This window comes from Heteronotia binoei, chromosome 10 (assembly GCF_032191835.1).
Source record: "Heteronotia binoei isolate CCM8104 ecotype False Entrance Well chromosome 10, APGP_CSIRO_Hbin_v1, whole genome shotgun sequence".
Taxonomy (NCBI): domain Eukaryota; kingdom Metazoa; phylum Chordata; class Lepidosauria; order Squamata; family Gekkonidae; genus Heteronotia; species Heteronotia binoei.
The window spans coordinates 69,953,124-70,075,019 of record NC_083232.1 but is presented as its reverse complement, the minus strand read 5'-3'; the positions used below and the strand labels follow the sequence as shown (position 1 = coordinate 70,075,019).

General features: G+C 43.6%; 3 protein-coding genes across 3 annotated transcripts; 2 read left to right on the top strand and 1 right to left on the bottom strand.

The window, feature by feature from the left end:
* Positions 1 to 3,928: 3,928 nt before the first annotated feature.
* METTL6 (methyltransferase 6, tRNA N3-cytidine) lies at positions 3,929 to 15,388 on the bottom strand. Its single transcript, XM_060248863.1, has 6 exons — positions 15,026 to 15,388; positions 13,719 to 14,101; positions 10,926 to 11,060; positions 7,850 to 8,020; positions 6,386 to 6,527; positions 3,929 to 4,529 (listed from the first exon to the last, which is right to left on the bottom strand). Exons 2-6 carry the CDS (start codon positions 14,013 to 14,015, stop codon positions 4,381 to 4,383), a joined length of 894 nt encoding a protein of 297 aa, XP_060104846.1. The 5' UTR covers positions 14,016 to 14,101; positions 15,026 to 15,388; the 3' UTR covers positions 3,929 to 4,380.
* Positions 15,360 to 26,792, top strand: EAF1 (ELL associated factor 1). The gene is made up of 6 exons (XM_060248864.1): positions 15,360 to 15,526; positions 17,094 to 17,188; positions 20,256 to 20,392; positions 21,535 to 21,701; positions 24,178 to 24,396; positions 26,492 to 26,792. Exons 1-6 carry the CDS (start codon positions 15,424 to 15,426, stop codon positions 26,536 to 26,538), a joined length of 768 nt encoding a protein of 255 aa, XP_060104847.1. The 5' UTR covers positions 15,360 to 15,423; the 3' UTR covers positions 26,539 to 26,792.
* Positions 26,793 to 45,665: 18,873 nt separating this feature from the next.
* On the top strand, positions 45,666 to 77,421 carry MTURN (maturin, neural progenitor differentiation regulator homolog). Its single transcript, XM_060248862.1, has 3 exons — positions 45,666 to 46,246; positions 74,471 to 74,593; positions 76,839 to 77,421. Exons 1-3 carry the CDS (start codon positions 46,085 to 46,087, stop codon positions 76,947 to 76,949), a joined length of 396 nt encoding a protein of 131 aa, XP_060104845.1. The 5' UTR covers positions 45,666 to 46,084; the 3' UTR covers positions 76,950 to 77,421.
* The last annotated feature ends 44,475 nt before the right edge of the window (positions 77,422 to 121,896 follow it).

The window sequence follows — 121,896 nt, the reverse complement described above, 5'->3', positions numbered from 1 at the left end:
GGGATGTATGTTGTTCCACAGCGATTTAGGAATCACATTTTGAATGTAGCCCTTTCAAGACATCAACAGCCCTTCTTGAACTGAATGTTTCGTCAAAGACAAACAATTATGAAATTTTGCATGACAAAATTGTGCAGATTTTTTTTTCCCCAATTAAAAAAAGCTGTTGATACAAAGAACCCAGTGGTTCTTTACTGAACCTTGGGAGTTCCTTCGTGAGAGCTGGGAAGAACGAATGGGCACTTGTAGGTGGCTTGTACTACAAACCAAGAGAGCTGACAATTCTTCCAAATTATGAGCAGAAACCTGGCCCTGGCTTGGATAGCCCAGGCAAGCCCAGTCTCATCAGATCTTGGAAGTTAAGCAGGGCTGACTGTGGCGAGTACTTGCATGGGAGACCACCTTGAAATACCAACAGTCAGGAGGATTGAGGCAGGCTTTAATCAGCCGCCTCTCTGAATATCCTCCAGGACCCCAGTAAGGGTCAGTCACCATGACTTCCAGGTGCATGCACACACTCACACAAAAATACAAATTATGAGCAGAAACCCGTACTGTACACAGCTCCTGATACTAGTGCAACACAGCACACATGCCCCTCCCCATAAGCGTCAGCCCCATTTTGGCATCTGAGCTCAAAGCTTTCACACAGCGCCTCCTGTCTGGAGCAATTTAGTAACTGTACATGTGCTGCTTCAGTTTTGCTAGTGACAACTTCGCATCACCTAATGGTTCTGCCAGATTTATAAAATTGCCATATACCATCAGTCCATGGCTGGCAGTGGCGTGGCTCCTCAGGGACTCAACAAGGATTTTCCTGCAGCCAGATATCCCTTAACTAAAGGTATTTGAGCCTGAGCTCTAGCACTGAAGCCCAACCCCCCTCCAAAGGAAAGTCTCTGTCCCACAGAGTTGCCAGGTCCTTGTCCAGAGATGGTGCCCATACCATCAGGCTGCTCCAAGTTACTCAAATGGATGTTGACTTTTCTGCAGGAGGATATGACGACCTAGGACTGTATGAGCACTGCAAATTTGTGGGTGTGCCATAACGATGCACAGTGTGGTAGTGAATACAAAATGCAGCTTCCAAAAAAAGAAAAAATCAGCTTTGAAAACAAAGTCCCTCACTCCTAGGGCTGCAAAAATAAACTTCAAAACTTCTGGAAAATGCTAACATCCTAAGACCCAGCAAGGTAACCTAATAATCCTATATGGTACACACAGGTTATGTCTGGGGTCCGTATCCTGCATCAGATGTACTGTAACACATATGGAGAAGGGCCTTCATTCTTCCCCTCTTGTGTTCCTAGCCCAAAAGTATCAGGGGCTGGGGTGTTACTGGACATGTTGAGGAAGTCCCACACGTATCCTAGGGAATATGCATGTTTCCACAGATACTGTAAACCCCCCTCCACACCCCTGGGCTGTTTTAGGTTGAAAGGCTCACTTCTTTCTCCACATACAACATGGTGCTGCTAATTGTGCACCACACCTGCCGAAACTGAGGACATGAAACTCACACGTGATTGTGTTACAGCTGGCACAAACTGGGGACATAAATAGTAGCTTACTGCAAGACCTAGGTAGCTGGTTGTACATGAGGGGAGAGAGCACACAAAGCAGCCAGCATGGCTTAGTGGTGAGCGTCAGACTAAGAGCTGGGAGACTGGTGCTTGCACAGGGGACTACCTTTACCTTGAAGATCTGGGAGAGCCAGCTTTGAATGTTCACTCTGCCATGGAAGCTGGCTGAGGGATTTTGGGCCTGTCACACAAGCTTGGCCTAACATAAAATGGAGGAGAGGAGAATGCTGTAAACTGCCTTGGGACTCCAGTGGGATGGGAAGAAAGGTCAGGTATAACCAAGGTGGGGGATAGACAACCAGCAAGTCTTGTTCGTGTAGCTGCAAATCATGGTTTGCCATTGTGTGCAAATTATGCCACTATACACTGGGCAGTCCAGAGGTAACACAAAACATTCTTCCTTTAGTTGGAACTATTTTTAGGCAAAAATCTCCTACACAACAAATTAGGCTTCAGGTTTTCCATCAGATAGCATTACTTCTTAACAGCTGAAGCTGGCAATTAGGAACAGAGATGTCACTTATTCCTTGAAGAGCTTACTGCAGACCATTCCCCTTAATTAACACTCTTTTGCAGTAGCTCCTAATTTTAATCACTTTTTAAGTGCCAGAATTTAGAGAAAGAGGCAATTCTAATAAATTACATAATGGCATCAACAATTCGTTGGCTTTTCACTGCTGCAGGGATGAGTCAGAAAACTGGTGCATGGTGCCACCTAGTGGAAGAAAATATCAGTCTTGGAGGGAGATAATTTTAAATTATTTCTCATCGTTTTTATGCAGTTTTCTCATAGTTACTATTTTCTCATAGTTTTTATGCATTTCTTTGCTTTCACTCATGTTGAGGCTGACTCAAAGAAGATAGAGCCCAGAATTTGCACATGTAAGGTCCATCTTTTTCGTCACAGATCTGAAGTAATTCCTTGATGGTATACCAAAACAGAAGAATAATGCTTATCAAATATTTTTGCCCCCACTACTAAGGAATACTGCACCAATGCTATCTAGTAGTCCCATGTATAATTACTCTCCAGTATTGTTAATACATTTCTTCTGTCCTCAACCTTTTAAAGGATCTGTGAGCTTCCTTTGGTGCATGCCTGTAAGACATTTGATCAACTATTCTTTTTATACATCCAGTCATACTTTGCAAGACAAAAGGTGCAACCTGAGCCCAGCTGTGCCCCAATTGATTCAAATCTGCCCAACAGGGTACACAGGATACAAAGAAGAAGCTTTAAGACCAGAGCTTTTAGTGACCCCATACTACCCAGTAAGAGGAAGATTTCTGGATGTTGAAAAGCTAGCAACCATTTTGTATTACCACTAGTCATAATAAAAGGAATCATACGGCTTTGGGATCAACAGTCAATGACATTCAGTCTCTTATTTCACCCATAAGCATGCACTGGAAGAGTTAAGCTACGTTTTTACATACTTCAAATATGACTGGTGGCATCTAACAAAACACATTACAGCAATAATAGCCATGGCAAGCGATCTCTGTTGCTCTTTGCTCTGGCTTAGGATTTTGGCAACATAATCACCCTCATGCAGTCCAGCTGCCTAGGTCAACTCTCCCCCCTCCCCGTGTCAAATGCTTTCCTCCTCAATATTCCAAGCATTTTGTCATATGAGGGAGAGGGTGAGAAGCCTGAGAAGATCTCGAGTGCTGCCCCCCACTGGTAACAGCCCTGCAAAGCAGATTTATCTGAGTGTGTGACTGGGCCCTTTAGACACTTCGTGACTTTCTTAGCTGAGCAGGGAGTTGAACAGAGGATTCCTTGGTCCAAGTCAAATACTGGCTCCTGTTAACTACACATGCATAGTTTTTGAGAAGGAAAAAGTAGTTCCTTCTGAGGCCTGAAACAGGCCGGGAACTCTTCCTACAGTCTGCACACATTCACAAGGTAGTTCTTCTCCTCTTGATCAGGTCTATCAGCTGGTCCTTGGATTGGCATACGACGAAAGTGGGAAGCATGGTAAGTACAAGGTTATGTAGCCGCTTCCTAAAAGCCCTGGATATCTACAGACAAAGGTTGGTTCATTTAAGCTGCCAGAAAATGGCTTGCTGAAAGATTTAAAATAAGAGTTGGTTTTTATACCCCACTTTTCTCTACACTGAGGAGTTGCAAAAGCAGCTTACAATCGCCTTCCCTTCCTCTCCCCACAAACAGGCACTTTGTGAGGTAGGTGGGGCTGAGAGAGTTCTGAGAGAATTGTGACTGGCTCAAAGACACCCCGAAGGCTTCATGTGGACAAGCAGGGAATCAAACCTAGCTCTCCAGATTAGTCTGCCGCTCTTAACCACTACACCACACTGCCTCAGAAAGAATGGTCTAGAGATAGTAAACAAAATAATTTTAAATGGATATCCATAGTTCACAAGATCCAGTTACAGCAGACAATTTAAATTATGATAAGGCATTTATGAATCTTCTATGAATTCTTCCTTCTGTTCCCAAAGAGGTCCTTAAAAATGGAATAGACTTTTATTTTAAAAACGCAGCACACAGGCTTTTGTGTAAGGTAGCCTGAGAAATGACCGGCCCCTGGGGCTCAAAACAACCTTCATGGCGGAGCAGGACATGAACCGGAGTTCCTGTAGTCCAAGTCAAGCAGTCCATCAGTGGCCTAGGCATGACAGCTATCCATTCTTTTTATTTTAAGGGTCATTCACTTGACGAAGCCACAGGCAGCCGCTTCCAAAAGTATCATTACCCTGGCATTCTGGACACCGTGACAACAGAAGGAAAGTCGCTCCTGCGGAACATTTGCTGGACTGCTGGAAGGAAAAATCAGGTTTCCCTTTCAGGCTTTCGAAACTTGCTTTGCAGAAATACCCTTGGCACAGACAGACCTTTCTTCTTGTTCACAGTTTCTCGCAATACATACTCATTCATCACTTCCTCGTACCCCACAGACAGGAAGAGCCGAGCCAAGAACTCTGAAGAAAAGAAGAGGAAAAGACAGATCAAGTTTAAATGGAAATGTAAACGAGAGAAGGCAGAGGTCCTAACAACGGACCTCAAGAACAGCTCTTCTCAAACAAAGCCTGGTATGTACAGCAGATGGCTTGTCAGGGGGGTGGGGGTTTGGCACACGCTTATTCTAAATATATATATCTAATATTCTGTTTGTATTTCATAGGCACATGCCTATGCAAGAACTCCATGGAAAAAACTAGTGTCATCTAATTTAAACAGGAGAGGAGTTGAATCTGATATCTGCCCCTTCCTCTCAGGTGCAAGCTGTATTGATGAAGAGCCCCATGTGACACGTACAATCACATGTTGATACATTGCTGCTATGTCAAGTACACATACTGCCTAGCACAAATATGACCCTTAAGTATCCTATCCTGCTTTGAATGAAGGCCTTAATATATAAAACTAAGCCTTTGGTCTTATATTGCTTTTAAAATGCACCGTTGGTGCCGAAGTACTACCATCTTCCCAGATGCATCAGCTACAACATCAGAATTACAGCCTGCATTGCTACTTCGCTCTGATATAGATGTTGGTGCACACTATTTGAATCACTCTCCTCTTTGATGATCTTGACAACTGGAAAACTGAGCTAAAACAAATAAAATGAATTTTAATGGATATACATGTAAAGTTCTGCATTTAGGTAGGAAAAATCCAATGCGTCATTATAGGAGGGGGTAAACTTGTCTTGGTAGCACTGTGTGTGAAAAGGATCTAGGGGTCTTAGTGGACCACACACTGAACATGAGTCAGCAGAGTGATGCAGTAGCTAAAAAGGCAAATGTGACTTTGGGCTGTATCCGCGTCCAGATTATGTGAAGTGATGGTATCGCTTTACTGGTTAGACTTTACATAGAGTATTATGTTCAGTTTTGGGCACCACAATTTAAGAAGGATACAGACAAGCTAGAACGCATCCAGAGGAGGACCATGAAGATGGTGAGGAGTCTGGAGGCCAAGTCTTATGAGGAAAGGCTGAAGGAGCTGGGTATGTTTAGCCGAGAGAGGAAACTACTGAGAGGTGATATGATCACCATCTTCAAGTACTTAAAGGGCTATCATAAACAGGATGGTGCGGCATTGTTTTATGTTGCCCCAGAAGGTTAGACCAGAACCAATGGGATGAAATTAAATCAAAAAAGTTTTCAGCTAAACATGAGGAAAAATTTCCTGACAGAGTGGTTCTTAAGTGGAACAGGCTTCCGCAGGAGATGGTGGGCTCTCCTCCTTCAGAGGTTTCTAAACAGAAGCTAGATGGCCTTTTGACAACAATGCTGATTCTGTGAACTTAAAGGGAGGCATTTATGAATTTCCCACATTGTGCAGGGGGTTGGACTAGAAGATCCTGGAGGTCCCTTCCAACTCTATCATTCTATGATTCAATTAACCTGCTGCCAAGAGACAGGGGACTCAGAAACAGGGAGAGCAAATGCAGCACATGCATTCTAAATGAACTGTCCCAGATTTCATCCCCCTACACACTAAAAAAGCTTACAGTTTTAAACCTTGTTAAAAACCCTGGCAAATAAAATTGACTTGTAGCACCTCTGGGAGGTTTCTAATGATGCCCCCCGCCCTCCTGTAGGTGCTACAATGGAAAAGGCTCAGCTCTGGTTGATGCCAGGTGGTGCCACCTCAAGTGGGGGAACAGCCAGCAGCCTGAATACCACAGCTGGTGCATGGGAACATAAGGCAGGAATGGTCCTCTGGATAAATGATTATCCATGATACATACTTAGTAGAAACCCTACAAAGTTCATGGTAATTCAAGGAAGCAAAGTGTAAATAAAGCCATTTTTATTAAACGCCTTACCATCTGTGAAAAAGTATGATCTTGTTCCATCTTGTCTAACATAGAACTTTTCTCCCAGTTTGTTTGCAGACTTAAACCTCAGCATTGCATGATCATAGAGGCCATAGTCTCTGAATAGCACACATTTGCCCGGCTTTAACACCTGACAGAGAGAAATGTACATGGAATTGATGCTTTAAAAATAGAAGCCCACTACTACAAAATAAAAATGAAACACTTTGCATCATTTATGGCTCAATTCTTTCACACAATTGAACAAAAATACTATTTTACTTCAAAGATTATAAATATTTTTATAAGCTTTGAATGCTGTTTCGTAGAGTGATTTCTATCAACTTTTTCTAAACAGGGCTCTCTATTCGTGTGTTTGTATTGATAAAGGGCCCATCATAATTTTCTTAAATACCATCCCAGCTGTGGTTCCTATAATCCAGGGGTGGTGAAACATGCTTAACATAAGAGACACATAGAAAAAAGTCAGATGTCTGAGAGCCACTAGACATGAACATCAGATGTTTGAGAGCAGCAACTGGGAGGGAGGGAAATAAATGGGGAAAGGGAGGGAAAGGTGGAAAGAAGCAACTTTAACTTTAAATGCTGCCAGGTGATTTGGCTTGGAGAAGCAATTTAAAGAGAGAAATGCCTTCTACAAGCCAGCTGATGGGGTGATGGGTTTTGAGAGCCACACAATATGTGTGAAAGAGCCACGTGTGACTCCCAAGCCACAGTTTGGCCACCCCTGCTAAATGTGTTTAAATGTAACAGTAATAAAACATAAGTTGGCTGCTTTAAATTTAAGGAGAAACAGCCCATGTGTATGACATTTTCTAGACCCCAAAAGATGAGATTGATTACATCAGAAATACATTTCAACAAATGTACTGAATGAATAAACGGTTTAATCAAATTTGGATCTCTCATTAAGCTAAGTACCAGTGTCTGATTTTTCAACAGCTGAGGAAAGGTTCAGTAACAGTCTTCAATTCATTGGCCCTCCTCTATGAAAATATCAGAATTATGCAAAGTAAGGAAACTTATGCCTATATTCTCAAACTACATACTTTATCTAGGTCAAGAATTCAGATTTTCTTTAAAAAATGTGATTGCCAAGGGAGATAATTTTTTTGTCTTTAAAATTAAGAGCCCTGACAATACAATTTCCCCCATACTTTTATCCCTGGCTTCTCCGAAGCTCACACACAAATGAAGTATGTGAGATTGAGCATTTCAGTGATGGTTTGATGGCAGCTGGGACCATGGAGGTTGCTACCAGATCTCTCTCAGATAACTTTCATCAACACACATTCCAATTGCCATATGCTGGGCAAAGCCAGGGCTGCCCACACAAGCAAGAAATGTACTGTGTGAAGGGCCCCTACAAACACCATATGAGTGACAACTGTTGAGACCAGAAAAGGCAATTCCATTTCAAAAACTCCGCTATTATTTAATCAGCTTGCTCACATTGTAAATGTTGCTCAAAACAAGGTGCATCTTCTCAGGATGAACAGCAGAAAGTACAAATATCAACATCACAACATCCACAGAATTGGGTGGCATGTTCTCCAGAAGGTCATCTTTGGTGAGGTCACACTGGAACACTTTGCATCTCTGGATGTTGTATAAAGGATTTTGCTATAAAGTGAAAATATTTTCCTTAGACATTTGCAACCAAAGGCTTTGACGTTTGCCTTCTGAAGTAAAGAATTTGATCTGTGCAGGAAACATCTCAGAAATAATATAATTTTTTAACTTAGCAAGTTTCTAATTTGCTCAAAGACCTTTGTGTTCTTTCCAATACAATAGTTTCTTTTTTCGGTTAGCTGAGATGCAGATGTACCAGAACTTGTTGCCAATGATTCTGGGCAATGTAGACTTCAAAAGTTCCGAAAAGGCTTTGTTATCCAGCACTCAGGAAATGGGGGTTGCCAACTAAGCTAATGTGCTGGATACTTGAGTTTATTGATCGGAACTGCTCCCTACCCAGAGGAATAAAACCCCCAGCCTGTTGGGAATGCCAGGGTGACAGGACACATGCCTGGAACCATCCTATGTTACAAGTAGTCAAGCAGGTCACCTGCCCGGGAGCCTCTGGCAGAGGTGGATTCTGCCAAGTCAAGGCAGGCTGAAGGGGAAGGAAGGAGCTGAGGATGATTTCTGCTGGCAGCACTATCTTTCAGAAGCCCAGCAACAGCGGGGGGCATCAAGCTGACTAGCTGGAGAGGTAGGAGCAGGTATGTGAGCAACCAAAAATGGAGGGTACCTTGGTTGAGGGGGAGAAGCCTGCCCTCTGGGCAATGCAATTTAATTGAGTTTTCTGGATAATCAAGTGCCTGATAACAAAACTTCCACAGTATTGCTTGATGCTGTATTGATGGAACTGCCAAAGATTTTAATATACCAATTAGAAATAAACTTGATCCCAGAAGATTTATGAACTTGCAAGGCAGCCAAACTGCATTTGGAGCTTGCTTTCCAGGTTCAGCAGATCTGACAAATGACAAGACAGACTGCCTTTTGAATTCAGCAGCTAGTGATGCCAGCTGCCAGTGTCTTTTCAGCGAGGAGAGCAAACTGTGCCCCAACTATTCATTCAGCTCTCTCACCACATGTATAAGTAGCCTATCTGAATAGTAGCCAGTGCTTGGGAGGTTCATAGTCATGAATTAGTTTTCATGTCGACCACAACTGAAAACCTCTCCTTCATTATGTTAAACTGGCTTACATTAAAGATTTTGATCCAGAATTAAACACAATTCTTCAAAATCATCTGAACACTAGGAGATGCAATATAAGATGTACAGCATCTTTCTCCCATGGGACTTTGGAGATACTTGTGTCCGTCCCAAGAGTCTGCATTTTGACCATAACCTTTCTCCCTATTCTTACAAGTTCATAAGCACAAACTAAACAAAGGTTAGCCATAATCCACAACTGTGAATTTTAATAAGCTACATAACATTCTGGTTTTGGTAGATTTGAGGCACTTCCTTCTATGACATTAACCTTTAAAGTCCTTCATGGGCTGGGACCAACATATTTTCAGGACCACCTCTCCTGGCATACTCCACAAAGAGCGTAACACTCTTCAAATAACAACACAATGACGGCTCTGGGGCCAAGGAATATTCAACTGGCCTCAACTAGAGCTAGAGCCATCTCAGTGGTAGCTCCAACTTGGTAGAACACACTTCTGAGTGAGATCTGGGCCTTCATGACTTAGTTCAATTCTGCAAGGCCTATAAAATGGAAATGTACCACAAAGCTTATGGGCGAGACCAGGAGAATTCCTATTTATATGGTTTTTCCTGCCTCTTCTCATCCCCCCCTTTTTTGCTTCCCCAGGGACAGTGATAATGTTACTACCAGGCCTCAGATTCAGTAGGAGCTCACAGGAGCACAGCTCCTGAACCTTTCTGAGAGTTCCACCTCCTTGTCCATTGAATAGTATGTGTAGCTGCATAACAATCCCTGGATGAGCTCCACCACCTATTTTTCTACAAAACGACCCCTGGTTACAACACACCATCTGATTAACTGTTCATCTCTGAATTTGTTTTATTTATTTGTTTTAATTGTATTTTAAGCTGTTTATTATAAGCTGCTATCTGCTCTGGGCTCCACAATACTGGAGGAGAGTGAAATAGAAATCAAAATAATAAATACTATAAAGCTACAGAGTTTTAGTGCTGTTTTTCTATATAATAACAGGAAACACAGTCACATTGATCTTAATCAAAATATATAAAGGAGTGTTTATTATTTAGAAATGTTTTAATGTTCTACCTTTGAATACTATTTCCCCCCTTTGATGGTTGTATTTCAGCCTGGGTTTTTTGCTAACCTAAGAGGATAGAAATTTTAAAGAAAATACTAATTTTAGACCGGTTTGCTCTTATTTACAGTGTATGTAAATAGGATAATTGATTCCTGTACAACTCTATGTTTTTGATTGAGCTATAATGCCATGTGTATTTACTTTGGAGCAAGCAGCATTAAGCACATACTTATTTCCAAGTAAAAACGTATAGGATCAGGAAGCTTATCTCTTTTAGCTATTCACCGTACCATAATTCATTTATTTATACACAATATAAAGAATGCAGTTCTGCAGAAGACCCTCAGCAGTTTTTATTTCTGTTACTGCATCCTGAAATGGAAGTAAAAAGGTGTCCCGATTATCTAAGGATCATTTTCATACTGTTTAGTTTTTCAATCAAATGGAGGGCTAAAATGATTTAGAGGATGGCTATTTTAGGCTCACTGATTGCATGAACAAGAATAGAGCCTGAACAGTTTGATTAAAATCACTCATACTTGATACAATCTCTTCCACTCTTTTTCCTGATCTGTTTCATCACCCATTTAAAAATAAACAAACATGCTTTTCCCCCATAATGTAACATACCTACAGTGCAATCCTGAGCAGAATTACACCCTTATAAGCCCACTGTCTATAGTGGACTTAGAAGGATATAACTCTGCTTAAGGATGCACTGTTAGGCACCTCTTTGTTTCTTTTGAGTCCAATCTTACCAACCTTCACATATTCCACAGCTCGGGGGGAGAAATCACATGCGTAAGCAAAGGTATCTGAATCCTCTTCTAGGAGTGGAAACAAACAGTTACCAACACCACAGCCTGCTTCAAGAATCGTCAGTTTCTGATGTTCAAACTAGAAGAAAAGGTATAATTTATTACATCCCTTCAAAGCAAAACAAATCCCCAGCCATTAAATACCAGCAGCATACACTGAATCAGACCATTGGTCCATGAAGGTCAGTATGGTCTACACAGACTGGCAGTGGCTTTGCAGGGTCTTAAAGAGACCTTTCACATCACCTTCTGCCTGGTACTTTTAACTGGAGGTGCCAAGGAGTGAACCTGCATCCTTCTACATACAAAGCAGGTGCTCTACTGCTGAGCTATAGCCACTGCTCCCAGAATGCAGCTTCAAACTTATTCACATGTCAGAATTAAGTTTTAACACCCCAGTAACCATTGCTTTTAATTAATGCCTTTGGAAATGGTTCAGAAACTTCAGTTGGTCCAATATGCAGCAGCTAGGTTACTGTCAAGGGTTGGTTACTGGGACTATATCCTTCTGAGATGAAAATCTGCACTAGTTATCTGTTTCTGGACACAGTTCTAAGCGCTGGTTCTTATCTAGAAGGGCCTAAATGGTTTGCCAGGACACTGCCTCTTTCCATACTATCTAGCCTGCTAGTTAAGATTTACCTCTCAAGCCCTGTCCTCTGTGCCTCTGCCTTCAGAAGTGAAGCAGATGGTGAGTAGAGAAGGCATTTTTAGTGGTAGCACTTAGCCTTTGGAATGCCATCTCCTTGAGCCTCACGTGGTGATTTTACTTTTTTTTAAGTGTCAGGCTAGAGAACATGTTTTTACCCAGGGTTTTAAATATGGGTTTTTATCACCCATGTAATAGTCTGCTTATGGACAGTTTTCATGCTATTTATGGCTGACGGCTCGTGTTTTAAACTTTTTTTTTAATTGTATACCGCCTTGAGCAGGACTCTGAAGAGGTAGCATAGAGATATTCTTAATAAATAGTGATAACCACCCACCCATTGATTCAGTATGCTTACTGTGTCTGCAGTCCTAAGACACAACATATTCAACTTTCCAAACCTTCTAAGGCAGTTTTCTTTTTTTTAATTTTATTTACAACATTTATATCCCATCTTTCTGCCTTCACCAGGGCCACCAAGATGCCTAAAAGATTAAAAGCATACATAATGAAAACATGTTTTGGTTGGGAAAAGACAGAAATTGTCAAACATCACCCCTCCCCCACAAAAAAAAATCTTGAAAACATAACACAAGGCTAGGAACTGAAGCATCCCATAGAGAAACTAAAGCTGATGTACAATAAGTTTTCTTTTAAAGATAGGCAGGACTACCTGATGGACCCTTTTGCTCTGCTACTGAAGAAGGATGTACCACGTCCACAACCACCAGTGGAGTTAATCTGAGCTATCTGCATGTGGTGGTAAAATGGAGATGATGACCTAGCAAGCCTCTTTACAAGAGTTCAGAAAGGACTGTGTTGATTCAGAAGCACCATCCCACCCCTTCTTGTGAGCTGGGATGAGATTCTAGAACTAGGTGCTGGTTGATAGTGTGAAGTAGCCCTCCTGAGAATGTGAGGAAGAACAGCTTTCCTGTGCCACTGCAAAACCCATCTACAATGCAATCCTGTGCAGTTACTCCATTTGAAGCCCACTGATTTAAATGAGCTTACACCAGAGTAATGCAGCACAGAATTGCACTGTTAAAGGGGCTAGTTTAATGCCATTGTATCAACCAGCTTGGTCCTAAGTTTGTCTTTTTCTGATTCATATTTTTAAAATTTGTTATCTAGATGCATACATAAATACTATTATAACACCTCTGGCCTTTTGGAAGAGAGGCGGGATAGAAATGTTTTTTTAAAAAGAAAACAGACCAAGGTCAATGAAGATGATGCAACAAAGTCCTTATGATTATTTTTTTTCTGGTTAACAGTAAGCATATGACCCATTCTAGTCATTAAATGTATTTTATTTGTACCTTTTCCTTGACAAAGTTCTAAGGGCATACATGGGATGTCTATGGGTCTCCCATTCACATATGGATAAGATCCATCCTGCAACATCAGATACCCCCAGATTACAGTATGTTCCTGGCTGAAGAAGTGGGGCTTTTGACCACAAGAAGCTTATGATGGAATAAAACAGGGGTGGCCAACGATAGCTCTCCAGATGTTTTTTGCCTACAACTCCCATCAGCCCCAGCCATTGGCCATGCTGGCTGGGGCTGATGGGAGTTGTAGGCAAAAAAATATCTGGAGAGCTACCATTGGCCACCCCTGGAATAAAACATAGTTAGTCTTCAGGTACCCAATACTCACTTCTATGTTTTACCTCTTTAACAAGGAACTGATACTTTCAAAAGTATCTTACAAGCAATGTTCCCTCTAAGCTAAGTTGGTGTGAACTAGCTCACAAATTTTTAACCTCCAGCTCACACATTTTTGTCTTAGCTCAGGAAAGATGACCCCAGAGCACACTAATTTAAGCAGTAGCTCACAACTTTAAAGCCAGTAGCTCACAAAGTAAAATTTTTGCTCACAAGACTCTGCAGTTTACAAGCTTCTATATTAAGTCTTCCCAGGAAAACTGCAAAAGTAACATCATGGGGCAGGGAGGAATACAGCCCATCTTTTTACACACATAAAATTGATGTAACTAAAGATAAAACAAAGATTGGCTACATATTTCCTGCGATCAATAGTACTTTTGAATTGACCTCTGCTGCTTTAGTGAATGGAACTTACTTCACGGCAGGCTTTTAATTCTTCAAATTCTCTAGTTGTCCAGTGCCTGTCCTTGAAAAAGTGGGTGCTGTTCCTTTTGTAAAACAGATCCCAGTTCTTTTGAGCATCTTTTTCTAGCTTCAATTGTCTGAAGTCAGATACTAAGACCTGTTCTTTCGACAGCTTTTCAGCTTCTTCGGGGCTAAGTGTTCTTGCTTTGTGCCCAGTCTGTTGAAAAGCTACTGTGCCGTTAGTTGGAATTTTTCCATCAAGCTGAGCAACTGGTGAGTTGTCTTCCAAAGACCTGGATTCATTCATACTAACTAAAATGCGTACAATTCCAGAACAGCTTTACTCCATATTTGTCTTAATTGTCCACCTCACTTATTAGAAAAGATCTAGATCTAAAGAGAAAATAAAGGTTAGTGTTCTGTGCCATTCCTTGTGTGTTTTACAACATGGAAAAGCAGTCGAGGGCACACATTCATTTTTATTGTTTCAAAACACATTTGGATCAATTTGTAGACAGACAAAACATAGTTTAATAATAGCCCAAGATAGGGAAAACAACTATGCCACTTTACCAGGATGAATTTGAATACAATATCTGTGGCACAGCTTAAACTTTAGATATACTTTCTCAGATACATGTATTTTCTGGGGTCAAGCTTCCTTTAGTGCATGCATCATTTAAGCACAAGTAAAATATGTTATTTTCTTCACTACTCTTTATCCATACTCAAATACACTGAGGTATAGGGGCTACAGCAGGGATGGCCAAACTTGCCAAACATAAGAGCCACATAGAATAAATGTCAGATGTTTGAGAGCTGCAAGACATGAACATCATATGTCTGAGCGAGGGAGGGAGGGAGAAAGTGAAAGAAAGCAAATTAGGGGAGGTGGAAAGAAAGCAACTTTAAATGTATTCTCCAAGCTACCAGTTGGCTTGGTGAAGTGACATAAAGAGAGAAATGTCTCCTCCAAACTAGCTGACAAGGTGGTGGGGGCTTCAAGAGCCACACAACATGTATGAAAAAGCCACAGTTGGGCCACCCCTGGGCTATAGTGTCAAATTAGCATCTGGTAGACCCCAGGTTTGAACCACTGCTCTGCCATGGAAGCTTGCTAGTCACAAACATTTAGCCTAACCTACCTCACAATAAGGCTTTTGTGAGGATAAAACAGAGCAGAGAATAAAGATATAAACAAAAATCTATACGTATATACACAGAGAGAAATAAGGACACGGGTTCGCAGGAAGGTACGAAGCAATAGGTCTGCCAGTCGTCTCTCTTAATCCCCCAGATTTTTTCACCTTTACCTACCTACGGAAGCAGTTCTTAAGCTCAACGTGGAACTCCAAGGAAGCGCCTCGAACAGAAAATCCTGGGGGGTTTCCTCCCCACCGTCTCTAGTCCCAGGACTTCAGGGGCAGCTGGAAGGACCAGAGAAAGGCCGCGGCCTGGTGGCTTCCTTCGCTCCCTCGCCTCCCGCCCACGTGTAGGGGGGCCCTCGCTTTACTTCATGCGGCCGCGGGAAAGTCTCAGCTCCGCGGCTGAGTTGCCGGCTCTTCTGGAGGCCTCCTCCACGGGGAGCGTTTAGCCGGTTGCACGCCGGCCCGAAGCCGGAAGAGCAAGCGAGGGAAGGCGGGCAGCAGGGGGCGGCCGCGGCGGGCCGGTGGCGGTGGGGGTTGTTGTGGCGCTTTGCGGGCGACGCCGGGGCGATGAACGGCTTGGCGAACCCGCTGCTGGACAAAGAAGAGCATCCGCTGCAGCTGGGCGAGAGCTTCGAGCGGCACCCCAAGGCCTCCTTCCACACCATCCGCTGTGAGTGAGCCCTAGGGGCCGCGCTTCGGCCGGGGGAAGAAGCCACCCCCAATTCCTCCCTTCTCGGGTTGCCGGAGCTTTGTGTTGAATGGGCCCTGATGCAGGGTTGCCAGCTCCAGAGTGGGACATACTGGAGATCTGGGGAATGGAAGGGCTTGGGGAGGGGAGGGGAGGGACCTCAGTGGGGTATGATGCCATAGACAGGGGTGGTCAACGGTAGCTCTCCTGATGTTTTTTTGCCTACAATTCCATCAGCCCCTGCCAGCATGGCCAATGACTGGGGCTAATGGGAGTTGTAGGCAAAAAACATCTGGAGAGTTACCCTTGGTCATAGAGTCCACCTTCCCAGGTGGCCGTCTTCTCCAGGTGAACTGATCTCTGTCGCCTAGAGATCAGTTGTAATCCCTGGAGATCTCCAGCCACTACCTGGAGATTGGCAACCCTACTTGATGTTAATGTAGGGTAGCAGTTAGTGTATTGTCAGATTAGGAGCTTGAGAGACTTGGGTCCAAAGCTCCACTGTGCTGCACTTGGATGACCTTGGATCTCTATCATTGGTTCTTTTAGCTTACCCTACCCTGCAGTGTTGTGAGGATAAAACGGGGGAGAGGAGAGCCGTTTATGCCACCCTGAGCTCTTTAGAACAAAGATGGCATTAAAACGCTGGTTAAATCTAAAAGTTCCTGTGGTTTTGACAGCAGCCCTCTTATCCCGCTAATACAGCAGGTGAAGCATTTTTTTACATTCAAGGTTGTGACTGCATTTAGTACCCACTGGGGAAAAATTGTTGAGAAGCCTGATAAAGTTTATGTATGTTAGATTTTATTAAAAGATACACACTTAAAGATAAGTTGATGAGTCTTCTTGTAGCTTTCTTGTACTTTTTGCAGCTTTGGTTCAGATAGATCCTCAAAGCATCCCCCCAGTCCTCTCCTCTTCTCTTTCTGAAGTTAGTTCCTAGTTCTGTATGTAACTCTTTCTCAACTCTTATTTTATCTATTGTGGTTTTATTTTATTGTTGCTCCAGAGAGCTCAAGATGGTATAAGGACTTCCTGGCTTCTGAGAGTCAGTCTTGTGTAATGGTTAAGTGCGTGGGCTCTTGCCTGGGAGAACCGGGTTTGATTCCCCACTCTTCCACATGTACCTGCTGAGTGACCTTGAGTCACTCACAAGTTCTCTCAGAGCTATTTTGCTCAAGAGCAGTTCTGGAAGAGTTCTCTCAGCTCCACCTACTGCACACGGTCTCTGTTGTGGAGAGGGGAAGGGGACTGTAAATTGCTCAGAGACTCCCAAGTGAAGGGCAGGGTATAAATCCAATCTCTTCTCCTCCTTCCAACAACCTCACACAGAGCAAGTTTGGCTGAGAGTGATGGGCCCAAGGCACCCAATGCCATGGTTGAGGGGCATTTGAACCCAGGTGTCTGATCCTAGTTTGACATTCCAATCATTGTATCACATTGGTTCTTCCTTACATTCACTGCAGTAAATAGTAAGTGGTGGTGAGTTTGTCCAAATAAATGCCAATAATTTATAAACCTATTTAATACCTGTTAACATTCTCTCTAGATGATTTTAAGCCAGCATCGATAGACACATCCTGTGAGGGGGAGCTGCAAGTTGGTAAAGGTGATGAAGTTACAATTACATTACCCCATATTCCAGTAAGTTTATTTTGCATCCCATTGCAGTCTACTTTTCTGCATTTAACTTGTGCTTCTTATGACTTTTGTAAATCTTTTTTTTTTAAAGCATGTTTCAAAAGCACAGAGCAACAACTTATAATAGCTAGAGATGATTTAGAGAAACAGAACAGGTTAGCCTACTCTGTGGCACATTTGCTATATTCATGTCACAATTAACTGGTGGATCAAAACCCAGTTAGTTGTCTGACTGTAGATTGTCACACAAATTAAAGTTCACCAGTTGGTACCAAACTGGCATTTCATAGATGAATCATTGAGCTCATATTTGTACTCAATGCAGTTTGTTGTGGCATCTACATTTGAAACCACAGCTGAGTAACATACTTCTTGTGGCTGTCTGGCCATAGTAAAAGAAGGATGTTGTCTGTGCTGGGAGGCAGAGAGAATGCAAGGTGTGGGAAAGCCAAGATTTGTTACTTTTTACTCTGGTACACTAATCAGAGTTCATTGGTTTATCACAAAGTCTGTAGAGTAGCACTACCCAATTTTTTTCAGGCCACTGTCCCCTTGATTCCATGAACTCATCCCCAGTGCCTCATACCCATAAAAAGCATTATTCAGAGTAGCAGTTTGCATGACCCACTGAAGAAGATAACAATAAAATTCCAAACAATAACACTTACTGGCATATTTATTCAGAATCTAATTAAAACTTAGTTTAGTTTTTAGCTGCACAAGGTATCTTCTACGTTTTCAGCCATTTCATGGCTCTCTGTTTTGGTGCTGCCACTGCTCTTTAAGCGTTTTGTATTGCTGCAGATCTCTGGAGGCTGCAGCTCTCTTGAAGCTCTTTCTCAGGTCACTCTGTTCTCTGCCTTCAGACCCAGATGGCCTCTGTCCCTTTTTTTCTTCTCAGAACCCTGTTTTCTCTCAGGATTCTCCTACAGCTCCCTCTTAGGGGCAAAATACCTTTTCCCTCAAACTACAATAGGGGGGCCAAAGCCACAGGGTTACACTTATATATAGAAATGTTAATATTGGGTTGGCTGCAACAAAAGTAACACTTACATAGCTTAAAAGCGCCCTTCATAATCAACAGATTCAGTAAATGAGAATACAGGAAAATAAATACCACAATTATATGTTAAGGACTTACCAGCAAAAACCTGAAAAATAACAAAGACATAAAAACACACAGTGATAACAGTTTCTCAAAATGATATACTGGTCTGCCTAGAGTTTCAGGGGCATATTTATCAAAAATTCCAGTAGTTTCCACTGGATTTTAGCACTGTGCAAAGGAAGAAACTTGGAGTTTGCCAGCATCTAGGCTCCAGCCTGGTCAGTTGTGAATAAGTGAAAAAACATAATCAAAAGGGCTCATCTCCTTGCCTAGGTGATCCTACTGTCTCCCCCCACCCCCCCATGGGGTGGTGCTGCCCGCTTTGGGAAATTCTGTTGCAGAGTTTACAATGTGGCTTGCCCACTTGAATATATGATTATATGGCTCTTCTCAAGTTGTGTTCTTCTGTCTGCCCTCCCCTTACTATATAGACACCAGCTTTGCTTTCATAGTATAGGCTTATTTCAGCTATGAAACACATCTCATTGATTTTCAAGTAACGCTTTCATATAAAGTGCTTGGAATATTTGCTTTGCAGACAGAAGGAGTTACACTTTCTGTATTACAAATACCAAAAATTATTCTGAAATTTAAAATTTAAGAGTCTGCAAAGTTTTTCAAGTTTATTTATTTATTTTTATTTAATTCAATTTATATCCTGCCCTCCCTGCCGAGGCAGGCTCAGGGTGGCTCACATGTTCAAGACTATACGTAAGTATAGACACATGATAAGCACAAAAACAATAGCAACAATTTAAAACAGAAATTGACATTTCAGGTCCTATGATCTTCGTTATGTTGTCCTGCTGTTTCAGCTAGATGTTTTTCATAGAGCAGATCTTAGTGGTCCAGATGTTCTATATAGAGCAGATTGCGAGAGGTAGTCCAGATATTTGAATTGCCCATCGTCAGAGTTCTCTGTATATGTAACATTGAACGAGAGACAGTGTTAATGGCTAGAGCAGGTAGACTGCTGCTATATAGTTCAGTACCTATATTACAAAGAGAGCAATTCCAAACAGGTTTATTCCCAGGAAAGTGTTTTTAGGATTGCACTGAATAGAATAGAGAAGCTTGTTACAGTATAAAACAACTGGATATGTTTAATATGCATTTAGTAAATGTTTATGCTTCTTTAATATTTGTCAAAGTAATGGAGAGTCTTGTGCTAAACTGATGGATTAATGGTGATGCAAACAGGGATGGGCACACACCTAAAAAACCCAGCTCAGGATGGCTCCTAAACCAAACCTTGAATTGAGCAAAAAGGCCCCCACCCAAACCAAGCTGGTCCAGTGAGTTTGTTTCTCCCAGCTGCAACTTGCCATGGCCAGGAGAAAAGGGAATCAGCTGGGAAGGATTAAATGGCTGGCAGCTATTTAACCCATTTGTTTAGCTTCCCCCCATTTTGAAGTGGGGAAGAGTAAAACTGCCAGGTTTAATGGTTCGCAGCTATTTAAACTTAACAGCTGACAGGTGGACCTGCAGCTGGCAGCCATTTCAACATAACAGCAGGGCAAGTTCACCTGTCAGCTGTTGGACTGAAGCACTTGCAGCAGTTTAAACCTAACAGCTCAGCTGTAGACCTTGCACTGCATAGCTGTTAGGTTTAAATGGCCCTGAACAGCTGAACTGAACCTGACAAAAGTGTGGCAAATGTTCAAGGGAGGTATCTTCTCCAAACATCAGTTTGGGGGCTCTGAATTGGCCCAAGTTTGTACTGAATTTTGTCTCATGAGCTGGTTTGTGCCCATCCCTAGTTGCAAATTGGAGCCTGTTTCACAAAGCTTATGCCACAAAATACATTGGTTAATATTTTCAGTGCCATTTAAGGTTATTTTAGCTGCAGCAGACCAACACAGCTTACCTCACTGGAATCATGAAGTCATTTTTTTCTTGGCATAAGCACATGCACCTATTTAGACTTGTAAGTTATCTGTGTGTTTCTCTAACAAACACCAGGGTTCTACTCCTCCAATGACTGTGTTCAAAGGAAATAAAAGACCATACCAAAAGGACTGTGTACTGATCATCAATCATGATACTGGAGAATATGTGCTTGAAAAACTGAGCAGCAGCATTCAAGTCAAAAAGACAAGGTAAAAATGGCTCACAGGATTGCCCAGGGGCCAATTAAAACATGAAAAACAGCCCTTTCAAAACTGCTTCAGATTGCGGGTAGCAGATTGCATCTTTAAAGCCATGTTAAAGGGGAGTGGACTCCCTTCATATGAAATACTAGGATATCAGATGGAAGGCTGGTTTTGTTTCTTTCTTGGTATGCTAGCTTTCCACATGCAAGGAGTTTTTAAGGAGGGGTAGTGTTAGGCCTGCAGTGCGTCATCTGTAGTCTGAAGTGATTCATTCAGGAAAAGGGTGTGCCATATGCTATTTCTGCATATTCGGAAATTGAATCATACCGCAGAGGGGGTGGTTTTTTTGAAATTACTTGAGGCACAGGCCTCAGTCACTTATACTGGAAGATTTGAGTAAGTGCGTAGCTGTTGCATTGTCATTAGAATCAGTTGAATTTAAAATGGTTTTCTGTGTCTGGATCTTGATCTTGTTGATTTTTTGATGGTATAACAGTTTTATCCTAAACAGAATTACACCTTTCTAAGTCATTTGGCTTAAACGGTTTTAGCTCTGCTTAGGCTGGCATTGTCAGCATGCAAGTGAGAGTGCTAGAATGGCAAATGAGAAAGTCTTTACTAAAATCTTGCGTTGGGGGAAACTCCTGTTGCTGATCGTCAGTGCAGCCTTCTTGACAATTCCTCTGGCTGTCTGAACACTGCTTCCAGAATAAATTATACAAAAGCATGCCAGTATGGTTAGTTTTTATAGGAGCCCCATGGCTCTCTCTCTCCTCACAACCTGAGTTCGATCCCGGCGGAAGCTGGGTTCAGGTAGCCGGCTCAAGATTGACTCAGCCTTCCGTCCTTCCGAGGTCAGTAAAATGAGTATCCAGCTTGCAGGGGGGGGAAGTGTAGATGACTGAAGAAGGCAATGGCAAACCACCCCGTAAAAAGTCTGCTGTGAAAATGTCATGATGCGACATCACCCCAGAGTCGGAAACGACTGGTGCTTGCACAGGGGACTACCTTTACCTTTTTATGGTTAGTTTGCACAATTCTAGAATTTGAGATTTCACAGAAATTTGGGAAAGGGTAAGAAGGGGCAGTGGGATGGAATGTACATGGTAGGCATTGATTATTGTCTGCATTCAACCTGTTTGTTTCAGAGCTGAAGGCAGTAGCAAAATCCAGGCCCGCATAGAACAGCAATCTGCCCGAGGTTCACAGCCTTCCACCCAGTTCAGAACTCCTCCAAAGCCAGTAGCTGGTCCCAAAACTTCCCCGTTGAAAGACAACCCTTCACCAGAGCCTCAGCTGGATGACATTAAAAGAGGTATGGGGTAACCAACAGAGAATCGCGGAAAAATAGAACAGGAGGTAGGTGAAAAACCAGACTCAAAAATGTTAAATAATGTAAGTGCTTTATAAACAAATAGTATCAAGTGAAATTAATCAGAAAATACACACCCGCATTCAAGTTTCTTAATGGACGAATCAACGTTGTAAAAGTCATGGAAACAGTTCAGGTTGTGGCAGAGGTAGGTTCTTCTGGGGAGTCCAGTGCTCCGAGATGTCCTCACAAGTACATTGAAGAAATAATCCAGCGTAGCAAGGCAAATAAGACGTGACAGGGCTGTACTTGATCCCCTGTTTCACAATAAAGCTTCTACCAGCTGCACAGAAAAGTGTACAAATTAATGCACTAAAAGAGGAATTTTTTTTCTTTTATATATATATATAAATACAACATTGCATACCTTCTAAACAGCATCACACATCTTAGGGAAGAGCAAAGCTTCAAAATACTTAACAATGTGAGCGCCAAGCAGATCACAGAGTGCTAAATACATGCAGGTGCTGCAAAAATGCAGTCAATTAAAGTTACAGATATCCTATCACAGTAAGTTAACTCGCAAGAAAACCTGTCAAAGGAAACACAATAGATTCCAATCATTGTTAAGTCCCTTAGGTTCCAAAGTCGCATCTTATTTGCCTTGCTGCAATGGATTATTTCTTCATTGTACTTGTGAGGACATCTTGGAGCATTGGACTCCCCAGAAGAACCTACCTTGCCACGACCTGAACTGTTTCCATGACTTTTACAATGTTGATTCGTCCATTAAGAGACTTGAATGCGGGTGTGGTCCATGTGTATTTTCTGATTAATTTCACTTGATACTATTTATTCTTGTTTATTTATAAAGCACTCATATTATTTGTTTAACATTTTTGAGGCTGGTTTTTCGCGGAGGTTTTTTACCTATCTCCTGCTCCATTAAAAGAGGTATGGCAGCCATACTGTTCTTTTGAACAAAGCAGGAGTCAAGTTTCACCTTTAAGACCAACCAAGTTTTATTCAGAATGTAAGCTTTCCTGTGCTCTCTAAGCACACTTCATCAGGTGAGGGGATCAGGTATTGTGAGCTGAAATACATGCAGTTTGTTGATTAAGAGGGCAAACTGGCTGTGATCACATGGTGAAACTGTGGCTTGGCCATTTTGTCTGGATAGCCACAAAAGGTAATAAAGTTTCCCGCTAGTTGGTGTTTCTGCAAATCTAGGTAAATCACAAAAAGACATGTATTTCCTAGTTGTAGTCCACCTAATTTACTTATCAACGTATGTTCTTTTATTTGCCATCTTGTAACTTCATGATATAAATACTCAGTTGATGGATTTTAAAGTTGCAGCATTTTTAGTATTTCTTCCATGTATCCTGTTTATGTTTTAAAATCTTTGCTGACTGAGTTCAGTTTTATCTGCTTTATAGATTGAGCTGTGTAGCTAACATTTATGGCCTGTAAATGCAAATTTATTTTTCTGCATTAAGGTTTGATACTTATTAAAACTTTCACAAGCGAGGACACTGCCATGAATGATTACAATTGATTTTGAAATAAAAATGGTGATTTGAGAGAGACCTAAGAAAAGTAAATTTGGCATATATAGTTTAGAATTTGCTGCATTTCTGCCACAACCTAAATGATAAGATACAAAAATTATTGTAGAATGCAAAATTATGCAATACTTAAAACTGTGCACAAAACATGTGTAAGGGTTTAAAAAAATATGTTCAAGGTCCTCTTTCCAAACATCATGATGAATTACTATTTCTGTTGCAGTAATTTTAAATAAGTAGATGTTGTGCATCACCCAAAACCTTCAATTGCTGTAAATGTGAGCTGCTGCTAAAATGCACCTGTCTTCCTTCTGGCAGTCAATATTGATGTTTTAAATATGGCATTGTTTGTTGTATGCCTTACACTGCTTATTTTACCTTGTTCCCAATTGAGTAATCCACCTTGAGCCTCAATAAGAAAGGTGGACTATAAATGAAGGAAATCATTAAATAAAATTATGGAGGATAGATAGCCTGGTCTTTATCTTTTCTAAATATTAAGCTCTTCCTAGTAATCCTGTTGAATATGCTTGAAGCAGAATGAAATCCAGCTTGCATTTATCTGAGCTGCAGATGCTGGAAAAGTATATATAACATTTCAGATTTCCAGATGTGAATATTTACATGTGAAAATTCTGCATCTACTTAACAGTGGAATGTTTGCAACTAGAGTAGGTAAGCAGATACCCAGCTGTAAGCCCATCTGTTTGCATCACGGGGACAATTGCCCTGCATAATACATTCCAGTCGATATTAGGTAGTCCCAATTGAACCAATTTATAGCGTGTGGCCTAGATTTTTTTCAGAATCTGCAAATGCATCCCAGAGTTGTGAAGGTATTTATGATCTGCAAAATAATGCATTGATGGAGGCATGTTAACTCACTAACCACCCCCACTCTTTCATTCTAGAGCTAAGAGCTGAAGTCGAAATTATTGGGCAGATGAGCAGCAGCAGCGGCAGCAGCTCGTCAGATTCGGAGAGCTCCTCTGGGAGTGATGATGAAACCTCCAGCAGTGACGGCAATGAGGCTGCGCACCCTTCCCCTTCTCAGCAGTACAATAACAAAAGCACTGTTGTCAACGGCACCAGCAGGCCACAAGGAAGCAGTCAGTCCTTGAACACCCTCAGTAAGTGAGAGGTTTTCTTCTCGAGACAGGGAGTTTCTTAGGACCTGAGCGCAGGGGTCTTTGGCAAGGAGCTGGTGAGACACTGGTAGCTTACTGGCCCTTGCAGAGCAGCTTGTGCAACCCCCTAGAAGACCCAGTGAAAGATCTGCTCTGGGCTTTTCTTTTTCTTTTTTTAAGGGTATTTCTCTGTGCTGGTTAGTTGGTAGCTTCATTTCTGGTGGTGTTCTTAGTTCATGTTCTGTTTCTAGGACAGGATAGAAGTTGATGACATCCTGAGGGGACTAGGCTTAGGCTGTTTTTCATTACTCAGGAGTAGCTCTCATTAAAGAAGTTGATGACCCCTGCATTATACACAGATATGTAGAACTGAGACATAAGAACATAAGAGAAGCCATGTTGGATCAGGCCAATGGCCCATCCAGTCCAACACTCTGTCACACAGTGGCCCAAAAAAACAAACCCAAGTGCCATCAGAAGGTTCACAAGTGGGGCTAGAAGCCCTTCCACTTTGCCCCCCCACCAAAGCACCAAGAATACAGAGCATCACTGCCCCAGACAGTTCCAATAATATACAGTGGCTAATAGCCACTGATGGACCTCTGCTCCATATTTTTATCCAATCTCCTCTTGAAGCTGTCTATGCTTGTAGCTGCCACCACCTCCTGTGGCAGTGAATTCCACATGTTAATCACCCTTCGGGTGAAGAAGTACCTGAAAGCATTATTATTTTTTAAATTAAAAGCTGTTTTGGGAGAAGAAAATTTAGGGGGGGGGATGAGAGTGTGCTGAACTTTCCTATCCACCTGCTGTTTCTGCACTCTGAATTCCCATATTTCTAAGCATTGTTCCCTCTAAGCTGAGTTAGCATGAGGTTGCTCACAGATTTTTAGCCTCCAGCTCACTCATTTTTGTCTTAGCTCAGGAAGGATGACCTCAGAGCGCACTAATTTATGCAGTAGCTCACAACTTTAATGCCAGTAGCTCACAAAGTAGAATTTCAACTCACAAGACTGTGCAGCTTAGAGGGAGCACTGTTTCTAAGTAACTTTTCTTTAATGGTGTTGGGTTCAATGACATGCAGTTGGCTGTAATGTGCATTTAACGTCCATCTGCGTATACATATTTCAGATGTTGTCTTGTTAAGTTTGCACAGGCTACCTCCTTCTTTTTTGTAAAATTAAAACCTGTTTGCTGCGGGGTGACATGATAGAGGTTTACAAGATAATGCATGGGATGGAGAAAGTAGAGAAAGAAGTACTTTTCTCCCTTTCTCACAATACAAGAACTCGTGGGCATTCGATGAAATTGCTGAGCAGACAGGTTAAAACGGATAAAAGGAAGTACTTCTTCACCCAAAGGGTGATTAACATGTGGAATTCACTGCCACAGGAGGTGGTGGCGGCCACAAGCATAGCCACCTTCAAGAGGGGGTTAGATAAAAATATGGAGCAGAGGTCCATCAGTGGCTATTAGCCACAGTGTGTGTGTGTGTGTATATATATTTTTGGCCGCTGTGTGACACAGAATGTTGGACTGGATGGGCCATTGGCCTGATCTAACATGGCTTCTCTTATGTTCTTATTTCATTCATTTGTGTTGTCAAGAGTCTTATCGTAGACGTTCTGGTGACACCACCATTGAGCTTCATGGTCAGTTGACCTGGCCAGCGCTCTATCAATACGTGAGGAAGTGCGTCATTTTGTGGCCCCTTTCTGCGGGTAGCAATGAACTTCATTATGGGATACAGTTTCCCAATTCATCTAGCAAGCCAGCTCTGTCTGACCTAGTATGAACACAGAGCAGGTTCAGTCCAAGTTCTTCTAACTGGTGCTAACAATGAACACAGCTGGTGCTGCTGCCCCCATCAGCCTGTTGCTAGACCAAGTCTGCAAAGGAGCAAATGCAATCTTTTAAAGAGAAGTCCATGGGAAACATCACATATGGCATCTGTTTTTCCCCTGGAGACTGGTTGCTCTCCATTTCCATTTCACATTCAAACTTTCTTTCAATTGGTTTGAAGTCAAATAAAGAAATTCTTCAACATAGAATACAGTGAGGAAATGATTTAACTTCCCCCCCTTCTCCCCCTGAACAGGAAATGATTTGCAGTTGAGTGAATCTGGAAGTGACAGTGATGACTAGATCAAGGTTTCCCCATTGGTTTCCTGCTACATATGTGTCAAGATGCAAGTATTCCTAAGCAGCAAGAGTAATACTGATGAAGAATCTGCCTTGGGACTCAGCTGTATGAAAGCAGCTTCAACTAACATGTCACCTTTTGAGAATGTTCCAAGACAATGGCTAATACTCGATTTACCATTTGTATAAATTGTGTATATTGTGTATATTCTTTTAAAGTTTTAAATAGATACGAATATACTACTCTGATACAGCAATCTGTGGTCTGATGTGCTGACACTTTGTAAAGCATTAAGGATGATTGTCACAGTAGCCTCCCAGTATGAAGTTGCATCTATAGTAGTGGGGGGCCTGAAGTGAGTGTGTGGAACAGATCGTGTCATTTTAGACAGAAGGTGGGTTATTGCAGTTTTTGGAGACTTCTTCTGTGTAAAAAACAAAAACCCTCCTCATAAATACAAAATTAACATCACGTGGGGGATGGGCCGGTCCTGGAGGTGTTATTTTCTTATTGCATGAAGTTGGGGGATGGGGTGGTCTGTCTGTCCAATGCGAGATAATATTTTAAAATGTTATTCTCTTCCCACATGCTTCCTGAAATAGTAGTTTATGGTGTCATCCCAAGTTTGTAGCACCTACTTCTGGTTCATGTATAAGCCAGGCCTGATGTCCTCACTTAAGGAGAAAGTTATCTGTAGAGGCCAAGTCAGGTTTAAAATAAAATAGGCACTTAAGTATGAATTTGAAAAGAGGCATAACACTAATATGCTTCGCTACCCATTTAGTTTAAGACAGACCTGCATATAGCCACTTTTGCTTGGTAACCCCGGCAAGTGAGAATTGCTTCTAGGTAAGGAAGTTTTTTAAAAAATTAAAGCAAGTTGGCTTCCCCCCCCTTCCCTTAGGGTGTTGCTTTGGTGCAAGCAGGCCAATGAAGTTTTCCATAAGCTTGAAACTTTTATGGACTTAAAAGTCAAACTAGATATGACTAATCATGGAACTCCATCAGTATTGTGTGAAATTACAGCCATGCAGGCCCTGAAGTGGATGGGGACTGTACAGGAAGGGGAGAATGGCTTTAATCCTTCTACTCCCTTATGTTTTGCTCTCGGAATACACATACATGGGGAAAGAAGAGTAACAATCTTTTGCCCGTTTTGTTTTTCTTTAAAGAACTATAATGGCATAGGCATCCCAGTTCTGATTTGCTCAGGTATGTGGCAGTTAAAGGGTTAATCCCCCCTCTTTCCACATTGCCCCAGTGAGTCCTGATACAGCTGTAATTTAGAGGGGGCGGAATCTAACCAATAACATCTGGTCTGTTTTTACTCTCATTCACAAAGTTTGGCTTAAGACAAGGCAGCACTGTTTTTTGATTCATATGATGGTTTTGGTTCATATCAAAGACTTAAAAATTATTTTTAGGAAATGTAGGAACTTCTGCATAGTTGATTGTGTTTTCATATATGATAAGCACACACATCTGCTACTAGTGTGCATTTGAGAAACATATCCCAGTGTGTGCTTCATGTTGCATAGATACATGGGCACACAATGGTGGACAACTGGGATAAGTAAAATCGTCTCACCGGTGACACCTGTGTTAGAAATTCATCCTGTTTTCCTTCACCTCTGTTGAAGGTGACAATGGGACGCTGAATTCTTCCAAATAAAAAAGATACTTCCTTGGGTCCCAGAACAAAAACTACCTTATCATACTAGATTTTGCTTCTATGCAGTGATTTACTTGTGACTTGTGTTGTTCAGCGGAGGACACAACCCAGCAAACTCTGTCCTTTATAAGTTGCATTGTGCCAAATGCATGCAATGTGTGGAACCCATTGGCTAGTGGATCATGCAGCAGTTACAGTAAGTAGCAGAGTACTAATACTGAAATTAAAACAATCAAAATGTTTGATAAAAGGTAAGGGTGCAAAAAAATCTTGGTGCCCAGTAGTTACTGGTGCCAACAAATTCAGTCCTGGTGACTGGCTCCTGGTTAACTGTGGTGGTTAGGAAATAGGTTTCTCCTATCTGGCTCCTCTGTTTTTGCATCCCAATCAAACATTAACATTTTCAAAATTACACAGAAAAAGGAAGAGGACTCTTAAATCCCATCCATTGTTGGAGTCTGTCAAGGAGTTGGTCTAAGCTTTTTTAATTTAATAAGTACATGTGTGCTATATTAAGAGAAAGAAAACTTCAGAGGCTAATAAAATATACGTTATTTTTCTAGATTAAATTGATTTAAATAGTTTTGTATGCAGCTTTGCATTATTATGTATCTACATTTTAAAAGTCATTTTTAAATAATGCATTGTGAGATGAACACCTAAATAAGAAATAAGCTGGTGGTTTTCAACTACTCATATTCAGGATGGAGAATATAGTGAATACTCATCACATTTTGCTTTATAATAAAAAGCTGAGAGAAAAATATTATGTTGCAGTTAGTGCTGTGGATAGTTATATAAATATACAGGACTATGTATATCCCATGATTCTGCAAAAAATGAAGAACTGGATAGTCAGCATCTAAAAAATCTTGCTTTTTGAAAAGCAAGTTTCTAGTCCTTAAAAACTTTAAGATTGGACCGAGAGCACATGGCTGCTATTTGCTAAGATCTCAAACTAAAAAGTGCTAGATTTTCACTATTGAAAAGATGGAGCTTCAGTGTCTTAGTGGTCCACCCCTCATGACTAGCAGAAGACAAAGTAATCAAAACATGGCAATTACATTATATGTACAGTATATGTTGCTTTGGATCTTGGTTTGCCTTGCAAAAGTATATATACAATAATAACCTGCAAAAATAAAAAATATGCACTAAAAGGCAGGAGAAAAAAACAGGTTACTCACCTGTAATTGATGATCTTCGAGTGGTCATCTGTGCAGTCACACACATGGGTTTTCCCGTCAGGACGAACCCTACCTCGGAGATTTTAAAAGCTAGCCTAGGCGTTATTTTTGGCGCGCACTCCCTTCCGTCCTGGGGAGCAGGCATCCACTGCGCATGCCTGGAACGGGAGGGAGGCGCCCCACCCAGCCAGTTTCTTTCCCCGCCGCCGATATAGTAGATGAGCGGTTGCAGAGTACCAGTGGCCAGCAGCGGGGATGGTTGGGCGGGCGTGTGTGACTGCACAGATGACCACTCGAAGATCATCAATTACAGGTGAGTAACCTGTTTATCTTCTTCGTGGTCTCTGTGCAGTCCCACACATGGGTGACTGATAAGCTGAACTGCACGGTGGTGGGTGCTGGCACTAGAGTAGGAGAGAAAAATTAATGCAATGTTAGTGCAAATCAGTCAAGCAAGTATTGGACTCCAAGGTAAGTTGGTACTTACCGGATCCAGATCGTATCTTAGTCGAAGATAGAGCGGAGTACTGCCTGTCCAAAGGAGGCATCTTGCCTAGCACGAACGTCCAGAGCGTAGTGCATAGCAAAGGTCGAGGTGGAAGACCAGGCGGCGGCAGCGCAGACGTCTTCCATGGAGACCCCTCTGGCTAAGGCAGATGATGTTGACAAAGCTCTTGTAGAGTGAGCTCGTAGTGTAGTTGGAACCGGCTGCTTTGCTAGTCTGTAACACAGCTTTATAGCAGCAACCAACCATTTCGAAAGTCTCTGAGGAGATATCTTTTGTCCTTTATTGTGCCGTCCATAGGCCACAAAGAGTCTGGAGTCCTTCCTGAATGATGCTGTTCTATCTACGTAATAGGCGAGTGCCCGTCTAACATCTAGGCAGTGTAGGGCTTCTTGGCCCTTATCCGTAGGACGTTGAAAGAAAGCGGGTAGAGTTGTGACCCTGTGGAGGTGAAACGTGGATACTACCTTAGGCAAGAAGGTAGGATCTGGTCGTAACACTACCCTATCGTGATGAAAAATGGTGTAAGGCGTGTCTGCTCTAAACGCACAAATATCGCTGGCTCTTTTAGCGGAGGTAAGTGCGACTAGCAGCGCCGTTTTCCACGAGAGGAGATGCAAAGGGATTGAAGCCATGGGTTCAAAAGGTGGTTTCATTAGCTGGCTTAATACTAGAGATAAACTCCAACTGGGGTACAGTTGTCGTGATGGTGGATGCAGGTGTAAAATTCCTTTCAAGAAGGATTTCGCAGCGGGGTGTGAGAATACAGACCGTCCTTGTATGTGAGGGTGAAAAGCTGAGATTGCTGCCAGGTGCACCTTTAAAGACGAATGAGTTAGCCCCTTTTCAGATAATGACAATGTATAGGCCAAGATTTGAGGCATAGAGGCAGACAAAGGTTTAAAGTTATGCTTGGTTGCGTAGATGGAAAATCTTTTCCATTTCATGGAATATGACTTTCTCGTTGATGGTTTTCGTGCATTTAATAGGACGTTTCTCACTCCCTCAGGGAATTCTGAGAAAGTATCCTCCAAGCTGTCAAGCGGAGTCTGTCCGGGTCGTGATGAAGAACCCTGCCGTTCTGTTGCGAGAGGAGATTCTTGGCCCGGGGGAAGTGATGGTAAGTATTGTCCGATAGGAAAAGGAGCGTTGTGAACCATGGTTGGCGAGGCCACCACGGTGTGATTAGAATACAATTTGTATTGTCCAGTTGAATTTTCTGTATTGATCGTGTTATCAGTGGAAACGGTGGGAAGAGGAAATGTAATGGACCTGTCCATCTCTGAATGAAGGCATCCCCTGCAGATTGTGGTGAGGGCGGACCTCTCATAAAAAAGAGAGCACATTGTGCATTGTCTGGTGCAGCAAACACATCTATTGATGGTGTTCCGAATTTCTGGAACACTGGTAGAAGGTATTGCCTGTGGAGTGACCACTCGTGGTCGTTGATGAGGTACCTGCTCAATGTGTCCGCTTGTGTGTTCTGGGCACCGGGGAGATGTACTGCAGTGAGATGGATCTGATGCGCGATACTCCAGTGCCAGAGGTGCATTGCTCGCTTGCAAAGACGGGTAGATGCAGTCCCTCCTTGCCTGTTTATATAGAACACAGTCGCCACGTTGTCGGACGCTATTTGAACGTGACGGCCGTGAAGAGTTGGCAGGAATGATTTCAGAGCTCTGTGGACGGCTAAGAGCTCCAGGCAGTTGATATGGAGCGACTGTTCGTATGGCGTCCATTGCCCCTGGACTGAGAGGGTGTTTAGATGGGCTCCCCAGCCCCACCTTGATGCATCTGTTGTGACTACCGCTGACGGGCTTGGTCTTAAGAATGGCATGCCTGTCAGCAAATGATTTCGAACTGTCCACCATCCCAGAGAGGGAAGGATGTTGTTTGGGACAGTTAGGAGGGTTTGTTGAGATTGGCGTTGGGGACGATATGCACGAACAAACCAGATTTGTAGGGGCCTCATACGGAGTCTTGCATGTGGTAGAACCGCCGTTGTCGCTGCCATGAGTCCTAACATGCGTTGAATGGTGAAAGCTGTCTGTTTTGGCTGTTGCATGATTTCTGTGGCTAGAGTGTGAATAGAGGCTATTCTGTCTGTTGGGAGGTACGCCCTGTGGTCCGTGGTGCAGAGGCGAGCCCCTATGAATTGAATGTCCTGTGAGGGGATTAAATTCGATTTTTGCTGGTTGACTTGGAGACCCAGGTCTGCTAAGAGTGCAAGGGTTATAGCAATGTCTTTTTCCAGTTGTGGCCTTGAAGGCCCCACAAGGAGCCAATCGTCTATGTATGGGTAAGTTGCAATTCCGCGCTGTCTGAGGTATGCAGCGACCACCGCCATACACTTTGTAAAAGTCCTGGGTGCTGTGGAGAGTCCGAACGGAAGCGCTCGAAACTGATAATGTCTGTTTCCCACGGCAAATCTCAGGAACTTTCTGTGGCCTTGATGGATTGTTAGGTGAAAATAGGCATCCTGTAAGTCTACCAGCGCCATCCAAGCATTTTGAGGGATTAGGGGCAAGATGGATTGGAGGGTGACCATCCTGAATTTTCTGTGGTGGATGAACTTGTTGAGAGCCCTGAGGTCCAAAATCGGGCGCTGACCTCCATCCCTCTTGGGGACTAGAAAGTACCGGGAGTAGAAGCCTGTCCGATGGTATTGATCTGGGACAGGTTCTATGGCCGCCTTGGCCATAAGAGTGATGATCTCTTCTTGGAGGGGAGGGGATGGAGGGGTTGTAACAAAGTGGTGTCTTGCAGGGGGAGAATGAAACTCTATTGAATAACCTCTTAAAATGATATTCAGGACCCATTTGTCTGTGGTAATTAACTTCCAGTTCTCGTAGAACGGTAGGAGTCTGGAAGTGTTGTGAGGTGGCAGAGGTGGAGAGTCAAAGAGACTGCTTGGATGCAGTTGCAGTCTTTTTAGGTTGTTGTGGTCTTTGCTGCCGCTGGTTGAAAGGCTGCTTAGACGGTGGAGCCTTACGCTTCCAGTATTCCGATTGTCGAGGGGACCTGGAGCGTTTGAATGGCATTGGCTTCCATGGTCTGGCTTTGTAGCCCTGCTGTTGCTGTTGGGTCACACCAAGTCTTTTTGCCCGTTTGCGGCTGTCGTCGACTGTGGTGAGTATGTCGTCTGTCGTGGCATTAAAAAGGCCTTGGCCGTCGAAAGGGAGATCTTCGATTTTGAATTTAATGTCGGGTTGTAGGGAAGAGGAGCGAAGCCAGGCGTGCCTTCTCAAGGCAATGGAGGCAGCCATCGCCTTGGAGGTGCATCCCACGGAGTGACGAATGGTATTTATCTGTTGTTTGGAGACTCTATTGAGCTCCTGTAATAATGTGCATGCCTGTTTTTGAGCAGGTTCTGGTAGAGCCGAGACAAGCGTGCCCAGTTGGGAGGAGAGATTGTGGGAGTAAGCAGCAAAATATGCCAAATAATTGTTGATTTTGGCGTTTGCTGTGGAGATGGAATACATCTTCCTTCCCAGTGTGTCCAATTTCCTGCCCTCCTTCTCCGGGGGTACAGGATGACGAGTCTGCTTCGATTTGGAGGAAGAGTGGACTATCATCGAGTTCGGAGCCGGGTGACTGAAAAGAAACTTCGACTCCGTAGCTTGGATCTTGTATAGGGATTCGATGCGCTTTGACGTGGGAGGAATAGATGCCGGCTTGTCCCAGGCTTCTTTAATGGCATCTAGATGCACCGGAAGCATTGGCAGAAAGGAACCGGCAGGTAGGTCCGAATGGACTAAATCGTGAACTACATCCGTGACCTTGGGCGCGTCCGATGTCAGCTTTACATTAAGAGCAGAAGCCATGTTTGCAACCAAGTCCAGATATGTTTTGGCTCCGTCGGATGGTGACAAATCTGCAGGCTTTGCAATATCTGAAGCTGGGGATCCAGGAGAGGACATTGATTGCATCGAGTCCGATGACGCGTCGGATTCGACATCGGAGTTGTCAGGTTCGGGTGCTTGCGGGTCCGGTCTGGTTGGACTCGCGTTCTTAGGTTTAGAGGTCGAAGTGGAAGGAGTCGGAGATGGCTGTTTCGTTGGCTGCTTACTCCGTTGGACGGGAGTTGCTTCCTTGGATTGGTTCCTGTGGTGATCTGCACGGTACCGAGCGTGGTGGTAACCGCAGCATTGATGGGAATCCATTGATGGAGACCTCGAGGTGTAGTAGCGTCTTCTCGGGGACATGGATGGAGACCGAGATCTCGGGTTGTAGCGATAGCGGTCCCTCCCCCTGCTAGGGGATCTCTCCGGGAAACGTGTATGATGGTACCGATGTCTCTCGATGCTCGGAGATCTGGCTGGGAATCGGTGAGTATCAAAGTAGCGATGAGCATCGTGTCTATATTGGATGGGATTCGACATATCGCGGAACGATCTGGGGTTGATGTGTTGTTGAGTCCACTGCAGCGGGTCTCGGATCTTCTCCAGCGAAGGGTCTGGTATGGATCCTTGCAAAGAAGGGGATCGGGACGGAACCGGGATAACTTCCTCCGTCTGCTGATGCGGTGAGTCCGTAAGCGGAGTGGCCGCTTCCTGGGTATCGGATCCGGGTGTGGACGGGTCACAACGTATGTCAGACTCGTGTTGTTCCGAAGGTTTGTTCGGAGCGGTAGGTTTTTTCGAGTCCTTCGGGTCGGTAGATTTTTTAGATTCTTTCGGGTCGGTAGGTTTTCTCGAATCCTTCGGGCCCTTCGGCTCGGAGTGCTTGTGTTTCTTGGTGTGCTTCCCAGTTTTCAATTTAATAGGCGCGACCGTTTGTTGTGACGTCTTCGCGCCGTCGCCGGTTTTCGCGGCATCGCCGGGCTTATGCTTGCTGGGAACAGTGGCCACTGAAGCTGCCGACCTTGCGCCGTCCCCTTGGGGAGACAGAAGGGGAGGCGACTTACTTGTAGTAGAGGATTGCGACATTTCAGGGTGAAGCACAGACTCCATAAGATGACTTCTCAGTCTAGCGGCCCTGTTTTTCCGCGCCTGTTTGCCGAATTGACGGCAATGCGCACAGGCGTCTACTTTATGGGCTTCTCCCAGGCAAAATAAACAAAGTGAATGTCCGTCCGATGTAGGGATTTTTGCCCTACAACGCGAACACCTTTTGAAGGTTATTCTACTATCCCTTCCTTCCATACGCCCGGGGGGGGAGGGGGGGTAGGGGAAGGGAGGTCTGAGGTAAAAGCAGGAAAGATATTTTTTCTTTTTTTTTTTTTTTTTTTTTCTTTTTGAAGAGTAATGAAGAGTATAAGAATATAAAGAGGAAAATGGAATAAAAGAGAGGAAACGACGAAGAAGCGAAGGCTAGGATCTGAGGTAAAAGAGGAGCGCAACGAGGTAAGACTATCCCGGGCGACGGTTGGAAAGAAACTGGCTGGGTGGGGCGCCTCCCTCCCGTTCCAGGCATGCGCAGTGGATGCCTGCTCCCCAGGACGGAAGGGAGTGCGCGCCAAAAATAACGCCTAGGCTAGCTTTTAAAATCTCCGAGGTAGGGTTCGTCCTGACGGGAAAACCCATGTGTGGGACTGCACAGAGACCACGAAGAAGATCCTTTGGTGTTTTCAAAGTTTTATGGTTCATAACTGAGCATAAGGAGATGTACTGGTTGTCTTGTTGCAAGAAACATGTGGTTTTTGTAAGCTACATACCACCCAACTGACCAATGAAAACTGTGCCAAATGAATTAAAGATGAGGTAGGACATAACTCAGATTATAAGATACTACTTTGGAGAAACTATGCCTCAAATGTATTTTCATTTCTATTGTCTGGATATATGTATGTTTACATTTATGTAAAGTATATGTAGATATATATTGTAAAAAAGTTTAGGCTTTTCTTTTTAAACATTTATTTAAATAAAAAACTAACTTTAGCAGCAAAAATTGGTAGTTTATTTCTTTCTGATATTTTCCTTCCTCTTATAACATTAGAATGTGGGGTCATGCAGTTAAATTGGTACTAAGTTCATAATAAATAAAAGGAAGTACTATTTTACTAAATTATTTAAGGAATTGAATGTCTCAAGATCCAGTGATGACCATTAGCCCAGATAACTTTTTCAGGCTTTAGAACATTCATGACAAAATGGCTAAGGGAAGAAGATGGAGAAGATGTACCCTCAAGTCACAATGAACTCATGGCGATCCCAGTCCCAGAGCAGCCCAGGTAACAGAGGGCAGACATGGCTTTACATTGCCTTCCTCCATGTAGCAACCCTAGTCTTCCTTGGTGGTCTCCCATCCAAGTACTAATCATGGCTAACCCTCTTTAGCTCCAAAGCTCTGATGAGATCATGTTAAGCCAGGCTGTCTGGGCTGCTACGGAAATCCTCTATCTAAAGAAGCAGTATACCTTTTGAATACTTTTAAATACTGGCAGAGCCAGTTTGGTGTGGTTAAGTGTGTGGACTCTTATCTGGGAGAATCAGGTTTGATTCCCCACTCTTCCACTTGCAGCTGCTGGAATGGCCTTGGGTCAGCCATAGCTCTGGCAGAGGTTGTCCTTGAAAGGGCAGCTGCTGTTTGAGCTCTCTCAGTTCCACCCACCTCACAGGGTGTCTGTTGTGGGGGAAGGAGATAATGGAGATTGTAAGCCACTCTGAGACTCAGAGAGAAGGATGGGGTATAAATTCCTGGGCTTTTTTTGTAGAAAAAGCCCAGCAGGAACTCATTTGCATATTAGGCCAAACCCTTTGATGTCACCATTGTTTCACATGGGGCTTTTTTAAAAAGAAAAAGCCCAGCAGGAACTCATTTGCATATTAGGCCACGCCCTCTGATGCCAAACCAGCCAGAACTGCATTCCTGTGCGTTCCTGCTAAAAAAAAAACCCTGCTAAATGTTAACACATAACTTACCATTCATAACTTACATAACTTACCATTCAATTAGAAAATGTTATTGTTTTAACTAATTTCATTGAACCAATGCATTTTACCAGGCATATTTGAGATATGTATCTAAAAAGGTATGTTTACTGAAAAGTCCATTTCTGATCCTAGATCATAATAGACTGACAGACTGACTTTATAGTTACCAGTGACATGGTAAAGTTAGGGAAGCTTGAATAGATAGGTTTTGGCCTAGTACAGCAGGATTTTTCTTAAGTTGCTGTGAGTGATTCAACTGGATTTTATTTCCAGAATTTTGGGGTTATTTCTTATAAAGTTATTTAGGCAGATCATGTCAGTCATGAGTTCTGATGTGAAAAGGGAGAGTAAGACTTTTAGAGTTCTGTCTACTGTCTGATTTGCAACACATACAAATGGGATGTGATTTGCATTATCCACATTGAAGTTGTACGAATTTGAAATGTGAAAGATTTCTTGTTATAGCTCATAGCACAGTAAAAGCATCTGAGGACAATTATCTGCAAATCACATACCCACCATCTGCACTTCTGCAGATAAAATCTATGTTCTTATGGCCTTTCTAACTCCTCTGCCCCAACCCTTTATTTTTTTTAAATACACACTATATCTAGGTGACTTTCATTTTCACACAGATAGCAAAGGTTTTCTTGGTTTACGTGTTCTGTCATTGTACATCAGAATGGGCATATACCAAGTCACCATAGCACCAGCTGGGCCCATGTTAAAATCAGATCAATTTCAGACAATTACATTTCAAGAAGGTACTAACAAGGGGGTTTGTTTGGAAAATATACTTCCAGCAGTCTCATTTATGTTGCAACTGATTTGAATTAAAACACTGGTGGTTGGGACCTTCTCTACGAAATGCCTATCCCTGCTTGGCTAATGCTGTTCACAGAAGAACAACAAAATAAGATTTATCTAGCAAGATATGAAACCTGTAGAACAAATTCCATTAATGTTGCTGTGTACTAAATGGAAGATATCCAGCACCATCACCATCCCTCCAAAACTATGCTTCTCCCTACCTTAATTTTGATCAGTTCCATGTAAGCTGCCATTCATTCAGTGTTGCCAGCAGCTCTCTTTTCAGGCCCAGATTTTTACCATACTATGCCCTGTCATTGCAACTAGCAGCTAGAAGCAGGACAAGCTCCAATGGTGCTACCACGAGCCCTATAGGAGTTCCACTTTGACTGGGGCAGTAGTATGGATCAGGGGTGAGATGATGCATGTAAGTCATCCAGGTTTCCTCCTGCTGCCGCAGTGGCAGTAAGATGAATCCCAGCAACATTGCCAGAGCCTTTGCAGCTTACCTTGGGCCTGGGTGGCCGTGCCACATAACTTGAAGGCTTATGATAGAGCCACACCCATCAACTTTTCTCATCCTACCACTGTCTGGCACCAACATGAGTCCCAGTGGTGGGGCAGCCAGTCCCTCTGAAGCTCATCTTGATTCTGGACAATGGTGGTAGAAAATCTGGGAGAGGGACTATGAGTATATGATCACATCTGTTATCTCCTTCCTCATTGGTGCCACCTGTAATGCTCCATGAAGTCAGTATAGGGTAGCTTAATATGTTCTTTCCCAGCCCTCCTACAAAGATCCTTAGGAATTAAGAGACTTGACCTGGAACCTTGGACATTTTGCATATAAGTGAAATACTATCTCTCTCTTATATGTGAGCAACAAACAAATGGTCCCACTACAAGGCATAGTTTTTCAGCAGCAATTTGTACAAGTGAGCCCCTGCAAGGAACCAATTTCTCAGCCTTTGAGCAGTTGAAATAAGACCCCTTATAGCTTGCCAGCCCCCATGTCTGGGCAGGGGATCCCCTGGTTTTGCAAGCTCCACCCCACCTCCAGCCAGCTGGACCACGGGGGAAACTGGACCCAACAGCCATGATGTGCCTTTAGATCTCTGCTGGTTTAGAAGAAACTTGCAAACTCTTTGTTTTGAAATGTGTGTACCTTTAAATCTCAGTAGGGGCAAGCAGGCAAAGCCAGGTGGCTCTTCCAGGTGAGTGTGTGAGGGAGGAAGAGAGCATAATCTCTCTATTTGTTTTGCATTCATTTTAGAAGTCATTTATATAGTGAAATGGATAGTAAAGAGTTAACTAGAACCTGATTATGGGATGGAGGAAAACTCCACCCCTAGACCTTACTTTCATTTTCCTGGGTTAGTCTGAAAGCATTGGTTGAAATACAGCAGATTGTTACACTCAGCAACTCCTGTGAGTAAAGTGATTTATAACCTAGTGAGACACAAAAGTGTTGGCTTGCATGCTGTTTATTTTGACTGCTTTGTGAGTGTGTGTGTGTGTTCACTTTCATTTAGTGGAAGGGCAGCTGCTGGGAAACCCTTTGAAGGCAAAAAAACGAGGATGAGGAAATGAAAACTGTACTCAGGGGAACTGCACTGCTGTATTTTTATCTATTTATTTTAAGGAATGGGAAAGTCTCCAGGCTCCACCCCCAAAGTCCCTAGATAATTCTTGAGTTGGACCTGGCAACCCTGGTAAAAACTGACACATTAACATGTGGTGATAAAAGAACTACCGCCTTATTCCTTTGCTTGTAGGCCTACGGTTGCCAGCTCTAACTTCGGAAATACTTGGAAATTTTGGGAGTGGAGCCTGAAGAGAGAGGGGTGAACTGGTTTCTATTGCCTGAAGATCAGTTGTAATCCTAGATCACCAGCTACTACCTGGAGGTTGGCAACCCTGCTAGGCTTTTTAAGGGATCTGTGTATTTTGTTTTGTTTGTTGCTGAAGATTGAAAGCAAGTTCTTTTATTCTCAAATGGACTCTGCCATTCCCCCCCAACCCAACTCGTTCTGGTGCAACTTGAAACCACTTGCACTCAGCACTACCTAATCTTATTAACTCTGCAATTCATCCTATCAAATGCTGACCAGAATGACCTGAAACAACTCCTCATCCCAACCTCACCCTGCATCCAGCCTGATGAAAAATTCTGTAGAAGAGAAAAGGATACACACTGCTGTATACATGCATACTTTTGTTTCTGATGAAAAGTAGTTCCCAACCATGGTGCTAAAGCAGTACACTTGAACCAAATTTACATATGAAGATTTACGCATTAGAACTTATTTGCATCTCAAGAAGAAGTGGAATTCTTACTCAAAATAGCTGCATCACTGGGAAGAGAACTAAACAAAGTCATCTGCATATTTTTAAAACAATTAATGCATTACTTATTCTAAGCAATCAACTTGGTTGGTGGTATTATGAAAATGTATTTTACATGAGAGGAAAAACCCACCTGAGAAATAATTATAGCCCATAAATAATCTGCATGTGTATGAGAGTACCAAGAAATTAAATTAGATACGTTCATATTTATTTTACATTGCTAAAATTGTAATAAACATACAAAGAAATCACTTCTCTGTGCCAGTACTGGAATCACAGTGGTGGCACGTCCATAAAACTGGGTGCCAGAATTTCCAAGTAAACATACATAGATCAGGTTGTTAGGGATCTCCAATACGGGGTCTGCTGGCATCATGGCACCTGCTAACATGCTTTCTTGCGAGTCTTATCAGGTTGCCTGCCCCAGAAGGTAAACTCCCGCCACCATGTTCTGGCTCCTGCCCTTGCTCTGTGGAGAAGTGGGAGAAGGAAAGGGTGTGTGGGCTGTGATGCTAGTTTTGGTTGGGCAGGTAAAAGTGGCACCATGGAATCCTAGAGTATCACTGATGCTGCCATGACACCACTTCTGCCAGCTCAGTCAAGTGACATGCCATCCCCACCCCCAATCTTCATCCCCTACGCTCTTGTGAATCCTGAGCAGAGAGATGGCAAGCCTCTTTCTAACTTATGCTTGATTCTTGGGGATAAAATCTGAATAATCTTCAATGAAACGGGGTGGGGGGGCTGGCAGCATTGATCCACCACCTTCCAGCTGACAGAATAGTCAAATTCTGAGTTTAATCCAAACAAACATACCACAGTTGTACGATAGCCATAGGCACAGATTTGCTTACACCTTTTTCTGCATCAAAAAGCCCAGCAGGGACTCATTTGCATATTAGGCCACACCCCCTGATGTCACCATTGTTTGTGGGGAAAGCCCAGCAGGATCTCATTTGCATATCAGGCCACACACTCCAACACCAAGCCGGAACTGTGTTCCTGTACGTTTCTGCTCAGAAAAAGACCTGCCTCTGAGCTCAACAACCCCAGCCTGGGGCAGTGCAGAGCAAACCATTTCCATTTTTCAAAAGTTAAAACCGAACAGTAAAACCTGAGTAAGATTGTTAAAGATTGGACATATTGGAGGTCATTCATTCATAGGTGATCTCCATAAGTTGGAAGCAATTTGACAGCACTTCACATAGAGAGACACAACCACCCTGTGAAGCAGGTGAGGCTGTGACATAGGTTTATATCTGGTTTAATGAACAGCAGCTGGAGCTCTGAAGCCCAAATGGGATGTTGGTTGGCCACACTTGTCACAAAAGTAAGATGAAGGCAGGAGAATTGTTATGTTACAGATTAATGAGTGAACTTTACACACTGGAGAGCTGGATTTCAAAATTCTTTACAGAAATAACACATTCTCCAAAACGCTCTTTATGACTCTCCTGCTGCAGTGTTATTAATGGAAGCTTCAGACTGCAGGAGGCCTTTGGATATTGGACTGTTTTTGTCCTCTAGGCCTAACGCCATAAAAGACTCAAAACGATGCCGTTCAGATTTTATGTTGAATACAAAAATAACAAAACATTTGATGATTTTGTCGAGTGAGCTTTCATTTGGCTAGAATGAACAGTCTGCCAGCCTGAAGGAACCGAGTCTGTTTTGCTCAAGATAAGACTGGGAGGATACTCTGCCACACACAAGCACCTCAGAAGAACAGTGACACTCATAAGCAGGACAAGAAGGAATGGTTTTAAATCACAGACAGCTGTAGGTCAGCATTTCTCCAACTGGGGTCCTGAAGACCCTGGGGGGAATGCAAGCCCTCTGTAAGGAAGGACAGAGGGAACTCTTCTTGCACCCATCTGGTTAAGTGGGAAAACAGAGGCCTCTCACATTTTTTCAGAATGAGGACACAGACTCTGAGGGAAGGGAACAGAAATGGCTTCTTCCTATTTCAAAGGGCAGGAACTTGCAGGAAGTGGCCAACAACCATAGTCACTTAGGCTTGAATCAGGCTAATGTTTCTGTAGATGCAATGAATTTCACCCATGGGGTATGATTTCCCACCCTAACTAGGGTTGCCAATCCCCAGGTGGGGGCAGGGGATCCCCCAGTTTGGGGGCCCTCCCCTCACTTCAGGGTCATCAGAAAGTGGGGGGAATGTCTGCCGGGCACTCCATTTTCCCTAAGGAGACCAATTATCATAGGGTATAATAGAGAATTGATCTGTGGGTATCTGGGGTTCGGGAAGGCTGTGTTTTGAGGTAGAGACACCAAATTTGCTGCATAGCATCCAGTTCCCCTCCCCAAAATACCCTCCAAGTTTCAAAAGGATTGGACCATGGGGTCCAATTCTATGAGACCCAAAAGAAGGTGCCCCTATCCTTCATTATTTCCAATGGAGGAAAGGCATTTAAAAGGTGTGCAGTCCCTTCAAACGTGATGGCCGGAACTCCCTTTGGAGTTCAATTATGCTTGTCACAACCTTGCTCCTGGCTCCACCCCCAATGTCTCCTGGCTCCACCCCCAAAGTCCCCAGATTTTTTTTTAATTGGGTTTGGCAACCCTAACCCTAGCCCCTCCTCTAGCAGCCTGAAATGCCTCCTTCAAGTTCTGTTCCTGGGGATCCCCATACTCCCAAGATAGTGTTGTCAGCCGGAAGTGGGGTATGTAGAGATCTCCTGGACCACAGAAATCAGTTCCCCTGGAGAAAATGGGTCCTTTGGAGGGTGGACTCTGGCATTATGCTAAAGTTACCAGACTGTGTCAGGCAACTGGTGAGAACTTGGGGAGTGGGGACTGTGGATAAATGCATTGTCTCTGGGGCGGGATGGAGGGGAAGGGTTGGCAACTGGCAGGGCTTGACTGTGCAGTTCAAGCAGCTTTTTTCCTCTGAGCAAAGAACAAGCAGGAAGGGGTAGGAAAGTAGCCCATGTCCTTCCAAATGCGTCTCAAGAAATGTTAATGCAGCTTGCTAGAGACAATGGGATGGGCCAGTTCACACACACCCCTTCTGCAAGCAGGGAACAGAGAGCCTTGGAGGACTTTTTTGTAGCAGGAACTCTTTTGCATATTAGGCCACACACCCTGACCTGTAAGCTCTTGGAAGATTGGCTACATAAGAGAGGTAAACCCTGTAAGCTCTTGGAAGATTGGCTACATAAGAGAGGTATGGTCTGATATGCTAAGGAGTTCCTGTTACAAAAAAAGCCTGGAGACAACAGGAAAAGAAGCCTTGATCTGAGCTGACTGGGATCAGGGAGGAGACACAGTTTTATTAAAACCACCTTGCAAGGGGAAGGCGATCTCTCTTTTCCTTGGGAGGCTGTGCTAAACAGACCTCTTGTATGAGGATGGGTGCAGGCCTCTATTTTGGGACCACTCGCTGGGCTAAAGAGCTGGGAACAATTGTTAAGATAATGGCAGATCTTTAAAGAGCTAGGGCACCTAAAGTAAAGAGCCTAACTTATTTTAACATCTAGTTGGGGCATGTTTTAGAGAGGGACAGAGGATTTCCGTTTTTACAATTTCTTATGTTTTTTCTTGCTTCAGTCTGATGCGGTGCTAAAAAATATGCTTGTAAACATTTTCTTTTTAATAAATACATCAAACTTTTTATTCTGGAAGTAGTTCTCTGTACCACATAGACCCCCAGTTTTGGGCAAGCTATTTTAAAGGGGAGCCCCAGGAGAGAGGGAGGCAAGCAATTTGCAACTGGCTAGTCCTCCAGAGGTGCACAGGGCATTAATCTGTCCCTGTGGTAGTCAGGCGCTAGCAGAAGACCGTGAGGTAGGGCCTCTGAGCTAGGGGAGCTGAAGGTCCCTATATTGATCAGGTGGTGGTGGCAGTTACTGTAGAGTAAAAGGAACGACCCCTCCTGGGAGTAGAAACCCCCAGGAGGGCAGGGCAGAATGGAGCTTGCATGTCAGAGCAGGCATTTTCTGCCACAAGGACAATAGGGAGACTGCTGCTATCATGTGCATCATGACATCACTTCCAGGGGAAACTGGAAATACCATCATGTAACTCTATAATTGCTAGAAACTTTATAGAGTTTCTGATGACTCCTAGAGAGACGTCCTATCACTTCCAGGTTTTTCTCAGGCTGCATGCAATGCCAGGGTTGTTTTTGGTTTTTTAAAACAAAATTCCCACCCCCATCACCACTCAGAGCAGTGGCAGGCAATGGGAGCTGCCACACAGGAGATCTCGTGCCATAACAGGAGGCCTTATAATAAACAAAAAAGGAATCACAGTTAATGAGACAAGCAATGAAAGTTAAACAACTACTATGATATGTTGGCTAACGTTTAATAAAACCATTTAAAAACCATATATTTTAGTACTTCATATTGTAACAGAAGTCAAACTCTAACATTCCCATATTACAAAAAAGGTCCTATTTTAATACTTCATACTGTAACAGAGGTCCAATTCTGAAACTCCCATATTACAAAAAAAAGTCCTATGAGCACCTGATGTAGGCTTATTTCATCAATAGACTTCCTCGGGAGTAATCCTTTCTATATTTCTTCTAGGGTTAACAGCCTCTAGTACCAACCAAATGTAAATGTTCTTCTGTCGCATCTTCTCTCTCATTCTGGAATAAACCAAGAAAATAACAAGAGATACCAAAAAGCTGAATGGAAATAAATTCTTAAGTTATTATATTGTAAAAAAACTTACCACTCAATGACACTTAAGTGTATATATATTTTTATATAGGAGCTTGAGCCAGTCCAAACTTATTCATTTAACCAGATGCACAAGCCTTCTGGAGTTTGTTGGCCTATAGCGCTCTCCGGTATATTAAAGGCCTGGCAATGCTACATTATGCCCCGCTAATGTCCTTCCCTTCCCAAATCCTACCCTAATGCCATAGCATAGTTTTCTACACATATTTATCCTGTCCACCTAAAATAGGAGATGCCTCATTTTAAGACACTATTTTGCCAAGGGTAGTCTTACTTTGTGGAATATCTTATCATGAATTACACACAAACATATCTCGCTGAGAAATTGATGTTTTGCAATGCTTTTGTACTTAGAACGCTCTCACGATCTGTGAATCAGGGCTGCAGTTCTGTGGGAATTTAACTGGGAGTAAATCCCACTCAGCTCATTGGGACTTCCTGATGTATAATATGCATAAAATCCCTCAATTATAAAAAAAAACATTGATACTACTAGTAGTTGGAAGAAAAGTAGTCTGGGCCTAGTATTGTGGAACAGAGCTCCCTCCAGAGTTTTGAGATGCATCAAGACCAGGCCCTGTAGTCTTCTCCCACAGTTGAACTTGGCAGCGTGATCAGTCCAAATCGGTGGGATTTGGCAGGATGCAGATCCAGGATGTGGGCTTGCCCTCCTCTGATCCCCTGGGCTGCTCTGTAATTTTCGGTGAAGTGGGAGAGGCCCAGCTTGGCCTCCGTGTTGATGAAGAGGGAAAGGGAGTTGGACACAAACACTGACAGGGCCCACCAGGCGTCGAGTGTCGGGAGGAGCGGGGGGGGGGGGAACCACGCAAAAAAATATAGGCAGGAAAAGGGGCCTTTCTGTGCCAAGACTGGGGCTTGGCTTTCGCCCTTCGGTTTTGCGGAGAGGGGGGGGCCTTCCGCAGCAGGTGGGCAGGTGGATGCGGCTCGAGCGGTTGCAGGGGAGAGGGGGTTGTGGGGAGAAAGTGGGTGGATCTCCTCAAATCCAGCAGGATCCGGCACAATCCAGCTTTTACCCACACCCGCCGAGTGACCCACACCGACAGCAACGCAGCGGCGCTGAACCAATGTCAGGCTGCTGAAGAGCGGCCGCAGGAGGCGGGGGGAAACGAGCGAGAGAGGAGGGCGAAGGAGAGCGAGCGAGCGAGGCAGCCTGCCGCCCGGGCCACCCAGCATGTAAACAATACATGGAAGTTCGCAAGTAATGCTGAGGCCGGGAGCCGCGACAGCAGCCCGAAGTGCCGGCGGGGCGCCTGGAGCATCCCCCCAGCTCTAAGGCCCGTCCTGCCTCCCCCTCCTCCGAAGGGCCGAGTGCCCAGTTTCCTAGAGGGAGAGGGGAGCGGAATCGGATACAGTCACCCGCCGAGGAGAGAGGAGGAGGGAGGGAGGAGGCTGAAGGCAGCCAGGGCAGGAGGAGGCGAGGATGGATTTCCAGCAGCTGGCGGACGTTGCGGATAAATGGTGCTCCAACACCCCCTTCGAGCTCATCGCCACCGAGGAGACCGAGAGGAGGATGGATTTCTACGCCGACCCGGGCGTGTCCTTTTACGTCCTGTGTCCGGACAACGGCTGCGGGGACAATTTTGTGAGTAGGGAAGGGCGAGGGGGGGGGGGTGGAGAGAAAAGAAGGCTCCTGGGGCGGCGGGTGTTTTCTATTTCTTTCTAGAAATAAAGAGCGTTGTGCTGGGGCGGAGGGGGAGCTCTCTACCCCGCCCCGCTGCTTCTCCCATCGACAGACAACGACAGGGCCCACCCGCCCCTTTCCCTCGGGTTGTAAAGGCCGGCAGCCTCCCGCCCCCCAGCCGTTTGGCGCGGTCGGCTGCCGTTGCGGGACCTGAACGCCCCCGGGGCCTGGGGTGAGAGGTTAACCGTCGCCATTGACCAGGGGATGACGGATCGCTTGCCCCCGCCGCCAGCTTTTGCCGCTTTGCTGGCTCGCCCTGGTGAAGTGTTGTTCCCCAGGGCATCTTTTGAGGCAGGGGTCGGCCTGGAGTGGGGGGAGCTTGTGGAGAAATGACAAAAGCGGAGTGCCTCTGAGCATGTGCAGAGTACATTCCTCTCATCACGGCGTGGTTAAGAGGGAGATTTCCACACCAGTATGCACCTCGTCTTTCAGGCATTACGGAATATCTTTTGGATACCTTTTGACCTGCGACTTCGGAGCCACCAAATTGAATGTGGACCACCAGCCCCCTATTGTCAAGCTGCTGGTCAGCCCTCCTTCCCCCGCTTCAGTCAAGCCAGGTGGAAAACAGGAGGCTTTATGGAGCCCCTGGTGGGTTGCATGGGGCTTGGAGGTCCCCCAGATGTACAGGCCTGTGGGTATGATGGACACCTCCGTTTCCCTCAAAACCCACTGCTTCACAGAGTGGGTAGGGAAGCTCCGGGGTTCTCTTTTTGAGATGCTGAGTGGAAAGCCACCCTTCCCACGCTGGGGCCTTGTTTTGTATGCTTCCTTCCCTGCGGGTGACTTGATGCATAGGCAGTTGTGACCTGTTGTCCAGCCTTGTATTTACCCAGGGAGGGAGGGATGGTATGTCCAGATTGTTCTCTGCGCCCATCCATGGCTCACTGTGGATAAGAGATCATGGAGCAGGTTGGAGGGGAAAGGAGCAAGGACAGAGTCACTTCCTTCAGCCAGGCAGCAAGAGCAGGAGATTAGACATTTTTGAGGCTGTTGGCCATGGAGTGTGAGGGACAGCAGATACTCCGCTTGCTATCTCTGTTACTGGGAGCAATCATTCTTAGCATATCTCCAGTCCTGCAAAATGGAGTCTGTTGTCTGTGGTCACTGGTAGGCTGGCCTGTAAAGAAATATGGGGGGGGGGGGGGGGATGGATTGAGTTCTTCATGAGGGGATGGTTTGAGGTCCAGAGGCTGCTGTCCCTATATGGAATGGCTGTTATCCTTTTCCAGGGGTTTATAAATGCAGGTATCAAAGAGGAGGGGTGGCCTTGATGTTCTTTCCCTGCCTGTTAGTTTAGCTCACGAATAGCTTGTGTATCCTACCTTCGTGTCACCTGCCCCTTTTCCTGAATAGAAGGTGGGCTTCTTCTGGCTGCCCCAGCAAAGAAGAACGCGTATGAATAAAATGGAATCAGAATGTTAATTTTCCCCACACCCAACCGCTTCCTTCCCTGTACTGCTTTAGGGTTTGGGCTAATGTTTTATTTGAAAGCTGTTTCAGGAGGAGGCTGTTTGGTTATAGTATAGTCCAAGCAGGTGGTGGTTTCTTATGCTTTTACTGACAGTGGAAACTGCCACTGCCTGTACATGCTGGTCTGCTAAAGTAGCAGAGTTTTTTTTTCCTGCCATCCTCTTCAGTCATAACAGAAATGTTGCTAACCAGTGAATTGTTCCCTTTTCCCAGATTGGACAGCTTGGTGCTAATTAGAAACCTGAAAATAAGATAAAAATGAGCCTTTGAGAATCTGATTTGTCATGCAGTTTGAAAGCTGGCCACCTGAATATTCCTGTGGAAACAAGCATGGGTGGGTGCCTGTTGACTGTTGTTGAAAAAGGAAGGAGGTGTCCTCTTTGACCACTGTTTAAAAAACAACGTTATGTTGGGAATTGTGAGACCTACATGTACAAAAGTCATGTAGAATGGGATATACAATAAGGAGGGGGAAAGCCCTCCTATGACTTAGTTGCAGTGATCCACGCGACCGTCACTTCCAGGTTGGATTACTGTAACTCACTCTATGTGGGGCTGCCCTTGAACCTGACCTGATAACACAAGCTACTGCAGAATGTGGTGGCATGCTTGATGACAGAGTCATCTGTGTAGGTGTTCATTCAGCTGGTGCTATGCCAACTGCACTGGCTACCAGTTGAGTACCAGATTCACTTCAAGGTTATGGTGGTGACCTTTAAAGCCCTACATGGCCTGGGACTAGCACACCTTCAGGACTGTCTCTCCCCATATATGCCTTGTGCTCTGCAGACCAACACCTACTGGTGGACCCTGGCCCAGAAGATCTCCACGTAGCCTCAGGTAGGGCCAGGGCCTTTTTTGCCCTGACCTGATGAAATGTGCTTCCAATTGAAACCAGGGCCCTGTGGGACTTGTTACAGTTCTGCAGGGGCTGCAAAATGGAGCTGTTCCTCTAGGCATTTGGTTGAGGCAGGAGATGTTTCCTCAGACTTCCCTACCTATAGTAAGCCTACAGAAACTACTGTTCTGCTAACATCTACAGGAGGCATATTGGACTGAAGCAATGCATTTTTTGCTGCCAACTTGCCTTATTTAATTGTATTACTGAACTGGTTTCTAATCACATATTTATTTTATCTATGTTGTGAACTACCCTGAGCCCTTGCACTTGCATGTGTGACTCCAACCAGCTTTTCCACTCAATTTCACCTGACTTCCCTGTTTACTAGCATAACATTTGTGGATGGTCAAAGAGGATGCTTTGTAGCATGGGTTGGCCAGTCCACACACAAGAGATGCACTGAATCTGAAAAACAAAATCAATATAGTGTAGAGCAGTGTTTCCCATTTGCAAGGTCGTGACCCGGTACCGGGCCACGGAAGCCTCACTACCGGGTCACAAGAAAAGCCAAAGCTAGCTCCGTCACCAGCAAAGCTAGCCCCACCCCATCTCTGTGTTGTGCAGAGAGGAGCTGGGCTGCCTCTCCTTCCTTCTCCCCCACTCCCAGTGTTTGAGAGAAAAGCTGGCATCCATTGGCACTTTAGATCCATGAAGTGTTCTTCAAGGTATGAGCTTTCATGTGCCTTGCAGTATGTTCTTTTGGGGAGATTTCCCCAGGAGGCCTGGGCGGCAAAGAAGGGTGTGTGTGTGTTTTTCAGCTGGGAGGGGCGGGGAGTGGGCATTCCAGTAGCTGGGGTTTTTTTACCAAACGACTCCTGGGCAGAATTGTTGCTGGCTGTGGTCATCTGATGCCCCCCCTTCTTTTTTTCTTTCCCTGCAAGTGATACTCTATCTGTATTCTTGGTGCTAGGGGGGAAGCAATAGTGGGAGGGCTTCTAGTGCCCTGGCCCCACTGGTGGACATTCTGGTGCTTTTGGGCATTGTATTAGGGAATTTTGGACTGGATAGTCCACTGGCCTGATCCAACATGGCTCCTCCTATATTTATGTTCTTTCCTTTCCTTTCCTTTCCTTTCCTTCCATTTCATTCTTTCCCTTTCTCTTCCTTTCTTTCCTTCCATTTTTACTGGATGAAACTTTTCTGTTCATCATACTGTTGTTGCAGACATAGGAGCTCTGCCAGTGAAAAGTTGGCACCCCCAGTTGTAGCCAGGTGGCCTTCTATGATATTTCTTTGTGAGTGAGTGACAGTAAGAGGTGTGGGGCAGAAAGAGATTATTGGAGATTACTGCGGTATATCTCAACAGCACTGGAAGAGATGGTACTATGAACTTGGCACCATTTTACTGGTCCTGCTTTTAACAGCTGTTTGACACCAAAATTAAACTCTTCCTGTAGATATTTAAAAGGATGAAAGTGGTTCACTGGCTAAGTATCTGCACAACGGGTTGCTTTTAAAGGCATGGGAAACACAGCCAGTAAAAAGCTGCAAGCCTCTCATAAATATCCTTTTTGGGATAACTGTAGTAAAGCTTGTATGAACTTCATATAACTTGAAATTAATTCATTAATTGCAATACAATTCTCTGCTACCTTTCACAGCAATTCCCCAGTGTTTCAACCAAAGAAAAGTATGAAAAATAGCTGTTGAAAGATTTTCTTGAAACCAAGCAAGCTTGGTTGTAGCTTGAGGCAGGGTTCCAGTAGTAGCAGCTGAAGGAAGGGCCTACTAAATGTGTCAGCATATTTTGAGGTAGAGCAACTGCCAGGGCCCAGTGTGGGTGGTACACAGTGCTGCCATTCCTGTTGGCAATGGCAACAGCACTCCCAACTGCATACACTGGCCAGTACTGTTGAAGAAGGGATGTGTAAGTGGTGCAGGCAATTGAGGAGTGCTTGCAAGCTGGAGAAGAATACACAAACAGATAGATGCATGCGGGTGTGTGGGTGAAAAGAGAGGACTGCCCACTTTCCACCCCCATTTTGGCTCAGCATGAGTTTCAGAGAGATTTTTCTGAAAACAAATTTACTTCTGAAGGAGACGCAGGTTTGGGGGAATGCCCTGGAAGTGACATCACAGGAAAAGGTGGAGTTTTGGTTCAGTGTGCCCCGGAAGTGACATCACTTGGTCCTTGACACCACAGGAAATTACATTATTCCAGTCTCCCGGCTCCACCCCCAAAGTCTCCTGGCTCCACCCCCAAATTTTAGTGGGCCACAAAGGAGAAATGTAAAAATAACCAGGCCACGGGAAAGAAAAGTTTGGGAAACCCTGGTGTAGAGGGCAGAGTGAACGACTTGGAGACTGCATACAGTCCTAAAGAAAGACTTTAGTAGATTGCATACAATCCTAAAGAGAGTTACACCTTTCTAAACCAACTGAAGCCAATGGGCTCTGCCATTGTTAACAGTCACCCTCATTTGTGAAGGTGAGCTTACTTAGATGGATATATCTCAGCCTTCCTTTGTCATGAGACAAATCATACTTTAGACAAAGAAGGAAATGTATATAAAACTGTGATATTATGGCAATTCTGCCAAAAATGACCAAAATTTCTCCCACATCTTGGTGCTTTTAAAAAATATTTTATGCCTTGCCAGTTATCCCAACCTACTTCATAAACCTTGTTATAATTCCCAAAGAGAGAAGTTATTCATATATGGAATTAGATAATAGCTTTTTTTCTTTTTAAGTTCTGGGACAGTACTTTCAACGACACCGGGCAGTTTGCCAGGGCTCTCACAAGATAATAGTCAAGAGCAGGTAGAAACGTTACTGTGCTGATAACGCCATTGCAATGTGGTTGTATCTAATGGGTTATATTTTGTAATGGAGAGTTGAAAGTATTGATCTGGTTAATGGAAATCAAACCTCAGTTGATTTGTAAAGGAGGTGACTTGTTGCTTGCCTAAGGTTGGTAATTCTTGAAATCAAGAATTCTGGGCCTTGGGAGGGTATGTGGACACAACCTTTGAAGTCAGAAGCAGAGCACAGATTGTGTTCAGTTAAGGTCAGAGGACAAACTTTTTTTTCTGGTTGTGGAGGTAGAGTCCAGTGGCTGTTGACTGGCGGAGCAAGTCTGCACATTCAGGAGATCAATTGCAGAACTGGACTTTCATTTTAACTTTGTGGATCCATGTGTCAGTTAAGAACCACACCGCAGGCCTTGTGAGGAGTGCCATCCGCCTGCCGATCTGAGATGATGACAGTGAGGTCTTTTCAGCGGCAGCTCTTGTCCTATGAAATGAGGTGTCCTGGCAGATTTAGGAGGCCTCACCACAGGTTTATAAAGCTATTATGCATCCCAGGGCTTTTTGATAATGTATTTAATTGTAGCTGGGGCTTAGTGTTACTTTATTGTGGCTTGCTTGATTATTTTGGTTATTGCCTTCTGTTTCTGTAGTGCTATTAATAAATATTGTAAGCCCCCTTGAACATTTAGAAAATCAGGTTGGCCCCTTGTTTTTTCTAGTACCTTGGTTGGTCAGCAACCCAAAATTTAGCTCCATACTCCTAGTTACTAATTTAAATCTACATATTACTTTCCGTAGTACTTTTTAGGAATATACATTTTGATACTCCATGTCTCAAAGTCTATTTACACAATCACTTTTCGAAAATGTTTCAGGTGAGCAGAATTGTTCCCCTCTCAGAGGCTTTGCATGTGTTGAGCTAGTCATGTGAAGTGTTCCACATGTGCTCAGAATGCTATGAAACCAGAAGTGCTCTTCTAAGCATTCCATTCATGCAGCAGAATTAGGTCTGCTGTACACTTGTGCATTCACTTTATCCTCTAGCTTGTTTTCTGCCATTGTGACTCATGCCTGAGAATGTGTCCACCTAGACAATTTCTTTACTTTTGACATCATTTGCATAGTGATTCCTTACCCGAATGTCATTTGTCTCAAAATGTAGCCTTTCTATACCGTCCCTTTTTTTGTTTATCACAATTTTTTATGCTTTCATGCAGTTTCAGCGCAATCATTTCCTAGTGCAAACTGACTATAAGGCTGTTACCGAATCTCACCTGGTATGGAGGAGAGGTCAATTACATTGTGGGTGACCTCTGTGTCTGCCTTTCACCATCCCCAGTCTCTGCCTTCCCTCTTCCTTCTCTCAGATGAAACTGGCCAGGATAAAGAAGTTTAAGACAGATGAGCTGGCCAATTTCACCTGTACTTTGCCCATTTTTTTTTTTAATGACGTAACTACCATTTAGTTCTATCATGGAAATACATACACTCAAAACTCCTCTACCCTTTCATAGATGCAGAACAGATAAATGCATAGCTTTAAATGTAAGGGCATGTAACTAGTAACATAGAGCTATTAACACCACACAGCGAAATAAAGTACAATCAGTTTCCCCCTCACTCCCTCTGTCTTAAAGTGAGTCACTTAGCATTATAACTAATTCACAATCTTCTCCAACTTTCCCATGCCATGCATATCTCATTCATACTGTTACAAATATAATTTGCAAGCAAGTATTGGTACACCCATGTGCAGGGCTGACTGACCTTTTAACCTACTAGGAAGGTTTCCTGGTGTGCTGCTGTCCTGGAGAGCCACTGGCATCCAGGAGCAAGCTGAGACAGGTGCGGTTGCCCAGTGCTATGGGACCACGGCACTGTTGTTGAAAATTGGTTTAGACTCACCCGCTTGCTCCAGGACTGTTTGCATGTCCCATTCCTCCCATGTGGATGTGCCCTTTCTGTAGACAGAACCCCACACGACAACAGAAGTCCCTTCTGTTTCAGGATTTAAAAACAATTATTTGAGCATGTGTTGAGTGTTTTTTCCTTGCTGCAAAGAAATTGCAAAGAAGTCTGCCTTCAAATGTGATGTTCAAAGAAAAAATAAAGCTTTCTGGGCTCCCACAGATAAAAAGGGCATGACTTAAAAGCCAGATTATTGACTACTCTTCCCATCTTTTTTGCCTCTTGGCATCTCTAGGCTCCCTGCAGGTTTGTATGGGTGAAACTATATTTTCTACTCCCTCATAGCAAAGAGGACAATTACCAATAATAATACCATCAGATCAGCAAAAAGCAACTTTTCTCCCCTTCTCCCCCAAAATGCAAACTACCAAAGACCAGAGCAAATAAATAATTCTTCAGTAATTTTGAAAACTTGACAAGCTCAATACACAATCGATAGATATGGAGAGGGCATTCCATAATTATTGCTCATCTCACCTAAGTTAATGAAAGGGGATCAAGTAAAACTTTAAACAAAATTTTTAAACTGATGGGCAAATATGTACAGGAATAGGTAGCCAGGGCCAAAGCCCATAGTATTAAAACTATGGTGTTTTTTCCAGCCATTATAGAAGAATATTTGCCCCGGCAATATCTGCAAATACCTTTCCTGGACTGCTATTTAGATACTTCACAGTTAAACAATAAGTGCTTCCAAACCCCCCCCCCCAAATAAAACAGTGTTTTTGGTTTTTTAAATGTGCTGGGATTGATAATATACAATTCGTCACAGGCGGGGCTAGGACTAATGTAGTATTAACTGGGAAGAAAGAAATTACTTTGTTATTATCTGGAAAAACCCTGAGTTAGGGTTGCCACTGCCAGCTATGGATTGGGAAATATCTGGCGATTTTGAGGGTGGAGCCTGAGAAGGGGAAGGGTTGAAGAGGGGAAGGACTTTAATGGGGTAGGATGCCATTTTCCCCTTCCACCTTCCAAAGCAGCCATTTTCTCCAGGTGAACTGATCTCTCTCACCTGGAGATCATTTGTAATCCCAGAGGATCTCCAGCTACCACCTGGAGAGTGGCAGCCCTACCCTAAGTGTATGAACAACTTTCCCTGACAAATGATGTTTTGAGTTGCTATTTTCAGCCTTCAGAAAAGCTTCAACAACTCCTTGGAGAGACTGTCATGAGTTTTCATACAACCATTCAAAATCAGTTTGGTTGGATCCTACAGACCCCTGCTTTAGAAGGTTGTCACTGAACAAACAGCATTTAAAGTGCCCTGACCTACTTGAGGCTTGCTTTCTGCTTGAGATTCCCTGTCCTAAAGTTCTGCTTGAGATTCCCTGTCCTGAAGTGCTTTTTGCTGATCTGAGTACTATCGATTTTAATGCTACATCCAGCCAAGTCAAGTGCATTTTGGGCTGCAGCCAAGTCGTGCAAGCTTACCTTGGTACAAGCCTTGTGGCTGTTATAATAAACATTGTCTATCAGTACTGATGTCCTGATTTTGATGGGCAGCTGCAGGGTTGAAACAAAGGAGTGGCCACTCTTCAGACTATTCCCCAGCCATCCAACTGGAAATTATTTACTAAAAGGTTATTGAAGCCTGACATGCGAATACACATGAGTCTATATATAAAGAATCCACTGAAAAAATACTTTTGCCTCCTTTCCTCCAATCCTGATTGCTCTTGTATTGTATTGTCATGTTCCTTCACCTTTGCATCACCTGGTCATATTCATGGTACCCTAGCTGCTAGCCGACTCTCCATCTCAAATCTTACGTAGGAGTAGATTTGAAACTAGGTCACCAGTAGGTGCCTGTGAAAGCATCTTCCATACCAGCCCTTGAATAGTTGTGAGATGTGGCATTGCTACGTGTTCAATTTTTGGTGAGTTTTCCATTCTTGACATTTTTCTTACGTATCTGAGGCCATCGATGTAATCATTGTTTAATAGTCATAAACAAATATTGTGGAGCTTATGGTAAATTTGTAAACTGGCAAAATAGGGAAGGGTTGAGAACACATGTGTTGCATTTGGAAGGTCTCAGGCAATACTCCCTCTAAGCTGTGGAGTCTTGTGAGCAAAAATTCTACTTTGTGAGCTACTGGCAATAAAGTTGTGAGTGAGCAATTTGGCTACTGTATAAATTACTTTGCTCTGGGGTCATCCTTCCTGAGCTAACACCAAAATGTGTGAGCTGGAGGTTAAACTGTGAGCTAGCTCACACTCAGTTTAGAGGGAATACTGGTCCCAAGTTCCATATAAAAGAGTCTCAGGTCGGAAGTGCTGGGAAAGACTTGAGTTCTTGAGAGACCTGAGACTTTGGAGAATCAGTGCCAGTCAGACAATACTGAGCCTGTGGCCTGACTGTGCTATATGAGGCAGTTTTACACATTCACACATTAGTGCCAGATCTCAAGCCTACCTTTGGACCCTCCCTAGATTTTCTCCAAATACCTCAGGGCAGCATATATGAGGGATTTTGGCCTTGAGAGCCAGTTAGAGTCTCAGACCAGGACCTACAAGAACCAGGTTCAAATCCCCACTTGGTCATGGAAGCTTGCAGGGTGACCTTGAGCCAGTCACACAAGCTCAACCTAACCTATCTCACAGGGTTATTGTGAGGATAAAATGGAAGAAGAGTTGGTTTTTATACCCTGCTTTTCTCTACCCTAAAGAGCCTCAGATTGGCTTACGATCATCTTCCTTCCTCTTCCCACAACAGGCACCTTGTGAGATAGATGGGGCTGAGAGAGTTCTGAGAGAACTATAATTGGCCCAAGGTCACCCAGCAGGCTTCATGTAGAGGAATGGGGAATCAAACCTGGTTCTCTGGATTAGAGTCTGCCCCTGTTAACAGAGAAGGGGAGGATGTTATAAGCCACTTTATCAGTCTATTAGGGAGAAAAGTGGAATAGAAATCATGTAAGTAAATAAATCTTTGGCTGAGGGATAGTGAATTATCCAGGACTACTGAGTGAATTTGCTAGCTTAATGGGACTTTCAGCCTGTATATTCTACATCCCCAGCCCACAGGTCCAATCTCCCAAATTTCCTCTGCTTGTTTATTCCCATTCTCCAAACAAATTGCTCTGCTTATCTGAGCTGTGTGAGGTTTTTGTTCACCTGTAAAACTGACTTTTTACCTCTCTCACAGTAGCTGCACAGTATTTGTCACCTTTCTGACAGCTTTCCCTCAAACATTTGAGAATATTCCTCCTCTTCACATTAGTTCAGTCAATGGGAGCTTACAGGTGATAAGCAGAGGGCAATTTTTAATCTGCTATATATCAGACCGTGTGAAACAGCTATTCTAATGATCTCTGTTCTTTCATCATGATAATGATACTAATGCATATGACACATGGAGTCAGCAAGCTAGCACGGATGAGTGCTGAATGCTCCTTGTTACACAGTACTGGCAAGAGTGAGTAAAATCCCTTACTCCCTATCAATTTTTCTAGCTTCCTTCGCAAGCATGCCTCTCCTTTTAAAAAATGCTTATTAATGTAGAAGTAGAGAAGCTTCCTTACAAATAATTAAAACAAATCTTGGATTGTTTGAGTAGGATCCAACCAGCTTCTTTGCTAGGAAAAAAAGAGAAAGGAACAGTCCCTTTTGGCTTCTAAGGAAGGCCATGCTGGAGATCATGGGGCTTTAGGGTTGCAATGCCAGCTCATGGGGTGGGAAATACCTGGAGATTTTAAGGATGGAGCCTGAGGAGGACAGAATTTGGAGAGGGGATGGACTTCAATGGAGCATAATGCCTTACAATCCACCTTCCAAAGTGGCCATTTTCTCCAGGTGAGCTGATCTCTGTTGCATGGAGATCAACTGTAATAGTGGGAGACCTCCAACCACAACCTGGAGGTCGGGAGCCCTGTGGGGCCTGCATGTGGGAAAGATGTTGTAGTCAGAGGGGGAACTGGGTGAGTGACAAAGTGGCTGGATGCAACCCAGTTTATAAACAGATACTATATTTCATAGACCAATAGTATTTTGAATGATATTTAGAAGGCTGAGTTACAGCATTCAGGAAGAACAATCATGCAAGTGCCCAGTGTTATCCTCTCTGGTTACAGCAGTTTTTTTACTATCACTGCAGAATTCACTACCATGAACACAGGCAATTTAAGAGCAACAGTATCAGCCAGTGTCAACATTTGAGGCAGGTAGATTTAAGGGAAGGAAGCTATCAACTCCTACCGGGCACTGAATCAGCAAAGGAAAAGGGCCTTTCAGTAACCAGCAAATTGTCCTGGCCTTGTTCTCAGAAAAGTTTTTCATCTGAATATGAGCATGCCTCACTGACTATTTCAAATTCCACCTCAGGTCAGCTGAAGTTAAAGATGGAGCAGTGTGACCTTACAGGGTAAACAGAACTGGCTTGCTTTGGGCAGGAAAACAATACTGTTCCAAAGGATGCAGGGTTTTATTTTTCTAACTATCCCGGCTGTCACATCTGTTTTCTTTCTGTTTGCTCATAGGCAACTTTCCCGCTGCAATTTCATTTGGGTTCAGTGAGTTTGTTAGCAAAGTAATACTTCCCAGCGTGAAACTGACTCTAGTTGTCTTTGAGTTTTTGCTCAGAATGAATCCAAAGCCCTTCATTTGCATCCTTCTGAAAATAAATGAACCAGAGATTCAGATGCATAATCTGATTGATAGACTGGAAGAGTCTTCAAGATGCGACAAGGGTTGTCCAATTCAATTTATATCTGAGCTCCTGTGCCTTTAATACTTACATCCAAGAGGAAACAGCAGCAAATGGAGTGTCTGTTTTCAGTAGGACTGCCAACACAAGTGAACACCTGTGCCCTTAGCGGCAACATTCAGCAGATAAGCTTTTTCCTTACCTGCACCTCCTTGGAGGGAAAAGGGTTCTGCTGTTTGAACATCTGCATAGGCAAAGAGAACACTGGGAACCCTACTCATCCGTCTAGCACAACAACAGGAAGAGCTCTGTGTCTTTTGCACACCTGTGAACATCACTTGTTGAACCCTTGCACAATACTGAATCTGGCAGCTCTTATGTGGGATTGCTCCAGCAGGGCCCAGGACACACCAGAACAGTACCTGAGATGATGGGCAGTATCCTACCACTCTGTGTGCAGGAGGTGTGGTTCTCCTGCGCTACTCTACATTGCTCCTTCTGAGGGATGTTCCTTCTGCTCCTGAGAGGGATCAGTCCCAGCATCACAGGATTCATGTGGAGGAATAGCCACATGGTGTGCATGTTGGGAGAGGTGGAGTAATGAACAGCCAGGAGTTAAAACTGCTCCTCCTCCTTGTTCTGCACTCACAGCTCTGCTGGGAAGAGGGGACAAAATCATCAGCTTGTCCTTCTATGCAGATCCTTTGAGGCCAGGAGTGATTTTTTAAAATGTGGATCAGAGGTAGCTGCAGGGGTGGAGGGGAATGGTAGGATACTGCCCAATACATGTGAAGTGCTTCATGCACTGCTATGTTTAAAAACTCATTATTACCATGGACTCCAATGCTCTTTCATACAAGCTCCAAAGCATCTCATTCCTTTCTGTTGTGGGGAGAGGGGGAAGTTTAGGGTTTTATAGGGATGCAGTATGGACTCTGAACTGCAAGGCAATCAGTATTTTCTCATATATTATGTGAAGAAAAAAAAAAGATCTCTCTGTATGATCATATGCTAATGACAGGGCTTTGCTGTCATATGCTTAATTAGGCTGAAGATGTCTCCTAAAAGAAATCAGTTCCTCTTGTGCTGGAGAACACCTAGTTATTAATTTTATGGAAATGGAAATGTTTGGCGTTTGGAAAGCCGCAAAACCACAAGTAGTTTTTGGGGGGGCAGCTAGTAGAAGTCCTTTAAATATCCTGTCTGTTGCATTTCTTATTCAAGGGAGGTCGGATATGAGTCCATGGCTTTCTTTCCACTCACAAAGTGTAACTATTTCTAGCCAAATGATTACATTTAATTTAAAAGTGCATAGCATGAGTCAGTGTTACAATTAAGGTTGCCCATGAGAGTTGGGGTTTTTTTCAATAGTGGAGGCTGTGGTCTTTATACATGGTAGAAGCAGTCTGACTCTGCCTGAAGCCTAACCATGCTAAGGAAATCAGGAGTGTTTTATGGGTTCACAAACTCTTACACCTTTTTTTCCTCCACTTACAAGCACACTATTTATGGCTCTGATCAGTTATTTGCACCTGTATTTTCTGGACCAAAATCAGAAGGCATACAACAGGGGTGGCCAACAGTAGCACTTCAGATGGTTTTTTTGCCTATAACTCCCATCAGCCCCAGCCATTGGCCATGCTGGCTGGGGCTGATGGGAGTTGTAGGCAAAAACATCTGGAGAGCTACCATTGGCCACCCCTGGCATGCAATAACAACATTATTCAGCATGTATGCATCTGACTATGACACAAGGCGAGACTCTAGGAGGCTTCATAAACAATCTCACACCTTGTGTAAATTGATCTTTATTATAAAACTCCATTTTTAGTCCTATATCTACTTTTGTACTTTTGGTCCTATATCTACTTTTGTAACGTGACCTGTTATGTACAATATATTGTTTAGCCACTGAGGAAGGCCTATTTGGGCCGAAACATGTTGGGTCGCAATAGTTCCCACTTGCATATTGTATTTTTATTCTGTAATGAGGCTATAGTTGGGCTCATAAATGTTTTTAACCCTTTGACAATACATATATGTATTTTTTTAATACCAGTTTATACATATTATTTTAGTGATTGGCCTTATACTTGGTTTTGTTCTTGCTTCAAAAAATTTTGGGTTAAGTTCCCCCCCATCCTTCTGTCTTTTTGGAAATCCACAGTATCAATAAAAACTCTTCTCTGGCACCATGTTTCAAATGAATCTTCTCCCTGTTAGCTTTCTTCACTGTTCAACTTTCACAGCCATACATAGTAGTGAGGAACACCATAGTATGAATTATCTTGATCATGGTCACCAGCAGCACATCCTTACACTCAAGAATCTTTTCTAAGAACGTAAGAGAAGCCATGTTGGATCAGGCCAATGGCCCATCCAGTTCAACACTCTGTGTCACAGAGTGGCCAAAAAACACACAAAAAACCCAAGTGCCATCAGGAGGTTCACAAGTGGGGCTAGAAACCCTTCCACTTTGCCTCCCCCCTCCAAAGCACCAAGAATACAGAGCATTACTGCCCCAAAGAGCTCCAACAATACACTGTGGCTAATAGCCACTGATGGACATCTGTTCCATACGTTTATCCAATTCCCTCTTGAAGCTGGCTGTGCTTGTAGCCACTACCACTTCCTGTGGCAGTGGATTCCACATATTAATCACCCTTTGGGTGAAGAAGTACTTCCTTTTATCCATTCTAACCTGACTGCTCAGCAATTTCATCGAATGTCCATGAGTTCCTGTATTGTGAGAAAGGGGAAAAAAGTACTTCTTTCTCTGCTTTCTCCATCCCATGCATAATCTTGTAAACCCTCTATCATATCACCCCACATTCAACGTTTCTCCAAGCTAAAGAGCCCCAAGCGTTTTAACCTTTCTTCATAGGGAAGGTGTTCAAAACTTTTAATCATTCTAGTTGCCCCTTTCTGGACTTTTCCCAATGCTATAATATCCTTTTTGAGGTGTGGTTACCAGAATTGTACACAGTATTCCAAATGAGACCGCACCATCGATTTATACAGAGGCATTATGATACTGGCCGATTTGTTTTCAGTTCCCTTCCTAATAATTCCCAGCATGGTGTTGGCCTTTTTTATTGCAATTGCACACAGTCTTGACATTTTCAGTGAGTCCCATGACCCCAAGAGCTCTCTCTTGGTCAGTCTCTGCCAGTTTATACCTCATCAACTTGTATTTATAGCTGGGATTTTTTGCTCCAATGTGCATTACTTTGCATTACTTTTTTGCCCCAATGTGCATTACTAGGCCACATTGAATCTCATCTTCCACGTTGACGTCCACTCACCCATCCACAACAGATCCCTTTGGAGTGCCTCACAATCCTCTCTGGTTCTCACCACCCTGAACAATTTAGTGTCATCTGCAAACGTAGCCACTTCACTTCTTCACTTCATTTCCAGCTCTTTAATGGCTGCCCTTCCCAGTCTCAGTCTCCTAATTTTTTGGTTGCTGTCTCCTTTTTGGTTGATTATGGGGTCATTACTTTTTTCTTGATATTCAGTTGAAACCCTACTTTGGCACTTTTCTTTAACTTTCATCAAGAGTTGTTTCATGTCTTCACTGTTCTCTGCCAGTGGTGTGGTGTCATCCCCATATCTCAAATTCTTAATGTTCCTTTCACCAATTTTCACTCAACCTTCACCTAAATCTAATCCATCTTTCCATATGATGTGTTCTGAAAATAAAATAGATCCTTTTCTGACCACTGGAAACCATTCTGTTCCTCCATATTCTGTGTTAACAGTAGCCTCTTGTCAAGACCCAAAGGTTGTGCATCAAAACAATAAATGTATGGTTCTGTAATCTTGGGTTATTGATATGCAACATTTAATTTCTCAAATCCATTCAAAGCTGAGTTTGAGATTTTGCTTCTGTTTTCAGTGCCAGTGTTTGAGAACAGCAGATTTAAATGGTAAGCTTTTTCTTGGACTGGTCATTTCAGCTACATCTGCATATTGGGCTTGATTGTTTCTGCTTTGGGGAGCGAGTTAGGAAACTTCCTTGCAAATTGAAAAGGTTAGGTTATTTTTCTATGACATTGTTTTTCTTTGGATGGGGAGTTTCTTGGGAGAGAGAACTTCCAAGCAGATCCCAGCCTGCAGCCTGAAATGGTACTCTCCAGGAAAAGCTTGTTTGTTTGTTTTAAAATACTGATTGTCTGGACTCTTAAGCTGACATTGGCAAGGCAAAGAGATTGGATATGCTCTGAGAAAGCAGTGGTTATTTTTATCTAGCACTCTATGATTCTATCATTAGGAATCTCATTACACGTGTGCTTATATAACAAGCCCTGCAGAAATGATTTTGGAATTAATCCTCTTTATATCTGCCTACTTTGAAGGAAATGTGCAGAGTTGTTGTTTTTTAATGGCGGACTTGCCACCCTGATGTGTGTAGGCAAGGCAATGTTTTTCATATAAGATCTTAACTGACCTTAGCAAATATTTAGCATCCTACTTCCGATCTCAAGTAACTGAACATAAGAACATAAGAGAAGCCATGTTGGATCAGGCCAATGGCCCATCCAGTCCAACACTCTGTCACACAGTGGCCAATATATGTGTGTGTATACACATATATACACACACACATACATACACACACTGTGGCTAATAGCCACTAATGGACCTCTGCTCCATATTTTTATCCAATCCCCTCTTAAAGCTGGCTATGCTTGTAGCTGCCACCACCTCCTGTGGCAGTGAATTCCACATGTTAATCACCCTTTGGGTGAAGAAGTACTTCCTTTTATCCGTTTTAACCTGACCAGCAATTTCATTGAACTCCCACGAGTTCCTGTATTGTGAGAAAGGGAGAAAAGTACTTCTTTCTCTGCTTTCTCCATCCTATGCATAATGTTGTAAACCTCTATCATGTCACCCCACAGTCGACGTTCCTCCAAGCTAAAGAGCCCCAAGCGTTTTAACCTTTCTTCGTAGGGAAGGTGTTCCAAACCTTTAATCATTCTAGTTGCCCTTTTCTGCACTTTTTCCAATGCTATAATATCCTTTTTGACGTGCGATGACCAGAATTGTACACAGTATTCCAAATGAGACCGCACCATCGATTTATACAGGGGCATTATGATACTGGCCGATTTGTTTTCAGTTCCCTTCCTAATAATTCCCAGCATGGTGTTGGCCTTTTTTATTGCAGTCACACACTGTCTTGACATTTTCAGTGAGTTATCTACCACGACCCCAAGATCTCTCTCTTGGTCAGTCTCTGCCAGTTCACAACCCGTCAACTTGTATTTGTAGCTGGGATTCTTGGCCTCAAGGTGCATTACTTTGCACTTGGCCACACTGAACCTCTTCTGCCACGTTGACGCCCACTCACCCAGCCTCAACAGATCCCTTTGGAGTGCCTCACAATCCTCTCTGGTTCTCACCACCCTGAACAATTTAGTGTCATCTGCAAACTTGGCCACTTCACTGCTTACTCCCAACTCCAGATCATTAATGAACAAGTTAAAGAGCATGGGACCCAGTACCGAGCCTGCGGCACCCCACTGCTTATTGTCCTCCACTGTGAACACTGCCCATTTATACTCATTCTCTGCTTCCTGTTACTCAGCCAGTTTTTGATCCACAAGAAGACCTGTCCTTTTACTCCATGACTCTCGAGCTAACTAAGGAGCCTTTGATGAGGAACTTTATCAAAAGCTTTCTGGAAGTCAAGATAAACAATATCTATCGGGTCTCCTTTGTCCACATGTTTGTTCACCCCCTCAAAGAAATGTAACAGGTTAGTGAGGCAAGATCTTCCCTTACAGAACCCATGCTGAGTCTTCCTCAATAACTCGTGTTCATCAATGTGCCTACTCATTCTGTCCTTGATAATGTTTTCTACCAACTTTCCCAGTATTGAAGTCAGACTGACTGGCCTGTAATTTCCCGGATCTCCTCTGGAACCCTTTTTAAAAATGGGGGTGACATTTGCTACTTTCCATTCCTCAGGAACGGAGGCAGATTTCAATGAAAGATTACATATATTTTGTCAGGAGATCCAGAAGTTCACCTTTGAGTTCTTTCAGAACTCTTGGATATATGCCATCTGGACCTGGTGACTTATTAGTTTTTAATATGTCAATCAGTTGTTGGACCTCCTCTCTTGTCACCTCAATTTGACTCAGGTCTTTCAACACCCCTTCCAAAATTAGTGGTTCTGGAGCGGGCAAACACTTCTCATCTTCCACAGTGAAGACTGAGGCAATAAATGCATTCAGCTTCTCAGCCATTTCCCTATCCTCCTTCAGTAATCCTTTTACCCCTTGGTCATCCAAGGGCCCCACTGCCTCCCTGGCTGGTTTCCTGCTTCTAATATATTTGAAGAAATTTTTATTGTTGGTCTTTATGTTTTTTGCAATAATCTTTTCATAGTCCCTTTTTGCCTGCCTGATCGCAGTCTTGCATTTGATTTGCCATAGCCTGTGTTCCCTTTTATTAATCTCACTTGGACTAGCTTTCCACCGCTTAAAGGAGTCCTTCTTACCTTTTACAGCTTCCATTACTTTGTTTATTAAGCATGCAGGCCTTTTCTTATACCTGTTTGTGCCTTTCCTAAGTTGTGGTATATATTTTATCTGAGCTTCTAGGACTGTAGTTTTAAATAGCCTCCAAACTTTCCCAAGGGTTTTGATTGTATTTACCTTTCCTTTCAGTTTCCTCTTCACATACCTCCTCATCTCAGAGAATGTATCCCTTTTAAAGTTAAACATGGTTGTGCTGGTCTTTTGGGGCAACTCCCTATTTATACAAGTGGTGAAATCAATAACGTTATGGTCACTGCTCCCAAGCAATGTGATCACTTTTACATCACTCACCAAGTCTTGGGCATTACTGAGGACGAAATCCAGGATCGCTCCACCCCTGGTAGGTTCTGTGACCATCTGCTCCATAGCACAGTCATTGAGAGCATCTAGAAATTCAATCTCTTTCTCTCGACCTGAACACATATTGACCCAATCAATCTGTGGGTAGTTAAAATCACCCATTACGACACAGTTTTTACACTTAGCCGCTATCTTTAATCCTTCCACCATATTATAATCGTCCTCTATCTTTTGATTTGGTGGGCGATAACAAACTCCCATAGTTAAATTTCCTTTTGGGCCCTCTATTTTGACCCAAAGCATTTGTAGAAGGGGATCTAATTCTTTGACCTCAGTCTTACTGGACTGTATTCCCTCTCTGACATACAGAGCCACCCCACCTCCAACCCTTCCCTCCCTATCCTTCCGATATAACTTATATCCAGGAATCACCGTGTCCCACTGATTCTTCTCATTCCACCAAGTTTCTGAAATGCCCACAATGTCTATGTTTTCCCCCAACACTAAACATTCCAACTCACCAATTTTACTTCGAATGCTTCTAGCATTTGTATAAAACATCTATAATTTCCCAGGCAAGTTAGGCCTGCAACCTTCCTCCTGCTGCCTTGAGACTTTGGCAGACACTCCATACTGTTTGTCACCATCTCAGTAGACAACTCTGATCCATTACCTGGTAGAAAAGTAACAGCTAACCCTTCATCTCTTTGAGATGAGTCCTCCCAAACCAGAGACATTTAATCTCCTGTCGACTTTTCCTCAAGATTTAGTTTAAAAACTGCTCTGCCACCTTTTTGATTTTAAGCGCAAGCAGCTTGATTCTATCTGGGGACAAGTGGAGACCGTCTCTTTTGTACAGCTCCCACTTGTTCCAGAAAGCATCCTAGTGCCTAACAAACTTAAACCCTTCCTCCCTACACCTTTATCTCATCCACACATTGAGATTTCTAATTTGTGCCTGTCTCTCCAGCCCTGCACATGGAACAGGTAGCACTTCTGAGAAGGCTACCTCAGAGGTCCTGGCCTCAAGTCTCCTGCCTAGCAGCCTAAATTTTTCCTCCAGGACCTCACGACTGCATTTCCCCACATCGTTGGTGCCAACATGCACCACGACCACTGGCTGCTCCCCAGCACTGTCTATCAGCCTATCTACAACACGCGTAATGTCTGCTACCTGCGCACCAGGCAGGCAAGTCACCATACGGTCAGTACGTGGTTTTGCCACTCAGATGTCTACTTGCCTAAGGATTGAATCACCAACTACCAAGACCCCCCCCCCCCCTGCCCAGGTATAGTTCCTTGGCGCAAAAGGATACCCGCTCACCAACTGAAGAAGAGGTCCCTTCTGAGGGCGCATTCTCCTTATCCTCAGCATGATGCCCTGTTCCCTCTCGACCCTCATGCTCCCTGGCAGCAATGGGGCTGCCTCGTTCAGAGTGGGGCTCATCTAATACGTCCCCGAGAGTCTTTTCCGAGTGCCTAACTGACTGTCTCTGCTTCTCCAGGTTAGTCACCTCAACCTCAAGGGTACAAACTCGTTCCCTGAGTACCAGGAGCTCCTTGCATCAAGCACAAATCCAAGACTTCTGTCCTGTGGATAGATAGTCATACATGTGACACTCAGTGCAAAACACTGGAAAGCCCCTACCCCCCTGCTGGCATTCTACCTTCATGATAGCTTTTTTTAAAATGTACAGTCCCCTTTTAAATCCTGTTTGTTTATGTGGCTCTCCTTCTGGAGGGTCTACTTACCTTATTAGGAACACAAGGAAAATAGGGATCTGGGGTCCTGGTCCTTACACAGCCCCCAGGCTAAGAGCCACAGGCCAAGAGCCCTTTAGCTCTCGCCCTTCGGCTTGCGCCTCTGGCAAGGTGCAGCTTAATAATGCAAAGAGGGTGGGGCCTCAGTCTGCCCCAGGAACATAGCCACTCCTAATCAATCAGAAACAATCACCTTCAGCCCACTTGAACCAAACAAACAGCAGCTCCCCAGCAACCACAAACTCAGAATTTTCAGCAATCACATGGTCACACATACTCAGAAATTCTCAGCAACTCCCCCAACTGTTTAGAAAGCCAAACCTCACCCTTATAGCACTTCTTATCTGCTCTGTCTCAGAGCTCTCTGTTGGATTGAGTTGTCTGAGGAAAATCCATCCTACCACTTTATATGATCACAAGAACACAGTAATTGTGTGCTGAAGCTACCGCCCATTGATATTTTTGATATGATGGTCATCTTTGTGCTGCTCACTGTTTACTATATCCTCCAAAAACGTATGAAATATGGCTGGAGCTAAGAGACTATGAGTATCAAAGATGCATTATTATTGGGATTAAACAGCTCATCCTTAAAGATGATTGGAAGTGACATGATGCAGCAACCTTGCAAAAGGTAAGCTGGTTTGAGTCTAGGGGCATGCAAGGGAAAAAATTGTTTTTAATTTGGGTATATCGAACCTGAAAAATATTGGTGTTTCCCAGTATTCCTGGATTCCAGTATTGGTGTGGTATTTGGATTTGGTAAATATTTGGGAATCCTGAATTTTTTTTTGAAGGGGGGTCATTATACCCTATGGGGACCATTACAGTCAGTGACAAATCTATCTTGGGGTATATTCAATGGTAAGGGGGGGGTGAGATAGAGGTCGCAAATGCACAGCATAGCTGCTGGAGCCTCTGCTCAAAAGAAGCCCCAGGTTTCAAAAAGATTGGACCAGGGAGCCCAATTCTATGGACACCCAAATCCTCCATTGTTTCTAATAAGGGGAAAATAGCAAGATGATATTGAAATAGATTCTCTGAAGCATATATTCTTTAATTGTTCTCTTCATACGGTGAGCTGAAGAGAAATTATCAGCCCACTGTTGGAAAGGTTCCCTGGCAGATCAAATAAACTCAAATTAAGTTATCTTCTGTCAGATAGGAACCACCAAACAACAAGACAGTTGGCTAGGTTCTGTTCCCAGGTTTATAAAGAATGCAAAAAGCAAGACAAATAGGCCAAACTGTAAATCTCTTAAATGTTAAAGTGACTTTTTAAAATGGTTTAAAGCAGTGTTTCCCATTTGCAGGGTTGTGACCTAGTACTGGGCCACGGAAGCCTCACTATTGGGTCACAAGAAAAGCCAAAGATAGCTCCGCCCCCAGCAAAGCTAGCTCTGCCCCCAGCAAAGCATGACCTCTGCTCTGTTTCCTTCCTTCCCCCATCTCTGTGTTGTGCAGAGAAAAGGTAGCCTTGAAGACTGACACAGGCTGCAAAGCCTGCGCTTCATTTGGCTTCCTTCCTTCCCCCGTGTCTCTGTTGTGCGGATAAAAGCTAGCCTTTCAGACTGACATAGGCTGCAAAGTCTGAGCTCTGTTTGACTTCCTTCCTCCCCCCGTCTCTGTGTTGTGCAGAGAGGAGCTGGGCTGCCTCTCCTTCCAGTGTTTAAGAGAAAAGCTGTCATCCACTGGCACTTTAGACCCATGAAGTGTTCTTCAAGTTATGAGCTTTCCTGTGCCTTGCAGTATGTTCTTTTGGGGAGATTTCCCCAGGAGGCCTAGGTGGAAAAGAAGGGTGTGTGTGTGTTTTTTTCGGCCAGGAGGGGTGGGGAGTGGGCATTCCAGTAGCTGTTTTTTTTTTTTTTTACCAAATGACTCCTGGGCAGAATTGTTGCTGGCTGAGATCATCTGATGGTGAGGAAAGCTTTTTTTCCCTTGCCCCCCCTTTCATTCCCTGCAAGTGATGCTCTGTCTGTCTGTATTCTTGGTGCTGGGGGGAAGCAACAGTGGGAGGACTTCTAGTGTCCTGGCCCCACTGGTGGACATTCTGGAAGTGACATCACAGGATAAGGTGGAGTTTGGGCTCAGTGTGCACCAGAAGTGACATCACTTGGCCCTTGACACCACAGGAAATGACATAATTCCTGTCTCCCAGCTCCACCCCCCAAAGTCTCCTGGCTCCACCCCCAAATTTTAGTGGGTCACAAAGAAGTATAAAAATAACCGGGCCACAGGAAATAAAAGTTTGGGAAACCCTGGTTTAAAGGGTTAAATAATAATCTTGTTTACTGCTATAACCCTCAAGTCATCAAATCTTAACATGCAGATTCTTTGTGGGACTTTTTATAAGGTACTTTTAAGGTTGTTCTAGATGACTAAAATGTTCTGGTCAATGACTAATAATAAACTGAACTAGCAAGGTGATACAAGCCCAGCAGAATGTCCCAGAGAATCTGCAGTAGAAGATGGAGTGTGGGGGGAGGGGCATTTTTGCAAGGCCAGCAGCAGAATTACGGTAGTGCAATATGCCTGGCACGAGCAGTATACACCAACCATCCCTGCCTCAGTGGAGGAGACTTAGCCTAGGTGCTGCAGCTGCCTTTCATCACAGGCTCTTGTTTCCCACCTCTCACCCCTGCAGAGAAGAAGAATGTTTCACAGCAAATTAGCTTCATTATTTATGGTGCTCCTGTGGGTTCTGCTGGTTTCTGTTTGGCACACAGGTCTCACTATCCTACTCTACCCTTTCATCTCCATTAAGATGAAGAACTGTTTTTGTGCTGCTGTTTTAATTTCAGCATGCAATTTTGGTTTGGGGTGGCCGGTGAATCAGTGAGTGAACTCGAGCACACCACCTTCAACATCACCCTGTGCTTGCACTCCTACCATGGTGTTTTGCCCCAACTTCCCAGGCACAGACTGAGAGACGATGCAGGCACAAGTAGGTGCTCCCTTCAGTCACCCTCAAAGTCCAGGGCTGGGTAGCCAAACAGTGGCAAATTGGTGGTCAACTGCTCAACTGTCCAGGGAAGCAGGTGTGAATGATGTGAGCTGACAATGTTGCCCACAAGGGAAAACCCCACTCACTCAGTTTCTGGGCCATGGCAGAGAGGTCCGGCCAGACTATATCCTTCATGGCCCAGTAGCTCAGCATACTAGTGGCCTGCCACTTTGTCCTCCTGTCTCACATGCATACCGCTCCAAGATGGGCTGAGTTATTTAGTTGGCCTTCACATTTGAAGCTAACAACCTTGCAAATTGCTAACCTGCAATGCAATACTGTTTGCAAAAGCATTGTAATTATTGGCTCTAACACACTACTGATTCCGTTATGGTGCTTTTGCCATTGGGCTGCAGAGCTGCAGATGGGATGGATGGGAAGCCAATACATGAAAAATCCCACCCACCCCTCCCCTATCATGTTTCCTGATGTAGGAGGACTTGCCAGGGCTAGGCCCAGCAGGAACCACTGGCAGCATGCCACCCATGCAGCTAATCTAGACCCTCCAGTGGTGGCTGACTGGCAGCAGTGACTTTTGCAACTTCAGCTGACTTTTCCCAGAAAGAGGCCCCAGCAGGAGGGAAGAAGGGAAAAATGGAGGTGGGGGAAATAAAAGTAGGTTGGCTGGTAGGTAGGAAAAAGAGAAGGAAGCAAGGGAGGCTATGGGGCTGCTAGGGGAAGGACAGAGAAAATAGTGGGGGAGTGGGGATACAGGGGGAAATAAGACCCCCCAGGTTTCATAGTTCTTTCAGACTCAGTTACTCAGTTCTGTTTACAGCTACTAAAATGATTATTGTGGCATATTGAGAGAAAAAAAATCACTTGTTTAATTATTTCTGGAATTTAACTTTATTAACCAAATAAACATACTACCAACAGATGCAAAGAAATAATTCAGTGTACGGACAAGTTTTGTGAACACTGGACCCTTTTGTTATGTAATGGGATGAGCAAGTTAACAAATAAAAATATATCATGCTTTTTATGAATTGCTGCAAACACCCACTTATTTTATTTTCCTTTCTCGGTATTTGCTGTCTTGATATAGTGTTATGTATGCAAGAGTTACAGTAATAAAAACCCGAACTGCAGAAAAAATAATAACAACCATTAGACTCCAGTACTTTTGCTACAGCCTCCCTAGACCTCATAAAATGAGCAGTTTTGATATATGACACTAAACAGACTTCATTCATTCATTGTCCTACTACATCTGTGTAAAAATTTGCCGTTTGGTTTAAGGGAGGCTTATTCTTTTTCTGCACCACTTTTAACAAGTTTTGAGCATGTCCATAAATAGCTTGCAAGAGGCCAAGATGTACTTTTGCTGTTCTGTGTGAAAAATGTCCTTGGACTCCAGTGGGATTAATCCAGAGAACCTGATTTGTTCATTGACTGTGCCTTTGCTTTGTCTTTGCTCAGTGCTACTGTGGGCAAGCATAGCCTGGGTCTCTTTCTCTGTCCTTTGTGCACACACAAATAAGATGGTAAAACTGCTCCTGGACTTGACCTCCTCAGGCTGCTGGTGGGAGGATCACATATTTTCCTATGAAAAGGATCCTGGGGGTGGCTGGACGTCTTCCTCATCTCTAGTTTTTCTGTATGGAGGATTTTTAAAAAAAATATATGATGACCCATTCAGTCAAGTAGTTGCCACACATCTGCAGTCTGAAAAGGGACAATCCAGAAACAGTTTTGCAGTGGATTGTATGAATTAGGCTTCAGTATGTCCCCAGTAGGGTTGCCAACCTCCATGTGAGGGCTGGAGATCTCCCAGAATTACAAAGACTCCAGAAATCTATTTTGCTGGAAAAAATGGCTGCTTTGGAGGGTGAACTCTATGGCATTGTATCCCGTCTTCCCCAGGCTCTACCTCCAAATTTTCAGGAATTTCCCTACTCAGGGTTGGCACTGCTTATCCCCAAAGAAGAGATGTCATCACTTTGTATGCAGATGTTTCAATCTGGAGACAGCCTGAAATCCCATATCTTCTCATCTGTTCCTTATTTTGAAATCAACTCTCTATTGAGATTCTGGGAAACAAATTTTGGGAGGAAAAGAAAGCTCTAACAAGTGCCAACATTCTTCTTAAAAGAAACTTATTTTGATGGTATTTCTTTAGTAACCAGGCAGAGGTATTTATTGAACTTGCTGGCAGTCAGCAAGAGTGCCACCTTTAATAGACCAGGAAAAATTGGTTTGCACATTGAGTTGATGTATTACATCGGAATAAAAGAACAATTGCAAAGATAAATTTGTTGATAAGTAAATTTCAAGATACACAACCTTAAGGACCAGTGGTTCTCAAACTGCAGACTGGGACCTAAAAGAAGATTGCAACTCTCTCATGGGGGGGGGGGGGTTTGTATTGCAAAACCAGGTGAGTGGAGATGGAGCAAGTGAGTTGGGAGGGGGCTCTGGGAGGATTGATGGCAAATTTGGGTTTGCCTCTGCAAAATATGCCTGGTGGCCATGAAACATTGCCTTTTGCTCAGGAATGCTGTATATTTATAATCATTAAACCTGAAAATTAGAATAGAAACTTGTTTAGTGTTAACTGATAAAAATTTCTGTATTTTATGCTGGGGATGGAGAAAGTCGGGTAGAATAACTTTGCAAGCAGATCCTGAAAATTAGAACTATAGATGCAAATCTCAGCTCAAAAGACTAACCACTGCATTTTCTTTGCATTTTTAAACATTGGTGTAAAGTATTTGGAAAGCTTCTCTTTTGTTCCAAAAGATGGGGTCTTTCCTTGTTTCATTCACTCTTTACAAAAGCCAGATCACTTTCTGCAACTTCTGGCACTTTTGTTCACAGAGGTTGTAACACCATTTTCTGACCCTCAGGAACTATCAGCAACTATGAATGCACTTGACTTTTGCTTGTAAAAGTAATCTCTTCTTTTGCATACATCATTATGACCATGTTGTCTTTAATTTTCCAAGAGTTACATGAGATGCAAATGGTATTAGAGACATAGAGGTATTTATCAGTTCTTTTCCCAAAGGAAACATCCATTTGCAAACATTGCCCTGTTATGCAGGGGTTTCATGTATCTTGAATCCTTACTGTTTGTAATCTAATTAAGTGTCTCCATTAAGGGACATTCTGCTTCTTTGTTCTGAAAGGCTGTAGACACAGCTGGATCAATACCATAGCTATGTGTTGTCCCAGACACACTGGGTGTGAAATATATCCAGAAAAGAGGAATATGGGAATAAAAGAGGAAGGCATAATGGCTAGAAGGTAATTACCACGTAGCAAGTTAAATGGCATTTCAAGCACCTATAACCTAAAGGGCAAGAAGTGTCATGGAGACTGATTTTTTTTTCATATATCATGTCCTTTAATGGAAATATTTTGGAAATGTATATATACAAGTAGGGTGCTTGTTTCCTACCTTGGAAACCAGCTGGAAGATTTAACTTCTTCTGATGCGGTGGGGGTGGGGGGAGAGAGTTGCTGCTTATCCCACTTCTTTGTATCCCAATCTTGTTTTCTCTCCTCCCACCTCATTCTGTGTGGCATACTGAAACACACTTTGGGGAAGGGCTGTGGTTAAGCAGTGAATTATCTTCTTGGCATGCAAAAGGTCCCAGGTTCAATCTCTAAGTGTCTCCTGTTAGAAGGATCTGGTGGCAGGTGGTGAGAGAAGACCTCTGCGTGATATCCTGGAGAGCCACTGCCAATCTGAGTAGACAGAACTTTCACTGATGGACCCATAGTCTGATTCAGTAGAAGGCAGCTTCCTATGCACTCCACAGCTGTAGGGGACATGCAGCAGAACCAAAGAGTGAACAGGACTGAGCTTGGCATTGAGCAAGGAAAGTATTTAATTTTCCCCTTTGCGTACAGCCCTGAAAAGATAAAACATCTTTGGGTGATTTGCTGTAATATGGGAACAGCCTGGAGTGCATGAAACAAATATGATTTCAATACAGCCACATATGCACTGGACATTAGAGACATGGATTTGAGCTTTATTTCTCTGGGTCTAGGTTGAACTTACTTTTCTCCCCAGGCTTTCCTTAGGGTCTAGGTTGTGTTTTATTTGCGCCTGCCAGCCCCAAGGACTTTTAGTCAGGTGCCAGCTGTGAGTTCCTTCTCAGATTGAGACCGTGGCATACAGGACAGAGGTGCTTTATCTTTCCCTTCTGCCATTTTCCTTATCCAAAACAATCCAGTGGTTATTTTGTGCCCCACTAGGGGCTGCACCTGTACCCTTTGGTACAGCACAAGGGGAAGGCAGAAGGCATTTCTCACTGCAGTTCCAATCCAAACTGGGACCCCGCACAACTGATAATTCAATTTCTAGCAGGAAACTCACTTCTTATATCTGGCTAAAAGCCTCTGGGCAGACATACGCAAAACATAACAAGTGGTTAAGCTCCATTAGATGACTTTTCAAGTTCAAAGTGCCTCCCTCCTCCAGAATCTGGCAATAACAGTTTGGTGTAGTGGTTAAGTGTGTGGACTCTTATCTGGGAGAACTGGGTTTGATTCCCCACTCCCTCCACTTGCAGCTGCTGGAATGGTCTTGGGTCAGCCATAGCTATAGCAGGAGTTGTCCTTGAAAGGGCAGCAGCTGTGAGAGCCCTCTCAGCCCCACCCACCTCACAGGGGATCTGTTGTGGGAGGAGATGATATAGGAGATTGTAAACCACTCTGATTCAGAGAGAAGGGCGGGGTATAAATCTTCAGTCGTCGTCTTCTAAGTTGATCCCTAGTTTTGTCTGTCTTGACTTGTTTTTGTCTTCTAGCACGTGTGGAGTGAAAGCGAGGATTGCCTGCCTTTCTTGCAGTTGGCTCAGGACTACATCTCTTCCTGTGGTAAAAAGACCCTCCACGAAATACTGGAAAAAGTCTTCAAATCATTCAGACCTGTGAGTGATCCTTTGCCTTAAAGTGTGTCAGCAGTTTAGGACTAGCTTTCCAGACCAGACAGCCAGAATGCTTTCATTATGACTTCTCAGAAAGGCTATTTTATCTTTTAAAAGTATGTAGAGGGCTTAGTTCAGGCAAATGGCTTTGCTTCCCCTCCTCCAATGTCTGTATTTTCCAAATAGAGATTCCCAGCTGGGACAGGAGACAAACCAAAATGGTTCTCCACCCATAAGAGGAATGATGTGGTGGTTGATTTTTTCTTTCTTGAGAGAGAGTTTGGCGTGTAGGAACTGTTGTGGTGGAGTCACTTCCTGGCACAGCTGTTGTGGAATTTCACATATTGTTGTGTAGAGAGAGATGAGGTATACTGGGAGGGAAGGAATGTGAAATAAAAGTGGTTATTTTTTTCTCTAGCCCTTGAGATGTAGGCCCATAATAGGTTCAATGCAACTGCGAAAGCATGACTCCCATTACCCCTCTTGCACTGTTCTGGTCATGTTAAGCCAGGGTAGATCATGCAGGAGGGTTGATGGTGGGAGTACTTCCTTGATTGGTGGTCTCCCCAGGGCTGGTGCCAGGCTTCCTTGCACCCCTTAGGCTAGGAGGGTGGGGGCTGCCTCTTCCCTCCTGGGCAATTTAAATCACCCGGGAGGGCCCCAGGAGTGGCCACTGCCCTCCTGCACCAGTGAAAGATCCCTGCCAATCGCATGGGAAGAGCAGCAGTTCACACCTTCCGGCTCGATTGAGAGTGCCCACTGACCCGCTGGTTGGCGGGCTCTTTAGATGGAGGCGGAGGCCAGCCAGCTGCTTCTGCTGGTGCTCTCTGTACCAGTGCTAGATCTTTCATTGGTGTGGGATGGCAATAGCTGCTCCTGGGGCCCTCCTAGCCAATTTAAATTGCCTGGGAGGGAGGGGATGGTCTCCACCCCCTGGGGGTATCCCATTTGGTGCCCCCCCAGAACCACCGCCTTGGTGACTGCCTAAGGTTGCCTAATGGGCATGCTGGCCCTGAGGCAGAGGCATCCTGCCAAGGGATGTTGTCTGCCCCCTGCCATGTGATTGTTCCTTTCCTATTGGTTCAGGAGCAAGGTGGCATGCAAGTACAGAGAACTGAAAATCACTTTGCTCCATAAGAAATTGCTGCAAAAGCTCACAGGACAGGACAGGTATGGCTCGACTCCAGGTAATCACCCCTGAGATCAAGGGAGCCTTACAAGCCAAAGGGGGTGAAATGTGCCAGATGATGCAGCTCTTGTCACTTTCACATTGAGTACTGGAAAATGTAGGAATCACTGCCAAGGTTTACCAGTTTTTTTGTAGCTGTTAGCTAATACCTGGCTCTTAAGGCAGCTTACAGGAAAAACTTCAAAACATACCACAATACCACATTACAGCTTAAATGCGAAGAAACCACAAAACTGAAAGAATCAGCAAAAATTCATTCAAAATGCATATGTATAACTTCCAGAAAATACTTTGGGGGGAGGGGGAAGGGTAAATCTTGACCTGGCACTGAAAGTTCAGAGGCAGGCAAAGGGATATGGGGAGGGCAATCCACAATGGGAGCACCACAACTGCAAAGGGCCATTGCTTCTTGGTTACCCACCTAACTTCAGAAGGTGGAGGAACACAGAACTGGGACTCAAAAGAAAAAGATTTCAACTGGTGGACAAGCTGATATTGAAGCAGATGGTCTTGAAATGCCGGGCACTTCCTTATACTTATGCAGAGGTTTCCTAATTAGAATAGTGGATCTGATTTCCATGTAAATATGTAGACTGAAGCATTAGCATTTTAGCATCTTTCAGCGGTATGTGCTAACCTGTATAATATCAGGTGTTATGTTAATACTCCATGTCCTTAATGATGTGATGTTACACCATTTGGGTGGGATGCAGGAGTATCCAAAGACTATAGTGTGCCGTAGCCCATGAGATACGGTACTTTTCTGCAGCCTTGCATGTTTGTAAAGAACTGGGATTGACTATATCTTCCCATAAAATCACCAGGTTAGCTACAACTCTTGCCTAAGTTTATCCCCAGTTTTGTCTGACTTGACTTGTTAACATGTAACTTGGTCCCTGCCACTACAAGCCTCAAAACTACTATGACCCTTCCCTGATTTAAATTGATTTACCTGGTGCTATGAACATAACACAAAAACTGCTCTTCATCAAAGATTTTGCCTAGTTATAGTATTTCACATTATACTTATGGTGTTATTTTCTTCTTCTTTTCCAATAGCTATTGGGGCTTCCAGATGTAGATGATGATGCATTTGAAGAATATAATGCAGATGTGGAAGAAGAGGAGGCAGAAGCCGATCACCAGCAAATGGGTGTCAGTCAGCAGTAATTTTTGGAGAAAATTAAAAATATACTTTATCCTACCAGGTGGGGTCTTATGCTTCTGCATTAGCATTTTTTTTTAAAGATTAGCATATCACACTGGAAAAATCTGGCTCCCAAATCCCAGGTATAAATAAAAAAGATAAGAAAAAAGAAAGCAACAATATTTTTCAAAAGTCTGTGATGAGCTTTGCAAAGAAGTGGCCTGAATTTCACTCCTGCTTCAGTGAGGTTTCTATGGCATTGTCTTGGTAGCATTCTGCCAATGTTAACTTAGACCTAGTTTTTTTTTCTTGCTGACTTGTCTTTTTGTTGTTTTTATTATAATAATAATTATTATTTTTGTTTGTAAAGGAGAATTAACGTTTCACTGACCTGAATGTGATTTGAATGTAGGAATTATTTGGTTGGTGTGTTAAGTACTCGCGTCCCCTTACTGAGGACCATCCATGCAGAGAATAAATGCAATCTGCACTTTCCGTTTTAGATCTCTTTCTTTAAAAAAAAAAAAAAAAAACCCAAGATTTACCAGATAATGTAACTTCAGGTTCTAATGCAAGGTGCAACCCAATCAAAACAAAGCACTTCTGAATCCTATCAGTTGCAGTGGGAAAGACTGAAGAATGCAGTTCTTTGAGGTCAGCAAGGCCCTTTATACTTTCAGTTAATCAGACATGATACTTGCAATTTCTCAGACTGCTTCCATTGGGAAGATCTGTCCCACTCCAGCTCTAAAACTGAATTTTTTTTTTCCTGGTGCATCCTCACAAGTTGTTCTCCAACATGCTCCTTTCTGTTGCATTGTGTGGTTTCTGGGAGTTTTTCCTGATGTTTCCCAAGCCTGCTTTACTCTGAACCTTCCAGAAAAGCCAATGTGGCTTTGTCTATATGTGTACAAGGTGTGGATTTCCAAATTTCTCCGCTTACATCTGGCACCATTTTCCTTCCCTATCCCCTGGGACCCGGCATTTCCTGCCACCAGTGTGTATTTTGATGCTTAAAAGAATATTGATAGTGATAGACCTACTTTTGATTCTTTTTAAAAATAAGATGGCAGGGAGCCCTCTGTTGGTGGGGTGGGGGTGGGTTGAGGAAAGAACAGAATCGTCCAGTGTGGATGTTCCATTGTCACTGCATTTGCAGCAGCATTGAATCCACAATGGGGAATCATTCCAAAGTGGAAGCAGCCCTTCAGCAAACTTAGGAGGCCAGGAGCATACCATATGGCTCCTTTCTTCTCTCCCATGTGAATCCTGTTTTCCTTTCCATGGTTTGATTTAGTAGTGTTGTAATGTTATGGCTACATTTGTGCTGGTCCAGTTGAGAAGCTACCACTAGCCATAGATAATGCTGGAGCAGGAGTCATGTTGCTCCATGGTAAAGGCTAATATAGGAAGGGAGAAGGGGATTTATAAAGAGGGGCAGAGGCCCAATAAAGGGTGTCTCCTGTACAGGTGCCTTCTCCAGACCATCATTAGAAGATCAGGAATGTTCAACCTGGAGTGGTAATTTAAAAGTACTTGATTTGAACTGAATCACATCCAAACATACTCATTCCTTTAGCAGTGACAAATAAACCAGAAGTGTTGGAAAAGACTGAACAAAACTAATTGCATTGCATTTGGGGAAAATGTCATGCAACGCCTTTCAAAGTATTATTTGAATAATAAGACCACTCCATATTTATGTAGCACTTTTTGTTAACTTAATTTACAGACACTGGGTAGAATAGATACTGCATTTTGAGTATGCATCTAACAATTTTGTTAGCAAATGTAGGATCAAATATTGTGTTAACAAAAACTGAATAGACAGAACAGGTGAACACAGTGACACATTTTTATTTGTGCTAGAGGTAAACAGTCCTAGCTGTTACCAGCTTGGCTTATGGTGACTTTGCCCTTAATGTGGTCTACAAAAAGCATACCATAGATTCTTTTGCATATCCTTTCTGAAAACTTTGCCCACATCCAAATGTAAAGTTGTTTTGAAGCCACAGGAGGTTTGGAAAGAGTGATTAGCCAGTCTGCCATTCTCCACTGCCCTGTCACTTTGTGCAGAATGACTGTAGCGTGCTGTCTATTCAGAGCAGGGGCATGTCGAACTTGGGGATGAAGCTGCATTCTTTGTTTGATAGGGGCTGTTATTGCTTGGTAGGCTGTGCCATCATCCATCTGACAGGATCAGTCACTGTTGCTTCTGATCAGAGTAAGCAGTTGACCTCTGGTAGGAAATAACAGACTGATTTCTCTTTTGTCAAGCTATTCAGTTCTCCAGGCCGGTGGTCTAGAGATCATTTGCCATACAAATGGTGCCCTTTTCGGGTAGGCTCCCTCCACAATCAGGCTGGTGGTGCTGATGCCACCTAGTCACAAAGCACAAATGCTTACATATGAGATGCAACACTGAAATGGTGGATGGCAACATCACTCCAAGATATTCTACAGGTTAACACTGGAACTTCTTGGATTTTCCCCAGCCTTTGATAACCTTTTTCATTAAGTGTGGCACAATGACCAGCAGGGCACTTACCCTTTGATCGAATTTCTTTACGCTGCAGTTGACCATCCGTTATGTGAACTTAGCAATGCAGTCCTAAATAAGGTTGTATGCTTCTAAGTCCCATGGATCTCAGTGGACTTAGAAAAGTGTAACGCTGCTTAGGATGGTGCTGCCAATGTCCTCTGTTTTTCCGGGTATAAGTACTCACCTCAGGTGCCTGAGATAAGTGAATCAAACGGTTTCTATAAAAGAAGAAAAACAACTGCTTTGGGTTCAGTCTTTTTTCCCACAAAAAATATTCTGACTTGTTAAAGCAGGCAATATGAAAGCCTTAGATTTGAAAGCCTTTTAATAAGGGTCTTATAGAGTTCATAAAACAAAGAAGCAGTACTGTCAGCTATCACTGCACTAACCAACACTGTTTCCCATAATACATTTTAAACAGTATTTCCAGTTGATCTTACCTTAGCTGGAAATGGCATCTTAAAAATGAACATCTTCAGAATGGAATGGTGCTCAAAGATCCTACTGGCTGCACTTGCAATGTACATATATAAATATCTGCAATACTGTAAAAGCCTGGGATTTCAGAAGTCCCCCAGATGAGACAAAAATTCTATAGGGATGCAGGCTACATATGCCACAATATGAACCAATGACATAAAACTGTGGGTTCGTTGTAGAACCGTGTGTTCTAGCAGGCTTTTTCCTTATCACAATAAAATGTTATGCAGAGCTTTTCATTCCTGCTCTATTCAGTTCCCATGTTTATTCTTCATTTCAACACACTAAAGCAGATTAAATGATAATGACTTTAGGTAGTAGATAGGGCTAGCTCGGGGAGGTGGGGGGGGTGGAATGTTTCCTTTTAGTGTAATCCATCAACTAGTTAAGCAATGTAAATATCTTCTGCTTCATGTCAAAAGAAGTCACTATGTGAAGTTATGTTCATTTGCATTTCTCGTTTTCCTTTAACTGTAGAAGATGTTTAAGGAAGTGAATGCAATCAACTCATTACCATCCTGCTGACATTCTTACTCAGATTACAAAACCAGAGCCAGGAGCATTCTTGTTGAGTTTTGTATATTTATATATTTACCAGGAATTAGGCCTGTTGTGGAGAAAAATACAATGGGCTCTAGAAAGAGGCTCTGGCTAAGTGTCCCCTCACCCTTCCTGTCTTTCCAGCCACCCAGGTGAAGACATTCACACCACTTCAAGGGGAGCTGATCTCTGCCATCTGGAGAGTAGTTGTAATTTTGAGTGATATCCAGCACTCACCTGGAGATTGGCAACAATGGTTCCCCAGGAGGAAATGGCTAGTTTGGGGGGTGGAGTATGGCCATTTACCTGAGGTCCCACCCTCTCCAGGCTCCACTACTCAAATCTTCAGGAATTTTCCAACCTGGAGTTGGCAACTGCTAAGTCACACCGGCTGTCCTGGGAGGGGGTGGGTGGGCTACTGCTGAACAGGAGCAAGCAGCCAGACCTAGTTAAGTCATGCCAGCAGGTGGCATCAAGTAACCCAGAGGGTGCTGCCAGGCTTAGGGTAGGCAACCTCCAGGTGGAGCCTGAAGATCTCCTGGGATCACAACTGAATTCCAGACAACAGATCTCTCTCCCCATCCTTGATAAAATAACTGCTTTGGAGGGTGGACTGTATGCCATTCTATTCACCTGAGGCCTCTCCCTTTACTGAAAAGTTGGTTGCCTAGCAACAGCTTCTGGCCAGTGGCAAGGCTGAAGGGAAGAGGAAGACAGGGAGTGACAGGAAAGCGGCAGCAGCCATTGCCCATGAAGAAACACTCTCAGTGGGGCCAGGCCTTGCCACCTAGTTGCATTATGGTGGTGGCTCCCTGGCTATTTCTGTGACCTTTGGAGGCTGTTTGTGCTGGGAGGCCATCTGTGTGGGCCATTGATGGGGCAGCAGAGATCTGTTGCCAGTCACACTTTTCGTAAGGCTGGTTGACAGAGAGGACACAGTTGGAGATGTGTCTTTCTCTGAGATAAGACTGTTTTCGTGGTTTGTTCCAACATTTCTGGCCCTGCAGTAGGTGAGGGCAGGGGAGTCAAGCCAGTGGGAGGCCAGAGATACCAAGTGAGCCATGATGGACCAATTATTTGTTGAGTGCATGGAATTCATCTGTTAGTGAATGGGAGAGCTCCATTTGGCCACCACCATAGGGGAATTATGTTTGTTTGTTTATTTATTAGATTTTTTGTCACCACTCAAAGGGTTTCACAGCAACTTAAAACATTAAAACCAATAAAATAAAAACATAAAACAAATATAAAATATTAACATTAAAATATTCAGATACTATTGCCATATATTCAGTGTGTGTAAGCTGCGATGCATTCACATCTCAATTAGACCCTGATGGAGATGATAGGTAGAATCATCCTGGAATTGCTGTAAGGGTCTGGCTGTACAGATCAAGGCCAAAGTTACAGGTTTTTTATGGGGGGAGGTGGCCGGGGGCGCTAATAAAATTTAATTTAAATTAACGGAGAGGGACAGAAGTAATTCCTTGACCTGGCTTAAGCTCTCCCTCTCCATCCCCAGTGCCAGGGTGGTGTGGAGGAGTTCACTGCTAGCATCATGTGACCTCTTCCCCCACTGCCCTAGTGCAGGCATAGTGGGGCACCAGTCTGGGGCAAGCCATTGTGCCTTGACCACCTCCTCTGTCCCCATCTGAGGCATGATGGCAGGCACTTCTCACCCTAGGTTCCTTCCCCTCTGGCCAAAAGTAGTAAGCTAGGGCCACACATCCCAGCAGGAAGAACGAATGACTGAGGCCACCTAGCAGCTGCCCGCTGGGTAATGAGCAGTCCTGTAGCCAGCACGACCCTGTAGGCAGGAATTTTTTTCATGAGGGTGGTGTTGTGATAGTGGGTGCCCCGATACAATAGGGGCTATTGCCTGCTGTGCCCCCCTGCTGGCTACAGCCCTGGTATAGATCTGTGGGTTCCACTGAATACTGGCTATAAACTGATTTGCAGCCATTTAGTAGTCACCACCATGATGGACCACAGCTTCCTGCTAATAGCCTTCTGCTTTTCACCTGCTGACTGAATCTCCAGGTACTTCAGAGAGCTTCACAGATACCAACAGGTTTGCCTGGAGTTCCTGTTGCCCTATGTTGGTGGTGAAGAAGACCTGCGCTTTGAAGAACAAGCTTCAGATGACTGGAATGACAAAGTGGGCTGCGCCCCTGAGTGCTGCTTATTGCAGGCCTAATTCCACAATAATTACATTACTTTCATGCTTGTTCCTTGCAGAAATTTAATTGCTTTTCCCACCAACCATTCTGAATGTTGCAAAGCTATTTGATGCCAGGCCACTGCTTTTCTCCAAGTTCATACTATCTGAAAGGAACCTTTTAGCCATGGATGCATATCTAGGTGGACAGAACATACTGGTCTCATCCTTACTATTGTCCTAGTACTGAAATCTCTGCATGACACAAAGCGGCATCTTTGTCCAGTGCTTTCTGTTTCTGCATTTGTTTAGGGTTCATTTCTTAGATATAGAGACCCAGGCGCCAGAGCCTGCACTTTCTGCAGGAGCATTTCCTGTCTAGACAAAGCATTTAAAATGAAAAAAAAAATGAAGATTGCATCTTTGCTACTGGGCAGATCCTTATAGTTGGATCCTCTCTGGAGTGCCATTGCATTGATCAGAATGGTAAAGAGGCAGGTGTATGAAATTATAAGCAGTACAGAAACAGGCAATTTGACTGTGTTGGTTCCTGTGTGTGAAGATTTTTATGTAATGTGATGTTATGTCGTGCTGCACTGGATTAGTGCCGGTGACATTTTGATGATCTCTGAATGTTAAGAGCATAACAACAATCTTGCTGGATCAGACCATTGGCCTATCTAGTGCAGCATCCTGTCTCATATGAACATATGAAGCTGCCTTCTACTGACTCAGACCCTTGGTCCATCAAAGTCGGTATTGTCTTCTCAGACTGGCAGCGGCTCTCCAGGGCCTCAAGCTGAGGTTTTTCACACCTATTTGCCTGGACCCTTTTTTGGAGATGCCAGGGATTGAACCTGGGACCTTCTGCTTCCCAAGCAGATGCTCTACCACTGAGCCACTGTCTCACACAGCAGCCAACTAGTTCTGGACAGCTAACAACAGGGCATAGAGGCCAAGGCCTTCACCTTATGTTGCCTGCTGGCTCTGGGATTCAGAGGATTAGTGCCTCTGAATGTGAAGGTTCCCCCCTCAGTGACCATGGCTAGTAGCTATTGATAGACTTCTTCGTGAATCTATCTAATCTCCCTTTAAAGCTGTTTTTCCCGTGGCCATCGCTATATCCTCTGGCAGTGAACCCCATTTTAGCACTCTCTGTGTGAAGCGGTATTTCCTTTTGTCTGTCCTGAACCTACTGCCCATCAGCTTCATGGGATGCCCTTGAGTTCAGGTATTTTGGGAAAGGGAGAAAAATTTCTCTTTGTCAGCGCTCTCCACCCCATGCAGAATTTTATAAATCTCGATAACATTTCCCCTTTAGTTGTCTCTTCTAAACTGAAAAGTCCCAGACTCTTCAGCCTTTCCTTTATAGGGCAGGTGCTCCAACCCCCAATAATCTTGGTTGCCTTCTGTACTTTTTCCAGTTCTGCAATGTTTTTTTTGGAGATACAGCAATTAGAACTGCACTGTATTCCAAAGATCTATACAGGAGTAGTACAATATTGGCCGTTTTATTCTCAATCCCTTTCCTAATAATCCCTAACATAAGAGTTTGACTTTTTCTCTACTGCAGCACACTGAATCGACACTTTCATTGAGCTACCCACTGTGACCCCACAATCTTTTTCTCTCTCAATTTCAGCAGGTTCAGAGCCCATTAACCTATACTTGAAATTGGGATTTTTTTTTTATCCCAGTGTGCATCACCTTACACTTACCAACACTGTACTTTATTTGCCACTTTGTCGCCCACTCATCCAGTTTGTGCAGGTCATCTTGGAGCTCTGCACAGGCAGTCTTGGTTTTCACCATCCTGAATAATTATGGATAAATTAAATAGAATGACTCAGATCCCTTGAGCATTCGTGCGATAGATCTTTAGCAAACAAGCTGCACATTATGTGCTATGTTGGCTCGCCTTTCAGCAGTATGGAAGGTCTGCCACCTTTTGCAAACTTGCACTCACATGACTTGTGTTGATTGATGATTGTCCCCCTTGTGTGCATGCATCTTTTTGATGGGAGCCGACTCAGGGACACAAAAGCTGGTGTGTCACAGCAGTGGACAGTTCTGTAACTGCACATTCTCCTCCTATGGCAACACTCAAACTCCCTCCCTTTTCCTGGTGGGTCCCAGGGAGAGGCAGGACCCCAGTGAGTTATGAAGCCGCATCATCCACTTTCCAAAGCGGCCATTTTCTCCAGGGGAACTGATCTCTGTTGCCTGGAGATTTCAAATTCTGGGAGATCTCCAGGCCTTATCTGGAGGTTGGGAAGCCTGTATGAGGCTGTGGGAGGGAAGACCATGTGTATAATTTAAACAGGATCTAGCCTATAAGCACGGACATTTTACTAGTTTTCTATTGGCTAGATTTCAGAGGATTAACTGCATCAGCCTCCCACTTTGAAGTTTTAACAGTTTTCTTCCAGCATAAACTTTTGTGGACTAGAGCCCACTTCTTCAGATGCTGTGAATGAATTTTCATTTTGCACTGATTTTATGTAGGAGGTCTGAGGGCAAAACACAAACAGTGGAATAAAGGGATCCTCCAAGAGACAAGACACAAAGCATATTACAGGCGTTAACTAATTCAGCGTAGCTACTGAAATTTCTGTCTATATTTCTGGGATTTCATGATGACAACACAGATACGTACAGTGAAACATCAAGACCCACATCGCATATTACAACAGTTGCCTGTCTGAATGCCCACATCCCATCAGCCTGCATCTGGCATGACAACAGGGTTACTTCAGTTAGCTCTAAACCATGTTGAGCATGAAGATGTGATGTGCTTATTATGAAGGACTGCTCCCCACCCACCCCAAAATGGATGTGCTGAAGATTTTTTAAAAAAATTCTTAAGCAAAGTATAGATATTTCACAAGTACATGGAAGGAAACTCAAACCTGTCCTTTGCACATAATTGTGTCTGGGGTTGGGGGGCAGTATTAGAAATAATAGGATTGTGTTTCTTTGCAAAGGATAGCCTTGCCCCACCTTTCTGTGTTTGTCTTTCCAGTCTTTTGTTGTTTTGCCTCTGTTTTGCAGGTGGCCTGCCTTGCATTTTGAACACTGCAGACTGAAAACCAGGCAATCAAAGGACCACCAGCACCTTTTGACTATGAAAGAAAAAAAAAAACATGCTCTCCTTTGCTGGGAACATTTTAGACTGGCACCATTTTCTTCCAGTCATTGTATGAACAATTCAGTCCCTTAAATTAGCACTTCCCAAAGTTTCCTCTAAGCGATGAGAGAACATTTTTTTCTTTCAGGACTAACATGCTATTGCCATCCTCTGAAAGATATGCACACAATATGGCATCCTGAGAGTTTCTGCTTTAATGCATGTACTTCTAAAGGTCTTTCTCCTCAGCGTGGACCCCAAGCTGCTTATGTTATTCTTCTGTCCTCCATTTTAACCCCACAACAACTCTCAGAGTTAGGTTAAGCTGAGAGTCATGTGACTGGCTCAAGATCACCCAGCAAGCTTCTATGGCAGAGTGGGGATTCAAACCTGGATCTCCCATTTCCTAGTCTGACACTTTAATCACTACACCACGCTGGCTCTTTAAGTTTTGCTCCAAATCGCAAGTGTCTGGCCAGCATGAGGACAAATAAGTGGGCACAGCCAAAATCAAAAAGGGCTCAGGGACTTCTCACAGAAACTCCTGTCACTCTCTTCCCCTACCCCTGCATTGCTTTCATTCTGTGCCTTTCTGCCCACACCTCTGTTTTACCCCAGGCTCGATTCTTCTCTCTTGCTGTCTCTTTCCTCTCACTCTCGTTCTGTTGAGTTCTCAGCAGCAAAATATATTGGATGTATATGGTATTTTCTGTTTAATTTGCATCCCCCCAGTGCAGAATTCTGACTGGCAGACCAGATGCAGGGGTCACACATCCTTGCCTCCTCTGCTACACAGCTTCTTACTCCCTCTCCCCACACTAAGCCTTTCACATCCCCTGATACTTAACTGGAGATGCCAGGGATTGAACCTGGGACCTTCTGCATGCAATGCAGAGCCCCAGTCCCTGTGAAGAAACTTTCCCAGAAGAGAGAGCTGGCAAGACCTGTGGCAATCGCGCTTTCCATTGATGGGTCAGGGAGTCTGACCTACTGCTTTTGCTATATGATTGCTTGCCTAAAGATGATTTAAGTCATGCTTTAAAAACTAGTTGTGGATTTTATCCCAAACTGACCCCAGCATGTGCCTGAAGGCAAGGGGTTTGTTGTGGAGCAGGGAGGACTGGAGTGCCAGCAGAGAGATGTTCATTTGTTGTGAGGCTTCCTCTGACAGCCTCAGGAAAGCTTACCTGCATGGCCCCAGTCAGTCTTGCATCCAAGCATTACAGGCTTATCGTCTGTTCCAGGCCTATCTTTAGCAATGCTTATCTTCAGAATTGTGGCCATTTTTTGGACCAGAGGTGCTTTTGTGTACCTTCCACATACTTTACTGGGACAAGGAAGGAAGTTTTCTGGTGGCCTTTCTGCATGTAAAACAGAGGCTCTTCCACTGAGGCACAGCCTCTCCCTTGTGGCACCACACTCTGCCTCTGGACTACATCACAAAGGGAGCAAGCAAGACGTGTAAGGCAGAGATGGCAAATGTACAAGGGATGGCATCTGCCAGCATGAGGTCTCTTGACTGGGATCTCCAGAGCATGGCTTATGAACTACTAGTCAGGATAATTCTTCAGTGCAAAAAAAAGAAAGGCAATCCGTTTTGCTCTGAACTACCACATTTTGACCATTTGCTATGGTAATAATAATAATTGTATGGCAGTGTGCATTGTATAGCCAGAAGATCCTACGATTGACTGGCAGCCAGAAGTTCTAGCTCTTTTAGCATTATGCACCACTAGGTGACAAATTAGACTTGTTTGTAAGGCAAGAGGTGCTTCAGAGTTGGATCCAGGTGGGCAAGCTAGACTTGTTTGTAAGGCAAGAAATGTTTCTGAGTTGGATCCAGGATCTATGAAGCAAGAGAACAAATTTTGAGTCCAGTGGCACCGTTAAGGCCAACAAAAGTTTATTCAAAACATGAGCTTTCGTTTGTGGGCATGCTTCCTCAGATACATAGAAATGGAAGTTAACAGTTCATATATATATATATATAGGCAGATGCTACATTGGTGAACAGCAAATTAACACACAATTTAATGAAGATGTTTTGACATACGCAAAGACTAAATAGCAATAACAAGCCAAGCTTATAGGTCACAACATGTTAGGATTTTATTTGTTTGTTTGTTTAGGTAAATTTATATTCTGCCCTTTCCCAAACGGGCTCAGGGTAGATTACATCCAAGTAAAACCAGTCAAATACAATAAAACCAACAAAATGCAATTAAAAGAAAAACAACACTGACATATTTATTGCTCCACTGTAATTAAATCCTAACATATTGTGACCTAAAACTTACCTTTTATTGCTGTTTCGTATTTGTCAAGACATCTTCATTAAGTTGTATGCTAATTTGTGAGGTTGTTTGCCATTACTTGCCTCTGTGCCACACCCCTGGCATTCCTTGAAGGTCAGTGTCACCTCTGCAAATACTAGCCAAGGCCAATCCAGCTTAGCTTCTAAGATTTGATGAGATCAGGCTAGCCTGAACACATGTTAGGATATGTGCTATGGTGAGGGTGGGTCAGGGGTTGTAAATCTGGGTGCACATGCCTTTATTGAGGAAAGTGGGCAATTTACAGCAGCTCTTAAAATGGATCAGGAATGGCTGCGCACACAGCCCTTTCCACACTGGATTGTTTTACAGACTCACAACACCTTGCTTCAAGGAGAATTCCAAAGCAATGCCATCTGTTCAATTTGTAAACAGCCACAGTTTTTTTTTTTTAAGGGCCTGTACAAACAGGGAGCCTCCGTTCAGAAGCAAGACTCTCTGGCAATCAGTCACGAGCAATTTATGGGCTGCATTCAAGTAATTCCAGGCAGGAATTCCGGGCGTGCCCTTGGACTGAACTCCCACACCCAGAGCAGATTGCTGGGTCAGTGTGACTGGCTGGAATCCAGCAAGCTGTGAGCAAAATTTTACCCCGTTGCTTCCAAAGGGAAGCCACAAGCAGGCAATGAAGAATTTAGTGCTGACTCTATTTCCACAGGAGCCACTGTGCTAAGGATTTCTTCTTTTGTGCTTGTGTCCCCCTAGCTCTTTGAGCCTCCCTTGCTTTTCTCTCTATTACAACAGCAGAGATGCCAGTGGCAAAAGCAATCCATCTAAGGCTGGACTGGCTGTTCTCTACGGAGAGTAAGGAAGAGCTGTTTTTTTAATTCCTTAGAAACAGATGTGTGTAAACCCTTTGGCATGGGGAGAGCTCTAGTTCCTAAAATGCACCATTTTGAGCCAGACTCAATGCAGCAGTGTCCTTGTGGCCACCAGGAGAATGCTGCAGCCATTTTAAAGATATTTTAAAATGCTGGGAAGTGTGGTGTTTCCCCTACCATGTGCTTTTTCAAGTGCTGATAAAGCCACAGAGAGCGGGGGGGGGGGGTCAGCATGGCTTTTTTGGCACTTGAAAAGTCACTGTAGAGGGGGACAAAAGAGCTACACTGCACCCTTATGTTATTTTAAAGTGTCTTTAAAATGGCTGCCTGTTGCATCCTCAGAATGATGCCATTCTGTAGTGTGATTCTCTCCCACATCCAATCAGAGACCCTGAACTGACACTTTCAAAGGCTCTGCCTTCATAAAAAATGTGCAGGAAGAATTATCCTTGAGTTATCCTATTAAACGCTGATTAGCAACCTTTAATTCTGATCATACAAAAGAACATAAGAGAAGCCATGTTGGATCAGGCCAATGGCCCATCTAGTCCACCACTCTGTGTCACACAGTGGCCAAAAAAACCCCAGGTGCCATCAGGAGGTCCACCAGTAGGGCCAAAATAAGGGGTTGAGTTTGGTTCTTTGAATGTAACCAGCGACCCAGATAGAACAACTGCAGAAACGTTTATCTTTTATTGAGATAAGAAATTAGTTTCTTTAGAGAGCTGATCAGAACAGAATGCAAGCATGAGAAAGTTAACCTCACAATTACTGTGAAAATGGGTGCTAAAATTATCAAAATACCTAGCAATGCTTTTTAACAAGTAATAGTTTTAAAAAGCAAATCAATTTTCAGCTATTTGTTTCACTGCTTTTAGGGATAATCAAATAGCCCAAATTATCTACCAAGTAATCTCACCTATTGCCAGTTTGGTGTTGTGATTAGGAGCATTGACTCTAACCTGGGCGAACCAGGTTTGATTCCCCACTCCTTCACCTGCACCTGCTGGTATGACCTTGGGTCAGTCATAACTCTCTCAGAACTGTTCCTCTTAAGAGCAGTTTCTGTCAGAACTCTCTCAGCCCCACCTACTCACAGGGTGTCTGTTGTGGGGAGGGGAAGGGAAAGGAGGTTGTAAACTGCTCTGAGACTCCAAGTGAAGAGCAGGGTATAAATCCAATCTCTTCTCTTCAATTTCTCTTCTTCTGAGACTTCCATTCCAAGTAATCTGATTTGATGATCACAGGGGTACATGTTTATAGAAGAAATATCGGTTCTTATCTCTAAACCTTGTCTACCATAATCATGCGATATTATTTAAAGAAGTATTTGGTTCATAACTAGTAAGAGATAAGCAAGATGAGTGCTGATTTGCTAGCATAGCCATGTGATATTATCTAGATAACGGACTAGTTCTTAACTAAGCCGTAACCAATATTTAAATAACATTAACTGTTCTCAGAATCCAATATGTCAAATTGGTTAGTATTTATTGAGAGGAAAATTAAGTCTATGGGCATTGATATAGATTCACTTTTTATGCTATCTCTAAAAGATGCATTCTTGAAACTTAAGCTTAGAATCTTGGATATTGAAATGCAAACATTATATAGCCTGGCCAACAAAACTTGCTCCCCGCTGAATTTTGAACTTCCTCTTTCTGTAGGGAAATTAGCGTCATATTTCTCCTTTCTGCAAGCACCACAACAATGGCGTGCTTTCTCGTTAACGAGATGCAATGCATTACCATCTGCTATTTTATTTGGCAGATTTAACAGGATTGATTACTCTGCCAGACATTGTCTTTGTAATCCCAAATGTATCGAAACTATCTCCCATGTATTATTGAATTGTCCCCTTTATGATGATATTCATCGTATATATTTGAAAGATATCTTAGCAGATATGTTGAGCTGTGCTGATTCAGGCAAAGTCTACAGACTTTTAAATGACACCTGCTCAGAGTTCACTTTAACGGTCGCTGAATTTCATCAACAGGCCATGGAAATCCGACAGAGACTGGCTCTGGAATGACAATATCTTATTTGTTTTATTAATTTAATTTTGTTAAACTAGAAATTACATATATTTTACTCATTTTATGTACATTAGCTCCCTTGCATTATTTTCCAGGATTTTATATTACTTACATTGTTATTTGTACTGCTAAATCTGTTTTATGCCAATAAAGGCTTGTTGTTGTTGAACTAGTTAAGCAACATATCTGCAGCTGCCTGTGAGATACATCTGGTAAAGCAAGATAAGAAGGCCAATCTCAACCTTTAGTCTCTTTTTTCTGTAACTAGTTCAACTAGTTTGGGAGGGACGGTGGCTCAGTGGTAGAGCATCTGCTTGGGAAGCAGAAGGTCCCAGGTTCAATCCCTGGCATCTTCAAAAAAGGGTCCAGGCAAATAGATGTGAAAAACCTCAACTTGAGACCCTGTAGAGCTGCTGCCAGTCTGAGAAGACAATACTGACTTTGATGGACCAAAGGTCTGATTCAGTATAAGGCAGCTTCATATGTTCATATAACTAACTATCTACAATGAAAATATTAGAAGGAAACAGAATTCATGGACAATTAAAAGTGCTTGAGTTCTTGACTAATTGCAAACTTAGCAAGAAAAGCTTAGTGATATCATCGCTGCTGCTACACCGTCATATTTAATGTGGCCTTATAAAAACTTGCACTGATCTAGATGGCTCAGACTAGCCTGATCTCATTAGATCTTGGAAGCTAAGCAGGATTGGCCCTGGTCAGTCCCATCCAAGAACTACTTGAATAGGAGACCACCAAGAAAGACTGGATTAACAGCATGGAGGCAAGCAATGGCTAACCACCTCTACTCATTTCTTACCTTGAAAACCCTACAGGGGCTTATGTCTGCTACAGCTTGGCACTTTCTGCCACCAAGGAGATTTACACCCTCAGTATGAAGCGCTGGTCAAGTTGAACGAAGGGCTGGTTTGCAGTGCCAATCCCCTGTGGGTCAGCAGCAGTCCCAAGCAATCCAGGCTCCTGGCTGTACACAGAGATGTCTGGATTCAGTATGGCAGCAGACAGTGATTGTACAATCATGGCTTAAAAAAAAAGACAGTGATCATGGGAATTGCAGCGGCTGTATTCATAGCTCAAGCTTCCCGGGTTAACACATACATATACATCCACTGTTGCACTTTCTCTCAGTTACAGGACCTTTGAGGATTGGCAATGGAAAGTGCCAACTGATTTCACTGAAAAGCATTTGTTTTACTTGATGAGATAGGAAATATGGGTCTGCTTGTGCCGTCTCCAGGATAGCCCATTTGTCCACACCAGCCCCCCTGCCTGCTGCTGTAACCATGTGACACTCATGCAGGTGTAAACAAGATCTAACTGAGGTGTGCTCTGAAAATGGCTCAGGGCTGCTTTTATTAACTGACCCTCACAGAGAGACTGAGAGACTCATTTGTGGTTTGCAGGGCAAAAACCTGCCATTTAAAACAGACCCAGCCAGCCAGATGCTCTCAAATGTATCATGTAATTGTGTTGAGACAAGATATATGTGACAGGTGCCTTTTGTACATTATAAGAAATGGTCTGTTTCATTCCCTTTGACAGTCACTGTGAGTCTGCTGCACTCCATCGTCTATTCTTGTTTTTTTAAGCAAAACACCAGATCTCATCTGCAGTCGGCCACAAACACGGTAGCCAGACAGCAACCAGAAATTTAATTCTGGCAACCATGTGGCTGGTGCCTGGCAAAAGGGTTATCTTAAAGCAACGTTTATACAGCAAGTGGTCATGTGGTCTCCCCCATCTATGTTAGGAGTAGCATTTGTTATGCTTGCAAAAAAAAAAAATTAGAGATGGCTGTGGCCTAATGTGGTGCTCTTTAGAGACATGAAGGTGAGGCCTTCCTCTAAAACACTTCCTGCTCTGATGAGATGGAGGAAAGCCAGAACTGGCACATTGCTCTGAGAATGAGATACTGGGGAGCATAAGGCCAGGTGGGGAATAGGATCACTGTATAGAACTCACCAAAACTCAATGAAATAGCCAAAGCTGCACAACTCTCTTTCTAAAACACAGCCATTTGTCAAGACTCATTTTATTTCTATGTGTGTGTGTGTGTGTTGTGTACATGGACTCAATAGAGAACTGAACTGGGTGTTCCTGCCTGGCTCATTGGAGCCCTACGAACGGAGCTTGGGGACTTGGGAACAATGGGCAGTAGGATCCAAATCCCTGCTGCCCTACACGAATCACAAGTCCCCGCCAGTTTGAATGACCCAAGTGATGTGCTTGCGCGGGAACCCTGAGTTGTATATAGATGGCCCCGCGGGCCCAGTTCCCCAGTCTTTACAGTGCAGCCATCTACAATGCTGTACCTAATAAAGAGCTGTTATTCTCTACCACCTCACCTCTTCAATGCGTAGAACCCACTATATTATAGTATTATAGTGTGTGTCTTGTTGTCTTATTTATTTATTTGTGATTTATATCCCGCCCTTCCCACTAGGTGGCTCAGGGCGGCTTACAACAGTTCACTAGAACTTACAACAGCTTACTAGAAGATCTGTCTGTTACTGCAAGGCAGTGAGTAACATGAAGAAGATATTGGATTTATATCCCCCCCTCCACTCCAAAGAGTCTCAGAGCGGCTCACAATCTCTTTTACCTTCCTCCCGCACAACAGACACCCTGTGAGGTGGGTGGGGCTGGAGAGGGCTCTCACAGCAGCTGCCCTTTCAAGGACAACCTCTGCCAGAGCTATGGCTGACCCAAGGCCATGCCAGCAGGTGCAAGTGGAGGAGTGGGGAATCAAACCCAGTTCTCCCAGATAAGAGTCCGCACACTTAACCACTACACCAAACTGGCTCTCCAAACATGGATTCTGCGTCCCCAAAAGTCCCCTTTTAACCCTGCCTTCTTCCATCTTGTTATAAGTCTGAAAATGAAGCTCTATTAAAGAGATTATCTTTGTGCAGAAAATTCTTCCAGGCTGTTGGTAGTCTCCTCAGGAACCTCCCAACCTAGCGCTCTCCAGCCTTTCTCTCAGGGCACACTAGTCTCAGACTCTCTCTCTCACTGTAAAGTACTGGGGTCGGCACAGTAAGAGACCAGAGTCAGATAGTGATTTCAGCAAGCTTTACTTCAGGAACACACATACACAGACTGAGCTCTGTTCAAACTTCCCGCTCCTTTATACAATTCTTGCCCCCTTCTGATTGGTCCTTAACTATCTACACGGATTGGCTATTTACAGGGCCCTAAGGGCCTATCAGGGTACAGTATGAGCCTGGATGTTGATTGGCTACTTATGTTTCAATCCTTCCCCTGATTGGGCACGCTTAGGCCTTCTCTGGAACCCTGGTGTGGAGTTCAAGCTCTGGCTTGTTCGGCTTCCCTCCAAAAGTAACAGTTCCCTCCAAAAGTAACAGTTCTCCCATTTGAGCCTAGGACACAACACCCACTCTCTGGAGTTCTGTGGCCTTTAAAAAGTCACAACCCAAGTAGGAGAGGATGAGGCTTGCCAGCCCAACATGGGACATTTTTGGAAATTTGGGGGTGGAGTCTGGGGAAGACAGGGTTTGGGGAGGGTATAAAGCCATAGAGTCCATTCTCCAAAGCAGCCATTTTCTCCAAAGAAAATTATTTCTGTTGCCTGGAAATATAACTCCAAGAAATCTCCAGGCCCCACCTGGAGGTTGGCAATCACAGAGGGGACTGAGTGGGAACTATGAGAAGTGGAGGGATACAGTACCTGAACGATGTTTCTAGGTACGCTGTGGACAGGTTCATAAACATTGAACTGCCTCATGGTGACTATTATACTATGGAAAAAAGCAGTGAAGGGCCCTATGATAGCTTAAAGCTGTGAACAATTTTGCTGTGCCCAGGTTTTGGCTCAACAAGGCCACTTTGTCAGAGGCCAGAAACATTATCCACTGTTGGCATGGCAGGTATGCATGCATGTATGCATGAACACTATGAGTACAAAGAAACAACATTTGTAACCAGTTAGTCTGAAAAGCCCACAACATAAGAGTTGTAGTATTCAAGTGACATTACTAAAAGTTTGTTCTGCAATAAAATGGTTATGTCTTTCAGTTGCCACAGAAAAACCCTTGTTTTTTTGTTAAAACAGCGCAGCTGCTCCTTTTGTGAATTTTGTGGCTGAATTTCTTATTGACCTCTAGAGGTCACTGCAACCTACATTTTTGGTGCTTTACTCAATAGAGCTCTTTACATTCAGCCCGGCCTGGCTTTCTGTGGTGGTGGTGGAAAGTGCTGTGAAGCCTAAGGAGACGCTATAGGATTTTCACAAGAGGCAAAGAGGTGGTTTGCCATTGCCTGCCTCTGTGTAGAGACCCTGGACTTCCTTGGCACTAGTGATTAAATGCATACCGTTATCAGTCGCAGTTTCCATCATCAAGCCTGCTGGGACTTCACCGTGCTGCTGCTGCTGCCCAGTATGGGCCAAACGTCAGCACAGATGAATCAGTGCACTGGTACAAAGTAATTTCCCCCTCACTGCTCCGTGTGTATCTCACCTGAAGCCATGCACTCTGTGGAAGAGGATGACTATCCCAGGCAGCAGGAGTGTTCTTTTGTTGGTCAATGATATTTGATAGCTGCACTCTTCTGCTATTGCCTCCAAAAAAGGGTTAATGAAATAGTTGTCCCATGACTAAAATGTGCCCCAAAAGCTGTGCCACTTCAGCAGAGCCCCACCCCCTTCCATTCGTTCAGGTTTTCAGTATTTCCTTGACTGAATTTGGGGCACAAGCATGCCAGAATTATTCCCATGATATAAGGTAAATTTGGATGCCAGGCTCTGTGAAGCTGTTTATGTTCATGGCTCATGTAATCAATAATAATAATAAAACCTTTATGCTCCTGTAAACTCTCACAACTGTTTAATTCCAGGGATAATAAAAATGTTCTGGCAGCAAGAAATGAAAGTGTGCGCTCAGATCACCAGGATAGAACAGGGTTCCAGTAGATGGCAGCCTTGGAATGTCCAAAGGCTGTTATTCTTGCTTCTGCCCTTGGGAATGCACAGCATTAGAGACATTCCATTTCCCCTTTTGTCCCTATTCTCAAAAGGAATGTTGTGTTAGTGTGAGTTTGAAATGCGCTAGTCTCATCTCATTGGATTACTTTTACAGGATCAATGGCATCACAATCGCATGTGCACCATGTCTTGAATTTAACACTAATGTTAACACATTTCCCACAAATTACGTACCTAGAGAGAGCAAGAAATGTTAACATAACTGTCTATTCTGGTAATGTTGCCAGCTTCAAATCTGAAGAGAAATTGTTCATAGTATTTGCTTCAGGAACTTAGTGGATAGTTAAGTAGATAGTCCTTGACAGGAAGTCACTCCTGAGCTTGGGATCCCTCAAGTCCAGTACTCCAGGTCTTGGGAGTCTGGGTTGCATGCTCCTCAGTCTGGCCCTGAGAACAAGAGGGCATGCTTCTGAAGGTTGTATGTGACAGTAAATAGAAAGAGCTAGTGCAATTTGGAGAAACCAGCTGCTCCTCTCTCCCAAATGTCTTCCCTCAGCAGCATTCCCCCCCACCCCACTTCATCAAAAGAGGTGAGGTAGCAAGGCCCCCTCTACTGGTCTTGTGGGGGAACAACTGCCATTTGGCTCCATCCAGAACTTTGTTCTGCTGCAGCCATTTGACTTGGTCTGTATGAATGATGGAAGAGTTCTGTAAATTCTCTATGGATTAGAAACTGAATGTGCTTCCCTTTCTGTCCCTCTTCCTTTGTGTTCTGTATATTGTAGATGTTTTGAACTGTAAACCCGGGTAGTGTTGCCAGGTCTGTGCTGGAAAATACCTGAAGACTTGGGGGTGGCGCTGGGAGACGATGGGGTTTGGGGAGGGAATAGGCCTCAGCATGGTACAATGCCATAGAGTCCATCTTTCAAAGTTGCCATTTTCTCCAGGGGAGCTGATCTCTGCCAGCTGGAGAACAGTTGTGAAAGCAGATCTCCAGGCCCCACCTGGAGACTGGCAACTTTAACGCAGTGGCAGAGAGGTGATAATACAACAGTGCAGTGGCCCTTTTTGTTGGTAGTGTTAACACTTTTGTGCTTCAACAGTGGTGTGCCAATAGGAAATTCAAGAGGCAACGAGTCCCCGTCCCCCCCCCCCCGGCATATAATGGGGGCAAGGAATTTCCCCTGTTGACTTCCTGGTTGCTATGCAACTATCTTGGCAGCTTTGTGAGGGGTGGGAGGAAGAGGCAGACACAGCCAAGAATTAAACTAGAGGGTATGAAAATCCTGATGACCAAAGTGGTCTGAGGGATATATAGCACAATTGACAAATAGGCTTTCCTGTAGGCAGCCTGCAGTGGCATGTCTGTCACTGAGGACCAGTTCATATGAAGATAGTCTCCATGTGAGACAAGATGGGCCCACCTTCACTTGCAAGTCTGGCATGAATGCTAATTGATGTGCCAATGCCTGCACTGCAAAGTCCTGTGTTGTCCCTTCCCAAGTGGTTTCTCTTAACATGGCTTCTTGATGTAGTAAAAAAGCCACATGTGATGTGGCTGTGGAGATAATCCAGATGTCAGCATCCTACACACCAAGTAAGCCACTGAGGTACTCAATCATGGCCACATCATGCTTAGGACTCTTTTTACAATTCCAGAATCATAAAATCGTAGAGTTGGAAGGGACCTCAAGAGCAATGTTCCCTCTAAGCTGAGTTAGTGTGAGCTAGCTCACAGTTTTTTAAACTTCCAGCTCATACATTTTTGTCTTAGCTGAGGAAAAATGGCCCCAGGGCAAACTAATTTTTGCCATAGTTCACAACTAGAATTTTTGCTCACAAGACTCCACAGCTTAGAGGGAACATTGCTCCAGAGTCATCTAGTCCAACCCCCTGCACAATGAAGGAAATTCACAAATACCTCCTGTCATACATCCCCAGTGATACCTGCTCCATGCCCAGAAGAAGGCCAACAAAAAAACCAACCTCCATGATCCTTGACAAACTGGCCTGGGAAAAAATTGCTGCCTGGTTCCAAAGTGGTGAACAGCATTTCCCTGGCATGTAAGAAAGGCCTACAAGAACTAAGCACTGATGCAACCCTTCCTGCCCTCCTTCTCATGATCTGCCTAAGTTCACAGAATCAGCATTTGCTGTTAGATGGCCATCTAGCTTCTGTAGAAAAGTAGGAGAGCCTACCTCCTCCTAAGCAAGCCTGTTCCACTGTCTCAACTGTCAGGAAGTTCTTCCTAAAGTTCAGTAAAAAAGTATTATTTTTTGGTTCTGGTCTGACCTCCTGGGGTCATAGAAAACAACTCCTCACCAGTCTATATGACAGCCATTCAAGTACCTGAAGATGGTGATATCACCTCTCAGACGTCTCCTCTCCAAGCTAAGCATACTCAGCCTCTTCAGTCTTTCCTTGTGGGACTTGGTCTCCAGACCCCTCACCCCTCCTCTGGACACGTTCCAGATTGTCTGTATCCTTCTTATATTGTGGTGCTCAAAACTGAACACAATACTCTAGGTGAGGTCTAAAGCAGAGCAAAGCGATAACATCACTTCACATGATCTGGATACTATATTTCTGTGGATAAAGCCCAAAATCTCCTCTGTGAGGAGAGTGAAAAGCTACAACTTCCAGCCCGTGCTAGCTCTTGCCAACTGTGCAAATCATTACTAAAGGAAAGATGATTTTTAACAAAAGTATACTGCTTGAATTCAATTGTGGCTGGATGGAAAACACAGGTGCTGTTTGGAAATGCTGCTGCACATGGGCCAAATAGCAGATGTTGCTACTATTGTACAGAAGTGTGAAGGTGCAACTGTTTCAGCACAAATGTGCCTGACAATCAACCATGTGCATGTTAGTTGATGCATCCAGTGCTTGACTGTAGGATGCGCATGTTGACTCCTTGCTGAGCTCAGGATGAAAGGTTCATTGGAAATTTCATTTCCAGTGGGGTGGAGAAACTGGTGGATGATTTCTTGTCAGTTTCCTGGGGAGTAGAGGCAAATCAAAACCCCAAAGGCTTCTAATTAGTGGCATGAAGCTTCCAGCTAAGCCCCAGTTGAGACTGTGGCTCTCCTTCATGATTGAGGAAACGATAGTGTGTTTGACAGGACAATGACAGGGTCCTCACATCCACTCTCCCCAGGGCTGGTCTCTGACAGGAAAGAAAACACATCTAATCAAAAGGGATGCTCAGGAGAAAGTGAAGAGGGGAATTGCAGCATCGGAGGGGGAGTGACACTCGCAAGCCTCTTCCCTACAATCACCGGCCCTTCCTGCTGTGCGTTTACCTTAATGCCTGTCAATTATGCCAGAATGGGGAGGGGTGAGGGATGTTGCAGCCTTTGTTTCGCAGCAGTTCAAAATGATAAGCCTTCAGGATGGATTTTCACTGCCAGACAGCTCCCGGATGTATTGACTGCTGCTGGGATTGGCATGCATTTTAAAGATTTATTCGTTTCAACAGAGAGAAAAAATAAGCATGTGCCAAAAAACCTCAACAACCCTCCAGAAAGAACACCCCTTGACCTCTACAGTCTCTCCTCCCACCTCCTGCAACAAGGCCTGATGCTGGAACCACACATCTTCTCTTCCCTCCCAGATGGATCCCGCTGGACCTAAGCAGCGACAACTTGAATGGACGAGTCAGTGAAGGTCCAGAATGCAGATGCCCTGCTTAGAGGCCCAAATGGCCAGCCATTGATACACAGCGGTCAGTTACGTAGATACATACCTATTGTGATTCCTGGGAAGGGCACCCAGCACATACATGCTGGTCTGGGGCCTGAATGATTAATTGATTTCAAAAGCAGTAACAAAAACTGGTTGCTTGCGCATCAGACCAAGTAAAGCTGCAAGCCAAGCTGTCCTTTTCCTGTTTTCTGGAACTGGTGCACTTCTGCTAACCAGGCACCTCTTCCTCTGCATGTGTTTCATCTCTCTCTCCAGTGCTGTACAGCTGGGCGTCTGACTTGACTGACCTGAATAAAAGGGTTAATCATTAATTTTCCTGACCAGCTGCTTGTACACCCTAGGGTGGGGTGGCGGGAGATCTCTCAATCCTGATGGTGAGCAAACATCCTAACAGTAATTCAGGCCATCATAAAGCACCAAGAAGCTCCTGTTGTGGAAAATCAGTGTTCCATTAGACTTCAGTTGATTCCACAGTGACAAAAATGAAATAATGAAATTGTTCAGAAAGGCTCCATGTTTCTTTTCTAGCAAGCATAAAGGTGAGGAACTTAACCCGGTGAAAATTCCTGCTCAAATGAAAACCATGCGTAAATCTGAAAACAATAGGTCATAGCTACTATAATAACATGGGGATAGTAATGTATCCTGCCCTCTGTGTGGCAGTACAGGGGAGGGGCAGGAAGCTGAGTTCTCTTCCTGATGTAGGGTTTTATCGAATAAGCGAAGGAATCAATGAGAGCTGGAAACATTGTCATTTCTTCCCCACTCCACCCAATCTGAGGTGACCCATGAAACTTCCCCACACCTTGGAACTGGTGTTTGGTATCTAGCCATTTAGAGAAGAGTAGAACTATTTGTGCTGGGGTCACTTTGGTGTTATCTTAGAAGCAGGGCCTTTTTTTGTAAAAAAAAAAAAACTGAGCAGGAACTCATTTGCATATTAGGCCACACACCCCTGGTATCACCATTGTTTCCCACAGGGCTTTTTTTTGTAGAAAAAGCCCAGCAGGATATCATTTGGATATCATTTGCATATTAGGCCACACCACCTGATGCCAAGTCAGCTGGAATGGCATTCCTGTGCATTCCGGTTAAAAAAAAAAGCCCTGTTTAGAAGTATTCAGACAAAGGGAAAGGAAATAAATACTGGATAATGGAACATCAGAACTTCCTGCCCATTTGATTTTTCTGCATTTCTCCCCACTGGACTTTGCAGCAGTGCAATTAGTCTTATGATAAAAATGACTATTGGCTAAGATTTGTCAATCTTTGCTCTCTCTCTTGGCTTGACTTCGTGAACGAAGATTTAAGAAGGGTGCAGTAGTCCATGTCTGCTGCATGCTCGCTGGTGGCTGACAAGACCAATGTGGGACAGGCAGATCCGGCCACAGTGGCTGCAGGGAAAAGTCTGATTTGGGGTTGGTGATCTTAGGTCACAGCTATACTACAAACTTACATTTGTTTTATGCCACTGTAACGGCCTTGACTCTCCCCCACCCCAACCATTCTGCAAATTGTTTAGAGGGGGAGGGAAAATAAGGAGATTCCTGCCGGGTGGTCTGTCTCTTCCAGCCAGGATTGCCAAACCCAGTTTGGGAAATTCCTGGATATTTAGTGGCAGTGCCTTGAGAGGCCAGAGTGTGGGATGGAGAGGGAGTCCACTGTTGCTGTGATGCGATAGAATCTTCACTCTGAAGCTGCCATTCCCTCCAGGGGAACTGATCTCTGTCTGGGGCAGTGATGCTCTGTATTCTTGGTGCTTGGTGAGGGGAACAGTGGGAGGGCTTCTAGTGTCCTGGCCCCAATGATGAACCTCCTGATGGCACATGGGTTTTTTTGGCCACTGTGTGACACAGAGTGTTGGACTGGATGGGCCATTGGCCTGATCCAACATGGCTTCTCTTATGTTCCTATGTTCTTATCTCTATAGTATGGAAATCAGTTGTAATTCTAGGAGAACTTCAGGCCCCACCTTGAGGCTGGTAGCCCTACTTCCAGCATCCTGTTTTCTCCTGTGGTCAACTAGATGCTCTGGGAATCCTACAGACAGGCCAAAGCTTCCCCCTAGGCTGCCTCCCAGCAACTGGAGGACTTTGCTTCTTTGGAAAATCCAGTGGGCAGCCTGTCTTATAAAGAGCTGAATCTGTTCAATGTCCATCTGGTAAATCTTCTCTCAAGTGTCTGTTTCATGTCCTGGGGTCATATTCAAATGCTGGCCAATAAAACAGCAGATACCTTGGATGTACATTCTTGTTCACAGCCTCTTCTACACCCCCATATAGAGAAGCTCAGTTGTCTTGTCTGTCCAAGTGAATTCACTTCAGATACTGGAGCAATCTCGTTTTGATGTCTGGCCTCTGGCTCAATGAGCAGACTGCCTTTAATGCAATTTTATCATAAATGAGAATTCAGAATAACAGGGGAGGGGCTATTTCCCCATACATTCAATAGTGACAATCAAGACCTTAGGGCAATTTGGACATCTGCTAATTTAAAAAAAATAATTCACAAGCCAACAGTCTCTGAAAAAATCCCTAAGGGAAGATAAAAGCTGATAGCAAAGCCTTTGAATAATGACAGTTTAATGGAATTGTTGCTATGCTTAATATACATCATTGAATTTTTTTCCCCCTGGTACTTTATGAAGTTATTTGTCAGTCTATGAAAAAAAGGTTGAAAAGGAGTTTAGCTGGTTTGATGTTTTTGACGTTAAATTCTTTCATATCACTTCAGTGTTTACAGGACAGAATGGTTTCAGATTATGTGATTAATATAAACTAACTGTATATTCTATATGTTCTTTATATTCTAGATTATAAGTGAGTTTGCTGGAAATGCAAGATCAATGATAAGATGTCAATTGCAGCCCAAAGGCAATTTACTTTTATGAGTGAGAAGATGAGTAACAGTACACAACAGGGCTGCTAGCGTAAATCAACCAAATTTCAGTAATACAGGCCAGATTGGTGGACCTTGCCAAGATGACATCACAAATTCAGCAACTTTTATTAAACACCAGCCTGGCATAAGAGGGATGATGGGCAGATAGGAAGTAGCTGAGGATATCCCCAGAGCTCTCTTAGACTGGGGGAAGGCTTACATGAGGAAACAGTTCTCCAATATGACCAAGGAGTTGGAGTACCTTCCCTATAAGAAAATGCTAAGGAATCTGCAGCTTTGGGCTTAGGAAAAAAGATGGCCAAGGAGGAGATAGCCTTGACCTGGATGGCCCTGGCTAGCCTGATCTTGTCAGATCTTGGAAGCTAAGCAGGGTTGGGAGCTAAGCAGGGTTGGAAGCTAAGCAGGGTTGGATGAGAGACCTTCAAGGAATACCAGGGTTGTGACACAGAGGCAGGCAATGGAAAATCATCTCTGAATGTCTCTTGCAGTCACCATAAGTCAGCTTCACAGCCGAAAAAACAACCAACAAGCAGGTGATATAACTGAAAATTTACAACATTATGCACATGGCAGAGAAAATAGACAGCACTTGCAGGCATCCAATAAAGCTGACAGTATGCAAGACAAATAAGAGGAAATATTTCTTCACTCAAACAGTAATTAACTTGTGGAATTCATGCCCACATGATGTAGAGACAGGTGGTTTAATTAGCTTTAAAAAGGGATTAGACACCTTCATGGAATATGGGTCTATGAATGGCTAGTAGCAAAGGCAATATCCCTTGGAATACCAGAGGGCCTTCTGGGGGCATTTGGTCAGCTACTATATAAACCAGACACTGGTCTAGATGGAATGTTAGTCTGACTAAGCATGGTTATTCTCACAAATACTATCTAATTTGTCACTTACTACAGCTCTTGTCCATGCACAGGCACAATTAGCTCCTACACCCTCTGTCACCACTACTGGCACTGTGGTTAACAATCATATCCCAGATGCCTCCAGGACAGCCAAACTCAGACAGAAATATGTGTAAGTCCTGCCTCTTTGCTATGTCTTTTTCCAAATAACACCCGAGGACTAGAATATTGGATCAAAGCAGATGAGCTTTAAAAATGCTAACCCCAAGCACTCCACCCAGATCTCCAGGAATTTCCCAAGCCGGAGTTGGTAACCCTGCCTGCATCTCAGGCTATGTCCAGCAGCAGCAACCACCAGCAACCACTGTGGGCCAGGATCAAGATGCAGATGCTATCCTCACCATTCAACTCAGTCTCTCTAGTGTCTGAGCCAGGTCCAGGACTCAAGGTGAGTCTGAGGATGCCTCCACCAGCTAATAGAGGAAATGTCTGGGTGGTTGGCAGACGCAACCCTCCCAAAGCTTACAACCAGAGTCATCGGCAAGCACAGGCTCTCTCCAAGATTTACAGTAAGAGCCCTCAACAAGCACCAATGCTTCCTGGGAATTACAACCCACCTCTGAGGAGGTGCTGGGGCATCAAAGGGAAAAGTGACAAAGGCAAAAGAGATTGCTGCAGTCAGTGTTCACGGCTGGGGGGAAACACCGGCTCCTTTTAAAGAACAAAAACATCTGGATGGGGATGAGGCTGCTGTAGACCCATAAATCCTCATTGGCAACAACTTCTGTTTCCAGCTCCCTGCTTTTCCCTGCAACTCTGAGGATCAGCCTTACGTCCCCATTCCTGGTGCTTCAGCTTTCATTCTGGACCTGATTATGCCTCTTGGTTTATATTCTGGACCTGATTATGCCTGATTATAACCTCACTCCCTGTGCTACAACCTTTGTTCTGGACTTGACTATGATTCATGAACTCATCTCATATCCTGACTCCCTGTGCTTTGACCTTCAAAATGGAACCTAATGATGCCTCTTGGAACTGTCCCTGCATAAGGCCTTGTCATTGGTGCCTTGATCTCCTGCTCTGGAGTAGACTATAGTTTTGACTGTCCACCATACCCAGACATCGGGGGCCTTTTCTGTGACTTGCTGACACTGGGCTTTCGGCTTCAGCCATGATACATTACAGACACTGCACCAGCAGCTGCCGCTGGCCCAGGACGCTGGCTGCCAGGCTCAGTGTTTGCTAAGTGTTGAGTGATGGGGCCTGCAGTCTTGCTGGCTCAGCAATGGTGGAAGGCAGGGTGGGAATTCTAGCAGGAGCTCCTTTGCATATTAGGCCACACACCCGTGATGTAGCCAATCCTCCAAGAGCTTACAAGGCTCTTTTTTGTAAGCTCTAGGAGGATTGGAGACATCAGGGAGGCATGAGGTATGGTTTTCCCCCCCATGGGTTCTGCCAGCCCTTCCTTGTATAATCCATTCCCCAACTGCAGTATTGATTCTACATGCACACACCCCTTTCCCACTCCAGCCACCTTGTAGTTTCAGCACAGTAAGCAAGAGAAGTCAGGTGCCCTTATATGAACCTTCCCTGTTTACAGAATACAACTTCTTCCTCCACGAATCCTGGAAATTGTAGTTGGTGCTGAGAATGCTCTGTTCCCAGCACAAGTACAGCTTCCCGAAGTCAAGAGTTAGCAAGAACAAACTGGTGAGGTGCTCTAACATAACACAGAAGTGTGGTTACTGGTCTGCTCATGACATCCTCATTTCACAGAGAAAGAACTATTTGGATGAAGCCACAATTTGCTTGTCAAATAAAGTGCCACAACAGAACATGTGTGTGTGTACCAGGCTCCTGCTCAGCAGAACTAATACCATATAATGTTTGATCCCACTCAGACCTTTCAAAACTATTGTCACACTGCAAGTAAGGTTGCCAAATCCTATTCCAAAAATATCTGGGGACTTTGGGGGTGGAGCCAGGAGACTTTGGGGGTGGAGCCAGGAGATGTTGGGGTGGAGCCAGAAGTGAGCACGACTGAACTCCAAATGGAATTCTGGCCATCACATTTAAAGGAACAGCACACCTTTTAAATGCCTTCCCTCCACTGGAAATAATGAAGGATAGGGGCACCTTCTTTGGGGGCTCATAGAATTGGACCCCCTGGTCCAATCATTTTGAAACTTGGAGGGTGTTTTGAGGAGAGGCATCTGGTGCTATGCTGCAAATTTGGTGCCTCTACCTCAAAAAACAGCCAGAGCCCCAGATACTCATAGATCAGTTCTCCATACCCTATGGGAATCAGTCTCCATAGGGAATAATGGCGTACCCAGCAGAAATATCCCCCCCACACTTTCTGATGACCACGAAGCAGGAGGAGGGTCTCCAAACTGGGGGATCCCCTGCCCCCACCTGGGGATTGGGCAAACTGGAAACTGCAGTGTACTGATTAGCAAACACTAGAAATAAACCACTGCGTTTTTATGTTGCAAATAAATGCTTGAGCAATTTCTTTCATAATGATGCAATTATATTATCATCACGAACCAAAATTCATTAATTGTCTATAGAAAAATCAAAAAGTTATTTCACACCACTCTTGTAAGGTAGAACTTTCAAAATCAGAATGTTATTTCACATCACTCTCGTAAGGTAGTACTTTACAGTCCACTGTCTCAGTTCTCCTTTGCTTGAAAGACGTAGACAGTACCACGCTTGCATATGATTCCTCCTATGAGTAGCAGACTGAAGTCTGACAGGTGCGGAGGCTACATAGGTCCTAGGTTCAGTTCTGTGTTTCATTCGCCTTCCACTAGCCGCTTTCTTTTAGCTTTGGAACCCGTGCTAAAGGCAATTGCTCACACATTACAGTACAATGTTACTTTGCAGCTTGCACATTGTACTTCATCTTCAAATAACTGACACACATTAGGCAGGTAGTCAGTAGTAACCCATATGCTGCAGTGGGATTTATTTTCCCCAGGCCTCATGCCAAACTCTTGCCAATGTAATAAGCAATGATGCTTGCTGCTTTTTAGCTCCATGTCTATTGGTAAAGCAAATCTTTAACTCAAGCAGAGATTGATTCAAAATGGCTGTCACCTTTGGTTGACTATATAGGCAGACATGTGAGTGGCTAAACACAACAGAACAGCGAGAAGACCGCACAGAATCCAGTGGCAACAAACCATTAAAATACTAGTCTTCAATTTTTAAAAGCATGTCTAATATTAGTAAAAGAGAAATACGTGTTACATGTGGAACTGCTCAGCAAAACAAACAATCAACAACAAAAACCCTTCAAGAACCTGGCATCTTCTGCCACTGTAGCAGCAGTCAGTTTCTTCAGATACTATGGTCACCTGCATCTCTAGTCAATCCAGGTTGCATGGTAAGCAAATGCACTTTTAGGGTAGCAGGTTTGGAGATGTGTCTCAGTGAAGTCCTAAGAACAGTCCCACTGAATATACCCAAGCAGGAGTCTGAGCAGACCTGCTTAGGATAGCACTGTATATGTCTGAATTTGAACTGGTCTTAAGCTCAAGTATTAAATGTCAGTCATGTTCAAGGAACTGCATCAACCTTCAGACTTCTCCTCCTCATCCCTTCTTTCTCTCTGTGTTGGGCACAAGCCCACCTACTAATTGTCCCCTTTCTCCTTCCATGCCTTGTTGTTTCCCAGCACCTGAAACACTCTCCCTGCACAGAGCCCCTTCTTTGTCTTCATTCAAGCTCCCCTCAAGACCAATATCCTTCTTCTGGGGAGGGTGGGGAGACAATCCGAGGATTCCAAAATATAGCCGGAACAGAAGGTCTTTGTTGTTCTTTCACAGTGACTGGAAGGATGAATAACTGGTGCTTAGGATATGTACTCTGCAGACAACAATTTTGACAATTTTCCCTGGTGCAGAATCTCAGGCAGCAGGCATGAGATTGAAATAAAAACATGTGTTTCCATCTGCAGACTGACTAAGCCTCTGGTGCAGCAGTCACAGGACTTTGCTCCGCTCTAACAGGTCCCAGTGACCGTAGGGCATGTCATCAGTATAGATCTTGCCCGGGAGAAACAGCACAGCTGTCACAAGAAGCAAGGGGAACAGACCGATCCATATATGTGTGCAGGCCAAAGCCCAAATGAATTTGCAAAGAAAATTATGCTCTTCTGCAGAGTTTTATGGAGAATATCAAGAGGAGTGCATGAATATTTACTGAAACAAATACTGGTCTGAAATATTTAACAGTTTCCGACAGCTGGCATGCAGTCGCAGTCAGTCCTTGACATTATCGGACATGCAGATTTGACAACTGGATGCAACGGAAGTCAGGTTTTGACAGTATTTCATATGTAGCAGTGAATTTTTCAAAACATTTGACAGGTAACTTCTGGTGACAGCATATGACACGCAGCCGCCAACATCTGACAGTATCTAACAGATGGCTTGCAATGGAACTTAGTAATTTCATATTAGCTTCATTCGTTCATTTATTCCTGCAAAATAGGCACATTTTAGACTGAAATATCAAACTACAATTCTCTCAAATTTGAGGGACAGATTTCCACATCAAAATCCAAATTTGAAAATTGATTTATGAAATCCTACACAATTTCATTTCACCTCTAATGCAAGTTTCAAATTAATAGTGATTCAGCCACTGACAATTACAAACATTCTGAATTTCTGAATGCTTCTGGTTTGGACAATCCTGGACTGCAGAGATGTTTTCACAAGCATGCAGGACCCAGTGATAGTTTCCATTGCATAACTCACCACAGTGATTTTTATTACTATTACTCTTTATAGGATGACTCTGCACTATACAGGATGCCCAATATATCACTGTCTTTCAACATATTTGCATTTAACAGCAGAGGACATACTGCTGATGTGGTTGGTGACCTGTGAAATAGAATGCAGTCAGTCCAAGGTAGGTGGGCTCCTCTTACAATGTTTTTTCCTGATGTGAAAAACAAAATGGAACAAGCTAGAAGAAGCAGCATTCTGTCTAGGAATAGGTTTTTATGCCCAACTTTTCTTTACCTTAAGGAGTCTCAAAGACACTTACAATCACTTTCTCTTCCTCTCTGCACAATAGGCACCTTGTGAGGTAGATGGGGCTGAGAGAGTTCTGAGAGGATTGTAACTGCCCAAGCTCGCCCAGCAGACTTCATGTGGAGGAATGGGGAATCAAACCCAGTTTTCCAGATTAGAGTCCACCACTCTTAACCATAATACTGCATATTAAGTCCCAGTAAATGTGAAGGACAATCATTTTGCAGCTGAACAAATGAATGTAGAATGTCATGTTTAGTGTGGCCCTAAATTCAGTTGCATTGAGTAACAGTTGTATCCAGTGGTGCCTGCAGATGTATATGTTGGAAGTTTCTATAGTGTGATTCTAGAGACTACATTTTCCAAACTGCTCAGTGGATGAAAGAAGATGATGACAGCCAGTGGGAGAGGAAACAATGCTGTAGACTCTAAGGGCCAAAATACAGAAGACAAAATCCATGTCTCAGGAGACAGGTTCCTCATCTGACTCACAATTGTACGTTCTATCTTGGACCAGGGCTGAACCTAGATCATTTGGCACCATAGGCAAAGCTAACTACTTGCGCCCCCTGCTGCACTGATAACCAATTCTATCCTATGGGCTCATAGGATAGAAAGAAGAGATCAGGCCACAGCAGCAGCCTGACCCCAGAGAAGGGGTTGCCCTGCCAGTCTGTGCCTCTTGGAGACTCTGAGAGGTGTCGGGGGCCAAGAACTTTCCCCTCCTTTTGCATCCCAGAGTGCAAAAGCAGGAAGAAAGCCCCACTGGTCCATGCAGTCCATTTCTGCACCCTTGGACTGGCATCACCCTAGGCGATTGCCTAAATTGCCTAGGGGGAGGTCCAGCCCTGGCTGGGATTCATCTTTAAAACCTTCTGTGTTTCTCCATTTGGCTGCAACAGAGGAGGGATAGGCATTAGGCTTCCCTCCCACAACGTTTTCACTACCAGAAACAGTGTACTGGGTGCTGCGTTTGCCCCTTTCTCCAGCTTCATGTGCCCTGGAGCCATTTTTTGGTGGTGAAAATGGTGTGGGAGGGAAGCCCATAGTCTTTCCCTCCTCTGTGCTTCATTTGCAGCCAAACAGAGAAATGGAGAGTTTTTAACTGGTGACTTCCTGCTTGAACATATAACTGCAAGTCAGGTCAGGAACCTGTGTCCTGACACATGGATTTTATATTCTATATTTTGGACCTAAGAGGATCAGAAGTACTGTACTTTAAAAAACAACAACAAGATGCATTACACAAACAATACTAAGATAATAATACAAATACATACAATTAGAAAATTCCAGATTAACAAGGTAAAAAACAGAAAGAAAACCTTCTACCCAGTTTATCACTTCTTTTTTGCAATAATTGGAAGGAAGACCTCCAAGGAATACCAGGGCTGGGATGCAAAGGCAGGCTATATCAAGCCATCTCTCTAGGGGTCACTAGAACTCATAACTTCCAGGCTTGCAAGTGCACATGCACATGCTCACCAATACGTTAAAACCCTCAAAACGTAACAAATCCAATGAATAAACAAGTTTTGCACTTTTGTCTTCAGAAAGTCTTACTTCATCAAGGAAATCTTGCTAATTAACAAAATATGCCAGCATATGGAACCTGTTCTCTAACTGTGAAAGGACATCTGATTTTCAGTTCTGGGATTTTCTGTACTGAGATTCTACAGATTACATTTTTCAGGATGCTGAGCTGATGGAAAGAGATGACAGCAGGTAGGAGGGAAAACAACAATATAGACTTCAAAAGTATAAAAACTAAAGTTTTAATCCTTGCCCTGCCTGTTTCGTTTCGTTCACACACACATCCTCAATCCTCTGTTGGTTACCCAGTATGTCAGGCAATCAACTGGGGAGAGAGTGCCAATGTGAACTCTCAGAAGAAGTCTAGTCAATTGCTTTCAGGCTGTTAAAAATATTAGCTCCTGTCTATAAACAAAAGCTAAACTGAAAGGTTGGAAAAGCTAGCAGTTGGATCCAGAGACCTTCTAATGCTGGAGTGTCAAATGTGTGGCCTGTGGGACAGATTAAGCCAGGCGTGGGGAACCTTTTTTCTGCCAAGGGCCATATGGATATTTATAACATCATTTGCGGGTCATAAAAATTATCAACTTAAAAAACAGTGCTCCACCGAGGGAGAATGATTCAGGCCAGCCAAATTAATGCAAATAATTGTTTTTCTATTTGAAGTCATGTAGGGAGAGCCTAATCTGGCACACACATGCACACACCTGGCCCGCCACTCTAGGCAAATGCATAGGTCCAGGGCTTTTTTGTAGAAAAAGCCCAGCAGGAATTCAGTAGCATATTAGACCACCCCCGCTAATATTAGCATATTAGGTCACACCATCTGGAATAATCAGGTGCAAACTGAACTGTGACAGTAACTTTTCCAGGCCCTGCAGCAATTCTGGCCGGCCAGTCAGGCCCCAGGGAGGCTGCTGCACACTACATCTGGGCCCTGTGATCCCTGCCTGGGGAGGCTACTGCACAGTGCAGCTGGGCCCCACAATCCTCGCTGGCCAGTTAGGCCCCAGAGAGGCTACCACATGGCTTGGTTAGGCCCAGCAATCCCCAAGGACCACACCAAGTGACCTCAAGTGCGCATACGGCCCTTGGGACAGAGGTTCCCCACCCCCGGATTAAGCCTCTGGAGGGTTCCTATTAGTCACACGAGCAGCTCCTTCTTCCTCTTTTGCTTCCTTCTGCATCACAGCTGGCTTTACCAGGTTTGCTCAATCACACAGCAGCTAAAGAGGGAGAGCTTGCTTTGCCAGACTCTCTCAATTGCACAGCAGAGTCAAACCTCCCTTCTATTGGCTGAAGCTCCTCCCCCTCCTCATCCTCTGGGGAGGGAGGGAAAGAGGAAGAGCTTCCTTTGTCCAGTTCCTTTGATCGCATGGAAGAAATACAAAGAAAGCACCTTTAACACAAATAAAGTTTTATTCAGGTGTGAGCTTTTTGCCTTGCTACAGAGAGAGACAGTGTGTTTGTATGTTTTGTTGGCTCATGGATGCAACTGAATTTGCCTCCCCTTTTCACTGTATTCATGCCTTCATGATCCAGTCTTTCTCAGTAGGAAAGCAATGTGAACTATTTAGATGAGGAATTACAACAAGCCTGGGAGTAGGTTAGGCTCAGAGTGTGTGTCCAGACCAAGTTCACCCAGTACATTTGCTTTGCAGGCTGGAAGCTTGCAGGCTTCCTAGGCTTCCCAATTAAGTAGGTTGATACTGATAACTATACATTGCTGTCCCTGTATTTTTCCACTGCCTTGTAGGAGTATTTTTGCCTTGTATTTTCGCACTGCCTTGCAGGCTGATACTGATAACTATACATTGCTGTCCCTGTATTTTTTCATTGCCCTGTAGAAGTTGTAGTTATTTTTCTATAGAAGGCTATAGTTTTGTAGACAGACACTTAGCCCTCAGTCTGTGTCATGGTGTCTTCACATGTTCTTGACCAGCTCACAAATCAACTTATGTACAAAAGCTTGCAATGCCCAACCATTTAATGTCGTACTCTGAGTCTTATGCCCAAAATATTGACCATGAGATTTCTGTAATGAATATCAATAAATCAAAAGTAGGTTTGCAACTTACAGATACATATCTGAACAACACCTGAACAGCATACTCAAGGTTGCTACAGCATAGACACTGTCTCCAGATTTTGATACAATAATTCAGAGCAAGAGGTATCAATAACCAGAGACTGTTAAATAAACAAAATATTGCAGGAATGCTAATGTTTTAAGGTTTTTTTATTTAAAAAATCTTTAATTGTGTTTGTCTGTGTCCTTGATAGTTTATATCTCCACTACCTGGCATTACATTTTATGACACATGTGGTCTGGCCTGACAAGGTCTTATTTATGTTAGATCCATCCCTCATAACAAATGAGTTCAACACCCCTGTTCTTAACAGCTCCTCAAAATGCAGTTCTGGTCTATCCGGTATCTAACAAGTAACCACAGCTTGGCTACACAGAGATGCACATCTAAAGAACTCAGGAGCTACATTAGTATGTATAATTACATCTAGCTACATTAGTATGTATAGAATGATTCCTGGAGAGGAACTATTTCTTCCAATCAAGTTACTTTTCTTGGGGAAAAGGATGGTTCTGTTTATAATTATGCTTATAATTATAACTTAACTAAAGAACATTTGGACAGAGAGGGTACTAATTTGTGCCATGGCACCTTGCATTGGAGTGAGTTCCTTGGAATTAATGGCTAACCACTGGAAATCTGACCATGCAGTAGCATAAAAACAGTGCCCCAAATAATGACAACTCATAAACATAAGTCAGTGTGTTTATTATTGCCAAAAGTGGAGGAAAGAGATTGGCTTTACTACAATAATGTACTAGAGATTTCAACAAGACAAATGGATGCTAGCAGTAATTTACAGAGAAAGGCTGAAATGGCTTGATCACAAACAATCAATACACAGAACCAAAGGACAAGTCCGGAGTCTACACACTGAAGGAGTCATTAATATAATGGTCACTTTTATTGAGGCAAGTGGAAATGACATGTAAGTCTTCTGCTGAGTCAACCAGATGTTAGACAAAGTTGTCAGGAGGCATACTGCCAGCTGCCCAAGGCACACAGCGGTTTCTTTGTCACATGGTGTGCATGAATGCACCCACCGCAATCAACTTACATGTTATGCTACAAAAATAGTGTTCAATTTATGTTTCAGGGACCCCTGCAATTTCTTACAGTGCCATCCTAAGCAGTTCTACACAAAGAATGCTAGTCAGGTCTATTCGATTTGACTTACTCTCAGGGAAGTGTTCTTAGGCACTGTTAAAAAATGTTAGAGGCTTCTTCAGGAAGAACATTGGCAACAGCAGACAAGCTTTCCTTTGTAACAGTTCTTCCTGCACATTACTACTGCTCTTCGTCTGCAACAGAGTCTATAAATTTTTGGAATATGTTTATTTCTTGTACACATTTTTTTTGTTTCTCCTGTTGTTCTTTACTGTGTTGCTACTTGCCTTTACCTTTTGTCTGCAACTAGGGTTGCCAAGTCCAATTAAAGAAAAATCTGGGGACTTTGGGGGTGGAGCCAGGAACAAGGGTGTGACAAGCATAATTGAACTCCAAGGGAGTTCTGGCCATCACATTTAAAGGGACAGCACACCTTTTTAAATGCCTTTCTTCCATAGGAAATAATTAAGGATAGGGGCACCATCTTTTGGGGCTCATAGAATTGGACCCTCTGGTCCAATACCCACGGATCAATTCCCTATTATTCACTATGGGAATCGTTCTCCACAGGGAATAATAGAGTGCCCAGTAGACATTTCCCTCCCCCACATGCTTTCTAAAGGGGGGGAGGGCCTCCAAACCAGGGAATCCCCTGCCCCCTCCCTCTCTCTCACACACAAATACTTACTAGATCTTCTTCCTGCAGAACTCTACTTGCTGTGAAAATGAAAGCAAAAGAAAGGGAGGGGCCGTTCTCCATGGAAACTATTACTGACCCTTTCCAATGAAGCCCTTCCTGTTTCCTGCTTCCTGTGCAGCCTTAAAGGCACACATTTTACAAATGGATCAGGAGCTCTACAATGACATGATGCCTACATGCATGTTCCCCCCCCCCGCTTCCGGATTTTTGGAGAGCGGGGAAGGAGGCTGCAAATTCAGGGGTCCCCCGCCAGAGCGGGGGGGGGGAGGGTTGGGAAGCCTATCTGCAACATGCAGCCCACATGGGAGTGTTCAACATGTCCTAAAATATACAATATAAAAGTTCATGAGGGGCACCTGTGTGTTTCTCATTCACCTCCTTTTTGAGAGTTCCAGCACCTCTTTTTCCAGAAAACAAGCCTAAAAGAAATGGCTGATGGTTATGCAAACTCCATTGTGTCCTCAAAAATCTTCAGATCAGGAGTAGAATTATGGTGGAACATGTGCTTTGGAAGCAGAAGGCCACTGGTGCCATAATAAAATCTTGTCAAATCCTTGCAAAACTGCCTGATGTCAGGTGGGGATCTGGAGAATGCAAGGAAATGTGTATCATGCCCAGCCCACAGGAAATGTGGCGTACAGGCTCCAGTCACGAGCAGAAGGAAAGGAGTGTTAAAGGACGATACTGATGGATGGATAATTTGGGGATGCTGATTTGGGAGAAGGGAAACCTAACATTGCTGTTTTAGTGCTTTCTGTCTGTATGCCTGCCTGCTCCCCCTTGCTTAGTTGATATATTTGAGAGTTGGGGGACTCCAAGCACACTAAGAAAGCAGACAATCTGTTCAAATTCAATTATTTTGTTGTGTCACTTAACTAAATGCAGCAAATCATTCCTTCTGCTAACAATTTCTCACCGAGTTTTGAACAAGTGACATGTGGAAACTTGCTTGGGTATCAGACACATACTTTTCAGGGAAAAATCATCTCCAGTTGTCATAGAAACAGCTATGAGATAATCCAAGAATGTGCTATGAATGTTACACTAAGAAGGTATGAACACCAATGTATTCCCAGTGAAATCGCTCAAGTGCTGCTTGGCCCTTAAAGCTGGCTTCAGCCTAGTATGGAGGACATTCAGTTTTAAAGAAATAATCTGCCTAACAGAACACTCTGTGGTGCCACAAGATGGGTCACAGCATCCAGAGTGAATGGCAGGCACACCATCAGCACTTCTACAGCACACAGTGACACATAAGAAGGACACAGATAGAAAGACTTTGGGGTACACAGGGAGCTTAATTTGAAAATGAGCAGGTACAAATTTAACACAGAGATGTATCAGAGATGACTTTTTGGCATACCAGACATAAGTGGGGTTTTTCCCATCATAAGTGGTGTTATTCTTTGTTGAAATAGATGACTCAAGCATCCTGTGTTATGGACAAGGTCAAAACCATGAGATGGTGGTTAATGCTTAGGTTTAAGACAAACCAAAAGAATAAAGGAATAATTTATTTATTTGCATCATATATGCCCTACCTGTTTCCCCAATGGGGAACCAGAATGGCTCATATCTTGAATTGCCTTCACTTTCTAATTAAATGCATTAATCCATAAGGGAATACCATAAAGGATTTGTGATAATGTTTTAGTGTTGAATAATTTAATTGCAGCAGAAACACATTGGTTACCCCTTCTAAAATAATATTGTTTTATTTGAGATTAAGAACATTTGGCCAGCTTAATTGTCCTGTCGTGATGCGTTACCCAGCTGAGATTATAATTAAAAGTGATTCCTAGATATTTAAAGCATTTGGTTTGCTCAGTTTCTGAGTTACCAATCGGCCATTTCTGTGGGCCATTTCCATTTTGGAAAAGACTACTACTTTAGACTTGGAGTAATTGATTGAGGGTGAATTACATTGACCTTAATTATAAAATGCATTCAAATATCTTTGTAAACCCACTCTTGTGTAGGCAAGTATGGTTGTATCATCTGCATAAAGTAGTAGAGGAATGGCTAAGCTTCTTAATTTAGGTAGATGTCCATTTACAGGATTTAAAAATTGGGCCAAATCATTTAAAAAGAGATTTAAAAGATGCGGGGCTAACACACTGATCCAATATTTTGAAGAATAATCGATGCAAAGCCTATAGTCTGTAATTCATAATGCATATAGATCCAAGTGGGCAGCCGCGCTGGGCTGAAGCAGTTGAACAAAGCAGGAGTCAAGGTGCACCTCTAAGACCAACCAAGTTTTATTTAGAACATAAGCTTTCATGTGCTCTCTAAGCACACTTCATCAGACGAGGGGATCAGGTACCTAAGAGCACACGAAAGCTTATGTTCTAAATAAAACTTGGTTGGTCTTAAAGGTGAAACTTGGCTCCTGCTTTGTTCATAATGCATATATTCCCTTTGATAAAATGCATGTTGCTCTTTGAACAGCACCTAGACTTGCTGAGTATGTTGATGTTACTCTACTACTGTATTCTGATCCTCCTAAAGAAATCTTTCTTGCATTTGTGCTCCAGCCCTAGACATTATGATACAGTAGCAGAATTCCAAAATGGTAATTTCCCTCATGGTATTTCCCTCATGGTAAAATTAATAAATCAACAGTCCAGTCAGAAGTCAATAGACTTAGAAGGGTGTAACTTTGCTTAGGATGACATTACAAATAACTCATGACTTTCTGTGGTACCCCAAAAGACCTATCCATGATGAGTGACAGTTTTTATCCTAGTGGCGCTTTGGATGTGTACCTCAAGCTACTTACCTGCACCCAAATTGAATAATAAAACCACTTCTGGAACATTGGAAAGCTTTCTTTAGGGGAAAACCTCTCACAGAGAGCATTACAATGATCCATCTGAGAATGTACCAGCTTGTGAATTATTTTGACTCAAGTCTTTGATAGCTGAGGAGTTACAGCTGGCATATTTCCTGGCAAAAGTTTAAAACCAACCTGCTCTGGAAGGCCTTTAGAGAGACCTTCAAATTTGAAGAGTGCACTGTGGCTACACTGATTTCTGTTGAGCTGCTTTGGACTTTAGGTCCTAATCTATCATTGCTGCAACTGCCAAGTTTTATCGTTTCATCTGCTGATGTTTTCATTATGTGTAGGTATTATGACAGTAAGTTACTGAGAGTATTTTTTTTTTTTAAGCAGAAACGTGGGATATAAATTCCCAAACTAAAAAAAAAAATATTCTAGAGTTAACCAAAAACAAAAAACTGCACTCCAGGCCATAAGGAACAAACCTTTTATCCCTTGCATCAACTGTAAAACTGTTGAGTTGTATTTACAGGAAACAATGGCTTTATTTTGTTAAATTTATTGTTTATGTAATACTTTAAAAAACACACACACACACACACTCTATTTTACATCATGCATTTGATTCTTTTGTTATCGGAATCTGGAACAAAGACCTTGTTTTTGACAACGACACACCAATAGAAATTATGATAGAAAAAATCCATGCACAGTGACTATTTTGATGTATTTTGGCACGGCAAGGATGGGTGTGCACTCCTTTCTTTGTATTTATACACACGTTCACTACTTGTTTGTACTAGTCAGATGAGAGTCTGGGTGATTTTGGCTTGCAGATCTGATATCCTTTTACAGTGCAAATCAGGCGTCTGTTTGTGGAATGTTCATGCATTGCTCCAGGAAAGATTTGCTCTGTTCCCATATCAGTCCTTTTTACCCCTGCTTTAGTATCTGAAGATTAGTCACAAGGGATGGGCCTAAAACAGAGCTCAGTTCTGGTTCATCAGCAGGAATTATTCTTTAGATATTGTGTTACTCCAACAGCTCTTTTTAAAAAGGTAGCTTAAAATCACAGCTAAAACATGTTTAGAAAAAATCTGGAAAAGAGAGCAAGTAATGTCAAAGTGAGATTGCAGCCCATCCCTTTGCATATTTCTCAGAAGTAACTACCAGTAAGTTTGGTGGGATATTCCCAGGCAAATTTGTATAGGATTGTGTCCTTTAGGGACTCTCTGGAAGATGGCCCTTTCCAATGTGTGGGATCATTTTTTCTTAACACTTTACTGATGCCAGCCATATCAAGCAATATCCTTACCTCTGTGTAATACAATTATGCAACACTAACTGCTCAGAATGTTCTCTCCATGGTAGATAGTCCAATTTTTATTGGTAGGAAGCATGCAGATTAGTTTTGGAGAAGGTGAAAAGGGAAAAGAAACCCACTAAAAAGTGAAAAATAACTTTTTGTCAGGGTTTTACAAATTATTTGGGCCACTGAAGAAGGGACTTGTGATCTGTGGTTATGTCACTGGCACCATCCTAGACCAACGCTGGGCTCCCTTGCAACCAGGGTTCATCTAAGATAGGAATACCATTGCTGGACTGGAGAGATGCCAGGTGAATAGCCCACAGTATCATCCCTAAGAAGAGGTACAGTCTTCTAAGTACATTGATTTCAACAGACCTAGAAGGGTATAGTTCTTCTTAAGGATGAACTTAATGTTAATGACAGTTCTAGTATCACCCTGGGGTAAACTACAGCTTAATTGTACTGCTGTATGCAATTACATCCATACTGCTCTCTAGAACTTCAGCCTGTACACAAGGACGGGATTCCCTCAGTGGTCTTTTAAGCTCCTTGTGCCTGTGAGCATCTTCAAAACTTTGAGAGTGGATAGTGAAAACCAACTGCCGTAGGAAAAACCAAACTCAAAATGGCTGCTATAGGAGATGGAGCCAAATGCAATACCTCCCTCCTCACCTTGCAAAAGAATCAGAGAAGGAAAATAAAAACAAATAAAGGAAAACCCAAAGCAGGAGAAAGAGACTGGGGTAATAAAAAGAAATTAAAGAAAGGATGAGGGGAAGGGGGAGAATGAGAACAGAAAATAAACAGAAGGAAAGCCAGAAAGAGAAACAGAACCACACATTGACTTAGGAAAGCCCTGTATTAACCAGTACTCCTCATCCTCCAGTGGCTATAGCTGTTATGGCAGCCAGGCAAAACCCTTTCATATGAAATAGGGCAGCCAATAACAATTCCTGCCTAACAATGGCCAGGCTCACTTTCTGAAAAGCTCAGTGGAAGCCAGGGCACCCATGGGCTCCATACTGAGAAACTCAGTCTCAAGGCCTTGTAAGATGGGTGTCAAAACAGACCTCTAGTAGGGTTGCCAGCTCTGGGTTGGGAAATACTTGGAGATTTGGGGGTTGGAGCCTCAGGAGGGCTGGGTTTGGGACCTAATGCCATAGAGTCCACCTTCCAAAGGAGGCATTTCCTGCAGGTGAACTGATCTCTGTCACTTGGAGATAATTTGGAATAGTGGGAGAGCCCCAGATATCATCTGGAGGATGGCAACTCTGAGGGCAACGTAGGAAATATGCTTTCAGGGAAAAATAGCCTTTTGATGTTCCTTTCACTTTTCTCCATAATTTTATAGCTGGTTTCCACTGAACATTTCAACCTTAGCTGCACTTGCTTCTAGACATATCCATGTGTTTGACATAGACTCAATACCTGGGCTTCCTAATAATAGCCTGACTTATGCATGCATGTTAACAATTATATCTTCAAGAACTTGGCAGGGCTCCCAGATCTCAAAAGATGAGTCAGGGAGAAAAAGAACCCCAAGGGCTGTATAGAACTTACTGAAGGCAAATTGACTTACTCTTTGGATGGTTGCCAGCCTGAGAGGAAACCATTCTTCTAGGTTATATCCTCTTCTCATAACTGAATGTCACTAGGCACAACTCTCTTAAATTTTATTGTTCACACTTTGGGAAAATAACTGCTGAAAATAAAACACAGTTATCGGTGCTGTTCTTCCGGTTTGTGATGCCAATTTGTATTCAAAAATTCTGGTAGCTGCACAGAGTCAAGGGATGAAGACCTGCAGGCTCGGGTAAGTCAGGTGAAGGAATCGATGCTTCTCTCAGCCTGCATGTCTCAGGATCAGAGAAATCACATATATAAATCCTACAGTCTCTCACACACCCATGTTTAAAATGACAAGGGGCAAGATCAACAAATTATTATACTATGCACATGTAGATTATACAGCTCAAGCACGCTAATTAAGGGGAAACAACTTGGGTCAAGCTGGAAGTAGGCAGTGAAGTCCCACAAGGACTGGTCTTTGGGCTGATGCTATTTATTTGCTTGTTCATACATGAAATGGGGGTGAGTCATGTAGTGGCCAGGTTTGCAGATGAAACAAAACTATTCAGGGTGGTGAAAACCAAGGCTGACTGTGAAGAGCGTCAGGAGGATCCTCACAAATTGGGTGAGTGGGCAAATTAAGTTCAGTACTGCTAAGATGATGCAAACTTGAACAAAAGAATACCAGTTATGAGTAGATTCTAATGGGGTCCGAATGTACTGAGAGGGAAGGAGTTATAGTGGCATTATAGTGTATAGTTTAATGAAAGTGTTGACCCAGTGCATCACAGCAGTGAAAAAGGCAAACTCTGAGGTGGGGATTATTAGGAAAGGGTCTGACAATAAAACAGCCAATAACATAATGCCCCTGTATAGATCTCATTTGGAATATCATTCTCAGCACTGTATCTCAAAAAGGATACTGCCCAGCTGGAAAAAGTATGAAAGAGGGCAACCAAGATGATCAAGATGTTGGAGGACCTTTCTTATGAGGAAAGTCTGAAGAATCTGGAACTTACCAGTTTGAAAAAGAGAAAACTAATACAGGATGTGATAGAGATTTATAAAATTATGCATGAAGGACGGAGAGAGAACAGAGAACGTTTTTTCTCTTACCCCAAATACTAGAATGTGAGAGCATCCTGAAGTTGAGGCCAGTAGCTTCAGGACACAGAAAAACAAGGATTTATTTACACAAACAGTGATTACAAGATGGAATTCACTAGAACTAGGTGTAATGATAGCATACATGGCTTTAAAACAGTATTAGACACATTCATAGAAGAGAGGTCTATCAGGGGCTACTAACCATCGTGATGAGTAAAGTTTACCACCACATTCAGAGGCAGTAAACCTCCGAATCCCAGTGCCAGGAGGCGACATCGGGGAAGGTGTTGGCCTCTATGCCCTGTTGCAGGCCCTCCACAGTAACTGGTTGGCCACTGTGTGAGACAGGATGCTAGACCACATTGACGCTGGGTCTGATCCAGCAGTGTTCTTTTGTTCCTAAATAACTCAGAGGAGACTAGAATGGCTAGAATCAAAAACAGAAGTCATGGAACGTTTTTTATTAGGACATAATCTGGGGTCATTTTGGAGAAAAATAGGTGGTGGAGCTCATCCAAAGATTGTTATGCAGCTGCACCTACTATTCAATGGGCAAGGTGAGAAGGAGGAGGTGAACTTTCAGAAAGGTTCAGGAGCTGTGCTCCTGAGAGCGCCCGCTGAATCCAAGGCCTGGACATAATGATGCCAACCTTCAGGTGGCACTTGAAGTTCTCCTGAAATTCCAGCTCATCTCTCTTGACTACAGAGATCAGTTCCTCCAGAAGGAAATAGTTGCTTTAGAGAGGACTAATTCTATGGCATCACCTCCTCACTGAGTTATCTCCTTTTCTCACACTCCCCTATTCACAAGCATTGCCTCCACATTTCCAGGAATTTCCCAAGCCAGTTTCTCTTGGTGGTATTCTGATTTACCACAAAATATCAAGAAGAGAATCCTGAAAATGCAAGTTTTCTGATCATGAAAGGCTTTCACTTATGTCCTAAGTGCATAAACTGACCAGGATTGATGAGATAAGCCTTTACTACATGCGTTCAGTTTATCTTGAGAACAGAGTTTTTGTGTATACCTGCAGAACTTGCATTTGTATTATATATCATATTGTGAAGAACCTAAGGAATGTTGACTGTCAGTTTAAAACATTTTAAAATAATTAAAATTAGTTCCTGTGCCATGATGGAGAGACACAGCGAACGCATGAGTCATATGTTACTTTATGAGAATGTAAGAAGAGAGATTCTCGCAGTCAGCTTGACAAACATTACATTACCGTTTAGTAACAGCTC

Coding starts and splice junctions, on each gene's coding strand:
- METTL6 (XM_060248863.1), bottom strand. CDS start 14,015: ATGAATGAATCCAGGTCTTTGGAAGACAACTCACCAGTTGCTCAGCTT. Junction 8,021..10,925: donor GAGCTGTGGAATATGTGAAG/GTTGGTAAGATT, acceptor TTCACTTTATAG/CAAAATCCTTTATACAACAT. Junction 4,530..6,385: donor ATCATACTTTTTCACAGATG/GTAAGGCGTTTA, acceptor TCTTTTCTTCAG/AGTTCTTGGCTCGGCTCTTC.
- EAF1 (XM_060248864.1), top strand. CDS start 15,424: ATGAACGGCTTGGCGAACCCGCTGCTGGACAAAGAAGAGCATCCGCTG. Junction 20,393..21,534: donor ATTCAAGTCAAAAAGACAAG/GTAAAAATGGCT, acceptor TGTTTGTTTCAG/AGCTGAAGGCAGTAGCAAAA. Junction 21,702..24,177: donor GCTGGATGACATTAAAAGAG/GTATGGGGTAAC, acceptor CTTTCATTCTAG/AGCTAAGAGCTGAAGTCGAA.
- MTURN (XM_060248862.1), top strand. CDS start 46,085: ATGGATTTCCAGCAGCTGGCGGACGTTGCGGATAAATGGTGCTCCAAC. Junction 46,247..74,470: donor ACGGCTGCGGGGACAATTTT/GTGAGTAGGGAA, acceptor TTTGTCTTCTAG/CACGTGTGGAGTGAAAGCGA. Junction 74,594..76,838: donor TCTTCAAATCATTCAGACCT/GTGAGTGATCCT, acceptor CTTTTCCAATAG/CTATTGGGGCTTCCAGATGT.